Below are 144,179 nucleotides of genomic sequence, written 5' to 3' on the forward strand. Positions count from 1 at the left end.
GTATAAGTTGCATGAAATGGGAGTACCTTCGAAACTGATCAAGATGACACAAGAATTATATAAATGTACGCGATCTGCAGTGTGCACATCGAATGGGCTTACTGGCGAGTTTGAGACATTTTGTGGCTTGAGACAGGGTTGTTTATTGTCACCCATGCTCTTCTCGTTATTTATTAATGATTTGTTGGAATATGTTGGTGAAGGGCTATGGATTCGTGACAGAAACATTAGAGGATTGCTATATGCGGATGATCTGGTGATGTTGGCAGATGCGCCCAAATCCTTGCAGAGAATGATGAATAGACTAAAGTGCTACTGTGAAGAATGGGGAATAAATATAATATGGATAAATCTAAAATCATGGTTTTCCGAAAAGGGGGAAGATTGGCGGGGCACGAGGAGTGGTATTGGGGAGAAGAGAAAATTGAAGTTGTCAACTCTTACAAATATCTAGGAGTGACTTTTACGTCCACTATGAAGTTCCGAACACATATTGCCGAAAGAGTGACAGCCGCTAAATGTGGACTTAATTCTGTGTGGAGTAGTGTCATTACTAATAATATAATTCCAGTGAAGGCAAAGTGGGAGGTTTTTGACGCAGCTCTGCGAACAGTTGTCAGTTACAGCGCGCAAGTCTGGGGTATTGAAATGTTTGAGGGGTTGGAGATTTTTCAGAGGTATTTCATGAAAAGATTATTCTCTCTGCCTCGCAGCACCCCCAATTACATTCTATATTTGAGACAAGGAGGGATCTGCTATTCTTTTACACATTCAAGATGCACTATAAATATATTCTTAAAGTATTAGGGCTGCCAACATTACGACTGACACGTTTTCTGGCGGAAATAATGATTGAAAGAAACATGGGTTGGTTCAAGGAATGGAGGATTCTTAACAACAGATACCAATGTGAGGTGGGTGTATGTCCTATTAGTGTTCTCGATCGAGCTGCGGAATTGGAGAGGCTCCGGAATGTATGATTCAAGAGTTTCGGAATAAATGCTGGGAGAGAGCGGGAAGGGCTACAATCCATGACATATATGTGAAATTGAAGCACGATTTGGGAGACAACGATTATATTCATGCCAACCTAAATAGAGCAGAAATAGCCATGATAGTCAAGTCAAGAGCAGCACTATGGCCTCTAAATTATGGAGTGGGAAGGGAGGGTCGTCAGTTGCTATGCTCGATGTGCAACAGCGGACAAAATGAAGATATCATCCATTTCTTGGGTAAGTGTTCAGTTTTGTCGGAGTTCAGATTTAGTATATGGGGAGTGCGAGAGCTAAACGAGCGACAGGTTATTGATGTATTGAACGGGGAGAGCTGGGAGAAATTGATAAAATTCATAAGAATAGCCTGGAGGTACCGATCTCACCTGATTGAGGAGTTCAACACTTGATAATGCAATCTTTCTCCTGACTTAATTACATAATTAATTTTTTGTAGAATCTAATAGTAGTCAACTCCTGGCAGACGGCCTGAAGGCCATTGCTGTATAAAATTTATCAAGTTATTATATTTTTTTTTGTTGTTGTGGTTGATGTCAATAAAGATTTTTTGAATTATTAATATTATTATTAATAGAACATATAAAATCGACCAAGAAATTTTCACAATAGGTCCTGGTAACTAAAAAAGAGATCTGACCGGTGAGGATTTCAAAAGGGAAGTGCCGTCTTTTTCTCTAAGCTCTTGGCTAGACCTTTCTTTTTGAGAATCTCGATGTAATAATTTGCATAAAAATTTGCCATTGGTAGAACGCTTGTGACGTAGACATGACGTCAGTGGCAGGCAGTAGAATATAATTCCTTAATTACAATAATAATTCAATTTATGTATTCTTAAAACTGCTTAATCTTCTAGACATAGTTCCTCTCATACAATGTACATGTGCTAGCGTATATGATAAGGCAGGTTGTTGTCTGATAGTAGATTAACATGTGTTGCTTTCAAACGATCATCTTTTTGGTGCTATTTCCATGCACTATGATTGGCTTAGGCTTGCAAAGAGATTTAATTACCATGTGGTTCAGTTGAATTAAATAATTAATAAATTAATATTCTTATACAATTTTTATTATGTTTGAGACGGTTATAATTAATTTCTGCCGTTTTATCAATAATATAATTTCATGCTATGACCTATTTAGTTACAATAAGACCTGACATATAATATAATTTCTTAAATAATAAATAATTTCAACGATAATACATACATTTTATTTTTTTATTTGAAATTCTTGGTCCTTTATTGATAGTTTTATAATTTTTAGAGATGGTATTATATCTTGCTTGAAGCCAGCATGACGTTTGACAATATTCTGAATCGGTCAGCTGCGTTCGAACTGTTTTAAAACATCTGATCGATAGTAAACAAAGTGTAACCTCAAAATCAGTGAGCAATTCATAAACAATTTGTGCTTTATTTGCAAAAAATATTAAATTTTATTGAATAATTTTCTAGAAAATATTCCGTACAGAACGGTACTCTTATCTAATATACAGTTACTGATAAGTAAGCTTTATCGCTCGGTCGCTAACTATTCCTTTAGCAAATTCTTTCATTTTAAAAGGTAATCACAATTTTTCTCTCTTCCCATGAGATCTATTTGAAAGATTCATCACACAAAAGCCCCCAGGATATTTTAAATAGGTAATTGGGAGACGAGTCGAAACAATGACTATTTGAAAAATCCGATATTGTGATGAATACACCATTTTATCTCCTTACTTCTATGAAAACTCCACACTTAACACTAAAAACAATATATCGTGCACTTTTGGCTACGAGAAAATAAATAATTGATTGTTCCTTCCCTTGGATACAATCGAAATACAATAATTAATGAGGTCTCTTTGGATCCTTCATTAAAACAACTCCACAACTTCCATTCACGGGTGGCTTATGAGCAGACCCATAACTATAACAAATATACAAAATTTCACATATTATCCTCTCAGGATTCAAACAGTATTTGCGACAAATATAGATTTTCATCATTTTTCATAGTTATTACAGGTTTCGACTCTTTGTTTTGGCTTTTACATAAATTGGGTGAGAGTGTGATTTAACTTCGGTGACTTGACAATCGTCTACCGTTTGACTCGAGCAATTTCTTATCTGCGCTTAGTACGTTGTGTACAAACAGGGTTACACTTGAAATGGCTTTCTTGATTTTTATCAATGCTGGTTACAAATATTAAGTCTTCAAGATTATATTTATCAATTTGAATTACAATTCATGATCTTTTGATGCAACGATATAAATTTCACATTTAAAGGTAAGAATTTCATTTTCTTTTTTAGCTTTTTAGCAATACATTCATATGACATAGAACATGCGCATTTCGTGCAATTTAACATAAATTGACACTTCTCCTCAATTTGCCGTGTTACCGTCCTGCTTTCTTCCGCTGCTTCCTTCAACCTTTGTTCCGGTTTTTCAAAACTCTTTTCATATATTTTCGTTAGCTCTTCATTTGCTTGTTTGAATTTAACCACCTTTATTGTATCCTTCTCCACATGTATATGTTTCTTAATGCTGACTTCGACGTTGATTTTTCCCATATGCATATCTTCGGATATCCTATCCAATCGGTTATTTGTTTCTAAAATTGATTTATCCAGACACTTAGCTAATTTTTTGATGGTATTATCGGTGTCATGGAATGCTCTGTCCATTCGTTGACTCAACTTCTCCAAACCCTGTTCATTTACCTTCTTTACTTCTTGGATTTCCTTATTTAGATTGTTTATTGCTTCCTTCGTTTGTTTGTTGTCTTCCTTTATTTGTTCGCTTTTTTCATTTAGATTGTTTATTGCTTCATTTGTTTTCTTCGATGCTTCTTTTATTTGTTTGTTGTCTTCTTTTAATTCTTCCTTTGTTTGTTCATTCATCTTGGCTATTGCTTTCAGGAGGGCGTCCGTGTCCAGTGCGGGAGCGGGCGTATATCTAACGGTCATCTGCTGGTTCTTCATCCGAGCAACAGTGCGAGAAATGGGGGTTCCTGTTTCTGGGGCGTCGTCGTCCGTATGCTCTCCCGATGTTTCGTCCTCCGGCTCTTGGGCTGCCGACGGATCTTCCACTAGGATGCAGCTCTCCTCCACCTGTGTCGAAGATAAATCATCCAGTACATTGGGGTGGAAATCGGCAGATGCGGATGGCGGCGAACAATCGGGTGAGAGGTCCTCGGTGTCCGACAGACTTGGATTGACCTGGTCGTTTCCTGCCATAGTTTGCGGAAAAATAGCGCAACGAAAGTGTGCAGTGAATAAAAAACGTGAAAGTGTTGTGATATACAAAATAATTGGTAAGAAATCCAATAGAAATTGTTATAGCGTCGTAGTGAGTGAAATACAGAAAAAGTGGTTGAACATTGCTAACCACTTTTTCTGTATTTCACTCACTACGACGCTATAACAATTTCTATTGGATTTCTTACCAATTATTTTGTATATCACAACACTTTCACGTTTTTTATTCACTGCACACTTTCGTTGCGCTATTTTTCCGCAAACTATGGCAGGAAACGACCAGGTCAATCCAAGTCTGTCGGACACCGAGGACCTCTCACCCGATTGTTCGCCGCCATCCGCATCTGCCGATTTCCACCCCATGTACTGGATGATTTATCTTCGACACAGGTGGAGGAGAGCTGCATCCTAGTGGAAGATCCGTCGGCAGCCCAAGAGCCGGAGGACGAAACATCGGGAGAGCATACGGACGACGACGCCCCAGAAACAGGAACCCCCATTTCTCGCACTGTTGCTCGGATGAAGAACCAGCAGATGACCGTTAGATATACGCCCGCTCCCGCACTGGACACGGACGCCCTCCTGAAAGCAATAGCCAAGATGAATGAACAAACAAAGGAAGAATTAAAAGAAGACAACAAACAAATAAAAGAAGCATCGAAGAAAACAAATGAAGCAATAAACAATCTAAATGAAAAAAGCGAACAAATAAAGGAAGACAACAAACAAACGAAGGAAGCAATAAACAATCTAAATAAGGAAATCCAAGAAGTAAAGAAGGTAAATGAACAGGGTTTGGAGAAGTTGAGTCAGCGAATGGACGGAGCATTCCGTGACACAGATAATACCATCAAAAAATTAGCTGAGTGTCTGGATAAATCAATTTTAGAAACAAATAACCGATTGGATAGGATATCCGAAGATATGCATATGGGAAAAATCAACGTCGAAGTCAGCATTAAGAAACATATACATGTGGAGAAGGATACAATAAAGGTGGTTAAATTCAAACAAGCAAATGAAGAGCTAACGAAAATATATGAAAAGAGTTTTGAAAAACCGGAACAAAGGTTGAAGGAAGCAGCGGAAGAAAGCAGGACGGTAACACGGCAAATTGAGGAGAAGTGTCATGCAATGGAAATCAATATTGGACCAGAGATTGAGCCCTTGCATCTGAAAGCGGACATAATCGAAGGAGCTCTCCTTCGATTATGTCCGCTTTCAGATGCAAGGGCTCAATCTCTGGTCCAATATTGATTTCCATTGCATGACACTTCTCCTCAATTTGCCGTGTTACCGTCCTGCTTTCTTCCGCTGCTTCCTTCACCTTTGTTCCGGTTTTTCAAAACTCTTTTCATATATTTTCGTTAGCTCTTCATTTGCTTGTTTGAATTTACCACCTTTATTGTATCCTTCTCCACATGTATATGTTTCTTAATGCTGACTTCGACGTTGATTTTTCCCATATGCATATCTTCGGATATCCTATCCAATCGGTTATTTGTTTCTAAAATTGATTTATCCAGACACTTAGCTAATTTTTTGATGGTATTATCTGTGTCACGGAATGCTCCGTCCATTCGCTGACTCAACTTCTCCAACCCTGTTCATTTACCTTCTTTACTTCTTGGATTTCTTTATTTAGATTGTTTATTGCTTCCTTCGTTTGTTTGTTGTCTTCCTTTATTTGTTCGCTTTTTTCATTTAGATTGTTTATTGCTTCATTTGTTTTCTTCGATGCTTCTTTTATTTGTTTGTTGTCTTCTTTTAATTCTTCCTTTGTTTGTTCATTCATCTTGGCTATTGCTTTCAGGAGGGCGTCCGTGTCCAGTGCGGGAGCGGGCGTATATCTAACGGTCATCTGCTGGTTCTTCATCCGAGCAACAGTGCGAGAAATGGGGGTTCCTGTTTCTGGGGCGTCGTCGTCCGTATGCTCTCCCGATGTTTCGTCCTCCGGCTCTTGGGCTGCCGACGGATCTTCCACTAGGATGCAGCTCTCCTCCACCTGTGTCGAAGATAAATCATCCAGTACATTGGGGTGGAAATCGGCAGATGCGGATGGCGGCGAACAATCGGGTGAGAGGTCCTCGGTGTCCGACAGACTTGGATTGACCTGGTCGTTTCCTGCCATAGTTTGCGGAAAAATAGCGCAACGAAAGTGTGCAGTGAATAAAAAACGTGAAAGTGTTGTGATATACAAAATAATTGGTAAGAAATCCAATAGAAATTGTTATAGCGTCGTAGTGAGTGAAATAAATACGGTATTTGGACCAAATATCGTTCAGAATATATTTCGAGAACAGAGTCTTGTGGGTTTTAAGCTCTATTGTAGGAATTTATATGATCTATGGCTGCATCTGCTGTACAATTGATGTGTTCGCTCCTAAGTCGAGGTAGGTAACAGATAAAAGCTGATATATGAGCAGGTAAGGACAAAGAATAAATATCTCGATCTGACCCCACTCGCTACATCCACTTAGACCTGTTCCAATATCCAGCTTAATTCAATTATTCCAATGATCGTATTCGATCGGTTCTTGATGATATAGAACGTATCAGACACAATAATTGACAGGCTTAAGAAATAATCGAACTCAGAAAGCGAATTAACAAAACTGAAATATATTATAATAAAATATGTACCATACAGTGCAGGTTCAGAATTTGATTTACAGGTTGATAATAATTTAGCATTAACAGAATAGTTAAAAATTTTCTTGTGCTTGCATGATACCATGCGTGATTCAACAGAATTTTACAATTGATAAAATTGAACAGTTTGAAAAAATAGTGAAAAAATGAATTATAAATATTTTAAAATTGCTCGGGGTCGTGGTTCAGCAGCAGAGGATAGCTAATTAACTACAAGTTGTTATAAATTCAATAGGAATAAATTCTAGGCTCTTAAATGCTAAAGCGCTTGTCGGCGTGGCCAATAATTTAACGAAGAAAATTTTATATCTTTTTGCACTGAAATATTTTCGAAGCGTAGATTGGGGCCCCTTTTAAAACTTATAACTCACGTGAATTTCCTTGGCGGTCGTGGTTTTCTTCTTTAGATCAAAAATCGTTTGATCGGCAGCAATCCAGGCTTCGGTTTCAGCACGTGTGGAATTTTAATTTAAATATCTCCTTCACCGAATTAATTAGGGATAATTACTTTAAACTTTTAATTTATCGATTGATGAAAATAAATTTACAAATAACAAATAGATTGGCCTAAAATATCGGCTCACAAATAGAACATATAAAAATCGAACAAGAAATTTTCACAAATAGGTCTTGGTAACTATAAAAGAGATCTGAACGGTGAGGATTTCAAAAGGGAAGTGCTGTCTTTTCTCTAAGCTTCTTGGCTAGACCTTTCTTTTGAGAATCTCGATGTAATAATTTGCATAAAAATTTGCCATTGGTAGAACGCTTGTGACGTAGACATGACGTCAGTGGCAGGCAGTAGAATATAATTCCTTAATTACAATAATAATTCAATTTATGTAATTCTTAAAACTGCTTAATTTCTAGACATAGTTCTCTCATACAATGTACATGTGCTAGCGTATATGATAAGGCAGGTTTGTTGTCTGATAGTAGATTAACATGTGTTGCTTTCAAACGATCATCTTTTTGGTGCTATTTCCATGCACTATGATTGGCTTAGGCTTGCCAAAGAGATTTAATTACCATGTGGTTCAGTTGAATTAAATCATTAATAAATTAATATTCTTATACAATTTTTATTATGTTTGAGACGGTTATAATTAATTTCTGCCGTTTTATCAATAATATAATTTCATGCTATGACCTATTTAGTTACAATAAGACCTGACATATAATATAATTTCTTAAATAATAAATAATTTCAACGATAATACATACATTTTATTTTTTATTTGAAATTCTTGGTCCTTTATTGATAGTTTTATTTTTTTAAAGAAGGATATGAATTTATTACAAAGAATTGGATTGATTTGAACTTAGCTTGATTATTGAATTGAACCTAAATTGTAATAATAACTTGGACAAGGAATAATTTTCCTAAATCATTAGTCAGAGTTCCTCAGAGCACTGACATATCAGCAAGGGATATCGATTGCATCATCTATTTCCATCAGTACGATTCCATTTCCCATTCTTTGATGTAGATACCATTACTATCTCATATTCGGAATAAAACCGGTAAAAGTTGCATCTTTCCGGCATCTAGTTTACTTACTTTGAGTAATGCATTCTGGCATAAAATGTTGGATGGAATTGATCCCCATACTACACTTGGATGAAAAGAAAAATGTAGGTTACTCTACGGTCTGAGAGAAAGGATGTATAAAAGCTGAGTGCTTCCAAGTACCATGAAATGAGATTTCCTCAAGCGCACATGCTCTTAAGATGTGACAGTAACAGCAATTTAATACATCTCACAAATTTGCTACCCTCAGTGACAAAAATACTGAGAATATTATTATATAATATATGTATATGTATAATGTGAGTTATATTGCATGGTGAATCGCTTCAAAGAAGTTGAAACTAAATTTTCAATACCATAACATATTATACTCAGCATATCACATATAGTATTAATGAATCAAGAATCATGTGGAAGAATTCCAAGATGAATACAGTAATATATTATTGGTTATATTTTAACATTTAAAAACGTAATACATTACTCGTTCATATAATATTTTGTTTGAATCCCCATAGCAAAACAAACAGACCCTATTACTTGAGAATATCATTTTACAAATAAAAAAGAGAATCGATGTCGAACAAGAACTGAGGAAAATTACTGTTTGGAGAGGAGAATATGAGCCATAATTTAGGTGAGAAAATTGGATTGGTCCAATAAGAAGTTCGAAGACTCTATTCTTCTAATAGTTTTATTATCCGATTTGTTCTCTGGTAGTACTGACATATAGAGAAACAATAGCGTAAGTAGATACCCCATGGTATAGGGAATTTATGTCGCAACTTTTACTGTTATCTCAAGCCGATTACTGTCGATTATTGTCAATTTTAACTTTTTGTTGGGGTGATAGTGTATGAACGGCACAATTTGAGAGACTACCAGCGTCACACAGCTGCATAGGGAAGAATTATGTGAACTATCGGCTTGGGATAACAGTAAAACTTGCGACTTTAACGCCTTATACCATGGGATATCTAAGTTTATGCTATCGTTTCTCTATGGTACTGATTTATGGGACTTGTATCTTATTTGATCAAAGATTCCCCAATATCATAGTAAATTGAATAATTTCGCGTGTTTGTGTTTTGTACTATATAATGTCAATACAGTAGAATTTCTTATTCGCCGAATTCTTAATGAATTCTTCTAGAACTACTGTTTGTCAAGGATCAGCACAATTCTGTGATTCTCATAATGTGTGATCTCTGTACTTTGTTGCTATCTAAATAACTTCTCTTAAGTTATTCAATGTTCTCCTCACATCATAATAAGTACTAGATGAGGAGAAATATTATTGAAAAATCTCAAGTTTGAGGTTGAAGATAAGTTTGGATTATAAGGTTATTGGAAGATAAGGTGCCAGTCTCTACACTTATAATAATCAGTCGAGTTTTTCTATTCAGACAAGACTCTATTATCAGTTTAGTTTCTGCACTCATTCTCATTCCGAATTATATCTTTACCACTTCCAGCTTTGATGCAAACTCTAATCTCAGTCAGTATAATGTAATTCACTGAGTTGTGGTATTGGAGTTACTTTTTTTCCAGCTTTGATGCAAACTCTAATCTCAGTCAGTATAATGTAATTCACTGAGTTGTGGTATTGGAGTTACTTTTTTTCCAGAAAGTAACATACATCTCAATAGTTGAGAAGTTCAGTCTATTTTTCTCCAATCGTTCACCTCATATCAGAAGATTATCGTGATTCACGTTTCAGCTACATAATACTGTGTATCACTTAGAAGCAATCAATGTATACTATACAAAACAGGAGTATGAGCAAGTCTTTTATTTGGTACAATATCACTCGTACCTCAGTCAATAGTTTTTTTTTCATTTTGTGAGTCAAAATGAAAGTTCTAGAACCTCCCAACTTCACTCCAGCATCACTCTAATCAAGAACAAAACCCTCTGATAACCACCCCGCCAAACACTTCGCGAAATTCCGCTTGGTGGGGGTGAGTTAGACTTTTCTTGAGTGGAGGGGGATGAAGTGGCTCGGTGCTGCCACCTATGCGGAGGGTAGCTGAGAGTTGGCCAGTTGGCCGACTGATCAGTGCGACTGTTGTGTTGACAGGGGTGGGATATGCGTTGGCCGCTCCTCGCGCCCGGCTATGTGGACACTCGACCAGGGGTGTTTTCCATCGTCAACCGTTCTATCCCTCTTGTCTGCACTGACAGCTCTCCAGTTCTGTTGTAAGTTGACCGTTGATACTTTCTGTCTGCATGTCAATGGAGTACAACATAACCTTCTTATCGCAACAGCCGTGTGTTGCGGCAACGTGGAGTGGATTGTACAGGGATGATAAGATTAACTACGATGTTGTTTTACAAATGAGTTCTGTATTATTCGTTCATCAAATCCTAAAAGAAGTCCTTAATCCTAATAGAAATCCATAAATCCATGAGAGAAGTTCTGAATAATTCACAGATGTTATGTGTGGAGTTTATAGTGATGATAAGATTATACTGAATTTACTTGAAGTTTTGTATTCACTAACTGAACTCTGTTTATATGTGTGAATTTTTCTAATGATATGTGTGCATATCCACAGTTTATATGTGTGGATTTTAAAGCGATCATAAGATTACTGAACTTACTTGAAGTTTTGTATTCACTATTACATTTTGAATTGAAAAAATATAATGAATTATGATTTAAAGTTCGTTACAAATCGGATAGGACTAGATTTTATTGAGATGATAAGACTTTATAATTACATTGAATTCAACTTTTGGTATTTTCTCATCAGAAAGCTCATTTCCCGAATTTCAAATTGATTGGAGACGTTTCCATTGGAATGATAAGATTTTCATTCACTTGTATTTGTCTATCACGATTGGCAAAAGTGTATTATCTGTATTCATTGTTGAAATGAGTACATGATAAGATGTTTGATACATCATAGTTTCATACTTGAACAAAAAATTTCTGTGGCTTTTAACTTGATTCTTAGAATTCAAAGGCGACACAGTGTAACATGTAATTTATTGCAGTTTACAAATAACTGAAAATACATACAGTGAATTGAATTCATCAGAATTACAGGCTGATTTATTAGTCTGATTGTATTTTTCTATTAAATTTAGCGAGAATTCACCATATCATCTTATCTCCTCAACTTTTTGATAGCTTAATTCGATTGAACTGGAGCTAAGATGATTTAATTGAATGATAAGGTGTCTCAAACTTCAAGTTTTGTATCCTGTTATCAAATATAGGGCAGCTAGTTCATGAGAGGAAGTTTATTTATTTATTTATTCAATCATTCAGAATTATTCAACTTACAGAAAAGTACCACAGGCCCAAAGCGGTTCCAATTCTAATTTATACAACAGTCCAAATGTAGCTAGAGGTTATGTGTCACTTCAAAACTCTTCAATTACACACTCAATTTACAATCCATACATTTGATTCTCCGAATTTAATATTAGATAATTCAGGTAAATTATCGTTCCGAGTAATGGTAAACACTTTGTTATTAGTTCAGGTTTATTTGATTGAGTATAGGACTGTGGTTCATAAGTAGACACACAAGAGCATCATCCTGACTTTAGAGTTGTGTGGAGGGTTCAATCTCGTTCTTCTCAATCAATTTCAAGTATCGTAACCTCATTAAATTCTGTAATACATTTATCATCACTGTGAACAATATCTTGGAATTTGTATGTTACATGCCAATTTTTCCTCGAATTATCATGATTATATTGAAAGTTTTGAATCTTATTTTTTTCATGGAAATGACGTTTAGAATTGAACTCGTGTCAGTCACTTTCGTCAAGAATTGTATTTTTTGTTTCTCTCCAAGAAAAACTAAGATAAGGAATGCAGATGCATCTCATCTTAATCAATGATAACTTCCATGGAAAACGACATGCATATTATCAGTAGGCCAGACTATGAATGGAGGTAATGAGAAAACTTCACAACTAGAACTCAATGATCATTGTATTTAATGCATTGTAAAATCTTCAAAGCATAATATATTATTATACTATTAAAAAGAGACAGTGGAGTGCAGTGATATAGTGGAGTAGCTTCCACTTTTCTCTGGTTAACCATTTTCCCTTTAGAGTAGACTATTGTCTCATTTAAAACTGGAATAATGAAAGTGAGTCAAGTCAAATTCTGTGAATATCTGGAATGACATTCACAACTGTGACCTTTGACCTTATCAAAAAACTGTTTATCTACCAACATAACACTTCTCTATCATTAACTAACCAACCTGATTGGGCAATAACGATTGGGCGAATCAATTAGTTGAGTAATTAACAAATGTCAATGTGTCTATTGTCATGAACAATCCGAGCTTTGAGCGCTCTATTCTTGGAATTTGATGCTACTCAATAAATTGAGTTGAAAACCTGGTTCTGTTGGTGAATCAGTTTGGTAGTGTGGAATGTGGGGTGGATGTCGGAGAGAATTGGATAAGTTCACTTTGTGTAACTTGGAGTTGGAGGTATTCTCTCTGAGCAGCGGAAATTTGTTCCCAATTCTGGTGGATTTAATCTGTCTCAATTTGTACGTATTAGACGGGTACCTGTGAGTCAATTCTCCTTCCAATTCTCAATGTGTGTCGTGGATCGTACGATTCACTATGTTCATTCAATACTCTACTCTACCTTATAAAGATCTATAATAATATGATTTTTATATTAAATGACAGTTTACTTGGACGAATACGTTTAAAATAATCAATACTGATCAGCTACAGCAGGTGATTTCATCGCACATTATCTGTAAAATTTGAAAAAAGTATTGATTAGGATTTTTTTTCAATTTCCTGGAAATTTCCAGAATTGTTGAGATTATTGAATGATGAATAATAACATGGAATGAATTATTTCACACTATGAAGCCCATCAAGTCAATCACATTGGATGAGTTTTTGTTTTGTTTTAGAATATATTTTTCCAATTGAAAAAGAATTGATCAGAAAATATTATATATTAGAGTATGAAATTATATAGTATTTGATTACGTTTGGTTAAGGAATGGAGTTTTCTCTAAGTTTTATAGTTAGATCTACTACGTTTGGTTGAGGAATTATGTTTTCTGAAAGTTTCAGGACCCTGCCTCTAACGTTTTTAATGATTGAAATTGAAATTTCATGGACAATGTAATTCCCTGAGATTAAGTATGCATGTAATAGAATGCTTCAATTCCTTAATACTCTGTCACGTTTGTACTAAGTTTCCAATCCTATGCGTCATCAGTATTAACCATTTTACGAACCTGAATGTTTTTAATAAGCTAGAACATTCCAGTTTGAATTCGAGGAATAAGAATATGAACTAACGTTTGTTGAACTCTCCTAGATTCTTATCAAAAGTTTAACATATAAAAACTTCAAATATCATAAAAAACTCATATCCTTTGGTCTTATACATGATCTTCAATTAATTATAGAGCCTCAATAATACTAACAATGCATCAAATACTCACAGAAGGATGATGTTCTCCATTCATTATCATTATTCAAATTATCATTCCATGCCGCTGCTAATAGAAAGTACGTGTCGGAAAATACTCTTGAACTGCGTCATTTGTGAAAAGCAGCTTGAACAGTAACAGCGGCACGAATAGCTTCAAAATAATGAAAGAGCTCTCGACGACGTCGGAAAGTTACAAGAGATCAGAAGCCAGTCATCCTCTTCAGTTTCCAGCACTGTTGATTGTGACATTGAACATTATTTCCAATGGGAAACGCGGCGGCCTTTTCAGAGGTTAACCGGAATCAGTCAGTGATCCACCAGTTGAAGACGAGGGTGAACACAATTATAAGTTCTCGCTGACTTTATCGCCGGATCCAATTAAATTCGCCGTGAACTGAAAGAAAAGTGCCGCTGAATGAGTGAGAGAGAGTGAGAGAGGGGAGAGAGTGAGTGAGGGATGCCTGAGGCTGGTAATCTCTCGCAGATAAGCCGAGTTATAATATTGAAAGAGAAAAGTTTGTTATCTTTGGCTGGCTGTTAGCGAGATAGGAAGCCTCGCGTAATCAGTGCTGAACAGTCAATAGAAAAGTCAGGGAAATTGTGAACCAGAGACGGGAAATTCGGAAAATTTATCGATCGGATTAAATATTAAACAAGTTCTATGAGGTTTGTTAAATTAGTTCACATTTTCATCAGTAAATTGTGAGAATTTGTTGGATATTATATAGCACACTTGAGTTTTATCAAAGGAGGGAAGTTTGAATTCTTATGTTTTATATAACTTCCCCTTGGGGACTTGTGTAATATTCAACAGCATTTTCCTTCTATATAATCTCTGATTTGACAAGTGTACCACTATACATGAATTGTGTTTTCCTTATTTTCTATTAATATGTCTGTTTCACCATTGTGTATCTTGGATATGTATAAACTCTCCTGGGAAACTTCAAGAGTAGTTAAAAATCGTTCCTGTTACTCTTTAATTTCCTCTTTTCAACCACAAGAGTATACTCTGATTGTACCACAAATCTGAAGTCTTCCCTCTCTTCTACATGCCTCTTTCAAGCTGAAGTATGTTGATGATGGTGTGTGAATCCCATAGGAAATCTGGAATAATGTCGTAGTTTACTCCTACTCCATAGCTACATGTTATTCCACTGATATACTTGATAATGTACTGTGAATTCTATTCGATTGTGTTGAATCCGACTGCCTTTGAATTAATCTGAAGTCTTCCCTCTCTTCTACATGCCTCTTTCAAGCTGAAGTATGTTCCTGTTACTCTTTAATTTCCTCTTTTCAACCACAAGAGTATACTCTGATTGTACCACAAATCTGAAGTCTTCCCTCTCTTCTACATGCCTCTTTCAAGCTGAAGTATGTTGATGATGGTGTGTAAATCCCATAGAAAATCTGGAATAATGTCGTAGTTTACTCCTACTCCATAGCTACATGTTATTCCACTGATATACTTGATAATGTACTGTGAATTCTATTCAATTGTGTTGAATCCGACTGCCTTTGAATTAATTTGAACTAAAATTGGTTGAATAATCATAGATCAATAATGTTGAGAGCTTTTTCGATGGTAAAAACATCCATATTCTCAAAATGAGATTTTTTGTGTTTGTCAGAAAAACTCCATTTTTTTCTTATTTTTCAAATACAGGATCCATCAAACAATAAAACCGATATCTGAAATTATCAAGTTTGTGTTTTTTGAGAAAAGAGGCATTCAAAACTCTATACAGTATTAATATATAGGCCTATATATATTTTTTTTTCTAAATACATAGAGATGATGATACTCTAACAAAAAATGTGAATATATTATAGTTTTCCTGTAAAAAATAAATACTCACATACCATGTGAATACTAATATGACTTGGGTTTATTTGGTTCATCTATGGTATCAGCTAATAAGAATGATTTGTTTGTTTAATTGAATTAATTATATCGCCAATAAATTAAATAAAATTAACTGGAAATGTGTCCTCGATCTTTCAGACGTAGATTTAGCTCTGGATAAATTTCTAGAAATTTTCAGTGAGTGTTTGGAAATAGCATGTACAGGAGAAAGTGATAAAAGGAAAATATTTACACAACCACCACATAAACCATGGCTCTCTCCCTACTTGCTAAACCGAATAACAGTTAAAATCGCTTATACAAAAAAACACAAAACAACCATATAACGAGAACTTGCTAAATTATTATAAAAGGTAAAGGGATAAACTCAAGAAAGAAATACAGGAATCTAAAAATAAATATTTTCGCGAAACTCTAAACAATTTGAGGGGAAACTCTAAGGAGACTTGGAAAGTAGTGAATACGCTATTAGGAGAAAATAACAGGAGAGAGCCAGTTAAAAAAATGAGAGCAACAAATGGAGAGACTCTCCTAAACGAGAATCTAATTGCAAATGAGCTTAATAATCACTTTATCAGTATATACAGCGCTAAGAATACAAAAAAGCTAAATATCAACGATTATAACAGTTATAAAATACTTTTTGACAAACCAATTCAACATTACCATTCAATGTTTTTCACACCAATAACTAGTTTAGAGATAGAAGGAATTGTACTCTCAATGAATCCAGAAAATCTCCAGGCTATGATAATATAAGAATTGAGCTAATTAAAAATGTAATAAAATCGTTCTCTAGCACCCTTGCTCACATATATAACCTCAGTTTGGAGACTGGTGTGTATCCAAAAAAATTAAAAAATGCAATTGTAGTACCAATTTTCAAATCTGGGGATAAAGAAAATCCAAACAACTACCGACCTATCGCTCTTCTCTCAGTATTTGCAAAAATCCTAGAGAAAGTTGTCAGGATAAGATAGTAAGCTTTCTAACCAAACACAGTTTTTTCAGCAAAAATCAATTCGGGTTTCAAAAAGGACTAAGTACAGAGGACGCCATGCTTAAATTTATCTCTGAAATATATAATGGAATAAACAATAATAAGAAATGTGCCGGCCTCTATTGGATATCCGAAAAGCGTATGATACTGTGAATCACGATATATTGTTGGGAAAATTGCAAGACTCAGGAGTTAGAGGTGTATGTAATAATTGGTTTAAAAGCTTTCTAAGTAATAGGTCACAACAGGTGAGGATTGGGGATTCGCTAAGCGAGCTAAAACTTATAGATACAGGGGTAGGTCTGCCTCAGGGGTCCGGTCTATCAGCTGAGCTGTTCCTTGTGTATGTTAATGATCTTTGTAACGGCAACTTTGAGGGATCTGTCACAGCCTTTGCCGACGACACAGCACTGAGTTACAGTGCAGATGATAGGGGTCAGTTGGCTCAGATGATTGGTGAAGATTTAAAGAAATTGAATTTATGGCTGCAGGTGAATGCCCTAGAATTAAATGCCAGTAAATCCCACATAATTGTCCACAAGCTGAGGCATGAAGGAAATGATTTAATGAATATATCATTTCATTCAAATGAATGTGATAGTCCAATAAACTGCACCTGTGAAAAGATTTCAGAAGCACCCCAAGTTAAATATCTAGGTATTATAATTGATTCCAAGCTTACTTGGAACCAACAAATAATTAAATTGAAGAGGGAACTTACGTGTGTATGCAGAAAATTTTACTATATAAGAAATTTATGCCCCGAATATGTCATGGAATCGCTGTACTATGCACTCGTAAACAGTAGACTACAATATGGAATAGCGGTATGGGGAGGAGCTTATTTTAATAACATTAAACCTCTTGTCACCGGGCAAAAATACATATTGAGGACCATAGACAAAAAACCAAGATTATTTAGCTCTTTGCCAATTTTCAGAAAATGGGGATTTCGACCACTAAGGAATCTGTATTTCTTCAAAGTATTGTCAATTTTCTTTTTTAGAAGTGGGCAAGTGAACGTTGCTAACCGCGAATATTATCTCCGATCCGCAAGTAATTTAACCAGGCCAAGACCACACAAAGAAATCTTTAAACGTTTTTATTTATTTATAGCCCCAAAAGTATACAATGGAATTCCAATTAGCCTAAGGCAGCAAAAAAATCCGAGAAGTTTCAAGTTTTTTCTGAAGAATTGGTTATTGGAAAAGCAGGATGTTGAAGTGTGGTTTAGAGATCTCAGATAAAAACTTAATAATATCGCAATAGAAATATAGTTACAGGTCATTTAAAGAAATCTATTCAATGTGTGAAATATTCAAATCTTAGCTTAGTAGGTATTTGTTTCTGTTTGTGATGTAAATAGATATTATTATTCAAGGTAAAACAACCCAAGTTGGAGAGTGTAGATATAAGTGATTAAGTGCCCTAAGATTGCTCTAGAATAGATAGACGGCAAGGGATACGTTAAGTTGAATTTTTCACCTTATGATGAATGGATATAAGTGGAAGAGTAATTATATTGTTTGTTTTTAAATAGAGAAGACAAGTTTTGTTGATTCTAGTACCTAACAGTTTTCTTCGCGACAGGGATGTAGTAATTATTATTTATAGGTTTATAATTTTTCTAAATGACTAGAACTATTTGCTGGTAACTCCCATAAAGGAATCCTCGGGAGTACCTAATTTCTCTGATAAGGAAGCAATTGTATGATTATTTTGTTATATAGTTTCATTTCATGCTCTCATTTTTTTACGTTTCCTGTCTTTCTCAGGAACATTGAAAGCCAGTAGGATATGTGTAACTGACATGTTTTCAGAGCTTGTCGACATGGTTTCGAAATAATGAGGCCATTATCATCCTTCTTCTGTTATGACAAAAAATATTCGTATCTTACATAAGAATATTGAGGTTATGCAATTCCCAGGATAACATTTCACAATATAAATTATTGCATATATAATTTCTATAGGGCTCTCTCTTCCTATTAGGCTATGGTTTCTATAAACGAAAAATGTAAATATTATGTAGAATGAATAACTTATTGATTCAAGCTCAATTTACTAAAACAACATGTTTCAATGGAACTTCATGCCAAGGAGTCTTCGTGTAACGTCTGAATCTCATTTATTACATCTTCCAGTTAGCTCTTCTTTGACACTTTTTCCCCTCTTAACTGTATATCTGCTCTCATTCTATTCAAAATTACTGGAGTATAACATTCTCTCTGTTACTTGAAAACATATACCTTATGCAATTTCTGTATTTGATTTTTCAAATCACGATCGTGATTTTTCAAATCACGATTAAAATGTACCTCAATGCAGAACAAACTACGCGTGAATCCAATACAAAATGTGGTTAGTTATCATTAAACATATCCACAGTGTTCCCAGACAAGGTATGTTCAATATGAGTCTCTTCAAACACAAGAATATCTCCCAGACAAAACAAGTAAGTATGATTGAATAGATTCGTCATCAGAGAAACGAGATCCGGAACAGCTAGTCAAACAATTTTGTACCAAGAGCTCTAACTCTTCAACGAAAAGTCAGAGAATAGAAGTGCGCTCAATTCCAGATCACTATCACCTTAATTCTGCAGACTTGAATGGATCGAGTTTAACTGGACGAGAAGACTTAAACTGATACCAGACTGTCAATTCCGTTGAATGGAATAGTTAATGACTAGAGTTAAAGCGTACAACATCGTTCCGAATAAATAGGATAGGATTCACGTCCCGTACTGGCAATATATCCTTAACGATTTATAGTTAGTTGGCAGCGCTATCATTGGATAATGTAGCGTTAAAAGCATCCGTCTCGCTCGCTGAATGGGTGACAGAAAGTCATGTTCAATTCCAGTAATAGGATCGTTCGCTAGCTGATAGACTTTTCACGATTATCTGCAGTTAATTAATTTACAGTGCTGAGTTTATGCGACCGTATAATACTGTTCAAAGTATTGTCAACTCTATACTGGAAGTAGTGTGTGAGTTTACTGCTAATGAATGGCCGTATTAATACTGTTCAAAGCATTGTTAACTCAATACTGGAAGTGGTGTGCCAGTTTATTGCTGGTCGATGACTTATTAATTGGGAATGGTTGTTGATTAATCCTGTTATTTGAACAGTAAAAGATTTGGAGAGATCTATGTTAATTATTGTTTCATTTGGAATTAGAAATTGTGGAAAAGCTCGTCAACTGAACAATTGATACTTTTTCAATTTTGAAAAATGGTAGCGATAATTATGTTCAAAAAATTCCCTCTCATTGTTCCATTACTTGATTAAGGATGTTTGGATATTGATATCGAGGTCTCTCCGGAACTATTTATAGGTATGATTGAATGATTATCAGAAGTATTTGCAGAATGCCTTTGGAGAGCACATAATTAACATTGGAACACAACAATCAATATTCAAATATTTTCAGATGAATAGAAGTTGATTTCTACTTGAAATATTTGTTCCTAATTTGAATATCCGTATGGAGCAATCGAACTATCCAGCTAAGTATACTATTATGCTTGCAGTAATTAATGAAATCAAGAAAAGATAGGTCAAATAAAGATTTTAAAGATATTGCAGTAATTAATTTTTTTCGCCTTTTTTGGTTCTGAAGCTGTCTGGCTTTTTGATCAGCACAATATTTCTTCATTCTCTCGGATCATTGTCGTTTTTCTGCATCAGTGATTACAATATCTCCCTGTGTATTTTTGGCAAATTGGATATGTGTGTTTTAAGTAAAAGGTTTATTTTCACTTTATCAATGGCATCCTCAACTTCCAAGCCTATTTCTTGAAGATCCTGTTTCAGTTTATCAACATACATTTTTTATTGTAAATATTCCAAGTCAAATGTTGGGCTCTCTTCATTTTCATTATTCGGTTCTGCCATGTTCGGTTCTCTTTCAATCTGCAGTGAATAATTTCTTCCAAGTATTTGAAATGATCAACCACTTTTAATTCTTTATTATAAATTTTGATCTTCTTCACACAGAGTGGAACAATTGCCATGATTTCAGTTTTCTCATACGATATGTTCAAACCAATCTTCTGTGAAATTCGTTCAAGACTCTCAATCTGTGATCTAACTTCTCTCATATTCACCGACAATACGGCCAGATCATCTGCAAATCCTAGTATATTGCACTTCATTGCGTCTCGACCTACCCCTATCTTAGTACTCACTGGGTTTTCTACTTGCCAAATTTTTATTATATAGTCCAGTGCAATATTGAATAGAAGTAGGGAAAGCCCATCTCCTTGTCTCAGTCCAGTCTTTATTGGGAAAGGTTCAGAAAGCTCTCCTCTCAATTCAACTTTTGACCGTATATTTGTCAAAGTCAACCCTATCATCTTTATCAACTTTGGATGTAGACCATAATACTCAAGAATCTTCAACAAAGTTGGTCTGTGAATGCAATCATACACCTTCTCAATTATCAACTTCAAAGCCAGAATGTGGTCCGCACAACTTCTGTAAGGCCTGCATCATCCCTGATATTCCCCTAGTTGAGGTTCCAATACACTTTTTGATCTATTCAAGAATATTCTGGAAATAATTTTATATGTACAGTCCAACAGAGTGATTCCCTTGTAATTATTAGGATCTGTCCTTTCTCCTGTTTTGAAGAGTGGATGAATGATACCAGTTGTCCAGTGCTCTGGAAGCATTTCTTCATTCCATATGCTCACAAAATGTTTATGCAAGTCTGTTAATGTATTTTGACTACAATTCTTCCATAATTCTGCAAAAACCTGGTCCTCTCCACATGCCTTATAACTCTTTATCTTTACTGCTTGCATTACTTCATCGATAGATGGTGGCTCTGCCTGCTCTGGTTTGGGCAATAACCCCTGTCTAGTTTCGACTAGGAGTAACTCTGTGGGCTCCTCACAATTATAGAGCTTAGTGAAATATGCTGCCAGTATTTCAACATTTTCCAAATTACTGTGAGCCATTCTTCCTTCCGAGCTCTTGAACATTAGCGTTGGAGTTTCAAACCGTTTCAGACATCTTCCAAACACCTTGAAATAGTCTCTTGACTTATTCTTTCTAAACTTCTCTCCAATTTGATTTAAAGACTCTTTGTAATAGTTTCGCTTTGTGTTTCTGATAACTTTTCTGGTCACTTTTCTCTGTAAAATTAGAGTCTCATAAGATCTTTCCGTTTTCTGTGTTTGGTGGTTTATCCAAGCCTTGTGCCTTTCCTCCACAGCAAGATTGCATTCCTCATTCCACCACAAGTGTTTCTTCCTAGGCTTTACTGGAGCAGTATCTTCTGCTATTATTCTAAGTTTAGAAACGAGGTTGTCTAAATTTTGAGTGCTTTCCACTTCTTCATCAGTTCTTCTCTTATATGCTTCGTTTCCTATCAGAGATGCTGGTTCCATTCCTCTTTTAACTCTTACAGGCGGCCTTCTTCTTCTGAATGGTGTTAGTTTGATTTTTATCTTGACAATGTAACGATCAGATCTGGAATCGGTTCCTCTCAATACCTTCACACTCTGAATCTCTCTATGAAAGTTCTTATCCATAAATACATGATCAATTTGCCATTCACCTTTTCTAAAATCAGAATTTTCCCAAGTTTTGACATATTTCAGATCCCAAGTTTTCAGAATGTTTCCATGTTTCCAGTTTATGTGGCAATCTTTTAAAGCAGGTTGATTTAGATATTATACCATTATTTCTACAGATTTAAATGGCATGAAGGCCGTTCTTGTTTGTTCTTTTCCGTGCTGGCCATCTACCTTTTATATCTCTGAATCTCTTCTCCTTTCCCAGTTGAGCATTAAAATCCCCTACTAAAACTTTCACTTGATCTGGTGGTACTTTGATTATTGTTTCATCTAGAAGATCCCAAAACTTTTGCAGTTCTTCCTGCTCTTTTCGCATGTTGTTTTTATTGATAGTTGGAGCGTGAGGATTGATCATAGTATAGATCCAGTTTGCAGACTTAAAAGTCAAAGTGGCCAATCTGGAGGAATGAGATTTGATTTCCAAAATAGAATCTATTATCATCAAATTAACCAAAAAACCACATCCAAACTGAGGAACACGATTCTTCATAACTTTTTTCTCTGGAATTCCTTTAAATAGTCTGTACCCCTGGCTTTTAATTGCACTCTCTCTGATCAGTATTTATCAGCTCTTGTAATGCCATTATTGGAATTTTCTCTTTGTCACATATGTCTGTAAGACATTTTAGTTTTCCTGGTGATACGATTGAATTTTTTTATATGTTGCAAAGTATGTTATTCTCTTTGATTTGAGCTTATTTTTGCTGATGGACACGCAGTTTAGCTGTCTTGTGAGTGTCGCACCACCGGATCCGAATGGCAACTTCTCAGCCCGCTCACTGACGGTGGATTTTTTTCCCAAAAGACTTAGCATGATTGACTATCTAAGGCGCAGCTTGATGAGGAGAAACGAGTTCCCGAGTTACAATCACACCTGTTAGATGTAAAGGGATAGTGGAAATAAATTGAAAGAAGGAAAGGGGAGAAATCAGCCAAGGAAGACCAGATAGAGAAAGCAAAGATGTACAGAAAGAGTGACAGCATGGAAAATGTGACTCTAGTATTATGAAGAGTGTCAACACGCCAACCAGCACCATCGATGCTCGCCACACCCGATCAATCCGGACTCACACCGACCCAACCAGGACCAGCAAGCGGCACAGGCTGACGGCATGACAACACTCTCAATAGGAAAGGCACCAGAGCAGTTCGAAGATGAAGAAGGGATGAGGCAGAAGGGCTCTGGAGAGGAGAGAAGAAACAGATAATGAAAGAGGATAGGAAAGCTCAACGTAACTATTGCAGGTACCAGAAGAGTTTGTGTAGAAGGGGGAGAAATATAACAAGAGATAATTATTGATAGTAGAAAATTGAAACAAAGGGCCAAGTGTTGGGCTCTAGGAACGAGAAAGAACATTCCTTGGCTTTCACCAGGCGCTGTTGACGGATGTGCTATTTTGATGGTTGGCACACCACAGCCCTGCAGTAATTAATATTATTATAGAATCAAGAAAAGAGAGGTCCAATAAAGATTTAAAAAATACCATTCCATTCCTAATCCAGAATAAAAAGAGCAGAGTATTTTAATTTTACCTGAAATCATCCTCATAGTATATTATTATTGCGAGCAACTGGAACTTCAATTCATATTAACTAACAATCAAACATTATGAACATTTCAGAATCATTCATAATGTATGGTTTGAAACAAACTGAAACTTCATATTGACTGTGAAAAAATTATATGTATTATGTATTATATGACAAAAACTCTCAGATAAAACAAACTCTATAGCCTACAACTATTCATAATATTACTATTTACTGTACTGACAATACGTATCCACTATTATCACTATTTGAATAAACAAAAGTATTTTCTTCCAAATTATCACAATTGTACAGATTATTATCACAAGTGAATACACTTCAATTGAAGACCTATCGTCCGTCTTAATACTCTCCACATAACTTCACCATCTTCCATCATTAATTTAAAAGACCTTGAGTGCAAGTAATATACTACATTGGAGACAGAAATAGAATAGAATACATCTCACACCAGCAATTTTTCCCCAACTTTGAATAGGCCACTCCACTCTATAATATCTTCTTATATCACACTGAGCCAGTCATTGTGAGGAGGCTAATATGGCATATACTCAAAAGATGGTTGCATCTTGTATTTTGGAAGAGCTCTTGAGAGTGTGTGCACTTTTTCTGCTGCTATAATATGGCGAACGTATGAGATCAGGTGTGCTCTGTCAAATTGATGTTCGGTTGGTATTGATTCTCACCCCTCGTCAAGTATAAAAGCTTCTCGTCTCGAAGAACTTTTTCTTCGCCATCTTAAGCTTTTGTCATCTTCACGCCGACAACTTTTTCTCATCGCCGATCTCACACATGCTAGTCCAGTTCGGAGCCGTTGAAAAGAAGCTCGTATAAACTGGCAAAGTTGGTGCTTGGGGATGAGTGAGCCACATTTCCCAACCTGTGTGTATGAGCTTACTCAGCAAGCGATCCTACAACATACCAAGTTATCTTTGTGCAAGAGTACAGATTGTCTCGGAAACATTTTAAACGGTTCTCGCTTTGGTAATGTTACGGTATTAAAGATTTTTTCTTCTTTCTTCTTACGGCTGAGTTTAGAAATGATTTTCATAGCTAATTAGGGGAAGAACTCAGCTTGAAAATGTAAAGTCAGTTGGATCGATATAATTCTTTTTGACCCTTTTAGAAATCAATATTCCTCTAAATTATTTCAACTTAAGAACATGCTACTTTATACTTTGTTTTTTTTTTAATATATTACAGAATAAACTATAATAAACGATATCATCAATCAATAAATCCTCATCAATTATTCATCAAGAGAAGTATTCTTCAATATTATACAAAGCTCTCTCCGTTGAATATTTCATTCTCAGATCTCAAATGAATACTGATGGTTTTTCTTGTTCTGGAGTTCCCAATGGATTTCAAATCATAAAGAAATGATCATGCGATGTCATATAATAAATTGTGATTAGTACTTCGCAATTTGATTTTTTCTTCTTAAAACTCATGATAAAAATGAGTTTGACTATAATTGCGCCAAAACACGTATCAAGTAAACCATAAAAAATACATGTATTGTGGAAAATTTATGATAATCCAACTTTACACATTACAAGGTTTGGAAATCAATTCAGCTTTGACGTACACCTTCATATACCAAAACTTTCATCATACTGTAAAATATTATCATTCTTGTGAAAAAAGGACTCCAACTCGAAAAAATCTGGTGTGGTACACTCACACAACTTTCCTTGCTCATATTTGAAACTACGATCAGACTTCTGTATATGTGTATATATAATTGTTTTCAGAGTACTTTTTCTTTGTGTGAATTGTGAAATTCGATGATTTTCTTAGTCGTCATTTTTTTATTCATCAAAACAGCTGTTCTACAGATGAAATATCTCGACTATGTGTTCTTTTTATGAACTGCGCTACTACCTACCTACCTCATGCACGAGAAGGAGGTTACTAAGTCCATTTCCCAAGGATGGGGTGGACCCCCCATTGGTTTCCCAGGAAGAAGACTCATGCCAGTTGATAAAGCTGAATTATAACTATACAGGGTATGAATTTGAATAAAATCGGTCGTTATTTTTGAGAAAATCATAAAAACATGGTTTTTTAGTAATTATCCGTCATTTTCTCAAGAATATTAAGGAGCTCCTGCAATTTTCCCAGAAAAAAAACTCATGTCATTTGATTTGGCTTATGAATAGTTATCCATGTTATAAATGTTAAGAAAATCGATAAAGCCGTTTTCGAGAAAACCGTGAAAAACATGGTTTTTTAGTCATTATCCGCCATTTTTCTCAAGTATATTACGGAGCTCATGGAATTTTCCCAGAAATGAGACTCATGCCAGTTGATAGTGCCTATGGATATCTATCCATGGTATGAATTTTAAGAAAATCGTTAGAGCCGTTTTCGAGAAAACCGTGAAAAACATGGATTTTTAGTCATTATCCGCCATTTTTCTCAAGAATATTACGGAGCTCCTGAAATTTTCCCAGAAATAAGACTCATGTCAGTTGATAGGGCTTATAAATAGCTATCCATGTTATAAATTTGAAGAAAATCGTTAGAGCCGTTTTCGAGAAAAACGTGAAAAACATGGTTTTTTAGTAATTATCCGCCATTTTTTCCGCCATCTTGAATTGAATTTTATTAAATTTCTTATTGTCGGATCCTCATGGTATAAGGACCTTAAGTTTAAAATTTCAAGTCAATCGGTTAATTAGGAATGGAGTTATCGTGTTCACAGACATACACACACACACACATACACACATACACACACACAGACCAACACCCAAAAATCATGTTTTTGGACTCAGGGGACTTTGAAACGTATAGAAAACATGAAATTAGGGTACCTTAAATTTTTTTGGAAAGCAATACTTTCCTTTCCTATGGTAATAGGGCAAGGAAAGTAAAAAACCACGGAGCTTTCAGTTTTGTTAATACTTTATTTTATTCACGAGCGTTTGTCAAGATTTATACACATGAATAATAATTTATTGTGATGGTAGATAGAAATGTATGACGCATAGGTTTCCAAGTGACCTGTTGGATGGGCATTTAGGACCAGTATGGAAGCCAAGTGATAGAAATAAAGCTTATATAAGATTTATTCGCGAATCTCAGGTTGCAGAATCAAAATAAATTGCTCTTCTGATAGTTTCGCTCGTTGTGAAAGAATAGGAATAGCAATAAATCTTCTTTTTCTCCGGCGCTACGCGAATTTGCTGTATAGACCTATTCTTATGCTTTCGCGTCGGGACGCTTCCTTATATAATAAAGCTCCATAAAGATATTTGCTTATCATTCGGCTTCTGCAAGGAAGCTGCAGCTTGTTTACTTTGGCTAAGATTTATTGCGTTATCCGACTAAAGAGCTGCAAGTAATTTTTTCCCCAATATCTTTGTGCAACTTCTGTTTTGATTTATACCAGACTGAGAGGAGATGATATACATTACAATACACTACTTGTTGGTATTGTACTCTAAATCTTGAGAACGAAGATATCATAAGGCTTTTCAAGAATTTAATCCTGCCTTCTGTTATAATATTAATATTTCGAATAATTTAGCACCGTTACTATCACGTCAACTACTTCGATTTATTTATTTGATCGTTTTTCGTATTACTTATTGTCACTATCGTTAAATGACAGGTTATTGTTAATCTTTCATGCTTGGAGTTATTCCAGTTATAATTTATTCACGAAAACGAACATTATACGGCAATTATAATCCTATCAAATAGATGTCATTCAAATTTAATTGATCGCAATATTCTTGTGAATTTTCTATTTCTATATTTTAAAGACTTCTGCAACTACGAATAGCCTAATATCGATAACACAAAGAATAGCAAGGAGTCAAATAAGAGAATATGAAGCGGTGAAGGCTACTTAGTGTACGAAAATGTTCGTCCAATGGGAACTGTCTTTTCGACCGGTAGGGTATCTATGTTGTTTGTAGATGTAGCTAGTATCGAAAAAAAATATTGAATTTCAATTGGATTTCCGTCTAAATCATTGGAATTTTCAACTTTATTGTCCTGAACAATGAAGCATTATGATCATTTTGATGGGCTGGAGTAATAATTATGATCCAGTTGATATTTTTTGTAATATATTTTTTTTTAAAAGCAGAAAGCTATTGATAGAGATGAACTTATAAAAACTACTGCAATTTGTATAGTGATGTTTCTCTTTAGGAAGTCAGTGAAGAAAGATAGGGAAAGAGCGTTGCCGATTTTCTCTGCCTTGCCACTGCCTTCTATAGAAGATTGCTGATACCAATATATTTGAAGTAATATCAACTGTTTATTCGTTTTTGAAAATGTAATAAATCAATCGTCCCCATATAATCGTTGTGACTGGTTCCTTTTATTGGTTGTTAGGCAATCGATGCGTGCTTGACGAGCAACTTTCTCAAGAATCGTCTGAAAAGATACTTCTAATGCCATTGATGACCTTTCCGGGATACTTTTGAAAGTCACTAAAACCTACAAAGTAGGTCAAGTTCAGGAGCCGTGCAATGAAAAATGAAGAAGAGGTGAAGATACGTTGAATACCGCCGGAAAAGAAGTGGAAAACGGAAATGATGTGATGGAAAAGATAAGACACACAAGACAGATGATTTCTGGGGAAAACAGCGGTTGCAGCTGCTAGCTATGAATGATAAGATCACAGCGATGAAGCGCCCTCTATGATAGATTGCGGAAAACGTGTTGAACTGCACTGTTATGATGGCTATCTAGCAGTGTCGTGCTCGGAAAGTAAACTGCATTTATCAGCTGCCACCCAGCTTCTTCAATGCTCAGGTAGCTTCCATCGGAATAAAATGAAGCAATAAACTTATACGGTGACTGGATTTCATGTGACAACTCATTCAGTGTCATTTTCTGGTCTGGTCACTGATCTGAGGGATAGAACATTATTTTTCAATATTTTATTCGTCCTCTCACAAGTTTATTCCCTCCTCAATCAATATTCAAATTGCTTCATTGTCTCTTTCCTCAGTCTATCCTCAGTTTCTATCTGAAATTCATATCTGGGTAATTCATATCTGCTAAGGTTTTCATTTGAACAACGAAAAGGTCCATGATTTATATCATAAGTATTTCAAGTAGGTACGGCAATATTTGATCAGAGTTATTTTCTGTATGAAACAATAAAATTTCAATGGATACTAATATTATAACTGTTTATCTAGATTTCGAACGTCTGTTTGCCTCCCCCGCATGTTTTTGCCCCTGAAACAATATTGGTTGCTTTCAAATTTGAGTCACGATTCGAGATAAAGTAACAGCGTGTGGTTGTGCGTTGTGCACTAGAAACAAACATCGTATGTATTGCAGGTATTAAGTATTCAGCCTACACGCCGCGGCGCACCTTTTGTGCTGAATACGCAGTTTTGATTCGGCAATTTTATCATCCCTGAAACAAAGCATGTTTCGTTAAGTGGCCTGATTGCCATGTGTGAGTGGAATCTCATTTCCAGCACACCTTCTTGATTTTGCAAGTTCTACAATGTCTTCTGTGTGTCTCTCATGTTGTGTCCTTATTGTTTCTTTATGTAAACCATGTGTGTTCTTGTGCTTATGCTTCTTTATCTTCCTTGTTCCAATTCCTAATAAACTTTCCTAGGAATACTCTTGATAAGTGATTTTGTGCTGGTGGTAACAAAGTGATTTTATTCTTACAACGTGTACACTTGCAGAAAGTTAGGGTAGTACATCGTAATATTCAGACTCCCAGAAAGTAATAATTGCTATGGGAATAACCAAGATTAATTTTATAGATATTTCAGTTGTTCCAATGTTCATTTGGTCCGTAAAAACAATAAATAGGCTATTTGGTAACCCTAGAACTCGAGTTCGAATACAAACAATGATGAAAATTGTGGTAGCATCATATTGATAACAGGAGTAGCTGATCAATCGGTTCAAGAAGTGAAATTCATCGAACAACAATAAACTGAATTCAGATTCAGATGATTCCATAAAGATAGTAATTTTAATGAATTATAGTATAATGAGGAATAGTTTGTTGATTGGATTGTGAATTGATGAGTGAATGATTGTATGAGAATATTTGTAATATTGTTTATTTAAAAAAAGCAATGCATTAATACAAAAACACAATCAATCTACATCGAAACTATACATAATTTATGAAAAAATAATGTATATCAATACCATACATGATTTTTGTTATCTCAATCACCGATTCATATAAAGAAAGAATAGGGAGAGGGCGATGTGCTGTGATTGATTCTATGATTGATTGGTATGAAATGTAGAATATGCATCACGAGAATGAGAATAATTTGTATGATTGAGTACGTCATGGGAACAAGAATGCTGGTTGATGATTTGGAGTCGAAAACGATGTTTGATGGATAGGGCGACGAGTTGCGTTGATACCACTCATATTGCATCGGTTACAAATCCAAAACAGGCATCATCAAAACAGACAAATTCATTTTTCTACACACTCGATCTCCATGTCAGTGACAGGCCGAAAAGTTGAATAAAATTGTCAACATCACACTTGAATCGTCGGGTTTTGTTGAATCGTGTCATATCACTCAAGTGTGGCACTGTACAATGCTCAAGCGTTATTTATAGTCAATTTAGTTGACTATTACACTGTCATTTTGAGAGGGGATGGAGGAATTCTTCAGGGTGTAAGAGTGTTTGTAACCGAAAGATTGCTGAACCCAAGCGGTCATTAATCTTAATTCTCTGAGGTTGAGAGTATTAGAGTATGATGTTTTCTGGTTATAATGAACGGGAATTTTCATAAATAATTTGACATTGATAATCATACTACAGTATCTGATTTCAAAATTTACTGTTATAATGGAACATCTTGATCATTTTGATAATCATCATTTTATTTAGAACTTATTCAATTATGAAACCTGGTGCTAGATCTCGCCTACAAGAGAAATAATGTGCTCTGCTCCAGCTCAATCCATTAGGTATAAAATATCTTAAATGTGCTATATTTTCATACTTCTTCACTCTTATCACATCTGATACGACAACTAATGGCCGGTTCATAAATACTGATTGTCAACTGACGTCTTAGCAATTTTCCATTTACAATATGGTACAATAATCTCAGCCACCCATTTCCTCAGTATTTTCACCTGTCGTGCTTTTCGGCCCTTCACTATGCTATTCACTCAACGTTCTGCTTCATCGGGTTTGTTCATTTGATTCACTTTTCCTCATAACTTTTTTCATAATTTCTCCTCTAGCTTTCATGCGTCATTCTCCTATTCATCTTTGAGCCTCACTCAATACTCATCTCTCTCAATACTCGTTAAATTCAAGATAACTGTTTTCCATCCCTTCTACCTGTTTCACTTCTACCTACTTCTCTCTTTACTTATTCGTCGCCGTCGTCTTCTTCTTCTTTTTCTTCTTCTTCTTCTCCTCCTCCTTCTTTTTATTTTTCTTCCCCCGTACCTTCCTTTCCCTCTCACTCTACTCTTTCTATTCCTTTTTCTTTTTCTCAGAAAACACAGACGAGACATAGTCGCGAAACCAATATCCGGTGTCGCCGACAAAGCTGGACAGAACCCAGGGCAATGAAATGAACCAACTTTGGCCTCGAACCAAACAGTCCGTGTGTCGACGTCCCACTTTTGTCCCATCAGTCCCTCTCTCTTCCACTTTCTATTCCTACCTTCTCTCTCACCTACCCCACCATGCATCCCTCTTCGTTCCGTTCTTTCCACCCCTGCTCCAAAATCACCAATAAGACTTCGTTCTAGCTTCTACGTGATTACTTCACGCACACTGAATATGTGTATGTGTCACACAGAGTTCGTGAAATTGTTGATAATGTAGCTCCCGTGTAATAAAGATTGCGATGTGAAATGGGAGAAGTTCAAGTTGGTATGACCAGAGATGAACGACGTATAGTTTATAGGTTTCTCTATGGTATGACTGTCGACTTTCACTGGAATAAATTCGGTACTTTGATATCGTTCTTCAATTCATTCACTTGATAGAATCAAATTACAATTAACCTCACTACGAAATTACATTGTTTTTCAACATGGGAGAAAACTGAAAAAAGGACACTTGACGTGGGCATACGCATATGTGAGTTTCTCATGAAATCACAAGAATCTTTACATCAATATATGCAATGGATTCGGAATCTCCTATTATCACGTGTCTTCTCGGAAAGAAATGTTGAGTTTGCGCAGCCCATTTTATTGTAAATAGCGCAAATACTATACAGAAGGCCTGCGCAGCGCAGGGTTCCTATACAAACTTGTTTCTATACAAATACACATATAATAAGAATAGCATCAGCTGATGGAAAGTAAAATGCACGTGCTCGTGGCGCATAAGTCTGTAAGCACCTTTGAATAACAATTAATTAGTGAGATAATGAAATACTTCTGACGAAAGAATTTGCATGAATTATCTATGTTCTAGACAAGATCAATCCATCATTTTATGAACATAATATTATAATAATTGAGTATTATCATATTTAGTATATTAAGTTCTCAGTATATTTAGATTCTCATCACATTATTTTCTCTTCACAAATATGAAATAGTTTTTTCCTTATGTCTTTCTCTCGATTTTAAGTTTTTTTGTAAAGTGCTTATTGTAATTTTTTGATTGGGGAGCAATTTTTGGGTTTTCCCGTGTGCTCCCATATTGTTGTAAATAATGTGAAGACGTAGACCTTTGCCCCACTTGTTGGGTGATATTATGTAAAATGGTAAATTTGATATTTGTAAGCGCAGTTGCCAAAGTCCCTAATTTGCGAATGAATTCACAAAAAAATTAAGGCCGTCCGGCTCGCAAATTGCTGGGTTCAAACTTCTTTTCAAACTGGGTTCAGCTTTAGCTCAGTGGTAGATACATCAATTTTCCAAATTTAATTAATCACCACAGGGTTCAATGACTGGTGATTAATAATTCTTACCGCTGCTTCCGTGAAGTTCTTGAAGAACACCAATAAGGAAATCAGAAAGACAGTTGATGACTGATTATCAGTAACCATGTATACAATAGAGAATAATGAAGACCAACTATAGTTTTTTCTAGTTGATTTTTAAAACGCTCGCCATGAATACAGGTATTCACCAATTTATCCTTCTGAAATTCCTTAGAACTTACAACGCCAATTCTTGAAGCTCTCTGGATCCTTATATGATATAACTGGAACCTTATTATTATAATTACCAATGTATTTTTTCTGGCGGACTAGTTTGACTATCATCAAAGGATGATAAATACCGAGTGCTCTTAATAAGATCGATATTAATTGATTTAATGATTTTATATGCTGCAGACGAATATTTCTTGGTACCAAGACAGCTCAAACTTTATATCACGAGATGAATTAGGATAAAATAAACTTCTATGATTTGTATGCTGACATAAAACACAAAATATATTCCCATAAAACAATATATATAAAATTTTCCTATATCTATAATTTTCTTTAAATAAATTCTTTTCTAATATTTGAATAATTATCACAAGGTTTAATAGCATTCACTTTTGTGAGCTTTGAAAATTATAAATTTGTATTTAATACTGATACTTGTACTTCCAGTCAATTCAGAATTCTACAATTTAAAACCTGTTGGTCTGTAGATTTAATAAGACGTGCTTCGATCAACTAGCAAATAATAATTAATAAAATTGATATTTAAAATATAAGATCTCAGGGTTTTTAATGAGTCCGTGCCGTGCATGGAAGTAAGCTTCCTACATATATCAAATAAATTTATAAAACGTTCTTATAAACTATGTGATAGCACTCAACACGTTGCGAATTTTCCTTGACTTAAGTTAATTTATATAGCGCTTTGACTAATTCCCCAACTCTGAACAGAAAGGCTTTTGTAACGAGCTCGTTTGATCTAACCACTCACATTAATGATGTTCTTGACGGTCTCGTAGAATGAATTAATTATTTCCAATAATTAATTATGCAGGTCCCTTTCGTCTCTGCTGGGCTCGCGCGTGGTCCAGGTTTCTTATAGATTTCTTCCCGAATTAAAGATATATTTATGGGAATTGATTACAATTACGAACTCTTCAACAACACTGAGTTCACAGATAAATTAACATTAATCACAAATAGTTCACATTTAAAAAAGGGATTGGCTTGATAATTTTAAAATTTAAAGGAAGAAAGAACCCTAAACTCCATGTGCATCCTCTCAGAACGAGATCACAAGCCAGAAGAATAAAGGTTTTCAGAAAAATTTTATCTCTTCTTCTTCTTCTTCTTCTTCTTCTTCTTCTTCTTCTTCTTCTTCTTCTTCTTCTTCTTCTTCTTCTTCTTCTTCTTCTTCTTCTTCTTCTTCTTCTTCTTCTTCTTCTTCTTCTTCTTCTTCTTCTTCTTCTTCTTCTTCTTCTTCTTCTTCTTCTTCTTCTTCTTCTTCTTCTTCTTCTTCTTCTTCTTCTTCTTCTTCTTCTTCTTCTTCTTCTTCTTCTTCTTCTTCTTCTTCTTCTTCTTCTTCTTCTTCTTCTTCTTCTCCTCCTCCTTCTTTTTATTTTTCTTCCCCCGTACCTTCCTTTCCCTCTCACTCTACTCTTTCTATTCCTTTTTCTTTTTCTCAGAAAACACAGACGAGACATAGTCGCGAAACCAATATCCGGTGTCGCCGACAAAGCTGGACAGAACCCAGGGCAATGAAATGAACCAACTTTGGCCTCGAACCAAACAGTCCGTGTGTCGACGTCCCACTTTTGTCCCATCAGTCCCTCTCTCTTCCACTTTCTATTCCTACCTTCTCTCTCACCTACCCCACCATGCATCCCTCTTCGTTCCGTTCTTTCCACCCCTGCTCCAAAATCACCAATAAGACTTCGTTCTAGCTTCTACGTGATTACTTCACGCACACTGAATATGTGTATGTGTCACACAGAGTTCGTGAAATTGTTGATAATGTAGCTCCCGTGTAATAAAGATTGCGATGTGAAATGGGAGAAGTTCAAGTTGGTATGACCAGAGATGAACGACGTATAGTTTATAGGTTTCTCTATGGTATGACTGTCGACTTTCACTGGAATAAATTCGGTACTTTGATATCGTTCTTCAATTCATTCACTTGATAGAATCAAATTACAATGAACCTCACTACGGAATTACATTGTTTTTCAACATGGGAGAAAACTGAAAAAAAGACACTTGACGTGGGCATACGCATATGTGAGTTTCTCATGAAATCACAAGAATGTTTACATCAATATATGCAATGGATTCGGAATCTCCTATTATCACGTGTCTTCTCGGAAAGAAATGTTGAGTTTGCGCAGCCCATTTTATTGTAAATAGCGCAAATACTATACAGAAGGCCTGCGCAGCGCAGGGTTCCTATACAAACTTGTTTCTATACAAATACACATATAATAAGAATAGCATCAGCTGATGGAAAGTAAAATGCACGTGCTCGTGGCGCATAAGTCTGTAAGCACCTTTGAATAACAATTAATTAGTGAGATAATGAAATACTTCTGACGAAAGAATTTGCATGAATTATCTATGTTCTAGACAAGATCAATCCATCATTTTATGAACATAATATTATAATAATTGAGTATTATCATAATTATTATCTTATCCAGCACACCTGGTAATCCCCTATTATCAGGATACCCCTTATCAATCAATTTTTGGACTGAAATGGCACATTAATAAAATTTCTCTCTTGCTTTACAAATTGTCAGTTTTTAGTGTCTTTTTCAATAGTTTTGATGCCAATTTTGTTAACTTTGTGGAGATTTTTTTATTTTTCCCTGTTCTCTCATTGTTGAACTGAACTTGAATGTGCGTCGAGTATGTCTCGTATCACATAATCATCATGGTGAATTTGAATGAAGGATTGGAACGCAGTAGCTACAGGTGTGACATATTCCCATGTCCCAGTGGATAATTGAACAGCACATGCCTCTGTCATGATATCATAAACTGAGCTATGATGAGAATGTGTCTCATTAGCAGGCGGATATTATTGAACAGGCGAGCGATTTGACACGCAGCGTCTCATGATAATTCCCTATGAATGGCTCCAGAATATTTGATGATTGGGTTGAGTTCCTGTCCCATTCTCCTCGTTCTAACTCCCGAAACTTTCATCTTTGAGTTCTCTTTGATCTTCTCTTCTGCTACTCTCCCTGTCTCATTTGCTTTCCATACCATCAATTTTCATTGAAAACTTTCTTTCCTTCTTACTTCGTCTATCATCGTGCATTTCTCCAAGTCTCCTTGTTATAAATTATCCCTTGAAAATAGTCCCTATTTCCATTCTCCTTCACCCTTCCTATCATTTTTCAATCTTTTCTCATTTCTCTCTTACTCATCTTCCCTCATTATTTTGTTTTTATTATCTATTTCCGTCATTCCAGTCTTCTCTCAATGCCCTTCTATGATCCACATCTTCTCAAATCCCTCCTCATTTATATCCTCTATTATTTTCATTTCTTCCACCTCCAAACCAATTTTCCTCTCACTTCAATTCCTACCCATTACTCTATCACTCTTTCTCTTTTATTACTCTATACAACTTTCTACGTTTTTCTTCAACCCTCTAATCCACACTCAAACCCTCTCCTCTTCCCTCTTATTCTCCATCCATCTGCTTCCAATACCCATTAAACTATCACTCTTTTTCCTGCTCTATACAATTTCTTACGATTTCCTTCAACCTCTCTCCAGGCCTCTTCTTTCCCCTTTCCTCAGCTTTCATCTCTCTTCCTCATTTTCTATCATTTCAGTCATATTCTCTCTCTACTTCCTTTTCCCACTCCTCATCTCCACTCTTCCTCCATTCCCCTCCTCCATCTTCTCACTATTTCTCCATTTCACTCTTCTCCACGCTTCTCGTATCATGATTGTCGTATCACACTGCATTTGAAATTAAGGCCCTCTCAGCTCCATAACAGACTCAATTTGCGATTTTATTACTGGCTGTTCATTGCTACATAAAAGTTGATGTGAGAAAACGGCGACCGTTGATGATGTGATCGTTGCCATCGTTACCGGCAACTTTGTCCCACAACTCACTTATTTATCAGCCAGCAGCTCGAACGCTAGCAACTGGTAGGCCTATCTTGATTCTTGACATCGAATCCTTAGCCGTTTGAAATGGAGTTTGAGATCGGGCAAAGAAACGTTGAAACATTATGCTTGACTGCTTCTTTATTTTCAGTTGGGAAAGGATTTCCTGTTCAAACATGTGATTTTCAATTTATGTAGTGCGTTGCCTATTCTTTCCAACTGAAATGTATTTTCAATTTTTAAATATGTCTCACCTCCATCATCTTTCTATGAGCACTTGAAACGTCAAAGTTCAGTACAGTTGAACTACACCACATGATTCATCAGTTATTCAGAAAAATTGATTTTTGGCTCGTTGATGATCGGAAAATGTTTGTAATGAAGAGCACGGAATAAAGGTTGCACGGGTTTTTTGGGGATAGCTTATATCATACGCACGTGGAACTTATCTACAGGGGGTTTATTCTGTGAAATTAAAACTGTACTGAAGTACTGATGTACAATTATTATTATCGACACTCACAGATCATGTTGGGCTACAAAGAATACGTTCACGTTCGTTTAACGGCAGTTGAAGGTGAATAATAATTGTTCAGGTCAGATTTTGCGAGTTTTCCGCTCAGCCAGGCCAGTTAATAGAATTGATGCTCGAGTTTTCCTGTTTTCATCGGATTTTCCTGTTACGAGAAGAGGAGAGTTTCAAGGCTGATTTATTCCTTATCAATATGCTCTCATTGGAATATAGGGAAAATATGAAATTGATTCGAATTCCTGTCAGGACAAGAACTGAATTTGGCAGCTTGAAATACCCGTACATTTTTCTAAAATAATACCTCTCGTTATGTAAGAGTGCAGACGGAGAAGCTGAAGAAGAAGATGAAGAAAAAGAGGAAAAGGAAGCAAAAAATGAGGAGAGGAATGAAGAGAAGAAAAAAAGTAGTAGTAGGAAGTAGAGCAGGAAGAAGAAGCAGCATACAAGAATATAGGAGAATCATGAGAGAGAAAATCGTAAGAATCTTGTAGTCAGGGTGAATATATTTGAACGATCGAAAATCTTTTGGATATTTGGCTTGTAACAAATATTCGATCGCCTAGTTCAAAACTGAACCTAGTGAGATAATACATTGTGATCAAGCAATATCGGAAAGCTCCCAAGGGTTGGAGCAAGAATTTGATTTCGTAGTTTTGGAAATGCATGCGAGCAGAAGATAACAGAAGAATGCTGCGAGATATGCCTGGCTTGCAGATGGATGATTATATCAAGGGTAGGGATAGGAAAACTGAGTGGAGTGGGGTTAGTTGGAAGGGATCTGACGTTATAAATTTATGTTTCAAAATTACGCTGGCGCTAAGTTTGAAAAGGTGGAGAGGAGGTGAGCGAAAGATGTAGGAGAAGAATGATGTGGAAGAGTGGAGGGGTGTAGAGAAGTGGTGATGTTGGAAGAAGGAGGAGGAAAGTGGCTGTGAAAGTGTAATAGGGAGAAAAATAAGAGAATACAGGAGGAGAAGAAGAAAAAGATTGAGTAGGAGTGAGGGAGAAGAAGAAGATTATGAAGGAGTAGGAGAGAGGGAGAAGAAGCAGACTAAGAAGATCATTTATGAAAAGAGGAAGGAAGGAGCAAAGGCAGATAGAAAAGGTGGGAAGCAGCGGTAGAGGGAGCAGATGTATAGGATATTTAGATGATTCGAATCTTAGATAAATATGAGATGAATGATATAAGAATGAATATAATGAAATGGACGACGAGGAAAAGTAGGTGAAGAGAGATACGGGAAGGTAATCAAGATAGGTAATAGCATATAGACTCAATAAGCATTGTAATGGATCGGTTATAATAGGTTTAATCTATTCCAGATGAGAGAAATCTATAGAAAGAGTGAATACGAGCAAGACGACAAAATTAAAGATAAATAAAAAATAAATTATGGAAGAAAAATAATTTCTTTTGTATTGGAGTAATGCGTAGATGAGTAATAAAGAGAAGGTGGAGAAAAAGAAATTGGAGAGGAACGGGAGGAGAAAAAGAAGATGACAAAGAATAAAGAGAGGAAGTGTAAGAGCGATGCGACACCTTTGACCGCCTCCCCTTTTCCAGCGCTAGAGATGTGTTCCCGCCAAAAAAGGCAGAGGCAGCGGCGGCATCCAACAGCTGAGCTCGATATTGTTCCCGCGCTTTTGCTGCTGCCATCTGCCGCGCGTTTCTGGCTGAGCGGTGCGTAATCGCTTTTTGGCGGCGCTCTGCCAACGCCAAGGCAAAGGCACGGTCAATAACTCTCTCAGCCCTCTCCAAAAACAGCCTATTATCTGTCATCTTATTCCCGTCCTTTTCCAACGGCTCATTGTCCTTCTCCATCAGTCCTTTTGCTCTTCCTTTGTCACCGGATTCTCTATCTCTTTTCTTTCAGTTCATATTCCAGGACCATCATTTCCTGGTTCTGCGTATTAATTTACTTTCTCCTCTATTAGAATCTACTTTTGCTCTCAACTACTACTTTTTGTCAACTTATTGTCTATCTCTTCCGATTCGGTCAATCTTCTAGGATCGAGATGATTCTTTCTTTACCTTGATCAGCATGTAAGCGTCCTCCACTTTCTAATTTGTACAATATGATATGATGATTCTCCTTCTCACAGATCAATTTTATCTTTCATCTCCAACCTAATTCTTTTACCTGTCTCTTTGATTTATAATTTGTCAACAATCAACAAAATAATGGAAAAGAAGTATTATTCTATTATTTCATCGATCATCCATATCCTCTTTGGCTCCTATTTCACTCTTGACATCTCCTTTCTCAACTGTCCTCTCCTTCTTTACCACCTAGTACTCTCAAACACATTTTCCATTTTCATAATATTCACATTCTTACATTTTGCTTCCCATCTACAGGTTCTTCTCTAAAAATCTCCTTTCAGTGCAGATTCAAAACAGGTATTTTCCATTTCCTCTCTTCAAGTTCTGTTTTACAACTTCTGCCATCTCTCCTCTCTCCAAGTTCAACTCGTCATTTTCATATCAATGAATCCTTCTTCATCAATAAATCCTCTCTCTTCATTTATTTCATCTCATTTTCTCTTCCTGTCTTTCTCTTCTCAGTAATTTTCAATTTTTCCAATTCGTGATCTCATTTTCATTTTCATCTTCACAACCTAACATCTTATTCTCCATCACTTTCCCGTTGATCTCAGAAATTTTGTTCTTTCTTCCAATTCTTTAGCTTTTATTCCCACTTTTCTCACTTCTCTTTTTGTTTATATCTCCTCACTCTCTACGTGATTCTCCTCTGACATTCCGTGCCCTTTCTTTTTTCACACTCTGTAAACCTACGTAAAACCTATCTTATTTATCTTCTAGAAAAAAGTCCATCTCTCATTGGTCATCTCTCGTTCTCATTTTTACACTTTGTCATTCCATCCCTCTTCTTACATTTTGTCCTCTAAACCATGTTCTCCTTCACCACTATATCTACTTCCTACATCATATGAGGAGCACGCACAAAATGAAGGTGCATTCAATGAATGAGTTCGCCAGCAATGCTCGTCGTCTTGAGGGTAATGCTAGTATAGTTGATTATTTCTGTCAAAAAGTTTCAGTGAAACCATTTTATAAAGGTTGCTAACAAAGTTCCGATTGGAATGGGTGCATTTGCATTATCAATCCATGACGAGTCAATTATTCAACAACGTAAGAGAAACAATCACTCCTGAAGGAAGTTTGCACATTAGTTATCCACCAGGAGTCCATTATTGACATGAAATTAATTCGTTGTCTGTAACGAGGTGAGTTGGACCGCCTGCTTTCTGTGAGCCGCTCACCAAATGTATACCTACAAAGTTATCGTTGTAACCACAGCCACCAGATTCTGATTTGTATCACGTTTATTGCCAGCGATGCGGAATTTTCCAATATCAGCTGAAATAAGATCCACTTTCAACTGTCAGCATTACTCTTGAATATGACCATAATGAAACCCATGCAACCAAAACTGACTGTTCAAAGTGAATTTCTCTATAACTCACTCATTTCCTCCTTCATCTCGTCGGAGAACAGAGTCAATTTCCGGCTGAATACAGAAGTAACATTCATATTGACTTTTCCTGTTCACACAAAAATGGCGCGGCTCGTATCAACATATCGTCAAATTTATCCGGCCAAGTCCTATACCTGGCCGGGGGCTGCGCTCTAATCAATTTCAATTAATTCGAACTGAACAAACAAATGGCGAAGAGAGAGCAGAGTTTAGGAACAGGGGAGTTATTGGCATTGGTTAACGACAATCAATTGATAAACTTACTACTCAATTTGTCAAAGCGGAATTCAATTTGAATCATTCATATTCAAAATACTCAACAAGAATTCAGTACCAGCCATTGAAATTCAAAATATCAGAAGTAGTGGCGTGCTTTCATTTTAGGTACTCGAATCAATTGGAACAGCTTTTGAATAGAGCAGCACTTTTCCTTGAGAAGTCATATTAGGCTAAAGCTTTCCATGAAAATGTGTACTGATTAACTCTCATGACAATTTTGGGATTCAAAAATTGATTTCGTTGATTTCCAATCAATAGGAACTACAACAAAATTATTAAATACGATAGCTATATATAGCTGATATATAGCTATTTACTATCATGCGCATTATAACCTAGATATTATGACACTATACTACCTACAAATCTACACTAAAAAACCACATTGCATCATACTGTACTCGAAAATAAAAGAAAATGTTATACAGTTCAATAAACTATTTCAAATTTTCCCTTTTCTATCATCTCCAAGTAAAGGTCTTAGTCAATAGGAAGGAAGCAATAACAGGAACCTCCCAATATGACAGTCAGATGGAGAAACAACATATTCGAATGAGACAATTTGAAAAAATGTAGCTGCAATAATTTCCATTTTTTCAGTATTTTATTGTTAATATGATATTCTATGAAGCTACAAATTATTATAATCGATTCACTTAACAGAGGAGTGTCCTTTCTTAGCACTCTTCCCGCGTCGGAAAATGTGAGACTTTAGGAATAAACCTCAGTTATTTCTGAATAATTCTGGGAAATATGGTATAGGAAAACGAAAGACTTCAGTTGTTCACAAGGAGAACAGTTTTAAAGAAATACAATGGCATTGTTCCAAGGAATATTGATGCAGGTGGTGTCTACAAAATCGAATTCCATGTTAGAATTTATTAATTTAGACTGTTTATTCATACATTAAATGGTATACAAACTAATTATTGATGATTGGGAAATGGTCTAGATTGTTGTATATTTCAATTCAAGTTTCACTATTATTATTTACAAATTGAACACATATTACAAACGATAGCAGCATCAATGTAATTGACTTGAATGAATCAAGTGATCATGATGAGTTGATTAAATGTTCTACTGTTCAAAACTTTTGAACAATATTTCAAATATTATTTATTTATTTGAATATTACATCGGTGCGATAGTATCCCTCTATCTGTAAGCTATTTGAGGGATAAATAATATTAAATGTTCTTTTGTCATACAGAGTTAGTATTGTCTTTTTAATATAGTGTAGTTTAACAAAGTGAATATTATTAATTATTTCCTGTGTTGCAGGTGTAGGAGGAGTGCAGATAACCGCGCTAAAAGTGCCAGAAACAGTAGTTAACGGCTCCGAAGCGGCCATCTTGGACTGCGAGTACACGCTGAAGCCAGAGGAGTCGAAAGCGGTGCTGACGTCCGGTCTGGTGATCAAGTGGTTCTTCAATAACGGGCCGGCGCCCGTCTACCAGTGGATTCCGGGCCAAAAGCCTCAGGAGCTGGGCTTGCTCAAGGGTCGGCTGGACTTGCAGCACAAGGCTTCAAGCCAGGTGGCCGCCATGTATAGGGCATTGAGGATTGTACGCCCCACCACCGACCTCAGCGGCGAGTACAAGTGCACTGTGTCCACCTTCGACAACGAAGACTTCATGATCAAGAAGATGATTGTTTATGGTGAGTCGATCTATAAAACTTTCTTGCAATAATATTTTATTAATAATTATCCCTTCAAATAATAATTATATATTATTATATAATTATTAAATAATTATCCCTTTGAATGTGGATATGTGGAGTTGGTTGTTACAGTGGAGCAGTACCCCCAACCCACTAAACCTAAAACCCACCTTCTTCAACAGGGAGGGAAAAGCATTACCATTTTCAGTTACCTCTCTGGAAACTGATCTCCAGCAGTTACGCATTCCACTGCCATCGGTAAAAAAACATGACTTATCATTATCATGTACATGTGTGCGACACGACTTAGTTTGAAGGCAAATCGAAGGATAATAGAAGCATGGTGATCTATGATCACTTTTCGGAATAGTCATGGTAGATTGGATTCCAAACATTGTTAGTGAAACTAATCGATAGTTTTATCAAAACCGAAACCCCCGTGGTCTCCTATGTTTTGTTCATCCAGTTTTTGCCTGAAAGTATCACCATAGAGGAGATATGGAGAAGCGGCAAGGGATTCTATGCAATTCAATTCTTTCTCTCAAGTAATATTCCAATGGAGAATCTCATCGAGAATAAATAATTGGAGGTATGATGGAGAGAGGGCGAGTAGCAAACGAGTCTCAGTTCCTTTTCTCGATGGTATTGCACTACTAGTACTAATATACTGACAGTACTAAGATACCTATAACTCCAACTATGGTGAAGCCAAGGCTACCAACCCATGCCTACAGCTATACTGTTTGTTCCAGACTGTTTAAAATATTCACCAGCATTCCCATAACAACATGTAGACTTTCTACTATGTCTAGTTGGTAGTAGATCATACTCCAAGGCTGGAGAGACAAGAGCAAACGTGATGGTGGTTGCGAAGTAAATGGGAATTCGAGTTGAACTCCCCCGTACAACTCAGGCTACTCTACTCCTGTCTGTTGCCGAGAGGAGACTCGACTGACTTACAGGGGCGCATAGTTGAAAACCGTGTTTGCGCCAATGTGAATGTCACTGTTCCTTGTTACACTGTGTCAATGTCGCACTAAGTTGCAGTACGTTCTCAATCGATTAGAAGTGTCGATTTAGTTTAAAGTAATTTGAAACCATTACACTTCATATGATATTAAATATGAAACTTCATGATATTCTGACACATGATGGGAAGGTATTATGAATTATATTGTCATGGGTATCACGAATCGATTAACTTGATGCTTTTTTGAATAGTCCAGTTATTATTCTTGTAGGTTGTATCATAGAAAAAAGATAGCTTGAGAAGATATGATATAGGTCGTTTATGCTCAAATTCCAAGCCGATTACTGTCAACTATCGTCTATTATTACTGTTTTGGCCGGGAGAGGTATGAAGAACGGCACAGTATGAGAGACTTCCAGCGTAACATAGTTCCACTATGCCTATCGGCCTATCGGCTTGAGTTAACAGTACAGTCAATTGATCTCTCATTATCATCCGCCTCATTACTGAAGCACAAGCCTATAGGCTAACTCATGTGGGCATCACCCTAAGCAGGAAAAAAAAGTTGAACATAAACCCTCTATTAATTATCAACAGCATGTGATCTACTTATCTTCTTTTGCTAACTTTACTCTATGGTTGTATTTAATAAATAGAAAATCATAAAGTTGTTACAACTAGTTGTGGAAAATTGTTTGTTGAATCATCATGAATTTCTATAGATTCCAATCTCAATCTCAAAGATGGGACAGCAGGAAAATATATTCTTACATCACATGCGAGTAGATAATATATGAGAATGTTCCTTTCTTCTTAATGATTTGGAAAATTGTCAAAGTCTTCAATTGTCAGGAATTGAGGTGGATATGAATTCAACAAAGAAGAACCCCATCAACTTCCTCGTCATATGCATTGCTATTCTTTGCTTATTCAATAAACTGTTGTTGAATTTGATTACGAGTAGAATCATGTGAGATACAAAATAAGAAGTCGAGAAACAATTCATGGAGTTCATACTATTCGTATCTAAGAGTTGGATTGTGGATTGATATTGATTTTCGATCATTCATTTTCAATGAATTTAGTCTAAAATAAGCTTGAAGATGGGTCCAGATCAAATAGAAGAATCATCATTATATATGAGGATAATCAAATAGGTAAAGAAACAAAGTTACACGATATTCGCAAAATCCTTAAAATCTAAAATCATTGAACCAGATATCAATATTGTTAATGTACATAAGTTACAGTGAAAGACGGCGTCAGAGAGAATCTAGATAGTAGACAAAGTGAACATGACCAACGGTTGAGGCCGTGAAGTATGCTCCTACCTAAGTATCCTAGACAGCTCGGTTTGGCTCTGATAAGATGAATGGACGCAGTTATTTTGGCATCTAGTCAAGAGGATTCTCATTTGAAGGGGCCCGACTCTAACCCCGGCTGAGAGAATCAGAGTTTCGTGATGGTGGTGGGGGTCTTTATCGACGAGTGGAATATCACACCATTGAGAAAACAATATCCTCTTAAGCCTCGAGCATTATCATGTGTATTATTCAACATGGAAACATGTTTGAATTCATCTGGCTTTCTTGAGAAATGTATGCAACTATGCAGTATAAGTATGAACCAATTGTGACATTCGCATAGAAATATTGACACTTATATTCTACAGCAGCATGAAAGCTCAGTTTGGATGAAATCGCTGGAGAATTCAGCAAAAGATTATTGTATCCTCATTACTCATTTATGAAATAAACACAACAGTAAACGGAAACTTACGGATTCTCATGTTAAATTTTAAGTGATAGTACGATTGAAATCATGTTACACTTCAAGAAATAATTCAAAAAACCTAAACTGTATTCTACCAAACTATAACTTATATATCTCTTGTGTAGTATACGATTATATTGCCAGATATATTGTCAATAGACTGATTTTCCGCCTGGCCTTGTAAACATGTATAAACATTCTAAGAGTTTAGAGCCACACCGTTTTAGGTTAAAGCTACTCCAATCAGTGGTAACCTAGCAAATTTTACTGGAATTCATACGAAGCAGTTTCATATCAATTAAAAAAAATTGTTCCACCTAATCAATAAAAAAAATTTTAATCGATAATGCTGTACCATACTCGAAATAACTTTCAGATATTAGAGAAGCTTTCTATATTCATTAACCTCCGAGGATGAGAAAGAACTCCTTTTGCTTCTTGAAAATATCCCTTACAAGTCTCCTTTCCTGTGAGAAATATTTGTAGTAGCAGGAATTTCGTAGTCAAGTACGAATAGTAGTTGGAAAACGAAATTTCGAGTGAATGTGAACTTTTGCAGCTCAAATTTGAAATGTTTTCCTGAAACTGACTTTTGAGACACGCTATTTAAATCCTACAAGATTCTCAACTCCTTATTAATTTCTGTCAAAAATCAAAGCTGCGTTATCTTCTGCTTGAATGAGAGTAACATAACTGGAACTGATGGAATACAATTAATTGTAGAGGTGATAAGACTGATGAATTATTCCGTTGATAATAAACTAGATGGCATTCTCATGTTTCGAATATGATATTCGTGCCGCCGACCACCCTGTCATACTCCTCCTACTCCTCCCCCTTCGTTAACTCCTCCTCTTCCTTGTCCACCTCACCAACACCCTCCCATCTTCTACATTGCGTGCCACATTTTTTCGTTCCATTATGCATATCATTCTCTTTTTCAAGAAGGGTTTTCCATCTTACATTTTCCGTCTTACATTTTCCACTCCACTGATTCGAAAAGGCGCTAGCTCATTTTTCGTCATTTAAATAATTCCACTAGACTCCTATTCCAGGCATTTCCTCTCAGCAGATTATTTTCCCACTATCAGTTCGTATACAAACAAACTCGCTTTTTCCAGGCCAGTCGACACATTTTTTCCAGTGCATGACGGAAAGGCTTTCCCGGCTTTCAGTGAGATAGCAATATGAATATGGAAATCTCCAACTTTCCCTCGTAGGCTCGTTTTGTTTGACTTTGTTGGTCAGTCAGAATTCCAGTTCACAGCTTCTCAGTCAAGTAATTCAGGAATGTTTGGAGCATAGGCCTGATTACGTTTAAGCATCAACGGAATCCAAGAGTGTATTCCTGGATCTGTGAATGAAAATGTACCCGAAATTGAAATTGTTTGAATTCAATGGTTATCAATTTATCAATAATTTGTTCAAAATAGTCCGGGAGATGTAATTCTCCTGTTAAATATTCCTGATAACTCTGATCGTTGAATTTTTGTGATAAATCAAATCATGTGATAAAGCCTTCATGTCTTGCTTTATTTGCCAAGAGTTCAGCAATCCTAGTTGCTGACTAATTGGACCATACAATACAATACACTTATAGAAGGATTTACGATTAAATGAGTCAAAGTCACACTGAAAAATGATTGGAAAAAAATTAAAAATGGGAAAAGGGAATAGAAATGAGAACGAAATGAAACCATCCATTCACTTGAGAATAGATTCGCAATGAGATATGTAGCTCTTATCAGTGAGACCAGCAGTGAATTTTGATGCGTAGAATAATAGAAAGCTTTGTTTTCATAGAACAAACGTATTAAAACTTTAGCACCTTCTAAATTTTTCAAGTAAGGAGACTCTCAAATTGCGCTCATCCATAGTTAGTATCGAGACTAAAAAAAGCAACTTTAGCTACTTATTCTTATACACTGGAACACTTCACTCTCCTTTTAAAAAGTTGATTCAATTATATTCTATTAAAAAGTTGCCGAGACCTGAGACGTGTAGCGGCTGGTGGCTGGGGAAATTTCCTTTCAGATGGTAAGCACCAAAGTTTGTCAATAAATATTAATACAGCGGGAGGCGCGGTTATAAAGAGTGGTGGGGATGAAAAGGTGGGGGTTAAGGAGGGCGGTGGGTACAAAGTGGTAAAGAGAGGACTACTTGGCCTAGTAATGTGGCACAGGAACTGCGGATGAGTTGGGAAGGAAGAGCGAAGCAGAGCTCGGTTGATATTAACTTCAGAGCAATAAAGCTGATGAGCCCTGGAGCATTTTCACCTCGTGAACCACTAGGCGTCCCATAAATTACTTCAACTCGTCGTCGACTAGGTGGCAGACATTAATCACGTGACGCGTGACGTCACCGCACGCAAAACCGAACAGAAAATTTTATGTAGGTCAATTAATCTTAATCTGCAGACGGGATGAGATCGACTGCTGACGTCTTCGGGTGCTTCCCGACAACTTTCAATGATGTCATGTCAGAAGTTAACAACGCCTTTCAGCGTGTGTAGTGTGCAGGCGTACGCCTGCCTGTTCAAACTTGATCCACTCTCGAAACTATGTATGCTGCTTGCCAAATACGTATCATGCGGCAACTGAATGTGATTCCATACTCTGCAGGGCTCCGAATTAACTACAACCCCTCTTCAACCACGCAATATGGTATCTTATGTATTCGGGACTCCAATTTCTATAGCATAATTCATGATAAAATTATATATTATCTGAAATTGAAACCTCTGTTGTTATAATCTTATTATCTCATTCAAATAAGTGGTATTCCAAAGCACAAACTATATCAAATCACTTCTATTTCTTGGAATCAATTTCAAATTCAATAATGTCGTATTCTATTCAATGTTCAGTAGTCTAGTGTCTATCATATTAGTATTAAATTTTATTAGTATGAGGTTTTGATTTGTTGCGTTTTATCTCAAATTGAGTGAGATCGGTTACAAAGAGTTTTATAAGAATGACAAGGTGAATAGGTAGAGAGACCCCTCCATATCGTTAACAGAGATGTAAAAGTAAGATTCGTTATCTAAGGTACACATTTTCCGGTATCAGACCAATTGATGGATTGAAGAAGTGGATTAATAGTTTATTGAGGACGGAGCTAGGACTCTAGGTCCTCTCTGCTACACAACCCTAAAAATGAATGAGGTAATGATGAATGTGATACAGAACTTTCTTTCTATCGATTCCCAAATCTGGAGAGAAGAAGAGAACGGACGAAAAGAACTAATCTAAAATGCTCTGTACATTTTTTTAATCTTTTTTGGTTTCTTGAAACATATTCTAGGTTTCATTACAATTCACTTTGTGACAAAATCACTTCAAAATAATAGATAAAAATAATTGTAGCAGGAGAAAATGTATTGCACTTTTAATAATATTGATTGTGTGGGAGGGAATTACTATCTTTCTGAAGCTAGTCGAACTCTCAAATAATCAGTGTAACAATGACAGATTGAACAAATCTGTCACACAGGTAGACTATATTGTCGTAATTTCGCTGCATGTTCACTGAGAAGCAAAAAAGCACAGTTTATCCTAATTCATTGGCATGGAAACAGTCGAGTGGAACTAATCTCACTATGAGTAGATTGCTCGTGGACACAAGCGGAATACTTCCATCAGGGATGTTCCATTTTGCATGAATAAAATCATCGCTTTGAAACCAACAAGACAATAGGAGCTAGTGGTGTAACGAACGTCCGTTTCCTGAATAGGAATAATTTATCGATGACATCAAAATTTTATTGATATGCATTTCTGGTCCTTGGAATTTTTTGAGGTCAGTATTTCACTGACTAGTAACTTCTCCAGATAATTCTCACTAGTTACAATATTATCGATAAACAACTTATCAATACAAATATCACTTTACTGGAGTTTACGAAAATATTTATGCTTCTGAATATATGTTTGTTATTCAAAATTTGAATTCTAATAAGTATAATATTGAATAACACTGTAACTATGATAATAATAATGAAGTAGCATTCTGAATTTACTGGATTGTATCAAGTATACTATCAAGCAAGTTTGAAACAACTCGTATGCCTGATAAAAAATTTGAATACACAGTATTTTCATGCACTGATAACAATTCACAAATAAGTTCATCCCTGGTAATCATTAGAGAGTTTTTGGAAAATTTATTCATGTATTCTAATTCCAGCGGTAAAAACCACTTGTACAAACAATATGATATTCAAGTGAAAAATTACATGCAATGATAAAAAATAATCTTATAGTAATGCATATAATATTAATTGAAATTTGGAAATAAGTTTTCCCTGGAGAATACAACTTTCCAGCTAGCTTTATCCAATGAGAATCCCATGATTAATGTCTCTGTCCTTTGATCACATCTGAAAGCTTTCAGTTTTTCTGTCGAGTTCTCCTCTTACCTCATAGAACTTTAAACGTTCGCTAATTTCCACTCTGAGTTTATATTTTCCCAAACCCAGAGTCTCATCTGGAGCTCGTAGTTTGTTAATTAAGGCTCCTATCAATGGAATTGAGCATATTTCTGAAAAATCACGTGTAGTAGAATTTCAAGTCAAACCGTTACGCTAAGCCTTGTACACAATTATGAAACTTGTGTGTTGTTCTCTATTCGGCTGTGGTACATTATATTTCATTATATAATTGCACTACTTCCCCCCTCTGTTCAATCACCTATCCAGTCTGATCGTTCTTAGCAAAGACTGTGATTATTCCATAGTTAGATATAATATACTGCGGTCCACCGCAGCTTTCGAATTACTCTTCTCTCAAATTCATTATTTTTCGAATTATACTTGTTGACTGCAGGTAGGCCTTGAAACTTGTATCTGTTCATAATAGTGTAGAACCTATAACCTAATTTTCCACAATTTCCACAGACTGTTACCGTATTTCCAATTTATTCAAAGTACCAGTTCAATGCTGCTAGAATAACTTTTTCTTTCAATATTACATTCTCTGCTCTCAGATTCCAAAAGTGGAATTTCTCAAATACTTTAAACTTCTTGTACTATAAGATTGAACACCTCTTGGGAGTAGAATTCTCATTATAGCATAATCAGGCATGATGATAGTAAGATACCTCGGAAAAATGAAGTTTTCATAGCGAAATTATAGAGATGACGGATAGGCGGAGAAGGAAATTGTTGATGATGGAATGAGAAATGATAAAACTGGCAGAGTGGCTGATGGGCAGAGGAGGTTTGGGGTATGCTTTCAAGAGGTGCCAGAATGAGTTGATGAGTGGATGTGGTGGGGGGAGGGTCTCTGTAATTAACAAGTTTCTTCGAAAGTAAACCGAGCTACATTCACCCCCTCCTTCCAACCACCCAACCCTTCGTCAGACGTGACAAAGAAATTAGACTCCCCACTCGAAGCTAGCGCCACACTCTCTTTATAAAAGTAAAATTGAGTCAGAAAGTTCTTGCTTGTTTCTTCTTATCAGAGGCGTGGAGGCCAATGTCGTAGTATCCTCTTACTATCCTCTGTAGCTTCCTCTTCCTCGCTTGTTCCTTCCTCACTTCGAATCCACTTGCATTAGCATTGAATTCTATTCTTCGTTTTCTTCTCTCACATCTAATTCCTCCGATGTTCCTCTTTACATTGTAATATCTCTTGTCACCTAATAGCTCTCACATTCCAATACACTTACTCACCATTAGAATGAATCACGATAATGGAAAGGGTAGTGTTCAAATAAACAGGAACTAGAAATGACTAGGCCTAGTATCTCTCAGATACTGGGCGTATCTCCAAATTCTTTCCCTTGCTTTATCTCTCCACTTCCTCTTCTAAGCATAGCCTATCTCTCATCACATTCTTGATTTTGTTTTCTTTTCCACCTTCAGCATCAGTTCCAGTCTTCCATTTTCTTTCTTTTTCTACCTCTGTTAGATTACTTCTTTTTACTTGAAATATTACTTCCTTATTACCCTCTCATTTCCATATTCCCCTACTCCCTTTCCTCGGCATATACCTTCCATCAATGCCATCTACATCAATAAATAGAATGTTTCAATTTTATTCTGCTCTCCACATAACTTTGACATGGATATTATGGATGTTCTCTAGATAACCTTGCCTTTCGTATTCTCTAGAATATTGTCAATCTGGACTCCATTGACTTGCTCTTTCTATGCTCTCAATTATTCTTCCCCACCTATTTCAGATGCTTCTATTCCATCACCCTCTTTCATTTATCCTTTGCAAGAATCTCTCCCCATTATCTTAAGCGGGCCATTCACTATCCGACTGGTGGTCCAACAATGCTGGATCGGTAGTAAAACCACTAGTCGGATCTTACACCTTTCTCGCTTCGATCGGTTGTCCACGAGTTAAGCCAGTTACACACACATTGATTTTTGCTCGTACGATATTTTGGCGTCCTTATGAATTCTAGCAGATCAAACGGAACTTGAAAAACATCATCTGTTTGACATCATCTGTTCAATGTAATAAGGACCATTTATAAGGACGGCTGAAAATCGAACGAACAAAAATCGATGTGCATGAGTATAGCTAGCCTCAGTCCAACATCCCTACTAACGTTTCAACTCGACTCTAGGCGTCTGACCTTGGGATGTCGGATGCGTTGCGCCTCCAGTTGATCCAACTCGTTCGGAAGGACATAGCCCATTCGACTGCTTTCGTCCGATGTCAAATCTAACATCGAATGTTGGACTTCAAGTTGGACAAAAAATCGGATCGGATAATGAATGGCTCGATATGAAATCATCTACTTATCTTGCTATGTGCACTTCAATCTCTTACTACCAGACATTCTTACTATTTGCCCCTCTCAACCCCATTTCTATTGATTTAACATTCGATTATTTACAAATCCTCTCCATAATAATTCATTCTCTCCCTCCAATCTCAATATAGATTTGCCATAATTTATAGGGTTCTATGTTTTTCCATCTACTAATACTGTCTCAATTTAACGAATATATTATTATTCTCCACTCCTATGGAGCCGATATCTCACTGGAAACAAATTCTCATTTTGCTCTTCGCAGGATTCTTTCTCCTTCTTTCGAAATTATTCTGGCATTTTCTTCTCACAGAACTCCATAGTCTTCTCAGTCTCCTCTTCTCATTCAACAAAATCCTTCTCCTCTGCTCTCTTCTCCTCTTTACAAATTCCATCTCGTTCCATACACTATATCTTACTCTTTCCATTCCCCCTCACCAAGATAATTTCATCCTCGTCCACTCTATTTCAGTTCACCTCCGCCTCCTTTCAATGTGAGTTAACAGCAATCTAGAAATGAACCAGTCGCCGCGTCTTCAGAACGAATAAACACAATTATACTTTGGAGCCCGTGCTTAGAAAATAGGCTGCGTCGGTCCTAATAAATCAAAAAAGGAGAAAAGAATCCATATAGCCTCTTCAATTGAACACAATCCCCCTTCTCCGCCCCTCCTTACCCACTCACACTTCTCTGAAGTAGAGATCTCTAAAATTTTCTGCAAATAAGAAAAAACCACGCATCTCGAGAATATCTGATGGGAGCTGAGAATTTCAAAGGAATAATAATTATCACTCAGCAGAAAACTGAAAGATATTTCCAACACTGATATAGACAAAACTTTTTCTTGGATTTCTTCTTCTGAGAGAGAGATTTTCGTTCTAGAGAATTTTCTTATTCATATCTCTGAATGTAACGAGATCTCATGCTTCAGAACTGGAAGTTTTCCTTTCACGATTGATAAGTAGATAATTGAATTACTTACAAGTTCATGATAGGCCAGCATTGATTTGAAATCTGGGTTAGACAAATTGAAAGTGCTGAGAAAATATTATTATGATGAGTGGAAGCCGGAAGGCGTTATACTGGAATCAAGTTCTATTGAAGTGGCCTATTGATTCATTCTATTCATTATCTGCTAAGAGTATTTTGAAACACCAAAGTTCAAATGATGTTTGTTGAAGTATGGATTCATATTTTCTTTTATAATCTAAAAAAAATTGAATTGATAAATTTATAATGTTGAATGAAATTAATGAATGATCCCCATCTTCTTTATCAATTCTTATGTAAACTAGAGGCCTGGATTCCAATGATGCAGTCCATGATTTCAATGAACTCAATCCTCTGTACCTGTAGGCAACTTGGAGAACCTATTCTGAAAGTTTGAAGACTGGAGGTGCTTTTAAGCACCTCCACACAGAGAGCCTGGAAACCTCCATTTTCATTTGGATATTTTTATTCACAAATCGCAGAAAAATTTCCTCAAATTTCTATTCACATTGAGTGAATCATGAAAAGCCACGATGCATTCTGTATGTTTCCTTAATTTCCATGTTTCATTATCAGTGACGTTTATTTCCATTCCACGATTTATATAGGAATATTCCTTGGAGAAAATAATTTCAGTGTTACATTATTCATCTTTCATTCACATTTTTTTGGGCTCAATTTCCATTCATGCAATATCATACTGATATTTTATTATCTCATTCTACCAATAAATAATTTTGTGTTAAGTTGCATACAACTTCTTAACTGATGCTTTTTTTGAGGGTGATGCCCGCCTAAAGTCTAGGCTTGTGCGTAGGAAAAGAGACGGATGATGAATAATACCGTTGTTTATCATCAAACAACTTCATTTGGAGTTGGTTTCCTTCTATATACTTTCTTTTTTTCATACTTGAATAAAAGAAAAGATGATCCAGTTCACAGCGTGAACGTTGATTATTTCCTATGCAATTTACTCATTCAAAACCACAATCTGTCTTCATTGTATAATATCATTTCATATTCAATCTCTCTTGGACATGTGAACTTCCATTCTCACTAAGACTCTACAATGAGGAGAGGATCATTGGAAATCATGAAGATTCCCTTTTCATGAAGAGAATCTTTCCGTTTTATTAACTTACATAGATTGAACAAGAACAGTCATGGGAATAACATAAATGAACACACAGATTCACACTGATAGCATACTAGTAGGAAGCTTGTCATCAACATTTAGCAAGACAATTTTCTCTACAACCAATATTGACATGAAAGAAGTAAAGTCATGAATATAATAATTATTGTTGATATACAGATTCACGATGGAATTCACAATTCATGATGATCGTATTATATTAAAAGTGTCATATTACATAATTATATTATAATAAAATCATTACTAGGAGCTCATCATAATCGAACAGCATCTAGTCAGGGGTTTCGTTCTACTAACATTTTGTGAACGAAAATATAATGCAAATTACATTGCAGAAAATGACATGAACTGCTGTGTCTTTGACGTTCCTTGTCTGTAAAGTGTTGTTGAATCTGAATAAGGCTTCATACTTCAAACAAATCCTGTCTGACCTAGAAGTCCTTCGAATTTCTAGCATCCATTAGCTGCAATACGAGACTTGTTTGGAAATGGTGGGTGCTTCACAATACACTAGATAGCGGCTCTTTTACCTTTCAGGGGAAGTTCAGTATATTGACCAAGCTCGTGAAAGATTCAGAAAGGTGCGATCCGGTTACTAACTTCATATCAAAAACGAGAATTCTAGACTCTTAACTCAAAAAGGTCCAGACTCTCGAATTCTCTAGTACTCTTGAGTAGTGGTATAGCTGCAATATCGTGATCGTAACCATTCTATGTGAAAAAGGAACAATTTATTAGCAAACAAAGCATCCATATTCCTGTTTCATGTTTCATTATCCCTGGAAACGTGCAATGACCACACAATTAATAATAGAGGAGATTCATGGCATTCTACTACAACAACAGACCACAATATTGTGTAATTGATTTTCCATATAGTATCAAAACTATGCGCTCATGAACGGAAGGTTTAGGAAAGTGCTAAAGGTTCCCAAGATAGAATTTTGATACTAATTGATGAAGTATCGTGTAATATACTACAGGGTGTACTGGATTAATAAGTTTGATGAAAAGAGGGTAGTTGAATGAATAATGAGAAGTAGAGTCTGTATGAGTGGATTAATGAGTGATTCTACAGCGAGGGCATGAAGAGTTTTAGGTTAAAGTTCGTTCTTCTTCTATTTGTTGTGAAGCAAAATGAAAATTTGAAAGATCTCCTCCTTTGTTTCTTTTTTCCTTCGTGGAGGCCTGATATTCAAATGGAATAATCGAATCTTAATAATAATAACTCAATAAGTCAGCTTTGCAATGATGTAACATTAAATAGTAGGAGTGAATCGCATTTATTATACTGCTCATAGAATGATACGAATTTTTATATTTGAACATTGCTGTGTGAGAGCATTCAGGAAACTCCTCAAAATAGCTATCTGATAGATAGAAATTTTAATCACAAAATAATAATAAAAGAAAACAATCTTGGAAAAAATGAATGGACCAATGCATATTATAATTAACAGATCGTATCTAAACAAAATGAAATTTAAACTGTGTGATTCAGCATTTGCGCTACGTCGAAAAACTTAATGGATATGGAGAAATGAATTTGATTACTGATTAGTTATATTAATAAGAGCAGAGGACTAGCCCAGGAAGATTAGCCGATAAAGGAGCCTTCTTGGATTGATTGGGAGAGAAATGGGAAAGATGGGACAAATGGGTAATATGCGTATAGTTCTGATAATACAAACTAACTACACTATTCATTGGTGAATTTCAATGATTATTGCAGTTGCATTAGGAAAGCTGAAATTCTAAAATAAAGCACGCGTAATTAGAAAACGTATATGGAATTCAATATTAATGTAATCAAATGGCATCCTCTTCAATTCTGTAATATTACAGTAGTATTAAAAATGACTTGAGGATTAATTCGTTCATGTTATCATAATTGATAAAAAATCTCCAGAGCAGGACAAAATTGATAATACCCAAGAAGCATATTAGTATGTGAAGAATGATTTAATTCATTCTTGATCACTTCTGATTCCAGTTTATGTTGAGAGCAAGCTCTCCCAGGAGATGAAGAAAACATCCATTCCGACACATGAATAACAACCATGTACTACATCAAAATCAATCAGCGAATAAAATTACTTGGAAAAATTACCAGAATAGAATCACAATTCACACAGTAAATGTTCATCATCAAAGATACAATTTTCAAATTATCTTCCCTTTTACGTCCACTGTGATTATAATTTACCAATACAAATAACTGTGTACCGTCATAGAATTAATCAACTGCTATAGTTCTATATAAACGTCTAGCTCCCATTACTGAATCACTTTAAGCGACTCCTAAATTGAATTTCAATCACTGCAAACAGCATTATTTGTCGAGTGAAATCGATAAAACAGCATTTCACGCCTCTTGAAAAACTTGCAGCAAATTTGTGTGGAAGGTGGTTGGTGGGAAGTGCCGCCTGGCAGCTTGTCTTGATGATTCAATTGTCTGGCTGAGGACGTACTTAATCGGATAGAAAAGCGGCGAGATTCTTGTAGCGAATAAATTCCTTTTCGAGTTGAAATTTAGTAGTCTGCGCGGAATTCAGTTTTGCGGAAGAAGTTCTGACACCGCGCTGCGAAGTTGGTAGTGCTTCCTACTCGCGTCAAGTTTTAAATCCCTGATAGATTTCACCACCGACTTTATTGTTTACCCAGAAACGCGGCGGAAACGGCTTAAAGTTTACCCGTTTCAAGACGCAATTACGAGAGCAGTCCGCACCTCATCTAGGGTTACAACCCGTGAAGGAGAAGGGTTACAACCTCTCCACCACCTCATCTTCTCACTCCTCCCTCACCTCATCATACCTCTTCCCTCTCTATTCCTTCTTCACCATATCCTGATTCAGCTCCATTCTGCCGCAAGTCTATGCGCGCACCAAACTTTAAACCTTGTTTCGTTGCGAACGACGACGCATCTTCTTAACCGCAGCATTCAATTTAATAGTTTGGCGCATGAGAATAGACTAGTGATTTTCGTTGGAAATATGCCGCCGCCTATAACGGTGGTGTCTGAATTTTTAATTATGGAGGAATTTTGAAAACGATGAGCTCCCGCTGTGTTTGTGTCTGCTAGGAAATTATGTAGCGGCATGAAATATTCTCGGGTTGATGAGGTCTCATTCAGGGTTCATGGAATAGTTTTATAATAATCTTAGAAATTTTGTAGCCGCATAGGAATCTTTGTATTGTTAGTTTTCTTGGTACAGTTACTGCGTAAGAGTCTAGTAAGAGTGAATTATCTGTATGGCTGAACATTGGAAAGTGATTAAAAACTACCAGTAGTTCAACGAATCCTCGTTGGTCCAGAGAGACCTCTTTTTGTCATTGATCAGTTGTATTATATCGAAATTTCCTCTATTTTAAAGATCATAAGCATCATAATATCTCTTCACAGTCTCAAATTCACGTTTCGTATTCTCTTTAAATGTACTATCCACCGAACTTCTATTCAACAATCATCTTGGTTATTATTTGTTGAAACACGCCGGCATATTAGCAGCGCAACAGTTGCTGTAGCCTGGTGAACTCATTTATCCGGAGCCAGAAACTCATAAATAAGTTATCCGAGGTGATGTAGGCTGGAGGGAGTGGAGAGTAGGGAATACCAGCTGTGGAAAGGGGAAGAAAAGAGGGGAAACACATGAACCAACACGTGCCCCCCCTGAATGGGATAGTCTATATCCATTGAATTATTTAAGAGGACAAAACCAGAAACAGCAGTAGTCACCGGGTAGGAGTTTTTATTATTCCCTGGGAAAATAAAAGTCTGCTCGATGTGAGTCTTGCTCTGAAATATTAAGCCAATTTGGCTTTTCTACTTTGTCTTTCTCTCAATTCCAATTCTTTTCTTTTCGGCGTAGGGTTCTCTCCACTAGTAAGGTTGGCATCCCTTTATTATCTTTTTCCTGGTATTGATGTGATACACGAATTTCCGCAGGGCTTGCTACCAATATGCGGAAAAGGATTGGCTCTGTTTTCTGTTCGATCTCGTTCAACTGATGGTTGATGATGGCAAAGATATTCTTTACTTTCTGATTATTCAGTATTTGAGTGAGTAGGTTTCAAATATGAAAAATCTCTAACGCAATGTTTTGCTATTGTACATTTCCTTTATTCCCCTGATAAACAGTCGCAGATAATAATCTCTATTTGAATTTCCATTATTATCATAAATATTTATATACTTTATAATGATGATCTCAGAATAAAAGTGTTCTTCACGACTCATATTCATTTCCAGCTAACTTTTATTAGAAAGTTCTGTTCCACATCATCATTCTATAGAGGATTTTTTTAGAACCATTGAGATAGCTATTCGAGATTGTGTGTTTTGCTATCTCTTAAATATAACCTGTTCACCTCAAGGTGAACCTGTTCCTAACGTGTGAGTGGTCTAGCTATATAAATTGAATAAGTTCTCAGTTTTCCCATGAGAAGATGAATGTTTGAGGTACAGTCATGTGCCACAGAAACATTTCCTTGTAGTTTCAAATCATCATGGTTGACATTTTATAACGCATCGTGGAACCATCATCAATCGAACGCATAAGTCTTTGCACATGTCAGCATCATCCTCATTAGAATAAAAAACATCATTCTTTGAAGAGTTCCATCAGATAATATTCCTTTCAATGGTGGAGTAGATGCTGACAGGAATTTGTTTGTACTAGTACAAGCAATAATAATTTCTAGAAGTAAATGCTGAGAGGAAATTGTACCAGTATCACAACAAGATTTCCTAGAAATAAAATTGGAATCATGTTTATTCATGACATGATAAAAATTTGTTTGAACTGTTTATTCATGGAATAATAGACATGACTAATATAAATAAAGAGCTATACTTTGTTTGTGTATTTGTTGATGTATTACGTATATAGGTTGACATGAGTTCATTTTCAACTGTTCATCGATTGTACATTTCGTAGGAAATTCATATTTATTCAAATAATTCATTGAATATTTTTAAATACGTTCATTACTAAAGTTCTTGTGTTGTTTTAACGTTCATCTATTGATATGCTTCGATCTGTAATTTGAAAAAATGTATTTCTCCGAGACTTTTGATAATGATAGAAATTTTAATTTGATCAGTATTTCGAACAACATGTCTATTTTTCTGATTTTTTGTATTGCAGAACGCGATTTTTCGAATTGTGCGAATAATATTGAATTTACTCATATAATACCGATTTGCAATAGAAATAATTCATTTGCTTTATCAGCATTAAACTCTAATTCCATTAGCAATGACTATTTGACATTTTAGCGATTTTCAAACTTCTGGATGTTATCTTCCCTGAACGCTCTGATAGTCAATTTTTTCCCATTTTTTTTTTTTGACTCCACACATTACGATATCTTGAGGAGCCAGATTAACTCAATGAAATAATGAATATTGTAGTTGAAATGAGTAGTCTTTTAGCGTACTTAACAATGATAACAAAGTAGATGTGTTAAAATTTGTAAATTGATAAAATTCTAAGCTTATTTGGACTGTGTCATCACCTACAAATTTGGAAGATAAATAGTACAAGCACTACCTTATTATTTTATCTACCAATTTTATTACGTTAGTGTTATTTGTATAATAAATGAGAGATATCAATAAAAAAATCCAAACAAAAGTTTAATTTCGAAATGTTCTGACATTCCTCCAACGATAAGAAGATCATATGGATGTGAATGGATCCTGAGACAATATTGTTGATTGATATTACACCCCGAAGTATTCTATGACAATAACCAATAACCATTTAATAAGATTTCTATCTCGTTTTCCTACATCTTGGAATTGAACATTGTTTTAAAATGAGTATTGCAGTGATGAATTCCAAGTCAGTTCCATTGTTTTAATGCTTTCCAATGGCGAGAGAACATTATCGAGGACATTGAATCTGACACCAAATTGACAGCTGAGAACAGAGTAACGAACAGAGAAGTGCTAACAGAATAACAAGGAAGTGAGAGCCTTGGCACAGGGTTATCAGTTGTCTTGTAGCTTTCACGAGAAAAGATTCCTTTGGAAGAATTTTCAACGAAGAGGTGCTTTGTTTATTTGAAAAATGAGGGAGAAATCTGAGACTCTGAGTTCTCAAGGAAAAACAGAATAGAGAATTATTCTCCAACATTTTCTATCTCCACTCATTTTTCCGGAGCGTACGTTATATGCATCGGAAGTAACATTACAACAGGATAAGGAAATACGTATCACATTTTTTCTTGTTCAGCCTCTACCAAGCTTATTATGTTTATCACATGGTTTATTATTAGTCTACATGGAAAATGGCCTTGACCTATTCATAGTTATGTATTACTAGTAGGTAACACGTGCTTCGCAAGGGTCTATTTTGAAACTGCAAAATGAAAACTTGACGTAATAAAAATTTTGAAATTTGAAAATAGGTCTATAACCATCCTCGGTTAATGAAGAATCTTTATGCAGAATTTCAAATCAATCAGTCCAGTAGTTCAGACGTGTAGCCCAGTCAATGAAGGTCCAAAAAAGCAGTTTCGATCCGAAAATTAAACAAAAGCTGAATTTCCCACCATCGATAGAACCCTCCCAGAGCGTCATTCTCCCAAAAGTCCCAAGAAATTGGGAAGAAACCTTGGAGCTTTCCTCCTCAGCCCACTAAAACATGTAAAATGCAGGTAAACACGAAAAATCAATTATCTCTGTAACCATTGACCACAAACAGTTCTGTTATATGCCATTCGATTCGTTACATTATGGACTACAATATTAGTGATATTCATTTTTCCAATAAAATTAACAGTTTTCTTGATAAAATAATATATAAATATGTAAAAATTTAGGGGGTTTGTGATTTGATTTTTTTGTTTTCTCCGATTAACTTCGAAACAAGTAGTTTTAAAGGGAAATGAGCCTCATAATTAATGTAGCCACTGTCATTGCAAATCCATTGATGTATATTGTTATGTATTTGCGACTCGATTTGACGCTGTGGAAGGGGAAACAGTCGACGCGGAACGGCGCGGCTGACTCTCTTAGCCATAGTAAACAGCAAACTGGAAATCAATTATCTCTGTAACCATTAATCGGAAAAAAATCTATGATATGTCATTCGATTCGTTACATTATGGACTACAATATTAGTGATATTCATTTTTCCAATAAAATTAACAGTTTTCTTGATAAAATAATATATATGTTAAAATTTAGGGGGTTTGCGATTTGATTTTTGTTTTCTCCGATTAACTTCGAAGCAAATAATCTAAAGAAAATTAGACAAATAATTAATGTAGCCACATTCATTGCGAATCCATTGATGTATATTGTTATTTATTTGCGATTCTATTAGACGCTGTGGAAGGGGAAACAGTCGACGCGGTACGACGTGGCTGACTCTCTTCACCATAGTAAACATTAAAAAAGCAGTAGTTGGCCTACTGCTTTCTAAGTTGCATCTTATTCACACTATGGCGCTCGAAACAATCAATTTTTTCTATTGTTTTGACATGCGATGAAACTAATTTTCACATTTTAATTCTCTAAATTCTCTAAAATCATTTTGTTGTTATATATGTGCTAAATCATGCATCTTATGACAGACAAAGATATTGTTTGCAACCGATAAAATATTCATACTATTACATAATATAATACATATTTAAAATATGTGTGTATGATCATGGTTCTATGCTAGAATTTATCATAAGCTATGAATGTCAAAAACTGAGATAAATCATAGATTACAATAGTGTTAACAGTGGCAATTTCCTGAAAAATCATAGCGTGCAGTGTTTGCTGTTTTCTACAGTTAATATTCTCCAAGCCAGGTTGATAATATACCTTCAGTTGAGCCAAATATATATGACGGCTGAGGCATAACAAATTTATACATTGGGCTTGTTGAGTTGAAACTTTCTATGATTCTCTCTGTAAAGTGGCTTATCTTCCGTTCTTACTAGTTGAATCTACATTATTAAGACAGTCCAATATGAAAATTCAGTAGATTCTAAAGATGAAAGCCATGCAAACATACAAATTAAGGAAGAGTAAGCATGCATAAAAAGTAGGAAAATCATGAAAGTGTTTCACATTTAACCACAAAGTACCCTACCGTATAAGATTAATTGAAAGATGATTCATCATCTTCTATTATTTTTGTTAACATATCGATTTTTCACCTCCACTCGCATCTTGTCATTCATTACACAAGGTTGGCAGAAGCTTCTCTTTATGACGATTAATGTTGATTGAAATTGATTCTGATTAGGGAACTAAAAGAATAGATCATTTTCTATTTGAAGCATTCAAATTAAATCTACTGAACATGATTTCTTATGACTTAGCATTCACAGATTTAGTTGGGTGAAGCTATTTGAAAAATGTACCTGATTATCAATTTCATGGTTTTTATATCATTTGTGATCATTGAAGGGTTGAAGTGATGAGTTAGTTCAAGTGAATTCTAGTACACAAGTATATTGTGCTTATAATGGGCTCTTCTTTATTTTCTATCGATGTTTTGCTCCAGTAGAGAAAATTTAAAATGTTGGTTTACATTTTATAAGCTTTTTATAAATAATATAAATTAACGGTAATATAAATTTGATAAGTCCAGTATTAAATCAATCGATGTTGATTTTCATTGAATCGATTTGTATCAATGTTACTTGCACTGTTTGCAATTCATCACTATTCTCTCAAGAATTCGTTTTTTATGAATTTCATGATCTGAAAATTGAAATTCAAATGCTATTTGGATGACGCTCACATTCCACTGGTTTTTTTACAATTCAATCCATTTGGAAGTAAAAGGAAATCTAAGTACCATTTGAACAGTGGATAATAACTTTGAAATTCAGTTGCTCAATTCATTTCGATTGATACTATCATTTGTAATCATAGTTGATCAGATATATGCATTGTATATATGATGTTTATCTTTCAGTTTGACTAATCTTCTATTACAGTCTCGTTTTCATTCATGAACATGATAATCCTAAATACGTTGATTACCTTAAAGATGTAGCTTATCTTACGTCGACTAATGTACAATACAAACAATTTTCATTAAACTACTATTATGATGATCATTGGAATTTCTGCCTGTGATTGAGAAAAAGTCATTTCATGAGCCTTGAAATTCGTACCTAGAAAAAGTTGCATTATTACTAGAATTTTTTTTTATTTTTACTATTTATTATAGGTACTGTACATTGATTTTTGTGATTATAGAGATCAACTACTTTATTCTGAATCAGGATAAGGATAAATAGGTAAATTGTGAGATGGGGATAACATCCATAGTTACATAGCATCAATTTGAAAGCTCTGATAATAATGATTTGAACGGAACTGCGATTCTGACTTATTGGTAATATTTGGTAACATTTGTTAATATTTGAACCGAATGTCTAACAAATTAATCTACTTTCAGCTTGAAAATGTTCAACTTATCAGGAGTACAGTGTTATCATAAAGTATCTCAGGTAGGCCCACCCTTTTTTTTTTTTGTTCACGTGATCTGATGATATTCATTCCATTATCAAGTGTTTAGATTATAAAGAGTGATGAAACAAGATAAAACACAAGAAAAGCTATGAAAAGAAATTTTGAATCTTCATTTTTCACAAAATAAGGATAAGATGAAGGAGTCGGACACATAATATAACATGAAACTTCGTTGAAAAACATCAATATCTGAAACTAGAGTTATCAAATTGTGTTACCTCTGACTCGTATGGAGAAGGCACACTTCAAATATAATAAATGCTGTGAGCAAACAACGAAATCCTGATTGTCTAATGCCAAAACAATAGACACAATTAATTGTTTCGAGTGCCATAGTGAAAATGAGATGCAATGTAGTAGTATTATTCTGTTTTCTATGGTGAAGGGAGTCAGCCGCGTCGGCTGTTTCCCCTTCCACAGCGTCAACTTGAATCGCAAATACATAACAATATATATCAGTGGTTTCGCAATGAATGTGGCTACAATAATTATTCGTCACATTGTTCTTTAAAATTACTTGCTTCGAAGGTAATCGGAGAAAACAAAAAAATCAAATCGAAAAACCCCTAAATTTTTACATTATATTATTTTATCGAGGAAACTGTTCGATTTATTGAGGAAATGAATCCGACTAATATTGTAGTCCTTAATTTAACGAATCGAATGACATATCATAGATTTTTTTCCAATTGATGGTTACAGAGATAATTGATTTCCAGTTTGCTGTTTACTATGGCTAAGAGAGTCAGCCGCGCCGTTCCGCGTCGACTGTTTCCCCTTCCACGGCGTCAAATCGAATAGCAAATACATAACAGTATGAATTTTCAATGAGAATGGCTACATTAATTATTCGACTCATTTTTCTTTAAAACTACTTGCTTTGAAGTTGACCGAAGAAAACAAAATAATCAAATCGCAAACCCCCTAAATTTTAACATAATTATATATTATTTTATCAAGAAAACTGTTAATTTTATTGAAAAAATGAATATAACTAATATTGTAGTCCATAATGTAACGAATCGAATGGCATATAATAGAATTGTTTCCGATCAATGAGTACAGAGATAATTGATTTTCCGTGATTACCTGCATTTTTCAACTTTGAGGGTGGCTAGGGGGGAAAGCTCCAAGGGGATTTCTTAGGACTTTTGGGAGAATGACCCTCTGGGAGGGTTCTATCGATGGTAGAAGATTCAGCTATTATTTAATTTTCGGATCGAAAAAACCTTTATTGACTGGGTTAGTGATGATGTGTCAAACATAATTTTCCCACATCACGAATGCTACAAACGAAGGCCAATGATAGGCCTACAACATGAAGACTATGTCCATTTCATTTGTACTGGTGGCGAAATTTTACATTAAAAATAATTATTTGATAAAATCCAAGTTCAATTGTAATGAAAACAAATTCATTCCAAAAATAATTGATAATAATACGTTTCGAGGGAAAAAATTAAGAACAAAAAAATTGGGAAGCATCGGGATACGAACCCAGGAACCATCACTCCGTAAGCTAGACTGCTGTTCGAAAATGATTAAGATCTCCAAATTGTAAACATAGATTCTAAAAATATCAATGTCGTGCACCTGGAAGCCCAAATTTCAATTTTCCTTCTAGATTTTTCAGAATTAATGTTCAAATTCATTTATGCTACCGTACATGAGGTTCCATAGCCCAAAGTGTGTTTTTATGAGGAGGTTTTAATGCCGTTACAAGACAAATCTAGAAGGAAAATTGAAATTTGGGCTTCCAGGTGCACGACAGTGATATTTTTAGAATCTATGTTAAAAATTTGGAGATCTTAATCATTCCCGTTTTTCCGGTATGCAATACACAAGTTGACATGTTTTGATGCGAACAAACGAACAAACACAACCCTACTCTCTCTTATTATATAGATATTGCTAGGTGGAATTCATGACTTATAATGGAAATCATTTCGCATAGTTATTTGATAGAATTTATTGTATTTTGTTATGTTAAAAGTGAAAAAATGTGCGAGTTGATGAATTGTGAAAAGGGAGAACGTGTGTGGTATGTAAGCAGGATCATTTAGTTATTCGCGGTCCAATTTAAAATTCTACTCTTGTCAACATTGTTATCATGAAAACTGAAAATCAAATGACTCGAATGATTGCCTTTTTTGAAATGGATGCGATGAAATCATGAATTTCACCTGTCATGTGGATTGCAAATTGTTTTAACTATTTGTTTTGTAATAGCCTCCATTCTTATTGTAATTCTGTAATGTAATATGTAAGTAATAAATAAGTTGACTGTTTACATTACAATTGACTGTAAAAGTTCATTTAGGCAACGCCTTTGTCTTATTGCAAGGGTAAGAGGATGGAGAAAGTTACAATGAATGTTTAAGAAGCGCTAAAACAATAGAAGGTGAATTGAAGTGGATGAGCGAGAAACACGAGTGAGATGGGACCAGATTTCTTCCAGAAAATATGAAGGAGGTAGATATAGAGGAATTGTGAATGAAAAGAAAATAATGATCAGGGATGTGCGAGAGTCATGAGAATTTATAGAAGGAAAGAGAAAGAGGATGAACAGACTGGATAAGGGAATATGACGAAACAAAACATCAAGTTGACAAAAAGTATGAGAAGAGAGAGTAAGGCAGAGGAAAGAACAAAGAAGGAGGTTCACTAAATGTATGTAATTTATAGAAGGAAAGAGAAAGAGGTTGAACAGACTGGATAAGGGAATATGAAGAAACAAAACATCAAGTTGACAAAAAGTATGAGAAGAGAGAGTAAGACAGAGGAAAGAACAAAGAAGGAGGTTCACTAAATGTATGTAGAGAGTCAGTGGAATGATGACAAATATTAGAAGCAAGGGCATTAAAAGAGGATACAAGTGAAGAAGACAGATGGAAAAAAAGTAAGAGTGGAATATAGTAGGAGATACAAGAAGAGTTTAATAGGAAGAAAGGCGGGATAGAAGATCAAAATAGTAAAATAAGGGAAAGGCGAGGAAAGATGAAGGGGGATGAATAACAGACATAAGGGATCACAGAAGGAGAGAGAGCGAGTGAGTGAGAATGATGAGTAAGAGAGAGGGTGCGTAAGAGAGAGTATTAGTTGATTGTAGGGGTGGCGAACTAGCATCAGATGTGTCCTTGTGCCGAATTGATTACATTAGAATCCTCGCAGATCCAATGATAGCAGAAGCAGCAGAGCCCGTCGCCTGTTATCTATTTAACGTTCCTCTTCTCATTGAACAAGCTACCGACGATAAAATTCGAGCCTATGTCCTGATCAATTACTTGAAACGGGTTACTGTACACCAGTTGCACCAACTTAATGTGCCATGCATCTCTCAATGAACCCGGACCCGTTTAGCGATCCTGGTTTGGCACGACCAATCTGATCCAACTCATCAATTTTCACGACCCAGTTCACGTGCAAACTTTGTGAGACACGTTGAAAAACTCGTGTCTATTGGATTGATTTCTTTCATTCTTCGTTTACTCAGAAGATTTGTAAGAACTACTAATCATATTGGAGTTTTAAACTCTATTTAAATAGTTTGCATCAATGTTTGTTAGTTGTTCCTCCCACATTTATGTGACTCGACTCTTCTCTGCTATTTCATCTTTTATCGATTGATCTTTCTAGTTAATCTTTCTCGATTATAAAATATTCAAATTTCAATAAATTCTGCCGCATTTCTATTGAAATTTGATCAGCTCAAAAACAAGTGTTCAAGAAAAAAGGTATTGTCAGAGGACACTTATGCTACACAGATTAACTCATACTTTTTAATTCATAAAACTTGAAACTAAAACTCGAGCTCAAGATTGTTTTATTCTATGGAATTGTGTAGATAATTATTTCTTGTGGGTTACCGATCAGTGGAGCTCTCATTTCTCTTTTCACTGACATTCCTTTAGAATCATCTGGGGTATCCCAGCAAAAAAGGACTAAGAAAGAGAGGGGTTTTCCTGTTTTATTTGAATAGTCTATAAAAATCGTTGGTTCTCATTCTCAGAGCATCTCTACAAAATAATATCACACATCTCCAGAACGGCATTGAGGCTTACCAAAGATTCTTGATGTTGATGATACCATTCATTTTAGAATTACCGGGACGCTAGAGAAGTTTCTCTTGGGAAAACTTCCACATATGTCTAGCCATTTTCAATGTCATGTGCATAAGCGAATGATGGTACAATTTTCTCATTTCAGTTATTCGATTCATTGGTACGGGTACAAATCATTGTTTGAGGAAGAAGGAAAATTTAAGTCAAATCTTTCTTTCTCTCAAATTTTTGTGAATAAATTTATTTCGTTACAAAGAAGGACTTTTCCATTTTTTTTTGGTGAAATCAAGTTCAATTTTCACAAAAAAAGTCTTTCGGCAAATCAAATATTGTCCATGAGACTGTTCTCAACTTGTGTTAAACTTGTGATGAAAATCACAATTGAATCTTTTTTCCAAGGAATGGAATAATTATTGGATTATCTGCCTCATGCTACTTGCTATGTTTGCAAGTGTTTATTTCATAAGTGAATGAAGGAATCAATTGTTTTATTGTTTCAGCTCCAGAGAAAAGACTGGAAGTAATGCAGGCACAGGCTGAGCAGGACGCAGTGAACATTTCATGTCGTGCTCAGGGTCTATTTCCTGAGCCGAAAATGTCACTCTACAAAATTACCGATGCCGACCAGAGGTAGGTCTAAGTGAATTCAGAAATAAATGTGTTTGCTCATCCATTTCAGGTCTGATATTATAACTCACTCCCCAACAAAGCTAGTTTGATAATGATAATTTTCTGAGCTTTTACCAGAGGGGTGATCCTGTCATTAATGCTGTCTTCGTTGATGTGCTGTTGGTTATTTATGCATTATAGTCTAGCTCTGAAAGAAACTTGATAATGAGAGCAGATTATTGATATGGAAAGATACTCCTAACTGGTTGATCTGTTGAAAATTGAACCATCATTGATAATTCATGAGTAACAATTATATACATGAGTTTGTTACATGATTGATCATCAAGTAATCAATATTCATAATACGATTGTTGTTTATTGCAGAAGATCGTTACACAAGACCATTATGATGAGGGAAAGACGCATTAGTATTCTGCATTTGGAAAATAGGTGTAACAATAAATGAAAGATTTTTCAAATGTTTGATCTTTATAGGCTGATTCTCTGGCATGTTACTTATTCCCCAGATATTTGATTAAAAAATTCAATAATTGAACAATATATGTTCCACCAAATTGATTGATTCAAATAATATACGATCCACCATATTCTTGATAGTTATGACAGAATTATAACACATTTAAAAGTTATAAAACATTATATAACCCAATATTCTTACTCATATCTATGTTGACAAGAAATATGAGATTCGGTACTGACAGTGAACAATGGAAAATTCAATCAAGTCTGCGGAATACTGAAAAGATATCACAGGAACGAGGAGGGTATTTTTCTGTGAAGCTGTTAGCATAAATATGTTGAGCAATCTTGTGAACGTATATATATGAATGACTGGAAAGAAGAATATTGAGGGTGGAGAGTGATAAAATACGCGGAAAAGGAATCGAATAGATTGCGGCAACTGAAGATCTGGGAAGAGTGAGTAAGCGAGAAAGTGAGAGAGTCATCATTTGAAACTTGAGCTGTCGCATTGCGACTAGCATCGTCAGAGAAAATTGTCTGCGATAAAAACAAAGAAAATTGGGTACAGATGATATGACAAGGTCAGGTCTCTCTGCATTTCTTTACGCTGAATTTTTAAATTGTGCTGAGTTTCCAAGTCTGAGGGAGCGTTTTACGTTCAAATGTGATAGACGTTTAAATAAAATCGGTTTGTTGTAATCCACTACATATAGATAATATATATCGGGACTATTTTACATGACTTGGTACAGCAATTCTTCCTCACGATTATTATTCATACCCAGATAATAATCATGATATATCTACACTCATTAATTAATTATATCATTCAGGAGTGAAACAAATGATACTAAAATCATTCTCATTATATGCTTTCCAGTGAGATAAACTCACTCAAGTATTCGAATAAGTCGATGGAATCTCAACTTTTCAATGAATAAGGTGAATCAAATGATAATCATATTCATCCCATGCTCCCTTGAATAATTGTAATATTATGCGATTGCAAAGTTGTAACCTTGAATATTGTTTCTTGAAGATGTAACCTAAAAAGTGTTTCTGAGAGGTGGAAAATCTCAATGATGTTTCTTCCAGACAATAATATTTATGAAGCGTAAAGAGCTTTCAAAATTTAATTCCATATTGACTTAAAAATATTGAAAAAGTAGATAAAATGTTTTTGACTGGTTCTCTCTTCCAATTTGCTTGGTATGTATCGTGTATCGGATAAATAAATTGAGCACACGTCAGCTACAATGAAAGTTGTAAATAGAATTTTGCAACAATTATAATAGGAGGAAAACTGGTTTTATGCTGAACTCCGATGATTCGTTGAAAATAAGTTCCTGAAAGAAGTCAGGATTTTTTTAACGATTCGCTGCGAGAGTGGCACCGTGTTTACCATTAATTACTGCGGAAAATGGCTTGGATTTGGTCTGAATGTTTATAAAACTGGCATCTGTTTTGCCTCAGCGGACCGATTTCATCACAGATGCACACTACACAGTGCATACGGCATTGACAGCTTCCATTTAGTTGAGCTCATGGGATGACTTGATTTGCCACCGAATACATTTGATTCCGCAAACATTTGTCCACTGTCAATTCCCACTTGCAAAAAACAGGAATTTATAAAACGCTCTGAGTGCTTGATGGAAAATGCAAGTAGTTTTCTCGCATCGTACTGCGCCGTATGGATCAAGAGTGGGTTGGCATTGCAGGAGTTTATCTACGTTGATGGATATCAATTTAGTTGTACAAATAATGAAGCATGCCAAAGTTCCAATCAGTTTATCATTGATTCCGATCCGAACGATGTTCCACCATGGTGCATATTGATGGGAATTGTTGTATGAGTATTGGAAATACCGAGAAATTTAGAGCATCGAATTTTGATTTTACTAGGATATCAAACATTTTAGATTTTTTTCATTTGGTTTTCACTTGAAATGAAGGACTTGTTCAAAAGAAAATTAATATTGGAGTAGGACATGAATTGTGAGAAAACTGGAGGTAGATGTATGACAATATAATTATTCAGACTGATACAATAAAGTATCCTGGTTCAAGGAGTCTAAATAATTAGAATGAGAAATATTATTTTCTCAAAGTGGGCATAAGCTGAATCAAGTGCGTGAGTCAACTGAGGTGAAGTTCACGCTCGAAATCATTTTCTCACACTCGATTGTCTTTAATATTTGTGACGACACGTTTTACATACAATAAAATAATTCAGAAAAAGCAAACTATCTTAGATAGAATTTTGGAACTGAGGAAACAGCTAGCCTAGTCAAGGTAACATTCTAATAAAATTGAGTCTTCTTTTTGATGATAAGTAGTTGTACTATCGATAAAGCGATAAGAGTACCATGAAAAATATAATTATGCACTAGTTTGAATTCTTTGGCAGAAGTAAAATATTATAAAACCACTTAATCTGTTTATTGGCAGATCCAAAAATATCTACATGTTCTGAGGTTGGAATTATTCTTATTATGATTTAGCAAGTCAAATGATCTCAGATCAGCCGACAATTTATTTGAGGTATTTGCTATTGCAAATCGACTGACCGACCACTCAACTATTATGGAATGAATATATTTTATTTTGATAATTATATAAATATTATAGGTGAGATAATGGTTTATATAATTGAAAAGCAGTGATTATTATGTTATTTGAATATTTATTGGTATTCAGAAAATATGAAAAAACAAGAGTGTACAGAGCTAACATAAAAAGTAAATTTAGTCATTATTAGCATACATTAAGATTCATTTAATTGGAATTCTTATGGTCTATTATGTAATTTATTTGAGCATGAACTTATTCATTATTGTGTAACAAAAAGCTGAGGAATTCCTGAATCCTAAACAGCCAATCATATCATGTCTTACAAAGACTAGAGAACCAATCAGACGAGGGCTTACAAATTTTAGAGGAAGAGATGAAAATTTTTCTAAGAAGATCTCTCTCTCTGGCTTGTGATCTCGACTGATACGGCAGCACATGAGGATAGGGTTAACACATATTACAACGAATCTATGATAAATACTGAATGTATTGAAAACAATCCCAAGGGAAAATTGGAAACCGTCAATGATTTGGAAAGAAAGCTGAGTTAGCACTTTCAACAAGCTTTTTCATAACTCGCTTATTAGACCACTTGAAAATTTCAGTTGCCACTTTTTCTGACTCTCATAGCAATCTTAACAATTATACTGTAAATGATTATCTAATTTAAATAAGAAAAAAGTGTATCGAACAGCGTTAACTTTAACAATTATCAAAACTCCTGCAATTCACAAGCACAAAGAATGTTGAACGATACAATAAGTTTGATGTTTCGTAAAAAATTAATTCTCATGTATTGAACCTTGAATATTTACAAATAACAAATGTTCTAATGTCATATACCCAGAACATTGATTCAATAATTTAATAGAAAGTCGTGCGCTCCTCATGAAACTTCGATGTATTCCAAATTTACTGCAAATGTATTCGAATTCATCAGAACTGTATACCATGGAATACGAAAAATCCTCTCTTTTTTGAAATGAAAAACTGAAAATCCAATTACTGGAGCAGTGAGTGCATCAATGAACCGTTCAAAAGCACTATAAGTGCAGGCGTTATTGAAAAAGTGAGGATTATATTTGTGATGCTACGATGCATCTTGGTGTGCGTAAATGATTTCATGAGAAATCACTGGAACATCACTTTGTTCGAAAAGAATCAAAGCTGTTCAATGAATGGGGTTGGTTACTGCGAATCCACTCACTAACACTTTATTTCAGAGACAGGATACTGGTATTTATATGGAAATTTTTTCTCTCATCCGAATACCACTAGAAACTCCACACCACTATTCTGTGTATTGAAAAGTTAAGCTCAATTTTTGATTTTTGAATTCTCTGTGAATTGGGATCAGCTTAAATAGTTATTATAGATTCACATAACTGAGAATAGAAAGATTCATGTAACGTTAATAGGAGTGATATGGGCTTAATATTACGGTATTTCAGCTTGTAGGATCTTGTTCAAGAAATAATAACAAAATAATGATTCAATGAATATAATCAACTCGGTTTATCATGCAGTTTTTCTTCCAAACCCTTATCTCTGTTACGTTGCACTTACTATTCAATTCTCAATAGTTGTTTTCTTGTTCACTACGGTAAGTCTGGGAGACTTTATACCAATTTTAGGGAGTTGAAACTTTAAATAGCTTGCAATCGATACTTAAGTTGAAACGAATCTCTTCTAATATTTTTCATTTTATTCTGCAATGTATACTCTGCAAAAGATACTCTTTTATTTTCCATAGTGGATAGTTAATATTGACTTACATTTCAATGAAGATATCATTTTATAAAAATGATGACCACAGGTTGGGGTGATTTTGTCTCATTTAAAAAAATATATGGATTCGAGTTCATTTTCAAGAGTAAGACAACGTAAAACACTGTCAACCTTGAAAATGAGTGATGACATTTGAAACTTAAAATGAAATCCAATTAGAAAAATCACAAATCATATATTGGAAAATATTACAGTGTCTGCTGCCCAAAGATCTTTTGCAGCTTCAAGACATGCTACAGCTTGTTAATTAATTATGCAGAATCTGCAAAAAATTAATATTCAGAACCTATTAAATTCGAGCAAGCTGGATATTTTGTTTTATAAGGTGAAATACGTGATACTTACCATATTTTGCGTTGCATTTGCATCATATCTTGCGTAGTAGCTCTTTATACCATGGTAAGATTAGCTTCAAACGATCATCATTATCCATTTCCATATTGAGCTTTTTTAAATTCAAAATTGGAAATGTATGTAATGTCTTGCTCCAATGTGGAAATTAGTGAAGAATTGGAGAATCTCACATAACCTTCATTTGGACAATTAATTTTACGGATGAATAGAAGTTTTGGACTGTAGTTTGTTCCTTTGTCTCTAAGTTGATTATGAATCATAGAATGAATAAATGAATACAATAATATAATAATTTTTATAGTGAGTAAAAGTTACCCCAAGTTTAATCTGATTGTATTCAACTAGTAACAGGATCTTAGCCAGTTCAACTATGGTTATTATGGATACACCAATTGAAATATGATAAAAACGCAAAAAAATGATAAAAACGGAATCACAAGATGAAGCAAGCAAATTTTTCTTATGTTGATAGTTCAACTATATCGAAATTACACAAGATAAAGATTTTAGAACCTCGACAATGATTAGGACTACGGATATCAATGTTGTATATATCGATTTCGGATGAGAAAGATCGCACGATCAGAGATAATAGGTTTGAATATTTTTGCGGGAGGTGGGATAAAGTCACCCCGGTTGACATCACAGTTGTATTTTTACAGACTTGATTTGAATGAAAATACTCATTCATTGTCATTCTGACAATTGTCATTGTCAATTTTCCAAGTAGAATATTCATTGAATTCGGTGATTGGGATAAAAATCATAAAAATGAAGAAATTCAAGAATGAATCACCATCAATATGCTTACAACTTGATGGTAACAATAACATTATACTAATGAATAAATAATTGTATACAGTATTAGTTATTATAATCAATTATGACCTGTATTACTGAATAATAAAAAAAGTATTCAGCTTCTCTTCCACGAACTTCATTAATAATAAAGTGACCATCAGAATTAAAACTGGAGTCAATTAACATTCTTGTTTGATCTGCCTCGTCCAAGCATCATTGAATATTCTCTTTGAACCTTCTTTCTTGCAAACTTTGATGGAAACGAGATAACTTTTCCTAGATTTACTACTCAAGGGCTCCTTTTTTCATGATCAAGAGCTGAAGAGTACTTATCAAACAGAATAGCATAAATAAGTAGGAGCGAATAAATTGGTGATGGAACAAACTAAATTTTGTACTAATGCGTGAAGGAAAATTTCAAGACATTTCAATTTTGGGGTGAAGGCTCAAGAACTTATCAAGATCTAATTCTTGCTCGATCTATGCTGTTAATAACTATTGACTGGGGTTTTTATGAGGAAGTATTATGTGAAGAACCTTCGAACTTAATATTAATCTTCTTCATGTAAAAATTCTTGAGTTCAAAAACGCTGTACTGTAGCGAAGTACATTGTACAAGGTGTCACACTTAAGAAATGTTTGTGTGAACAGTATTATTGATTCATCACTTGAAAGAATCCAGCCCGACCACCTCCAACCTATGGAAAGGGGTCTAATCAATCTAAAATTCACTGACGCTCATTTGGTGGATAAATTACCAATATATAAGAAAAAAATATTATGAACAAGGCAATACATGATTTTCAACAGTCGTTAACCACTACTTAATAATTTTCAAAACCTGAAAATGACAATCTCAAAAAGAAAGAATCTAGGGGATCCAAGGATACCCAGTACGTAACTGAAATCCCCAAATGATCAACATTGATCTTGAATACAAGGAAAATAATCCAAAACAGATATAAGCAAGTCCACCCAAGTATTACTCAATATTCAAAAAAGAATTAATGCATGTTCAAAATAAAAAGATAAAAGAAATTACTATTCAAGGGATACTTCGATCACCTAAGATTCCACATATACAAAATCAGTGAATCTCTGATTAGGTTGCAGTCCAATTCGTTCATCTAACATCACCCCAGTAGTGTTGCGGTCAAGTGTTCCTCAAATACACTGCTCGATCATTTCCGACTCAACACGGACAGTGGAAGGAATACAATAATTCATTATCGAGAAAAAACTATTATATTCCCAACCTGACAAGGATAAACGAATAACTTCCCCCACTATTCGCCGATTGTTCCAGTTTGGTAGAAAAATTGGAGATGTATTACCTCGATTCGGCGAACTTTCCAATTGGGAGTAACAAACTTTGGTAGTTCAACAGCATTCGGCAAAATTAGATGGTTATGCCATTGTACAGCCGTGGTCCAACAGATCGTCCGTGACGTCAGAATCAGAATGTCGCCCAGCTCGTGGAGTGTCGGACAGTACGCCGAGATCGTGAGTCCCCATGTCGTGGACCGCTTAAAATAATAAACAATCTACAATAGTTTCTACTCCTCTAACAATAGGCATTCAAAAACAAATATTTCAATAGGAATAATTTTAAGGAGTTCAAAAAGAGTTTCGAATTATGCGACAAATCTATGCTTTGCGCACCTAACCTACTGTATAACAATCATTTCGGTTATTTCTATCTTAAGCATGGAGCCTACATGCTATGTATTGGCCACTCTTGAATTATAATCAACTAGTACTACGGCAAATAATAGTGGAATATCAAAATTATAATATTTCTTTATCAAAATAACTATTGGAATAATTGTCATCTGAAATTTATGGAGATTAGCTCTACCCACTTTGAACAGAAGTAATTATCGATGTTTAAATGAAATAACGTTTAACAGGAAACAAAGTAATATTTCTGCATCCTGACTTCCTATTCTAGTAGTAAAATTGTTATTCTCGTCCAGAGAATCCATTGGCTCACTTAATAACACAATCTAACCTGCAAACCTACAATCTAACCTGTCGTACATTGGAGATGCAACCTTATATTGGTCTTATTACTACTCGTTTTGAGTCTATGGAAATCAATGTTCCCATTTTTGGTATAATTATTACAAATAATAATTAAATACTTATGCTAGTACATAACTTTTGCGGATTTAATAAACAAGAAACAGAAGCATTGGTTAGCTTGGCTTGTTCAATAGTCAAACGTTAGTGAAGAAGAGCATTACTCAAATGAGACAAAATTAATAGCTAGGTGAACGAGATAATTGGTAAATGAGTTAGGCATGTTAAAATGCCAAAATTTAAATGCTAAAAGAAAGAAAAACTGTTCTTTAACAACACAAAATAGCTACATTGGTTAGAATACAACACCCAAGCCAAAACAGAAGCCAGCTATGCTCTCTGCCTTGCTTCCTGAGCTTTCTAGACTGCCTGGAAGGTAGACAGCCAGCGCCCTCTACAACTTTGTTAAACCAAACTTTATTGGATTAAAGCAGTAAAAGGGAAGTTATTTACCAATCAAATGATGGGCAAAAAAACAGTTGAAAAAATGGATTTGATAGGTTTATTTAGTTGGAGCGAAACCTCAACTACCAATCAAAGCAGTCGGCAAGGCAGACTGGCAACAAATTTAAAGAAAATTTCCCACAATGAGTTAAAAGGGAGAAAAACCAGATGGCTTCAGCGGGAACTTTAAATAAATCAACTACCTTGTAATGGGACCATTACATTCACCCCTCGTTTTGGTGTGAAACACCAGGGAAAATCACAATCCCAGGGTAACTAACTAGATAAAAAAAATAACCTAAGTTTGTGGTAATTCAAGTCAAATAACCCACCGTTTCATGTGCTGCAACAAACTAATAAATTGGTTCCTACCTAGTATTAAGACAAAGAAATGAAAAGCATTCCCCAAGTGCATTACTTGTCAAGAGATATATGACTAAGCTTACATTCTATTCATATATTACGCATTTATGTACAACATAATCACGAGGACAAAATGTTGAGACTATCCCAACCCATGTGGAAGAGTGACAGGATGCAAATAGGATTCCACAGGATACCAGATCATGGGATCCAAAGTTTCCAAAATACTGGATAAAATTCGAAAAGTTTAAATCATGAAGAAAGGTGCTGAAAGCAAAATATTTGGAAGAGGTAAAGGAATAATTGCAAAAGCAAAACAAAGTGGAATGATTGTAAAAGTAAAACCATGTCAAGTTGACAAAACAAAGGAAGCAAAACTTCAAATAAACCATGTGGAATAGGACGAAGTTCCCAAAGGAATACAACTACTTAAAAGGAGAATTTGTGAGAATCCTGACCTTCCAGGTGGCCAGCCTGTCAATCAGTTTACTCACCAAAGAAATAATTAAGACAGAGATCAATAATAAAAGACATTAGTCTGGTTTGAAGATTTTGATTAATCAATTTTAAATATGACAACAAACAGTTGGAAACCCTGAACCAATCTAGCTTTACCTAACAAGTCAAGCAATGACTGAGTGAGCACCGGTTCTCACCGCCATCAACTCAACTTGAAGCAGAAGATTTTAAAAGAAGTGAGCAGCTCCATTCGCACACTAGGGGTTGAGAAAATCTACACAAGCTTCCAAGAGATAAACACCACAAGAAAAATAACATCGTTAGCATACTCTGCTGTTCTTGATTCTAGAATAAGACAAAACCAACAATAACTGAAAAGGGTTTAACTTGACCTATGGTAATTTCCAAAGGTACAACTACCTAAGACAAAGTTCACATACCTAACCAACTTGAATTCACAGATGACTCTGTTGGCAGACTAACTAAGGAATAAAGATAGTTCTACTATCATAACTTCAAATATCCAAAATGCCTAAGTCTAATATGAAATCAAAACAATTTTATTAGAAAAATAGAACAATTCACTTTGTTCCCAGTGTACAATGTCAACACTACTTTTATATACAGTCCACAAGTTAACAACTTTCAGAGCCTTGTGGTGTAAAACTCACCAATTATTATACAAAGACATACCAAATAATTACTAAATAGCACAAGAGCACATACTGCAGTACATCAAGTCATTGACTACAACAACAAAATTACAAATCCATGAAGACAATAGGACCTAGCTCAAATTTTCGTGAAATATAGTTATTAACACAAACAATACACCAAATTCTTCCAAGACTTTATACCTCAAAGTCAATGTCCACAGGAAACAAATTCCTTACTCATAACACAACAATGAAAATGTAGTACACAACCACATCGTCAGACCAACAGCTTAAAGAATAAGCTAATACCCATATATACAAGTATTTATTAGAATAGGAGGGCAGTAAAGATGTCGCGATCATCTATTAATTACCATATTCCCATTACACAAGAATTTTCCAAATGGAAAAAACAAAGTATTCACTGTATTAGATGCTGTCCAGATACAGTAATGTCAAAAGTTGACATGAATAGAAAGAAGACAAGTCAGCTCTACTGAACAAGTTTCCCCTCACGGATAAGAAACAAGTTATTCAGTGTACTTCTTTAGTTGAGATACATGTGCTTTCTGCATATAGACTCCTGTTTCAGGATCATGCAAAGCTGCAGTAACTGGTGTCAAAAACTTTAATCAGATATGGTCCTTTGAACCGATAACTAAGCTTACTCATCACTCTGTTAGCAGCACTAGACAGAACATGTGATTGCACGAGCACTAAATCACCTATCTGAAATGGGACTGCTACTCGACGTTTGTTGTATTGCTCTGCCATTCGGGTATGCGCTTTCAACAAATTTTTCCGCGCTTTACGCCAGATCTGCAAGGTGCCAGGCTCCACGGTTTCAGGAAGTATTTCGTCGATTCCCCACGCATTGGTCAAGGGATGATTGGGAGCATGTCGAAACATGAGAGAGAATGGTGTGCACCCGGTACTTTCATGTTCAGCTAAGTTGAAAGCTAGGCTTAACCACTCTAGACTATCACTCCATTTGTGTTGAGCCTCCGCATGGAAAGCTATCAAAGCACTCTTCAGGTTTCGATTTACCCGTTCGGACATGTTAGGGGCAGGGTAATATGGTGAAGTAGTGACCTGTTGGATGCCCAGCTGAAAACAGAAGTTCTTGAAAGCATTAGAGGTGAATGCTGGTGCGTTGTCAGTAACCAGACTTTTGGGAACTGAGAAATTCAAGAATATTCCTTTCAATGCTTTAACAATAGAGGCAGTATTTCCCTTCCTCAATGGTATTAACCAACAAAATTTGCTGAAGGAGTCTACACAAGACAAGATTTGAGTATAACCCTCAGGAGTTCTAATTAGAGGACCCACCAGATCACAATAAAATCGTTCCAGAGGTTTTGTGACCACCTTGGATGAGAGGAACCCAAAATTGTGTTGTCTAGCAGGTTTGCTTTTCTCACACACATGACATGATTTCACCAAGCGACAAATGTCATTTCTGACCCCAGGCCAGAAAAATTTTTCAAGAACCTTGTTTGTGGTTTTGAAAATTCCTAAATGCCCACCTAGAGCACTTTCATGGAAGTATTTGAAAACCAGGGGTATTAAAATCCTGGGTACTACCACCTTTTTGTCATCAGAGTTCCGTGATTTGACAACAAGTACACCCTTACTCAATGAATAAGGAAATTGGTCTTCATTGTTGATTATCTTGTCGATTACCTCTTTACAAAATGCATCATTCTCCTGATGATGTTTGATTTCAGAAAAGACAAGGGGAAAATCCGACAGTTTCAAATTGTTAACAAAACAAAAGAGAGGTTCTATTTCCTGAGCCGAAGGAGACAAATCAAGAGGTTCCTCCTCATCTTGAAACATGCGGGACAAAGAATCAGCACAGACATTTGATTTTCCTGCAACATGAACTGTTTCAAATTGAAACGATAAAATTCTTAATACCCAACGACCAATACGACCACCTTTGGGGTTGTTGAGAACCCAAGACAGAGCAGAATTGTCTGTAAGCAACTTAAACTTGGCATGTTGCAAGTAGACTTTGAACTTCTCCATCCCAAAAATAGCGGCCAAACACTCCAATTCATAGGTGCTGTAACGTGTCTCATTAGGTGTCAACTTCTTGGATGCATATGCAATAGGTTGGAGGATGCCATCTGTTTCCTGCGATAGAATTGCTGCAATCGCTGTTGAACTGGCGTCAGTCTGCAAGACAAACTGTTTGGTGAAGTCGGCAGTTCGTAGTACAGGTGGGTTGGCAATGGCCTTCTTAAGTTTGAGAAAAGCCTCCTGATGAATATCAGTCCACTCAAATTTGACATTTTTCTTCCTCAATGCATTGAGGGGTGCAGCAATCTCAGCAAAATGAGGGATAAACTTGTGATAATATGCAACCATCCCAATGAACCGAGCAACTCCTTTTTGATTTTTAGGAGGAGGGAAATCTCGAATACTAGTAGTCCTGCTTGGATCCACAGCTACTCCATGTTCGTTCATTATGTGACCCAGAAAAGAAATTTGGGTTTTCCCAAAGCTAGCCTTGTCAGGATTAACGGTGAATCCAGCTTGCCGCAATTTTGATAGCACAATCCGGATGTGAGACAAATGATCTGAAAAATCTTTTGAATAGATGACAATATCGTCGAGATAATGGAAAACAAATTTGTATTTCTCTTCTTCAAACAATTCATCCAGAACACTGGACAAAATTTGTGAACCAACTGCCAGTCCAAATGGCACACGACAGAATCTGTAGGTTGCCCTCATGGTACAAAATGTTGTGTAGTCCCTACTGGACTCATGCAGAGGAACCTGATAATAAGCAGAATTTAAATCCAGTACAGAAAAGAATTTGGCTCCATTGAAGTTGTGAAAGGCACTTTCAATGTTAGGAAGAGGCACAGAATCTAACGAGATACGTTTGTTTAGAAATCGATAATCCACCACTAACCGCCATGATTCGCTGTCTGAGTCATTCTTATCTCCTTTGGGTACCAGAAAACATGGACTTGAATAATTGGAAACAGCCTTCTCAATTACTCCTTCCTCCAACATTTTCTTTACCTTTTGATCAACAATCTCCCTTTTGATTGGGTTCAGCTGATATGGAGGGCGACGTACAGGCTCAGTTGAGGTCAAACGGATTTTATACTCCAACAAGTTTGTTTTACCCAATCTTTTGGATAATACATCCTGGAAATCACCAAGAACCTCATCTAAACCGGACTGCTCATCCTGTGACAAGGGACTGTTACTATCAAGGACTCCAATAGATGCAATCAGTGGTGACAACAAAGATCTCCACTCCGTGACAAAGTTGAATTTAATCCGTGGTTTGAAGCCAAAGAAATAGGAATTGTTGAAAAGATTAGGAATCAGCTGGGAAAACTTAATAAAATCACACCCTAGAATGACAGGAAAGGCAACATTTTCGGCAATAAAAAATTTGAAATTCCAGGTGAAGTTTTCAATTCTGATTTTTATCGAGACTGACTTACTCAACACAAGAGGGCTTTTATTTGCAGTGGTACAGACAAAATGTTCTTCAGAGAAGACAATGTGGTCACCATTGGCTAACAATTGATCCAGAACAGAAGAAGAAATAATAGATCTAACAGCACCAGAATCAATCAAAGCTGGTGTTTCCAAAGCCCCTAAACCCAAAAAACAAACAATTATAGGCAGGATTTCATTCATGAGTACTCTAGCCTTATGGTTGGCAGGATGCCGCTTATCCAAACGCCTGCTCCTCTGACCATATTTAGAGATAACTCTATTTCTGGGTTTACCCTTGTATCCCTCCAAGTTGGTAAACAATTTGTTTTTGGACTCATAGTTGGAATTTTCATCAAGACAAGCATTGACTAGTCAGGACCTCTTTGATGTACAGTCACGTGCAAAGTGACCTACCTTCTTACAATTAAAACAAGTTACCTTTCCACTTCCACCAACTGCGCTTGGTCCAGGCTGCTTGACATCAGGCTTATTGTTGGAGGTACCAGCGTGTTGTTGTGCCGATTTTGACCTACAGTTCATAGCAATGTGACCTCTCTTTCCACATTCATAGCAGGTCCTATCCCGGTGTCCATAAGCCGTAGAGGTCTGCCTGACGCTACCGATTCTCGAACTCTCCACATAGGCTCGCTCATTGTCAGCAAAACTCAGGTTCTGTGATAATACACTCATCTCATTTAAAGCTTGAAATGTGGTTGGTCTTTCCTGGAAAATAAGACGAGATCTTTCCGCAGGATTCAAGCCTGAACAAATTGTGTGGACTATTTCTGCCTCAGATAAGTTGATTCTGAGCAAACTTGCAGCTTCCCTGATCGAAACAATGTAACTGCAAAGTGGTTCCTGTGAGCTCTGTAAACGATAAAAACGTTCTCTCTCAATGGCCGATAACAAGCGTTGAGGAATGAAATATTGTAAAATACCTTTGTGAAATTGGTCAAAACTGATGTTTGAATTGATTGCAAAATTCAAACGTTCCCCTAAAGGCCCTACCGCAAAAGGTTGCAACAGCTGAAATAAATGCAAATTACTTACACCAAATTGGCTTCTAATTTTCAATGCCACTCCCAAGAATTTCAATAAAGTCTCAACTGTCAATCCATCAGTGACAGGTAACTCTTTCAATAAAGACTCAACTGGATTCTGTAATTTGTTGTACAAACTTCCAAAAGGTGAAGATGCACTTGGGTCTAAACGAGGGACACCTGTGGAAATTGCTGGATTAAAGTTGAATTGACTAGGTTGCACTGGCATGAATTGATGTGCACCTGCAGGCGGAATGTTCAAGGTCAACCTTGGATTATTTGTCCTGAGAGGAGCACGACCAACTGGCTCAACAGGAATATAAACTTCAGGTCTGCCTACTTTCTGCAAATTTTGTGTTGGAGGCAGCACTAAAGTAGTAGTAGTTGCAGAAGCCTCAGGAACCGTTGGAGATGACATGGCTGTTGAATACGGCACTGGTGAAGCTCCGCGGCTAGGAGGTCCAGGTTGCCAATTTGACAATGATGTAACTATCCTAGTATTTTTTCTATACGTTGATCCAAATCTGAAAGCAAGCTCTCTTTCTTTTCAAAACGGGCAAATGTCAACAAGTGGATAATTCTATTTGTGCAGTGGGACACATTGGACATACTTTTGAGGAAAACCTCCTTCCTATTCTCGGCCTCCATGTCCCCACTTAAACTAGCACACCAGCCCTCTATCCATCCTATAATATTGTCTATTTGACTTAATTCAGACTTGGCAGAGTCGTCAGAGTGATTATACCTATGTAACTGTCTTTCCCCCTCCCCATGCTCTTTTCGCACCTCTCTATACTTCTTACGTAGATCATCTACACTCATAGGTTCAATTTCCTCCCCGGGGATTCCCATGGTTCTAAGTTCAAAATGAATCTGAAACTTTACTAAATGATTAGGGTTAATAGCTCGAGCTAACCAACCTCTCATTCCCCCACCTGAAGCTATTTTCTCCTCTATCTCATGTTTTACTTCCCAAAACATACTTGATGGGGACTCTGTGGATTCTGTTCCCTGAACAGTCTGATCCCTTACTTCCCGGGTGGTATCTGAGGGTTGTCCGGACATATTTGGGATGCTGGTTTCCATCTTGTCAAGCTAGAGCAAGCTAGTACAAAAATTGAAAAGAAAATAAAAATATTAATGGCAAATAGAAAATTTCAAAATCGTTGTGTTTTAAGACCAAGTCTTTAAAGTTCAAATTCAAAGTCACTTCATACCTTGAATTCAATTCATACTTCAAACTCAACTCAGAATCCAACAAAAGGTATGCAACATTGTACAAAATTAGACAAAGTAAAATTATCATGTATAAGATTCTATCTTAAATTTTTAGATCTTGTAAGGCACATTAACTAACAGTACTGTCAATATTATTAACATTTCCATGCTAAGCATCTTCAATACTAAATAACCAATGATGATTGTCTATCTCAATACTCTAAATGAAGATAATATGGATGCATTAAATTATTTCCACTCTCAGAAATTTAAATTATCCACACCTGACTACAATACCCTAACCTGTGATTGATCGACAATCAAACCACATTCCTCAGGTTAGACTGGCGGTCAAGCTGTCATGCTTGGCAAGCAATGAATCAATCAAATATATTAAGTAATAAATTTGGAAATATGGATATTGAAAAGATATGTCTGAAAAATATAGAATTTGGAAATTTGGTATAGTTACCAAAATAGCAGAGTGGCGCAGCTTACTGTCACACTTAAGAAATGTTTGTGTGAACAGTGTTATTGATTCATCACTTGAAAGAATCCAGCCCGACCACTTCTAACCTAGGGAAAGGGGTCTAATCAATCTAAAATTCACTGACGCTCATTTGGTGGATAAATTACCAATATATTAAAAAAAATTATTATGAACAAGGCAATACATGATTTTCAACAGTCGTTGACCACTACTTAATAATTTTCAAAACCTGAAAATGACAATCTCAAAAAGAAAGAATCTAGGGGATCCAAGGATACCCAGTACGTAACTGAAATCCCCAAAAGATCAACATTGATCTTGAATACAAGGAAAATAATCCAAAACAGATATAAGCAAGTCCACCCAAGTATTACTCAATATCCAAAAAAGAATTAATGCATGTTCAAAATAAAAGATAAAAGAAATTACTATTCAAGGGATACTTGGATTACCTAAGATTCAAATACAAATCAGTGAATCTCTGATTAGGTTGCAGTCCAATTCGTTCATCTAACATCACCCCAGTAGTGTTGCGGTCAAGTGTTCCTCAAATACACTGCTCGATCATTTCCGACTCAACACGGACAGTGAAAGGAATACAATAATTCATTATCGAGAACAAACTATTATATTCCCAACCTGACAAGGATAAACGAATAACTTCCCCCACTATTCGCCGATTGTTCCAGTTTGGTAGAAAAATTGGAGATGTATTACCTCGATTCGGCGAACTTTCCAATTGGGAGTAACAAACTCTGGTAGTTCAACAGCATTCGGCAAAATTAGATGGTTATGCCATTGTACAGCCGTGGTCCAACAGATCGTCCGTGACGTCAGAATCAGAATGTCGCCCAGCTCGTGGAGTGTCGGACAGTACGCCGAGATCGTGAATCCCCATGTCGTGGACCGCTTAAAATAATAAACAATCTACAATAGTTTCTACTCCTCTAACAATAGGAATTCAAAAACAAATATATCAATGGGAATAATTTTAAGGAATTCAAAAAGGGTTTCGAATTATGCAACAAATCTATGCTTTGCACACCTAACCTACTGTATAACAATCATTTCGGTTATTTCTATCTTAAGCATGGAGCCTACATGCTATGTATTGGCCACTCTTGAATTATAATCAACTAGTACTATGGCAAATAATAGTGGAATATCAAAATTATAATATTTCTTTATCAAAATAACTATTGGAATAATTGTCATCTGAAATTTATGGAGATTAGCTCTCCCCACTTTCTGCATCCTGACTTCCTATTCTAGTAGTAAAATTTGTTATTCTCGTCCAGAGAATCCATTGGCTCACTTAATTACACAATCTAACCTGCAAACCTACAATCTAACCTGTCATACATTGAAGATGCAACCTTATATTGGTCTTATTACTACTTGTTTCGAGTCTATGGAAATCAATGTTCCCATTTTTGGTATAATTATTACAAATAATAATTAAATACTTATGCTAGTACATACCTTTTGCGGATTTAATAAACAAGAAACAGAAGCATTTGGTTAGCTTGGCTTGTTCAATAGTCAAACGTTAGCAAAGAAGAGCATTTACTCAAATGAGACAAAAATTAATAGCTAGGTGAACAAGATAATTTGGTAAATGAGTTAGGCATGTTAGAATGCCAAAATATAAATGCTAAAAGAAAGAAAAACTATTCTTTAACAACACTAAATAGCTACATTGGTTGGAATACAACACCCAAGCCAAAACAGAAGCCAGCTATGCTCTCTGCCTGGCTTCCTGAGTTTTCTAGACTGCCTGGGAGGTAGACAGCCAGCGCCCTCTACAACTTTGTTAAACCAAACTCTATTGGATTAAAGCAGTAAAAGGGAACTTATTTACCAATCAAATGATGGGCAAAAAAAAAAACAGTTGAAACAATGGATTTGATAGGTTTATTTAGTTGGAGCGAAACCTCAACTACCAATCAAAGCAGTCAGCAAGGCAGACTGGCAACAAATTTAAAGAAAATTTCCCACAATGAGTTAAAAGGGAGAAAAACCAGATGGCTTCAGCGGGAACTTTAAATAAATCAACTACCTTGTAATGGGACCATTACAAAGGGATCGTTCCTCGTTTATTTGCTTACAGGATAAAGTCGATCAAAATCAAGGGATGACATATTCTCTTATGAAAGCTACAAATGATGAATATGATTTGTTAGGTAGACCTATATAATCCATATTATCTGATAATATTAACAATACGCGATATCATCAATAAATATTATCAAATGGAACAATTATTTAGCGGTTCATATTAAAACAAAGAATTCTATTTGTAGGTTTCATTAATGTTCTTGTTTTTATTTGAAGATAAGGTTAGTTTAGTCAAAAATTAAGATTAACTCGAAAATCAGTCTACATATATGAATATAGTCAATATTTTGATCATCTATATCTATACTATGGATGAAACAAGATGAGATTTAGGCTTTGAGAATTGGATACCGTAACCAAATATCTACGTTGTCTGATTGTGATTATTCAATGTGACAATCCTGCAGAGACTGTTACAGAATTTACTGTATTCAATCATACGGAGTTGCATGAATAGTCGAAATTTTCTACTATTTGGAAACAAGGATATATGATTCTCTTGAAGCCCAAGTCTCAATTTGTTATAATTTTGATCAATTCAGAGGTTATCAGCCTTAAACTTCACTAAGTTATACGGCACTATTCGCCTTTTTTGAAAGCTCTATTCGTCATCATGTGGCATAATTACAATTACTTTTCATGTCTCAACTACTGTCGTTTTGCAGGATACCGATGGAAGGCGTGAATGCGGAGACGACCCGTAGACAGGAGGCGGGTGAGGGCTACGACATCACGGCGACGGCACGACTCCACGACGAGGAGCTCAACACGACGGCCGTCATCGAGTGCCTAGTTCTGCTCCCTGGAACGCCCTACTCCAGAAAAAAGAGTATGGTCTATTATCCAGGTATATATGCATATGCAGTCATAGGCCAATACAAATTTACATGATTCATAGAATTTCAAAACAATCCATGTGGGCGGACAGCACTATAAACTAGAGCTGCATGCAAAGGATGGAAAACATACTTGAGTTCATTGAAAATAATTTATTTATGTGAATGGGTAGCTCCATAACGCTTCACTGTGTGGGCCATAATATTGATATACCTGCATTAATTCCATCACTTTCGTTGTATGAATGCTTGATGCTTGCTTCTAGCCATATACAGAGAGCCACCACCGGGTGATAGCGATGCGGCAGATATTAGAAAGAATCCTTAAGATCATTCGATAGTCAAGCTACTATCATCTCACTATGGACAATACTAGTAGCTCTGTGAAGAGTTGACCTCGCGCAGTTATAAACCACAGCCTCCTCTTACACTGCCCATCAGAGTAAATCCTGTCTGTATGTCGTGTCGGCGAGATATTGATGTGTAAACGGCTGATGGCTGATGACGAAATTCAAAAAAGAACATACCTGTCAAATTCCATGAAAATCTATTGCCACGTTTTGCTGTAAACATAAAACATATAAACATAAAGAGAAATTCGAAACCGTCGACTTGAATTTTAGGCCTCACTTTCCTCGGTCATTAACTTTTTTTTGAATACGTACCATGAGAGTTGTGTACGATTCTGTCGTGTTACTATGAACTTGTCGCTCTCCTCCCTTTTATAACAGTCTCATATTCAGACACGATTTCACTTTCACTTGACAAAAAAAGAAAAAGATTCATTTCTAGTATTTTTCAATCAGTATATGCTTCCTTTATTTCAATATGAATATTATTGGGAGTCTTTCTGAATCATCACCAACTATACATATCATCAATATTCAATATTTCATATGAATGATTTGGTCTAGAACCAATCAATGATTCTTGAAGTTTATGAACCTCAGAAGTATTTGAGCCTCGTACAAGTATAGCCATGGATGAAAGGACTAATGTCAATCCATTCAAGAATTTGTCTCAAACGATGATGCAGTTCAAAATACAGTGAGAATATAATTGAAAAATGTTCGATAATTAATTCATTAGTGTGGAGCACAATAGCCAACGTCTCTTCTCATTTCCTGTGTGAAATAATGTGAATTGATGGATCAATATGACTTCGAACTTCAAATACTGATAACTATATCAATATTAGTTCCCTAACAAAGAAAATTAATCATGACATAATCACCCAAATCATCGAGTGAAAAAGCTTTGACTGAATAAGTCTTAGTGAAATATCATATCATAGCGTAATAGCGTACGCTACTTATAAAGTGACTAGTTAATTAATATTCTCTAGTGTTGTGATAGTATCATAGAATCGTTTATTGCAAGTTGAAATGAAATAAGTTCTGGAAATCGATGTTCTGTCTTCGTTTTTTTTTTGTGACGGGAACGATAACCAGAATATTGTGAAGTTTCTACTTTTGAATAGTGGTTTCATTTTTAAAGTAAACTACTATAACATCTATGAATTTATACACACTCCAGTCCCTTTTTTCAGTCCATATGTCAGTTGAAAACACCTTTGGAATCCCCAAAAGTCCAAAATTGACAAAACAATACATGTTGAATTGCTGCACAAGCCAGCCAGCTCTGGAGTCACGTCACTCCCAGCTTAGCAGAGATCCGTGGTATCAGGCCACAAGAATAATGACAAACGAATTACATCCCTGTAGCGAGCAGAGCACGCTGCCACAAAAAAGTAATTCATTATTGGAGATGTCATTTGAAATGGTATCCGAGCTCCCAGTTTGCCCATTTTGAATATGAATACACAATTGTTGGAGAATCACAAACAGCATGTGACGGCACATAATGACGGTCGCATGCTGTTCCACATATCTTATTCGTTGCTGTTCAAACCGATAATTAATTAATTAATAAGCCGTGTGTGCTCGTATATGTGATCGCCTGAATAATTATTGCAAAACAGGTGCACATGACAAACAATGCTATGCTTCAGTCAATTGTGCTTGATAAGTGTCAACTGAACATAGGAAACGTCAGCTATTGTATTATGGATGCTTTCGAGCAGACAGAAAGAGAGGAGAATGGCTATCGACAATCATTTACAGAAAAGAAGAGTTGGGTTCGGTTTTTGTCAATGCGGTGGCAATGTCGGTATTGGTTACCATGACAATCAATTCGATGAACGAATTCAGAGTTCATATTTCCGAGAAAAAATTTGTTGCCTTCAAATAATTTTTCATTAGGGTTATACTCCGTTTCTTGTTACCAATGAAGTAGTCCAGGTGAGCTAGGTCCTCTTGCTCGCCGTCATCAAAAAAATTGAATATCAATCATACCATATTTTTGTAACATTTTTAACCACCGAGAGATAGTTCTGTATCACCTCTTAAACCAAGATAATAGCAAATTCAAGAGCAGGGAGCAAGTGTACACTCTCTCCCCGCCATCAACAGAACTGAAAGTGAATTACACATTATTTTTGTACCTTATTGTTCCGTCAAGAGAAAATAACTTACAAGTTATTTGGTATAGAAGTGTTGTATCAAATCTTGTGATACAGAAGAGATTATTATCTATTGTATATTTATAATCTGCAGCCTATAGAAAGAAAAACACCGTTGTTTGGGCCACTGAAACCAAAATTCAGTTATTCATCAATGTTAGTGATAAGACTGTAACTTTTTCAATCTTTGTAGCACTAAGGACAAATTTTGAACCTCCACTTAACGAAGATAAATGCAAATCTAAGGGCGGAGAGCAAGTGAGTATACCTTTAAGGGAAATTGAATATAAAAAAAAATTAAAGTTAAAATAATTAGTCAAATACTTCACGAATCATTCAAGATCCTCTCTTCTAGAAGAATTCACCAATATAATAATAGCATTGAATAAATTATACCCACATTCTACAATAATAATGGAGTCAAAGCCTCCTTCCCCAGCTGACATCTCTCGATTCAACAACTCTCAAAGTCAAATTCAAAGTGAGACTACTTGACTGTAGAAGAGTAATCAATCTGCCACGTCATAGTAATCTACCTTCATTGAGGTTGATGAAGTCCAAGCTGCCTCACTAGGTGATTTTATCGCCAGTTTTTCCCGCACTGAAGCGTTCAGATTCACACGTCTAAATTGCACTGGGGGAGAGTTCACACATTATGAAATGGATGGCTGCGTCCATCTATCCATCCGCCAGTCACAGGAGAGCAAGAGAGAGAGAGAGTGAGTGAGTGACTGATGGATGAAAACATTTATTCAGCGTTGAAATTTCAAACGAAATGCCTGAAGATGGCAGCACCATCAAGTGTACTTCAAAGCTACAACAACAGCGGGTGCGCTACGTGCGAAAAGAGCATTGGTCCACTTTTAAATCGGCCGCCGCCAACGCTCAAAGCTCAACCATATAGTCTACATTCGAGATTTTTTCCATTAAAAAGGCTGCTAGCTGCCAGTGATGGCGAAAAGCTTAATGAGTGCGCCGCCAAGAGTTGGAAACGCTGAAGCTTTCCGGCTTAATGAATGGAGCGTAATAGTCAGAAACTGTTGGCAAATGGCATGGAACAATCCCTCCTTCTACTCCTCTTTCTTCTCCATCCCCCTCACCACCTCCAAAAGTACCTCCTCCTTCATCTTTTTCTCCTCCTTTTACTCGTTCTCCCCCCACTCTTCCTCCTCCTCATCCTCCTCCTCCTCCTTCTTCTCCTCCTTCTCATCCTTCTCTTCCACCTCCTCCTTCTCTCTCTTCTCCTTCTCCTCCTCATCCTCATTCTCCTCCTTCTCTCTCTTCTCCTTCTCCTCCTCATCCTCATTCTCCTCCTCCTCCTCCTTATCCTCATTCTCCTCATTCTCCTCCTTCTCCTCGTTCTTCTCCCTCTCTTCCTCCTCCTACTTCTCATTCTCCTCCTTCTCCTCTTCCTACTCCTCCTCCTCTTCCTTCTCCTTCATCTGCTTCTCCCCTTTCTCCTCCTTTTCCATCCTCCTCCTCTCTTACCTCCTTGGCCATCTTTATCCTCCTTCCTATGTCACAAATTTACCTCCTTCTCCTTCTCTTCCTGTCACATCTTCATCTCTTTCTCCTTCTGACTCATCTTTAATCTTTTTCTATTCTCTTCATTCCTATCTTTTCTCCTCATTTCCATTTATGCTCTCAATCCATAGTCTTTATCACTATCTCCTTCTGTCCCTGTTACATCTCTATGTCCTTCTCATCCTGCTATGGTGATGTCCTATGGGGTGGTATACACCCTCTTCGACACCCTCTCCTCTATCACTATCTTCTCCCCCAGATTGTCCTTCTTCCCAGAAAACATTGACTCTGGTAGAGCGGCTCCACTATTCTAGTGGCAAACATTCATTGAAATTAGTGTGCGTTGTGCCAGCATAGAGCAGAGGTCGCCCGCCCTACAGGGCAAGGCCAAACTCGTTTCTTTCAAACGCGCTCAACTGTTAATTGTGTCTTTTTCTTCGAATTACAAAGTACCATTCTGCTCGAGAAACCGGCAAGAAGATGCTTTCTATCTGGGAAATGGAGTTGAATTTGCTGAGCAAGTGAATTGGAAGTCACGAGTGTTCAGAGTCATCAACGCAACAGTTCTAGAAGTTCAAGTTGTATTGCTTTGTACATAGTTCTCTAACCTGCTCGAATGTGATGTGTTAAATCTCTTTTTTATGATTGGTTCATTTTTGATACATCGCAATCATATACTGAATACATAACTCATAATCATAGGAGAAATAGGAAAAGTGTTTGAATTTGAAAAAATCATAACTCATCACGAATTTATCATAACCCATCACAGTAATAGTTGGTTGGAGAAAAAATGGCATTATCACACTAACGTTGGAATATTTTTTTTACAGGTCGAGCTCTTGCATGGACAGGTAAGTCCTTCTTCTCCAATAAGAACAGTGAAAACATTATAGAGAAAAATTATAATGGAATCCAATTCCAGTGAAGAATGAATTCTAGTAGAATCTATATGATTCTCATGTAGACACAGACTCAATAATGGACTTCACTAGTCAATTTGGCACATGGACTAATGACACCATAAAACCAACTCTTTTTCATTTCATGATTTGATATGATAATCCGACTTCCAAGAATGATAATTAATTCTCTTCACCTTTGTAAATGAACCATCTCTAGCAGTAATCATTGAACTCATTGTATTATTCTTATTTGATCAAGTGGGCTACGCTCTAATAAAATAATAATATAGTCATGTCTACTTTTTTGTTCAATGTTACTTGTATCGACATGAGAATTTGAAATCAAAGTTCCCTTTCCAACATATATTTTATTTTCCACAACGTGTTTAACGAAAAGCGCAGCCTATTTTGATCTTGAACTTTTATGTCTATAAAAATGATAATGCTCTGATAAAATATTTTGATGTTCCTTTGAATGAATCTTGTATCATTTATTCCACTTTACTTATTAAATCACATTGATTTATTGCATCAACATTTGCTTCCAATGAACAACGAGCTTCATTAAAAATTGGTAAATGATTTACAATCACATCTATTACTTCTGATTAATTTTTGTGATGCTGAATGATGGAAGTTCCACAAGTCGGTGGATGATAGATTCAGTCTTTGAACAATCTATGCGAATTGATCATCAATCTATAGAATAGCTTTCAATGGGAATAATGGGAAACAGTATGAAAAATTTCTATCTTTTATTACTACTCTAACATTTTTCAATTTGTGTTTCAGATAGCGGAGGGATGACAACATGGACCGCAGAGATCAATAGACTTTATACCATCATCTACTTCATTCATTATTGCATTGTTTCATTGTTGCTAGCTTCTTCCTGAATGAGATACGATTTTATTGTTTGTTATGAATTTATGGAAATCAGTGGCTGCTTGAAAGTGATATGGATAATATTTAACAATGGACATTCGGGCATTGTTCAATAGTGATGTGACTCTTTATTCTATAAATCTATATTATTATCACATTATATAAGCTATTTATAATTAACTTATTTTCTTATCATTCCATACACACTTATACATTCCTCCAAGCTCTCCGTTTTCAAGATTGAAAACTTTCATTTTTGTTCCCAATAGAATTCTCATTAACAAAGTGGTCCAACATCTTTTACATTATCACCATAGAACAACAACACATCAATGGAAAGTTATTGCTCACAAAAAATGTTATTGTAGTTGATATTTATTCACAGTATTGTCAAAAATTGTTCATCAAATCTGTAACTTATTCAACTTTTCATAATCGTGATGTTTAAAACTCTCTTGCTTTGTTGTAAATCTTCTTGTCGTTTATACTTGAATATATTTAAATAAATCATTTTTTGTAGTTATTTTCAATGACTCATTTTGACATCCTGTTACCCTGTTTTGAATTATAAGTGCAATGCGAAACTTAATAATGGTTCAGTGACTGAAATAGAATCTGAAGCTACATTGAATTGGGGAATGTTGAAAAACTCTCCTACTATGATGAGCGGATAAAATAAATATATAATATTCGATTTCGCAAATTATTTATAATTTTAAGAATAAACCTTCAAGATATAATAACTGAGAATGATGCCATGATCATTGAAAAGGAACTGAAAAAAATAATTTCTTTATATACCTTAAGTTTTTATGAATGAAAATAATTTCCATTTTCATCATAGAATGTGAAGCCTGAAATAGAAATCGAAATCTGGAAATGTAACGAACGGTCTTGAATAACTGAGACCGACTAAACTATTTTAATCTGAGTTGAACAGTGAGCATTACACTAGGCTAGTATACTAGACTATACACGATTTCGATCTAAACTCTCCTCCAACGATTTTAATCTATAAGCACAGAATAAAAGCAAGAAATGTTATTCATAAAATGGAAACTCAGAGGTCTTTCCTGAGACCATACAACTGAATATGATATTTTGTTACTGGTACCGTTAGCGACATGTTACTGTAAATGTGTTTGGTTCTGATTCTGTATCTGCTATCAAAACTGTACACCCACGCAATTGTTGTTCCACTGAAAAATTATTCAGCTCATGGAAATGTTTGATAAAGTGCATTAGCAAAGCAAGCAGTCGATTCGAGCAAGCAGCGTTGTTGTGCCAAAATCAAACTAATTCCGAATGTCAGGTGAATTTCAGTTGTTTGCCTGTCATTGGCTAATGTCCAGCGCGCAAATTACACGCTTATGCACTCACATTTGGACCGGCAAACGCATAACAAGCATGTTGCAAATAAAGCTGGTCACTGTAGCGCACCGCGTCTGAATTTGAATTCGTGTCCGAATAATAGACGACTATAGCCGGTGCTTAATATATCAAATATGTAGCGTGTCACAGTGACACGGAAATTAACATTTTAGGATTAGGCCATCAAGAATATTGACACCACCATGGAATAATAATGTTTGTGTCCTAGTTCGCATCATGATGTTCCTCATATTGGACTGTAATACGTTATATGAAGTGGTTCATATTGTACTGCAGTTGCTAGTATGGAGCTGTTCATATTGTAGGCTACCGCAGTTCGTAGCATGCAGCAGTTCATGCTCCATATTGTACTGTGATTCGGTAATAATTATATCGAATACTTTAGTAGATTCAGATTGAAACTACATAGAATCATGTACAGTCACTTTTATCACAGATTCAAATGTTTATTAAGTACTCTTCAATGTTTGATTTCATTTCGAACTGCTTGTTAAATAATCACTTTGAACAATTAATTACGACATAGCAGTCAGGTATACAGTTAGGTCTTTTAGGTCTTAGGTCTTATAGCAGTTAGGTCTCGATACCTGACTGCTATGTCGTAATTAATTGTTCAAAGTGTTTATTTGGTGTATACTTTCATGCAAGAGTATATTCATTATTGATTCACCCATTAATACATGGTGACCAAGCAAATACATACACCAAACAAAAAAATATGGTGAGGTGATTAGCACCGTCTGTGATTATATCATTATGGGCCCAAATCATGATGTCAAGTTTCTCAGTTATCAATTGATAATCAAACCACATTTTGTTCGAACTTTATAACTCTGAAGAGAATATTTAAATAAATGATTAATAACGTATATCTTGAAATATATTCATCAATTGAATTGAATATCGAATGTGATATTAAGTTGTCTGATAATGGATCATCACTCGTCTCTCCGATGATGTGGTTCAATCAAATGATTTCCTTTGGAATGTGTGAGCTTAGTTCTTAACATATCAATTAAGACTGCATTGATTATCATCCTATTTCAAAAATCCCTCATCTCTGATACTCTTCAAATAAGAGATCTTCTAAGATGAATAGATCTTTCCCAAATATGAACAACTGTAACCATCTTTTGGAATGGTATATTCATTGCAGGACTGTTCCATGAATTTTTTTCCACATTTTTTAGAGAGTTTCGTGGAAGGTTTCCAACTACTGTATTTCTATACACATAGTATGTATATGGATCATAAAACAGAGATAAAGGCTAAACCACTAAGAGGCACTCACTACCTTATCTAAAACTACCCAATTCTAAATTCCTCTTTCCTATAACCTAGGAATAAAGGACACGTCTATTCTCAATGCAAATGATCAACTTGGGAAGCTGTTCATCTTTACAAACATAATGTTTGTGCCCCAATAGGAGGGTCTTCAAAGCTATACATCATTCGAATTAATCTGCTCAATACAAGTACCGTACTTGTAATCTGTCTTCAAGCTCCTAACAAGCTTCCAACTTGAAATGCTCCACATCCGAGAAGTTACAGAAGTATGTGGCTCTCGGACTGGAGAAAGTGGAAATTTTCTTTTACGGCGCTCTGTCGACCAATCCAAGAAGAGCTCTTGACCCCTCGCACTCACGCACGCTCGCGCCCAATCGCAACTCGACTGAAACGAAACTGTCACCGGAACTTTTTTAATCAAAGACCAGCTAGATGCTCCAACAACTCGACAACGTTTCTTGCTGCGAGCGTTTAACAAACGACTTAACAAATATTGCTTGAGACATTCTGTTGTGCGTAGAGCCAGTTTCAATTTTTGCAGAAAAAATACACTTATTTTTAATGCCATCAATATTGCAAGTTTCTCTATTTCAAATGCCAACTTTCAAAGAAATGACATCACTTAATTCTGTTAAAGACTCAATAATTGTGATCTCATGGAGATTTCCATAAAGTTATTAAATTCATTGACGTTTTCAGTTCATCAAAGTCTCACTTTTCAGCCATCAGACAGGACTCTTCAAATTACCTCTGGATCGTAATTAGTAATATCAAAGCAAATTTTATGAAGTATAATTATTAATACAGGCTATGAATATGGATTCTGAACTAAGAAATAATGTATGAAAAAAACGCTTTGAATTGAAATGGAAAACGTTTCGTTGAAATGGAAGATCAGCTGTGTTAATAGTGAAGTTGTGTTTCTTTTCTGGCTCAAAATTTTGCAAAATTACTCAAGCATTTCCAATTTGTAGAGATTTGAGTGAAATATTTTTGTTTTTGTCAGTTTTAAATATCAAAATTCAAAATTTTCAGTTTAGTCATTAGTTTTGAAGTGGAAATTGGACTTTTTGAAGTGAAAGTGAAATCTTAACCTTATTCTTTTTTGAAACTTTTATTTGTAAAAAATTGGGAGAAGACAGTTTTGGGCTATGCCTGTTGTATTCGCCCAATCATATTATATTTATTATAATTATGATTTGTAATAATTGTCGATGAAATGAATAAATAAATAAATAAATAAATAAATAAATAAATAATCGATCTTTTCCTATTCAAATAGCCTATGATAAGGAGGGTCTTACAGTTCAGTGTTTACAATATGTGATTCACATTGAACACTAGGTAAAATCATAGATGAGATGAATGTGAATATAATTTTATTATTCTTCATGGATTTCACTAGAATTTCTAGACATGCAGGGCATGCAGGGCATGCAAGCAATCCACTTAGGAGTGGGTTTTCTGATCATTGCTCTTTCGCTTTGAACATCGCAGTAGCCGCACAGTGAGTTGGCCCAGAGAGTTTCAGTTTTTATCAACGCCCAAAAATTTCGTTCTCCAAATAAGAGAAAATGTAACTGCAACATTCAGCAGAATCACAAAATACGGGCACCCACTATGAACACAGAGCTAAGTTATGGTATCTAATTCGAAGAATAAACTAGCATTACCAAAACACATTGTTCCATGCACTGAGAGAATTCTGCTCCTTTATTAAGGAATACGACTGGCCTCTGTTGGGTTAGCAGTGGATTTCGGGAGAGAATTGTACAAGAGTGGAGATGAGTGGGGAAGAGAGTTTCAGTGGAAAGAAAGATGGAAGAGGTGAAGGGAGGTGACAGAATGAGAGAGAATAGTGACTGGTGGAGGTATTTCAAGAATAGATTATAACTAGAGCGAAAAATTTGAGAAGAGTTATAAAAAGATTGGAGAGTGAAGGAGGAGGAGAGAAGAGCCTGGTAAAGAATTCTGAGAATACAAGACATAGATTCTATGGAGAGAATAAAATGGAGAAGAAGATCGGGAATTGAGAGAGAAGGAAGATAGTAGAGAAAGAATCAATAAAGCAGATCATGAGGATGAAGGAGACGATGATGATGGACCAGGAAGTAGGTGAATGTGGAGTTTTGAGTAGTAAGGGGAATTGGAAGAATAACTAGAAGAGAAACAATGAGAACCAGGAAAAGAGATGAGAAACAAAAAAGACGGGAGAGAAATCATATCAAAATAGATACTTTTCCATTTTAGGGGATTTTTCTCTCCGAGGAGAAGAAAATGGAGGAACAGCAAAGATGGTGGAAGAGCTAAGATTCAAGGAAAATGAAAAAGAAAAACAAAGAGAATATGTTATAAAGGTTGAATGATGAATAGCAGGAGAATGAGTAGGAGGGGATTTCGTAAGAGAATCGTGCAAGGGGAAGAGATGTGTGGGGAAGAGAACAACAGTGGAAAGAGATATAGAAGAGGTAGAGGGAGGTGCCAGAGTGAGAGAAATTGTGACTGGTGAAGGTATTTCAAGAATAGATTATAACTGCAGCGGGAAATATGAGAAAAGTGATAGGAAGATTGGAGAGTTGAAAAGGAGATGAGAAGTGCCTGGTAAATAACTCTGAGATGCACAAGAAATGAGAAAACAATGAAGGTGGAGAGAATTAGACGGAGATAAGAGTAGGAAACTGAGAGGAAAGAGAGGTTGAAGACAAGAGGATTAATAAGGGAGATCATGAGAATGAAGAAGACGACGATAATGGAAGAGGAAGGAGGAAGATCTGAAGTTTTGAGTAGTTGGATGAGGAAATTTTATAGATGAGAAATAATAAAAACAGGAAAAAGGTATGGAGAACGAAAGATAAGTGAGAGAAATCATATCAAAATAGAGTGAACTCCTCCATTAAACGTGATTTTTTTTCTCGTAGAGCTGGAGAAAATTGGAGAAAGAGCAAAAATGTTGGAAGAGCTAAGATGTAATGAAAATGAAAGAGGAAAACAAAGAGAAAATGTTTCATAATGGTGGATGGTGAATAGGAGCAGGATGAGTAGGAGTGGCAGAGAAGGATTAGGAGAAGTAATGGATGCAATAGATGCAAAACAGCTGTTGTTTTAGGAGTAAAGCTGCGTTTACACCAGAGTTAATAACACGAGTTATTTAAAAAAGTTATCAACTTGACAGATTCGTCATGTACTTCTCTTAACAACAGTTAATAACTCGTGTTTTTAACAGAAAATTCCTTGTTATTAGAGAAAATGTTATTAACATAATGTTCATGATTTTTGTTATTAACATGTTAATAACTTTTTCCAAAATGTTAAAAAAAATGTTATCAAATCCGGTGTAAACCCAGCTTAAGTTTGAGTTTCTTTTCAAGTTTTAAAATGTTAAATTATTAATACAGTATTTCTTGATTATCAGTGATGATTCAGTGAAGTTTTCTTATTTAATTTGGTTTTCAAATTTTCTCTATTCTAAATTCCTGGTTCATGGACTCAAAATTGGACAAGAATCAAGAAGTGTAAGCATAACCTATTCTTGGACGATTTCTATCTAAAGCTGCTGTAAACGCAGCCGGAGTTAATAAAACGAATTATTAACATAAAGTTATCAACTTGACTGAATCGTCAAAAATTTATCTTAACAAAAGTTGATACTCGTGTTTTTAACATAAAATTCTTTGTTATCAATAGAAAATGTTATTAACATGATATGTTAATGAATCTTCTTATTAACTCCGGTGTAAACGCAGCTTTAATTTGGGAAAGGAACAGTTTTGGGCTTTAAGCCATTTGTTCCTTTCCCAATCATTCATAGTTGAAATGATATTGTATTTATTAATGTTTAAATGAATAAATTGGATTGATACTATGAAGAAATGTTATAGAATGCAGAAAAAGATGACATTTTTTTAAAATTACTTTATTCATCTAAAAAATTGTATCATTACAGAAAAATCAGTCTATTATCAAAAAATATAACTTTTTACAGTAATATAATGATGATTCAGCATAATTTTATAAAGGGAAAGAAAAAGTAGGCTGGTGATTGAGAAGATTGAGAAGATAGAGGATAGACTGATAGAGGATACGGCGCAGAAAGAGAAACAGAACAAAGAGCAAAAAGGATAATTTTATATGAGGGAGGGGAGTATCAAATGCAAGATAAGAAAAAGGATGAAGGAATACAGTGTTGAGTACAGTGGAGAACTAGAATGAGGAAGTGCATAGCTACAGTTTATTTTTGCTCATCATGAAAAGCTCAACTGTGGCGAGAAAAAATGAGCAAACTGATTACATGGGAGGCGGATGGTGATGAAGTGATGGTTGGAGTGAGTGTAATCCCCTGTGCAAGGAACCTCTTTCCCTCTCTCTCCAATTTTCAACTGACCACTTGTCAGACAAGGCAAGAGTATCAGCCGGGCAGGACTGTTATACACTCGCTGCTCAGTCTAATCTCACAGTATTAACCAAACACTTTAGTGCCATCTCTTATAATTAATTTCGAAACACGTACCATGGAACACAGCTAAAATTGAATCTGAGCTGCCGTGCAGCAACAGCAAATTATTATTTACTCTCTGTGGTTGGGTTTTCATTTGTCTGTGAAAAATTTGCTCGAGTTTTTCAAGTAGTGATTGAATTCTCCCATCAATTAAAATCGTTAGAGGAAAATATTTATTTCCTAATTGCTGAGTACAATTTAGTCATAGCAACCTATTTCTTGGAAAAAATTTCTTGTAGAAAGTTTTGTGAATTTTAGTAAGCTTTCATCTCCAATTCATCCATGAATTGATCAACCAAGAAAGCTGAATTTGTAAGTAGCCCAGTCAGGTCTTAGTCAGAAAACCACACGCTACAATATTAATCAGGCATTCTTAAGAGATTGAAAGCGCTGAAAATCTTGATTCCTTGATGTTCAAATGAGCAATTCAAACTCAATAGCATCTCATCTTCGCTGGTTTAATGTGATATTGACAGAACAGAGCACAACTCCATATTATGATGTAATTTGGAATGAGAGGAAAATTCTTCATACAAAATGTACCATTCGAGAAGTTCTAGTATCAAGTAAGGAATACAGTTTATTCATCATAAAGTATTCGTGGAAAGTATTCATAACATGATAACTGTTCCATCTTTAATCCAAGAGAAAATTGATTCAGAGCTGATAGACTATTTTCCTTCTCAGAACAATACACAACTAAGTTTATTCAACTCAACCATCCAACTAATTCTTCCCTCTTCGTTTCAAATATTTCAATTACATCAATGAAGTGAATCATATTTCTCCGATTCAATTACTCTCTTGGTGAAAATGGATGTTATCAACATGTACAGAAATAATATTTTTTTGAAATATTAGTCTGTACTGTATATTGAAGAGATGATAGCTGAATTCACGAAGGAACTTCAGTGGTAGTTTTTAAGATAATATTGAACCTTCAACTTATTCTACTTCTATCTACTCACTTATCACGACTCCATTTATAAATATTTCACTTGCTAATAGAAAGCTGGAAAAGATAAACGTTCTTTCTAGTTTCATCTCTGGTGCTTTATCTTTGTTTGCAAAAACTATTTGTGAGATTTATGGGTTGGAGATTCAACGTTGAACTAGAAGAGAGTTCTTCATGGAAAAATGTAAGCCCTTAAAGGCAAAGAATAAATTCGAAATCTGTGATACGACGAAATGCAGACAGAAAGCGCTCTTATTACTGAGTGATATAATGTGAAGCAGCGTGACGTGGAAAGCAAAATGAACGAAAAATATATGAGGGATAACACCCTTAAAGACGCCAGTAATGACGACCGTACCGGAAAGAATTATTCGTAGATGATTTAGCTGATGGATAAAAAAGAGAGAAGAAAAGATTTAGCGACAAACAAGCTCTTTGAAGAGAAGAACGGTCGGATAATATGCTTTCCCCTTTTCAGTTACTCTGAACGTAATAAGAGCAGCAGCATTAGGAAAAGATGAAATCTTTCTGAGCGCGCCAAGGTGACGCTAAACTTTTTCCCTTATTCAAAACAGCATCGAGACAAAAATGGAGTCGCCGTTTTCTTCTTTCAGTGACGCTGCTTTTTGTGAGAAGACTTTCTCGTTGATGGCACATGATCTTTAGCGAATGATGGAGCTTCGCCCGGCCGGCATTTCTCAACTGATGATCGTTCAGTTCATGAAGACGGTTCATGCGGAAGGAATCCCCAAACGAGGCGTCTGCCTCTGCAGTGGTCGTTCTGGTGAGCAGATCATTGAACCAAGTTTTCTGAGCTGAACTTCGAATGGAGAATAGCATATCTGGTTTTTCACGCCCACAGCCTATAGTAATAGTGAATAAACAAAAAGTTAGTTTTTTTAAGGCTGTTCTTTGATATTCCATAATATTAAGTAAATACACAATGTTGAGGAGTAAAAAATTACAAGATTTAACCTGTTTCGGACGATGTTTGAACTTATCTGAATTTTCTTAATAGCCCAAGGTTACCTTATTTTTTTCTCTACCTATGATTTATGATGATGTACTTATTGTATGAACCAATCAATCAATGTGATTATGAACAGGAAACTTTGCTATGATGAATGAAGTAGAGTTTGATGATGCGAGTTGAAGTTGAGAAGAATATATCCTTTATTGGAGAATGAACATGATTAGGAATAGATAAGAAATATACTGGGAATAGTTAAAAGTGATAGTTTTACTTTGGTAATGTAAGTATGTAACTAACTACACATCTGCCAAACTAACACAACTTTGATCTCCAAATACGATAAACGATATTAAGGTGATCGATTGAAGCTTTTAGAGTTTGAGTGTTATCTGTGATTATCTGACTGTAGTCAACAGCTCTAGTAGTAATGTTATCATCCAAATTAGCAAATTACATGTAAGAAAAAGTCTGTTGTCTGCATATAGCTTGATAGAAGGGATGTCAATCCCGGGACTGATTTCCAATCCCGGTATTTCGGGATTATCCAATATCAATCCTAGGATCCCGGGACTGATCCCGGGATTGGAAAAAATCAGTTTCATGCATTTTTAACCAATTGTTCCTCCTCAATTACATGTTCAGTAACAGTGTGTGGAGATGATGAATAGCTCATTATAGAGGGAGAGGATATTATTGAAATGGAAAAATACTTGGGAATAATATTAAAATTAAACATTCCATCTCTATAAATATTTTCATGATTAGGAGTAACTCTTTTTGAAAGCTGAACCACTACTAAATGAAATTTCGTAGGGTTATACAGTTCAATTCACTTCAAATTATACATCTAGTTATTCAGTTTCTCGAGCTTAATTCAATAGTGAAATTATATTTTTGATTAACTCACACTCTTTTTATTTATCTTGAAAAAACATTCCTAATTCTTCAGTCTACCTTCTCGCCTGTAAAAGTGTAAATCCACCTAACGGTACACGATGGGTCGACCGAACAGAGGCACGCCGAGGAATGAGGTCAATGCTCCGAAGCCAGGGCCAGCTATTTCTGGATCACTGTCTGAAGAGACCCTCCGAATTATTCGACAGCAAATCGAGGAAACTGTGCATCATGCCGTATCTATGGCAGTGAAGTCCATTTTTGAGGAACTTCAGGCATTGAAGGAGGAGAACAAACAGCTGCACGATAGAATTCGTGAGCTAGAGGTGTCTTGTCACCTGAAGGTCGACGACCTCGAGCAATACGGGCGCCGACATTCAATACGTATTTTTGGGATCCCGGAGAGTGACAAAGAAGACACGGACCTGCTGGCGCTTGATGTCTTCAACAAGAAGCTGAACGTGCCCGTGACTCTGGCGGATGTCAACCGCTCGCATCGCGTTGGAAGGCGTCAACCACCTCAACAAGGGCAAGCTAAACCCAAGGACCGACCCATCATAGTACGACACTGCAGCTACCGGACCAGGAAGATGATCTTCGACGCTAAGAGGAAGCTGAAGGGTTCCGGCGTCACCATTCACGAGGATCTGACTGCGGAGCATCTCAAGATCCTCAATGCTGCGGCCGACCGTCATGGGCATAGGAATGTTTGGTCATCGGACGGGAGGATCAAGATCTCTATCGGCGAGGGAGGATCCAAGAGGGTCCACACAGTCGAGAGGATGACCGACCTTCAAAAAATAAAGGTAAATTAAATCATTTCAGGATTCGATGACGAAGGTGCCCTTCACTACAATAATAGGAAATTCGTATTAATACATTTCACAGTAGATATACCTTGGCATTTTTCATGAGCTGGCTTTCTGTTCTATAAATGAATCTTTCCACTGCTATTTATGATTATATATGAGGCAATTATTTCAAACTAAGGAGATCCACATTTGTTAATACTGATTAATAATTTATCTTGATATTAATTCCCAAAACTACGTTCAATGCATCAACTACTATACTCCAGAGGGTACTTAGAGAATCATTATCTCTATTCTTACTAATAATTATTACATCTCTTACCAAAATTATTTCCATAATTAATAATTTTCGAAATGCTGAATTTCAAATAAATTGGATGATTAACATACGTTATAGATATGGATGTAATCTATAGGTAAAGATAGTAATCTCTATATAATGATATCTTCTACTGTTGCCACAGCTTGAACAATAGAAGCTAATGTGTGAAGAATTATTGATAGAACAGAGGGGTGGGTAGTCTGTTCATATGCTTATATAGGGGCTGTGTTTCATTTAACGTTATCTTAGACATTCATCACTAAACTATTACAGTTCTCAATTTACTACTTTTATCGTTATTGCAACTCCCAATAGTTAATTATACTTCTAATACTATATAATATTTTTCACACTTCACCGTTCAATACTATTTAAAACTCATCTAAAATAATCTAGCACTTTCTCCATCGTCTCCTCTACTTCTTATTTTTCCTTTCTCGTTTCTCTTCTTGACCTTATATTTATAATGATTACTTGAATATTGTTGTTTGCGATGATGATTATTATTCTTTTCTATTCTTCTTCTTCTTCTTCTCTTCTTCTTCTCTTCTTCTTCTTCTTCTTCTTCTTCTTCTTCTTCTTATTCTTCTTCTTCTTCTTCTTCTTATTCTTCTTCTTCTCTTCTTCTCTTCTTCTTCTTCTTCTCTTTCTTTTCTTTTCTTCTTTTTCTTCTCTCCTTGATTAATTCAAGATCACAATGCGATGTTCTATTTCTTATTCTATAGTTCAGTTTCATAAGTTCTTCGCAATTTGTGCACATTCCTTCTTTCTCTTCTTTTCTTCCCTATTATTATCATTATTTTCCCTGTGATTTTTCCACTTGCTATCCAGCATGTTCAAATGTTTATTTCTCTTTCTATATCTATTTATCTTTCTACCTTTTCTCTTTCTATCTGATTACCTTCTACTAATATCCATATATTATATTATAATATCCATATATTTATCCATATAATATTCGATTCTTTCCCACATTAAATCATACTATTCCTCTTCAATTTTATGCGAATATTATTCATTATCAGTTGTATTATGTATCTTTCCTCTATTGATAACTTTCTTCAAAGATTTTTCGTTTTTCTGCTGGCTTCTTCTTCTCTTTTTCAGTTTTTACTGGATCCCATTTCGCTCTATCTCCACCATGAACACGATCTTCCACTACTGGATTTCATCTCTCTCTATCTCCACTTGGACTCGATTTTCCACCACTGGATTCCATCTCTCTCTGTCTCCACTTGGACTCGATCTTCCACTACTGGATTCCTTCTCGCTCTACCTCCACTTGGACCCGATTCTTCCACTACTGGATACCTACTCGCTCTATCTCCACTTGGACCAGATCTCCCACTACCAGTTCTTCCTCAATCTTCATCTTATTCACCATTAGGATTATTCATCACCGAAACTCCACACATCTACATCTTATTGTGTTTAGTGAATTTTTGAACTAGTGCTTTAAATAGTGAAGGGAGCCGAACTGTCAAGGCATACTGAATGCACTCGAATCAAGAGACTTTTTCATTTAGGTTAAGTTTTATCAGTTTCATCCCCATTTCCCCGTCATGTGTCGTTCTGAGGTCGGTTCACGATTGGTCTGCTGCTTCCATGATGCCTCTCACTGACACGTCAGCTCGCTCGCCCTCAAGTAGGTATGATTATTTCAATAATAGTAATAATGACGCAGGTATGTTTCTAGCAAATAAGCTCCACTCTTTCAAAAAACTTTTCAAGGCTGCTCACCTTAACGTACAATCCCTCAGTTGCCACATTGATGAACTCAGAGCAATCTTCCGTTTTCAGGACTTCAATATAATCGGAATTTCCGAATCATTTTTGAAGCCTAGTATTTCATCAAATTTTGTTGCATTGCCTGGATATAATCTTTTCCGGAATGATAGATTAAATAAAGCTTGTGGGGGTGTAGCAATTTATGTGAAAGATGGTATCAAAACAAAAGTTTTAATCACATCTAAACAAGAGTATTGTTCCAGACCAGAGTTTATGCTACTTGAATTATCCTTATCTAGTAATGATAAATTACTCGTTGGTATCTGTTATCGCCCACCAAAAATAGGTCATTTCACAGATTTCGAAAATGCCTTGCTTTCTCTTATGCCTTGTTATAACCGTATACTAGTTATGGGGGATATGAACACCGACTTGAACATGACGAATCGTAACTTTGACTACTTTCAACTGACTACAATTTTCCAATGCCTAAACATGACTATTTTACCCCTCGATCCAACTCATCATACTAATGAATCAGACACACTCATTGACCTTCTCATTGTTAGTGATCCCAATGAGGTTGTTCAAGCAGGCCAAATCTCAGTCCCAGCTATTTCTAGACATGATTTGATCTACTGTGTACTTTCCCATAAGATACCCAAGCCAGAACAGAAAATTATCACTTATAGAGACTTCAAAAACTTTGATGAAGCCGCCTTCCTGACTGATGTGGCTCAGACTCCATGGCATCAAATTGAAGCATTACCCTCAGTTGATGACATGGTCAAGACTTTCGAGAATTGGACTTTGACTTTGTATGACAAACATGCACCTTATGTGACAAGGAGGATTAATAGAAAACGACGAGTACCGTGGATGACTGATGGGACGTAGAGACAAAGCACATAGAAAATTTAAAAAGACATTTGACTTGGACAGTTTGATAGAGTATAGGAGCCTTAGAAATAGGGTTAAACAGGAATTACGGAACTCAAAGATTAGGTACTTGAATTCGTTTATGACAAACAATAGACAAGACTCTAAATCACTTTGGCAGGGAATAAAAGAATTCGGGCTTGGCAAACAGAAATCGAATCCACAAATTGACTTACCATTGAATAATATAAATGACCATTTCGTTTCACACTCTAACCAACGCGACGAAGTTGTCATTGCTAATCATATAGATGATCTTGAAGAGCAGGTTACAAACTTAGATTTACCAATCACTGATCAATTTCATTTCCATCCAATCTCAGAAGAAGACACTTTCAGAGCAATTCAACGTATTCATAGTAATGCTACGGGTGTAGACAAAATTCCTATTAAATTTATCAAGAAGATGTTATTTGCTGTTTTACCAACCATTACATACATTTTCAACAAGTCACTTGAAGAAGGCATTTTCCCTGAAAACTGGAAGTTTGCTCTGGTTCGCCCTCTAAATAAAGTTCCATCACCCAATAAAGTTGAGGATTTTAGACCAATCAGTATTTTACCTGCATTGTCCAAAGTGCTAGAAAGACTCATTCATGCTCAAGTTGTAAAATTTCTAGACAACAATAGTAAGCTTCATAACTTTCAATCAGGCTTTAGAAAATTCCATTCAACTGAGACAGCTCTGCTTCGTGTCACTGATGATATAAGGTTAGCTATGGACCAAAGAAAATGCACCATCCTCACCCTATTTGATTTTTCTAAAGCATTCGATACTGTTGATCATACAGTCCTTCTGAATAAGTTGGCTATTCTTGGTTTCAGTCACAACTCGTTAGTTTGGTTTAAATCCTATCTATTAGGTAGGAAACAATGTGTATCTGTCGGTGACAAAAAGTCAACTTGGAAAAACGTTATGCATGGAGTACCACAAGGTTCAATTTTAGGCCCTCTCCTCTTCACTTTGTATGCTAATGACCTTTCTTCCATTATCAAATTCTCCAGTTTCCATACTTATGCAGACGACCTTCAAATCTATTTAAGCTGTCCCATAACAAAAATTAATGAAACAGTTGGAATAATGAATCAGGATATCAATTCGATAGTGGAATGGACAAAGAAAAATGGCCTTAAGCTTAATCCCATCAAAACACAACCCATTATAATTGGATATTCTCGTCTTATAAACAATATTGACCTTGAATCGATTCACAAAATTAGTGTAGACGGTAATGACATTCCTTACTGTAGCTCAGTTAAAAATTTAGGCATTATTATGAATAATACTCTTGACTGGTCAGAACAAGTGAACAAAACTTGTAAAAAGGTATTCTCAGCCATGCATGCATTGAAGAAAATGCACGATATCCTCCCTAGAAACATTAAATTATTATTGGTTCAATCTCTCATCTTCCCACATTTAATGTATTGTAATTCTGTTCTTAATGATATGCAAGTCACTCTGAATGATAAACTACAGCGTTGCCAAAATTATTGTCTACGTTTCGTCTACTCTCTCCAACGCCATGATCATATCACCCCAGCCCACATTGCTAGTTCAACATTGAAGCTTCCCGATCAGAGGCTTTTTCGAATAGTCAAGCTTGTTAGAGATATCTTGAAATACGGTAATCCGAACTATTTTAAAGATGATTTCAAATTTGTCTCTGAAGGTAGGAGGATAGATGCTTCACATACTAGAACCGGAGAAAGTACTTTAAGGATACCCAATCATCGAACTACTATTTTCACAAAATCCTTCTTAGTCAGTGCCTGTCGTGCATGGAATACACTTCCTGTTTCTATCAGGTCTATCGAGAGCCGAGCGAGCTTCAACCTGACTTTAAAAAAACATATTTTGGAACAAATGACTGAAACTGTCCGGCCCTAGAACGATCACATGACAACCATCCCTCACCCATTCCACCAATATAACCTTTAAACCATGTTATAGAACGAATTGTATATATATATATATTATATAAACTCATGTTATTTCAATTATCCACTGCATACTGCTGTATATTACTGAAATTGATAACCCTGATCTACTTTCAGCCTACTTCATTTTATTAATCAATTATTTGATCTTATCTACCTATATAATTATTTTACTTTATCAATTTTCTGTTTTTTTTCTCTTCAATATTCATATTGATTGAAACTTTTACAATATTTCCATTAATAAATAAATCCTTAGTTTAAATAACGAAATTATCGTTTTGGTAGAGAGTTAGTGGGGAGGATATTCTTAATATTCTTCCCAAAGAATGGACATTGATATGTCCAAAGCTCCGCCAATTTATGTAGATGCATAACAATATGATTATTATATATAGTTATTATATTACAAATTGCTTTTTCATATAATATACAGTTCAATAGTTATTTTCTTAGTCTATGTTATGTAAATTCATCTATAACTTTGCTGTATTGTAAGCTATTGTATACAAGTGTATAAGCCAGTATATATTGTAATCTACATAAATAAAGTACTCAATCAATCAATCAATCAATCAGCTGAGCACTATGTCACTGGAGGTCAATCAATCTTAGGTAAGTAAACTTGAGCTGCACAGTACTATTCCTCACTCATAACGCGCTCAATAATAACACGCGTGTAGTACTGTATCTTGATTTAGATTTTGAAGAGTTAAGAACTGTATTTAACAGACCTCTTAAGGATAGTACAGACTTAAGCGCCATGAACACACGCATTTCGCTTTCCTTTAGCTAATGCTATGCTTATTATATCTGTATCTTACTGTTTCTGTGCACATACAATGAAAACTAGAGTATTCAGACAGGTGGTGAAGACTCAGTAAAATGCTTCCACATAATATCATTGAAAAAATCATTCAAAATAAAAAAACATAATGCATAGATGTTCCCTCTAATCACAATATAATGACTTTTAATATCGATTGACATCTTATCTGTCGAAATCATCATGTGAATGATAAGCATCAAATATTTTTCGAAAAAGAAGCATATTGAATGTTTCTTCAATATGACATAAATAGGAAATCCAGTATTAGTTTTCAAAATTGGATTTGAAAGAATTAGATTGATGAATGCCACTTTGAACAGGATGTGAATATTTATGCTATTGTGTAGTTTAAATTACAGGAATAGTTTTAAAAAATCGTTAATTATTTTTATAGTAAGATCCATTACAAGCCTAGAGACTTTCCATGATGTTGTAATATTATAATTTTGCTATTGATATGATGCGGTTGTTCCATTCACTGTTGAACGAGATTGTTACAACATCAGGAACTAATTAAAAACCTATTATCACTTAATTATTAAAATTATTATTAAAGAGCTGTAATTTGTCTACTTAGTTAACCAATTATAAATATTATTCCTGAAGAGAACATGATACGATACTAATTGAATGGCCCTGAGATGGACAGGGGATGGAAATGAATTACGAGTGATAGATAGTAATCATTCACTTATGCAGGGATCACAGTTGATAAATTGATAGAGCGAATATGATTTGGAACAATAAGTGTAGGATAATTATTATCCTACACCATTATTACTTCTTGCTCTAATATCTTTCCAACAAACAGGGTGTGTTTAGATTTAATTACTGAATAACACTGGCTGAGATTGATGAACAGATAAAATATACCGAGTGATGCCAACGTCATCTCATTGGTTTTAATACAATAATTGTGATATTCTGGTGTGGCATGAACATAATATGGTTAATTAAAACACTGTAACATTATTACACGGTATTGAATTAGGTTGGCGAATCGGAATCATTAGAACTGTAACATAGCTGGGATTCGTTATATACTTAGATCCTCATTCTAGCCATCTCATCTTCCATTTCCATACCACATATCCATGATAATTATAAGTTATCTATTTTATTCTATTTCATCCTGTTCCGAAGAAAATCATATCATACTACTAACAGCATTGTTTGTCAATCGTCTTGAAGCTGGACGTATATGAAAATCTGAATTTCATAGAGATATTATTGGTACTTGGGAAGAAATATACTGCTGTAGAGAACTACAAGAAAGTCATCTCAGAATAAAACACCAAAATAATGATACTTTTGTATGTGTCCTATTGGTTCGTTGTATGAGTAATGAAATTGCAGAATTCAACTTCCTTGTACATGGTACATCTGTAAAAATAATAATCTGAATTTTTTCGCCTTCCAGTTCAGACAGAGCGACACAGCATACACTCCCTTCGTTGGAGAGTGAATATCGTAATGGAATCATGTAATCTGAATGCAAGTTATCTTTCATGAATGGTAAGGGAGCAAAAGACCAACCCAGTTATTTCTCTTATCTCAATGATCCCGTTCGGACGCCCGCGGCGCTCTAATATTCAACGTTTAGGAAGAACTTCCAGATTCATTATTTAAAATTGAGGGAGAAAACCTGATGATAAGAAAAAGCACATCAGGAAAAATAGAATATGTCTCGATAAGAATTTCGAACAATATACAGTAGGCTACTGTTTGTATGAAGGAGTTCTTGGTTGAGGATGAAAATAAAATAATACTGACAGACCACTAACTTATGGGACAAATCCTTATTTACCTCATCATGTATGATCATTGAATTATTGATATAGTCTAAGGTTGATCAGAAGTTTCGGAATAATAAATTGTTTCATTTTCAACAAAGCTTTTAGTATGGCCGGCTTGTAAACGCAGTTCAGTTTTCAAGTTCGAGTCGTGAACTTGAAGCGATTGAGGGCCGGCAAAACATATTTTTTGCCCGAGTTGCGAACACTATATTTCGCCACACTACAAAAAAAATCTGGTGTGGTACACTCACACAACTTTCCTTGCTCATTGAACTATAAGCCTCATTCTTAGACGAGAATAATTTAGGGGAATAACATAATGACGATTGGCGGCAAAATATTTGCAACTACGATCAGACTACTTTATATGTGTATATATAATTGTTTTCAGAGTACTTTTTCCTTTGTGTAAATTGTGAAATTCGATGATTTTTTTCAAAAGTCGTCAAAACAGCTGTTCTACAGATGAAATATCTAGACTATGACTGTGTTCTTTTCATAAACTGCTCTACCCACCTACCGCATGCACTAGAAGGAGGTTACAACGTCCATTTTTCAAGGATGGGGTGGACCCCCCATTAGTTTTTTTTTAGGGAAAAGACTCATGCCAGTTGATAGAGCTGATAAATAACTATAACAGGTATGAATTTGAAAAAAATCGGTCAAGTAATTTTTGAGAAAATCGTGAAAAACATGTTTTTTTAGTAATTATCTGCCATTTTCTCAAGAATATTACGGAGCTCTGCAATTTTCCCAAAATGAGACTCATGTCAGTGATAGGGCTTATGAATAGCTATCCATGGTATAAATTTGAAGAAAATCGTTAGAGCCGTTTTCGAGAAAAAAGTGAAAAAACATGATTTTTAGTAATTATCCGCCATTTTTTCCGCCTCTGAATTGAATTTTATTGAATTTCTTATTGTCGGATCCATGGATAAGGACCAAGTTTAAAATTTCAAGTCAATCGGTTAATTAAGAATGGAGTTATCGTTTTCACAGACATACCACACATACACACACATACACACATACACACACAGACCAACACCCAAAAATCATGTTTTTGGACTCAGGGGACCTTTAAACGTATAGAAATTAAGAAATTGGGGTACCTTAATTTTTTTTGGAAAGCAATACTTTTCTTACCTATGGTAATAGGGCAAGGAAAGTAACAAACTGAAAACTTGACGTACAGGAAACAAGACAAAATGATAACTTGACAAATTAGAAATAAGACAAAATTAGGAACCAAAAACATTGAACTTGACAAAGAACAAAACAACAAACACAGAACAAACAAAAAACACACAACAAACAAAGAACAAACATTGAACCAAAAATTTAACAAATTGGAAAAGAGACAACATGAAAAAAGAAGAACATGACGTACTGAGCTTGACGAGCTGGGAACTTGACTGATTAAGAACTAGACGCAATGAAAACTTGACGACATAAGAGCTCAACAAACCGACAATTAAAAGCTAGACGAACTGAGAAATTGGTGAATTGGAAAATTGTGAAATTGAAAACTTGACGGATTAAAAACTTCAAAATCAAAAATTTGACAAACTGTGTGAAATGGTATTTTTTATATATACTATTGAAACCCATGGTGGTTCATTACATTGAGAGTATTCATGCATCTACTACTGAGCTAGAGCTGTGTATCCCTAGCTTGCAAATAAATTTGCAAAAAGTTAAAGCCGTCCGGCTCGCAAATATACTGGTGTCAGACACCGCTCTAGCTCAGTAGAGATGCATGAATACTCTCAATGTAATGAACACCATGGTTTCAATAACGATGATTAACAATCTTACCGCTGCTCTCGAAGATATTGAAGATTACCAATAAGGAATTCAAAAAGATAGTTAGTGACTGATTATCAGTAACCATATATTCAATCGAGGATAATGAAAATCAACTATGATTTTTAGTTGATCCTTAAAACGCTCGTCATGAATACAGGTATGCACTAATTTATCCTTTCGAAAATCCTGAGACTTACAACGCCAGTTCTTGAAGTTCTCTGGATCCTTATATGATATGTTGTAGACTTATTAATACAAATCTCAGTAATATTGTGCTGGCTGAATAGTATTACTATCATCAAAGGATGATAAGTAATAAGTGCTTTGAATAAGATCAATATTAATTAATTTACTAATTATATATGCTGCAGAATAAGAATGCTTGGTACCAAGACAGCTCAAGCTGTATATCATGAGATGAATTAGGAAAATAATAAAAAGAATCTTAGGAAGAATAATAAAAAGAATAATAAAAGAAAATAGGAAAAAGATCTTGTATGCGACATAGAACAAAATATATTCCATAAAATAACATAGACAAAAATATTTCTTTATAAATATAATTTTCTTGAATAAATAAATTCTCTAATATTTCAATAATTATCACAGGAATTGTTAGCGTTCACAATATTGTGAGCTGTAAAAAATATATATTTATTTATTAATACTGATATGTGGAACTTCAGGTCGAATCAGAATTTAACAAATTGGAACCTGTTCAGTCCATAGATTCGATAGAACATACTTTTAACCAATGAACAATAATCATCGATAAAAAAATAATCATTTTTATAATGTCAGGGTACCATATTATGTGGATTCGTGCCGTGCACGGAAATAAGCTTCCTATGGTATTAAATATATTTCTGTAGATCGATCTAGTTCCATATACCTAATAGCGGTCGACACGTTGCGAATTTTTTAAACTTGAATAAAATTTATATAGCGCTTTACATAATTCCCCAATTCACTTATAGAGGCCTGCTGATGAGCTCATTTGGATAACTTGCACTCACTTTAATGATGTTCTGAAGTTCTTGTAGAATAATTAACTATCTCCAATAATTAATTAGTCGGATCCTTTCGACTCTGGAGGGCTCGTGTATGGTCCAGATTAAGTATTAGTTTCTATCAGTACTAATGATATATTTACGGGAATAAATTACAGTTAAGAACTCTTAGATAGCACTGAGTTCACAAATAATCAAGCATTAATTACACTTCTATAAAATTTAAAAAAGAGACTGGTTTGAGGCTTTAAAAATGATTGAAAAGAGACCCTATCTCCCTATGCTGCCGTATTGGTCGAGTTCACAAACCAGAGAGAAAACGTTCTCCGAAAAATTCTCATTTCTTCCTCTAACAATTTGTAAGCCTTCTTCTGATTGGCTTTCTAGTCTTAGTAAAACGTGATGTAATTGGTTACTTGAGATTCAGGGTTTCTCCAACTTTTGTTATGCAATAAATAAATAATTTTTTTTATACAACTAACTTATATGATAGCCTGTGCGCATTCCAATAAATAAATCTCAATATATGATACTACAAGCGGTATACATGTAAGAAGCTGGTTGCTCTACATTCACGCTTCTTCTTTCTAATCATGAACCATATGACTTGTTAATAATTTACTAATGTTTTTTATCAAACTATCATTGGAATGTTCATATTTGTACAGTTTAAGTTATTGAGATTATTTATATAATTGACATTAAAAATCGATTTTCTAAAGTAAATGAAAATATTTCGTCAATTATCATTAATGTGCGAAGTAAGATCATATAAATCGATTTTTTGTTCAACATGCCGAAAAAAGGTAGAGTGAATTTTCAATTATATTGATAGGAAATTGTTTTGGAAAAATTCGCGGGGAAAATTGGACAAAATGCAAAATTCTGGCTGGAAGATTTTGAGAAAGAATTTCTCAATTTCTGTTACAATATCCACAACGATGAAGAAAAAATAACATGTTTAAGACTATTTTTAGAAGGGAGTTCTGAAGATGGTATACTTCCAACAAAATAAATTAGGATTGAAAAATTGGAATTTGTGGTCAAAAACATTTCTCCAAACTTTTCTAATAAAGGCTGGTCAAATGTGAGATAGCATATTCATTCAAATACATTGAAAATTTTGGATCTATGCTTGATTATGCTTTGAAGAAGGAACGATTATTGCTTGAATGTGAGAGAACTATGACAGATGAATCTAGAATCTCACATATTGTTGTGGGACTACCAGTTCATATTTAGAATAGATTAGATAAGGAAAATATCGAGACCACAGAAGATCTGATGAATGAGATTCAAAAATATGATTCATTCACAAACTCAAACGGACATAGTCATATAATAGCCAGAAAAAGACTCAACAAAGATGGAAGAGATAAGAAGAAAGAAGACTCCTTGCTCTGTATGTACAGCCTTGGGAAAACAAATCGATTCATCCTGCAGAGATCTGTAGGAATAGAAAATAAAACAGTGAATTTCACAACCTGTGAGGAAAATACACTCGATGTTGATAACTCAAAAACTGAATAAGCCGGCGTGTAAGTTCATTCCATTGATTACAGTTAATGTACTAGTTGATAAAAAGAAGATTGTAAAAGGGTTTATGACAGTGGCTCAAATATCACTCTAATAAATCAGAAAATTGTTGATGAGCTGAAGACAAAACTTATGAAAGACCATAACCTTTTTCGAACTATTAGTGGTGTGAATTTTACAAATCGCCGGGCCAAAATTCCAATGAAAATCAATAAAATCGAAGAAATATTAGATGTATATGTTGTGAAGAACAATAATTTTTCTTATGACTTACTTCTTGGATTGGATGCAATAAAAAAGTTCAAATTGATACAGAATGAAAATTTAGAAATTTTACAGAAGGTTGATGACAAAACAGATGTTGAAAGATTGAATTATGAGTCATCTGTCTTCTCTGTAAATATGGAAAGCAATCTGAATTATCTTGATACTGAAAAGAGACAAACAATAACAAGGCGATTGAAGGTTATGAATCACTATTTGCAAAACACAAATATGATGTAGGTGAGGTAAAACATGCAGAGGCAGAAATCAAACTTTCAGAAGATAGATATATTATTAAGAAGCCATACAGAACGTGTATCCCAGATAAAAAAGAAATAGAACAACAAATTTCAAAACTTTTAGAGGCAGGATTGATTGAATATTCAACTTCACCATTTGCATCTCCTGTTACACTTGCCTTCAAACGAGAAGAAAAAAAAAATCACGGCTATGTATTGACTTCCGGGAACTGAACAAAATTGTAATACCAGAGCCACAACCATTCCCAAGAATAGAAGATATAACAGTGAAGGCTGGTAATTGTAAATGGTACACAGTACTTGATGTTAATTCAGCATTCTGGACAATACCAATAAAAAAAGAAGACAGAATGAAAACTGCATTTGTGACCCACGAAGGCCATTATCAATGGTTTCGGATACCATTTGGTTTGAAGACCGCGCCTGCAATTTTTCAAAGAATATTGGGTAACACTTTACAAAAAAATAAGTTGACTGATTTTTGTACTTGCTACATTGATGATATTTTAATATTTTCAAAGACATTTGAGGAACACTTGAAACATATAAACCTCGTACTTGATGCGGTTTATAAAGAAGGGTTCAAGCTGAAATTGGAAAAATGTAACTTTGCAAGGAGTTCAATTAAATATTTGGGACACATAATTGAAAATAGCTCAGTCCGTCCACTCAATGACAATCTCAAAGCAATTGAAAATTTCCCACAACCGAAAACCAAGAAGAATGTACGCCAGTTTTTGGGGAAAATAAATTTCTGTTATAAATACATAGAGAATGCAGTGAAAGTTCTAGAACCTTTACACAATCTACTGAGGAAGGACATACCTTTTATCTGGTCAGAGACATGTGATAAAGCTTTCCAAAACGTGAAGAAATACTTATGTTCTAGTCCCGTATTACAAATTTATGATTATGAAAAACCAGTATTCATTTTCACCGATGCCAGTGGAAAGGGATTTGGAGCAGTACTGAAACAACCAAAAGAAAATAATGAGCTTCATCCAGTAGCATATTTTTCAAAAAAACTGAGCCCTGCTCAAAAGAAAAAAAAGCTATTTATCTGGAATGTATGGCTATAAAAGAGACAATTATGTATTGGCAATATTGGTTGATAGGACGGAAGTTACAGTGATCACAGACCACAAACCATTGGAGAATCTTAGAGTGAAAGCACGAACCGATGAAGAATTGGGAGATCTTGTATACTACCTATCGCAATATGATTTCACATTGATATATAGCCCAGGAAAAGGAAATGTTGAAGCAGATACTTTATCAAGAAATCCAGTTTAGAGCACTTTGAAGGAAATGAAGACATTTTAACAGTTGTGAATTTGATATCTATACAAGAAATAAAAGACGATCAAGAAAAAAACAAAGAAGCAATAATGAATAATAGGAATGTTGAATATAAAGAGGAATATTCTACAATGTATGAAAGGAAACAAAAGAATCTTCCTTTCTCAAGAAAAGGGTAAAGAATTGATTGAGAAAATTCATTTTCAACTAGGACATATCGGAACTCACCACACACTATTACACATACGTCCACATTACTACTTTTCCAACATGGATGAAATGGTCAAGCGCTATTGTGATTCGTGTCATATATGTAAGAAGAATAAAACAAGAAGAGGTCGCTCAATAGGATTACTTTCACAATTGGGTCCAGCTAGTGAACCGTATGAGATCATGTCGATAGATACTGTTGGAGGGTTTGGTGGAAACAACTCAACAAAACGATACCTACACATATTGGTCGATCACTTCTCTAGAAGATATGCATTCACTTCAAGCTCTAGCGGTCAAACTACTAAAGAATACATTCGTTTGCTAGATCCTATCTTACAAAACCATTCTGTCAAGATCCTATTAGCTGATCAATATGCGTCTATCAAATCAAAAAAGTTTAGAGATTACCTACTCGAAAAAGGTGTTACAATGGTGTTCACATCGGTAGATTGCCCACAATCAAATGGTCTTAATGAGCGGCTAAACCAGACATTGGTGAATCGTATTAGATGCAAAGTGAATAGTCCAGAAGGAAGAACGCAGACGTGGTCGAAAATAGCGGAAAGTTGCACATCAGAATACAACAAGACAATCCATAGCACTACTAAATTTACACCAAGATATCTGCTATTGGGAGAGGATTTGGAAATAATACCATCACAACTGAGGAAAAAACGAAACTTACAAATAGACAGAGAAGAAGCAATAAAAAATTCCAATTTAAACCACAAACGGAACAAACTGAGATGTGATAAGAACAGAAGAATATATGGTTTCAAGGAAAAAGAACTAGTGTATATAGAAAAAGGGAACAAGTTGAATAGAAATAAATTAGATGAAGTTAGAAGTGGACCGTTCCCCATTATAAGAAGAATATCAAACTCAATGTATGAAGTGGCCTGCGGAATCAATGGGAGTGAACCAATCATCTGTCACTCAAGCAAATTGACACCTTCGAGGAAGTTTCTCGTTCAAGGGGGGGGAGATGTAAGAAGCTGGTTGCTCTACATTCACGCTTCTTCTTTCTAATCATATGAACCATATGACTTGTTAATAATTTACTAATGTTGTTTATCAAACTATCATTGAATGTTCATATTTGTACAGATTAAGTTATTGAGATTATTTATATTATAATTGACATTAAAAATCGATTTTCTAAAGTAAATGAAAATCTTTCGTCAATTATTCATTAATGTGCGAAGTAAGATCATTATATACATTTAATTTTTTATGTGAGCTTTGTATACTCTTGGTTTTTCATACTTGTTTAGATTTCAATAAATATTTGAATAACATAATAATCGTTGTTTTCTCATTGCATAAACCTTCTTTGACATTTAATATAATTATAAAATTTTATGAGTAAAATATAATTCAATTCATAATAGTCGAGTGAGCAATCAGCTGATTCATTCGATATTAATTCAATAAATTGTCGATTGATCTAAGATCGATTGACGTTTTAAATCAAGATAAAGGATTCTAACCTCAAATTGTACAAACAATCCTTTTTTTTCATAATCTGCCAATAATAAACAAAGCCGCTTTATAATTTTATTTCTGCCAAAGAATTTTCATTACTGCATGATTATAAATTTGCATGGTTCTCCCCAGTGGCGGCTCGTCCTATGTGTTCAATGGTTCATTGAACCCCCAGAATTGAATCAACTTCCTATACAATGATGAATTTGCAACTCAAATAATTATATTTTTATTTTATTCTCATTAAATTACATCACAACATTTTTCATCTACGTAAACTTAACGTTGATGTTTTGCTGCCGGTGCCTGAGATCCCGGAGTGGCTTGCTTGATACAGCATCGAATGGGATGACGAGACGCGTGGAGGTGGAAAGCAGTGTTCATTCCTCGATGTGAACCCAAAAAAATGGCTGGGTGAGGTAGTGGAACGGAGGAGGGGAATCGGTTTGCTAGCATGGATTTGGTTCAAAATCCTGTCTGAACCAATTTTGCACAAGTTCATCCGAGAGTAGCCGAACCTAGCCGAGGCAAGTGAAGCATTCGGTAAACCTCGGAATGAATCGTGAATATTCGTGATACGGATTCAGTAGCAATGCCATCTTGAACATAACCAATAAATTCAAATTTGGTGGCAGTTAGTAAACAGTAAAAAAGCGGTAAACAAGAAGTAGAAAGCGTGACAGTTTTGAGGTTATACGATATGATTTCGGGTTTATATTATACTGTATACAGTTGTGATAGATTTCACTGCATTTTTCGTTGTATAAATTGTTTTTGCGTGTAGAATAATATAGTAATTTCTAGTGTGTTTCGTGTATTCGTGAGTATTTCTAGTGTGTCCATTTTCTTTTAGTGAGAGTGTGAATATAATTTATTGTGTTACCGTAACAGCATTTTGATGAAGAAATATGAATAAGGTTCAGTATTTGTTAAATATAAACAATATTGATATTGAGGGTAGGTGTAAAATAAAACATAATGGTGACCAACTCCCGAAGTAAAAATCAAACAAGAAAAATATGAACAGGAAAAAAAATTGTTATTTGTAGAAAATATGCTCAATCTTTGGGGTGTAATTCCTTAAAATTATTATTGATCACCTTTACACTTGATTATGCTCAATACTCTATATCCTCTTGACCTTTCTCTCCAATAGATCATGAGGTTGAACCCCCAAGCTAGAAGATCAAGAGCCGCTACTGGTTCTCCCATCGCTTTATAGATATTATGACTACTCTTTATCATAAATAAGATTCGATTTTATTTGAATGATACCTTGACTAGGCCATCTATTCTTTCAGTTTCACAATTCTGTTAAAGATTAGTTGGTTTCTTCAAAGTTATTTTATGGTGACAAGACACAACGTCATAACTGAAAACGTGAGGTACTGAAAGCTTTACTAACTGAAATCTGATGACAAAATGAGAACTTAACTTTTTTAAAACTTGGGTTACTGAATATTTGACGAACTATGATAGCTTGAGGAACTAAAATGCGCTTGATCGAGTACCATCAGCTACACAATTTTTTTTGAACTATTTCAAACTCTTGGACATTGTTGTATATATTTCAGAAGCTCTTTCTTATCAGTCGCATATAAATGTTATTATGTCTCTGCATTACAAACTTATTCAAACACCATATTTTCTGTAGCATCCAAATGCTGTTTTCTCTCTCCAAATGCTGCATCCGCAAACCATATTTTCTCTTTAACATGTTTTTTCTACCAAATTACTCGTTTTTGTATATATTGTCGTCACTATCTGAGACAAGATGCAAGTGTGTGTGATACCATGTGTGGCCCGGAGTGGGAATGTATGTCAATGTACAAGTTAACACAAAGTTGAGATGGAACAACACAAGTTGAATGCGTTCTCGAGGAGAAACAAGTGCTGAAGTAAGTTGTTACTGTTGGAATGTAATGTGTTTGTAGGGTATAGAGGGGTACAACGTGGTTCGGAAAGTGAAGGAACGTATTGGGATTGTAATGGGGTCAGCTCGATTGGTCGTCCCCCATTTTCAAACGTTCAGGATTCCCTTCTGTTCAGTGTTCATCTGCTACTACACTTCGGCCTTGTAGTCTGCATTATTTTTCACCCTTCTTTCTTCCACGTTTCCCTTCCCTTCCTCATTCATCTCGTTCGCTTTGGCGCGCGGTAACTCATTTGTTTTTCCTGCACGCCCCGCTTCTCAATCACTTTCTTTTTATTCTGCTGACCGCTCTCGCTTTTCAGCCGTAATTTACACGTTCGCTCCGAATGTTTTTTACAATCGCTTCACTCTTCCTCTGCACTCCTTACTCACGATTTATCGGGTAGATTCTTCTGCCTGATACTTTTCTTACACATCGTCTCTATGACGGGCATTTCTGTTCTGTATCCACTAATTACGATAACTTATACATCAAGTTAGTATTCTTCACTTTTGATCTACATGATGTTTTATTATCTACATAATGAATTATAGTAATTAGCAACTTGACCTTCTTACTATAATATTATTGTACTGTATTCCCAAAGTACTATGTGCGGTTTTACCAAGCTCGGTTGAGTTGAGACTTTTGAACACTGTCATATTGTCATATCAGGTACGCTTCACAAAGAGTGAATTGGAACTTATGATTTTCAAGACGATAGTTACCATCGATAATCCCAGTACACACTTGCAAAACGTACCTGGCTCTACCATGCTCAAATGTCTTGACCAAACTTGGTGAAGCCGGGCACTAATACATTGATTTACTGTTTTGATAGATTAATCTATAATATAGAGTGAACAATTGGCTTATACACGTACGAGATCGAAAATTCACGAATGAAGCATCAACACGTTTGAACTACTGGGCTGATTAACTTGAAATGTTTAATATTGATTCTTAATTCGTCGAGGATGGTTGTAGGCCTATTTTGAATTCATCAAGATTTCAGTAGGTCAAGTTTTCAATTAAACCCTTGCGGTGCACAGGTTACTGGCTGGTCGAAAACAAATATCGAAAAACAACTTAATTCAAAAGTTCTAACAATAATATAATGAATCGTTATACAGGCCAAAGCCAAGACCTACTCATTTTATTGTACAGATAACCTAGCATTTCATTCATTTACGAAATAGGCCACTTTTTCTATCCCCAAAAAACGATCCGCCTAATTACTAATGACGCCCTTTTTTGGCTAAATTTAAGGGGGGTCCATGCCTTTGAGAGGGGTTTCTACTTCTTATCAATAACAGAATCAATCAGAGAAACTTAAAGAGTCTCGGTTTGATCATTATCGAGCTAGTTAAAAAGATCAATCATTCGTAGGCTAATTTGTATCAATCCATGGATTGATTTTGATGTCGCAATTCGTTTGAATCTCTTGTAGAATTAATACAAGTAACAACAATCCTTCACAATCCTTAATACTTCTCTCAATTACTATAAAATATTCAACGAATACAGCGGCTGTTCTCAACAGTATTCATATTAGTTCTTTCATCAGTTCTTCTGATAGTTCGTTGAGATAATTATTGTGATAATAATATTGAGGGTGAGGGAGGACTGGCCGTACCCCAATTCTGCTTTCTCGTAGAAATGAAGGAAACAATAAATCTATCATAAGAGCCAGTATCCACTGGCAATTAATGTTTTTGGTTGTGACGTATGTGAATTTAAACTATGAATATAGTTCAGTATTAAGTAGATCTAGTTATAATAATATAAGTTATTTTTTCTAGAGCCAATTTTATTGTGCAATAGAGATGTGGAACTTGGAAAGCTGAAGCACATACAGCAATTGATCAGTCACACGGTCCTATTTCCACCGTAATTTCCAATCTACTCATAATCCCAACCCCTTCCTCTATTATTCCAGGAGACATGCCAACACCCATTCGAAGGTATGCCAATGCCAATCACACACATCTGTGATTCACGTTCGACTTGGCATTTAACTGCCAAGAGTGAATATGTAACAGAACGAGCATGTAGCATACATACATGTTCGGTGAGCCGATCGGGGTTCAGGACTACGCGTTTCCATTAGTTTGAAAGCAAACTGCAAGTGACCCATGCTAGAGAGCAATAACTGTCGCGGCGACTGGGCGACTGCTACTTGTTGTAACGCAATACATGCAATGCTCTTGTTGCGGTGTTATTGTGTGCGATGGATGGAAGGGTGACCGTCACAATGTAGCTGCCCTATGTTTATGTAGGTAAATGTGCAAGTGTGCATAGTGTGGTATGGGGGGGGGGGGGGATTCACAGCATGTGAACGTGTGTGGGTGCTTTAAAATGCACAATCATACATTTCCATCATTCACAATATTGCAGTGTTATGTTATTGGGATTCGATCGGAAAATACTACTTCCCATCTATTTGATTTTATTGTGGTAGTATTGGTATTCGGTGTTGATCAGAATATATAAATGAATGGAATTGATTGAATGACCAGAGTTTCGTGATGTCAATATAGGTTTCACCTTCACGTTGTGTTGGAAAATGTTATTTTGATGATTATTTATATATTTAACACAAAAAAGATAAGAATTATTTATGAATAATATCGTTGATCACAAAAACAAAACATTACTGTTTTCAAACTTTGAAAGATTTATTTTTCAAATTGAATTGTTCTATATAATTCTTCAACTATTATTGTGTTTTTCTACACATAATATGCTATTAGATTAGAATAGAAACACAGTACCGTATGACTTTATCATTTTAGTATGTCGGCTGGATTCAGTTAGCTTTACGAATCGATATTATATTCATGGAATATTTTTAGAATGAATGAATAAAATCCTCTATGGAGACCTGCATTTTAGATACCACTGACTAGTGGGCTACTATTAGTCCAGTCATTATGTACATTGGTGCATGCGATTTATATTGTAGTTCTTATTTTTTCACTATATTTGGAAATTTTATCTGAAGTATTCCACAAGATATGAAGCTTTGAATATAGAAATTGGTCATTTTTTGTGTATTGGAATATGAGCTTAAGTACACTCAACAATAAATTCTCCATTTTTCGACCGAATTTGACTTATGATGCTTGATTTTGGACCGCCTTGACAAGCCGAGAAGAATGAAGTGCAGTACGATGAAATCTGAGCATTGTGTCAAAAGTTATAAGTGTTCGAAATTCTGATCCTTGAGGTGTCCTTAAGCTGCGCCCTTCCACTAGGAAATACTGAAATGATGTGCATCTAACGAGTGATTCTCATAGGACATGATCTCATGAACTTATGTCATTGTGCGAATTATCAATGTGAGGACAATGTAGTTGGTGATGATGGTTTAAGCTGTAAATTAGGTGTTTTTCACAATACAAGAAGCATTGTTGTCAGGTGTAGGCTACCTGGAAATCTATAAGAGATAGAGCGCTCTACCTGATCTCAGATTGTAGAGCACAAAAATACGACCAGAGGGATTTTGAATTATACATCTAAATGGTAACAATCGGAGATTTTGTCAATCAAAAACTAAAATTCATAAAAATTGATTTATAATTCAAATTTCACTTATTTTTAAAAAATCATAACTCAGTACTCATTGGAGATACTGAGTTCCGAGTGATCTCATTCTATTCATAATTCTATAATCTAAAAAAGGCAGGAACAAATTTTTCTGTCCGATCACGATATTTGGCAGAAATAGTTGAAAACTGGAAAATGAGCCGAAAATGTGAGGTTTTTGGGCCACCCTGTATCTAGCACAAGGAAATTTCGCATGAAAAAATTGGTTCTGAATTTCTATTATGTACCCAAATAATATATTGAAAAATCAGAACTACAATATAATTTGCAAGCACACCCCCTTTTTTATGTCTATATTGACTGGACTATAATATTATGGCAAATGTCTTATACTTTCCTTGCCCTATTACCATAGGTAAGGAAAGTATTGCTTTCCGAAAAAAATCAAGGTACCCAAATTTCTATACGTTTCAAGGTCCCCTGAGTCCAAAAAAGTGGTTTGTGGGTATTGGTCTGTATGTGTGTGTGTGTATGAGTGTATGTGTGTCTGTGTGTCTGTGTACACGATATCTCATCTCACAATTCACGGAATGACTTGAAATTTGGAACTTAAGGTCCTTACACTATAAGGATCTGAAACGAACATTCTCGATCAAATGCAATTCAAGATGGCGGCTAAAATAGCGAAAATGTTGTAAAAAACTGGGGTTTTCCCGATTTTCTCAAAAACGGCTTCAACGATTTTGATCAAATTTATACCAAGAGAAGACATTGATAAGCTTCATCAACTGCCACAAGTCCTATATCTGTAAAAATTTCAGGAGCACTGCACCATCTATGCAAAGTTTGATTTTAGATTCCCAATTATCAGGCTTCAGATACAAATTAAAAAAAATTTAAGTGGAAAAGATTGAGTATAAAAATCTCTACAATTGATGTTTGGTAACATTCTCACCTAAAATTGAAAATAAGCTCGAAATTCGAGAAAATAAGATCATTCAATTGCAAACTGATGGCAACTGTTGATTCTATTAAATCATTCACTATGAAGAGATAGCAGACTTTGTATGTCTGCAGCGTTATTGTCCTGTCACCAGCTGGCTCAGATCTTAGAAAAGTAGTCTTGAGATGCGCGGGAACACTATCGTCAGTTGATCAATTTTTATAACGGCAAGGAAAGTTGTGCGAGTGCACCCAATACCTACTATTACTTCAGGCCCCACAACTAATTAATGACGTCATAACATGTAGATTGATTCTTCCTAGATCGTAGTAGTTTCTACTAGCTTATCAATGTAACTTTTGTTACTGTATCGATTTTTATTGGATGGAATACTATCTAAATTTCAAATTAAAGACACTTGTATTTTAATAAATAGAAATTTTATTGAAATAAAAACACTTTATTCCACAAATGCAATAATTTATCCATATTTTCAGATTGATAGACATAGGCCTACTCGATTCAGTGATAGAGCTATTGATAAATTCATCTCAACCGAAAATACTTAATAATAGCCTGTAGGCTATCAGAGTCGAAGGAGAGGTAAATCAAAGATAAACCAAATTTCCTAACTCTTTTTTAGGAAAGAGGCTCCCACAAACTTGATCACAATTGATCTGTAGTACAAAGAAACCCATCAGGAGATGTTTCTCAGTTAGGTAAAACCTTTAATATTATGATGTTATGGGCAGTTCCAACACTTTGCATTTACTTTTTAATTTATTAATTCAAAAGTTCTTTCACACACTTTATTCACACTGTTCTTCCACACTCTAATTACACTGTTATTTCACATTTTATTTACACTGTTCTTTCACACTTTAATTAAATGTTCCACTCACACTTTATTTACACTGTTCTTCTACACTTCATGTGAACCGTTGTTTTGTAGAATTGAAGCTCTTTCTTCTAATCGCTCGTATCCATTTTCGTTTCAAAGTATCATCTTTCGAAAAAGTAAAAAAAAACCGTTTTAAACATTAAAACCGTACGGAAACTTTTGGAATCTTGTTATAATTCCCACAACAATTAGGTACACAGCAGTATCCCAATGATTTAAAACCCCAAATTCATTATTACTTTTCACAAACAAATATTAGAAGAATGATAAACAAACCATATTCATTGAAATGGAACACCGTGGGAATGAATGTCAATGTACAAGTTAACACAAAGTTGAGATGGAACAACACAAGTGGAATGCGTTCTCGAGGAGAAACAAGTGCTGAAGTAAGTTGTTACTGTTGGAATGTAATGTGTTTGTAGGGTATAGAGGGGTACAACGTGGTTCGGAAAGTGAAGGAACGTATTGGGATTGTAATGGGGTCAGCTCGATTGGTCGTCCCCCATTTTCAAACGTTCAGGATTCCCTTCTGTTCAGTGTTCATCTGCTACTACACTCTTCGGCCTTGTAGTCTGCATTATTTTTCACCCTTCTTTCTTCCACGTTTCCCTTCCCTTCCTCATTCATCTCGTTCGCTTTGGCGCGCGGTAACTCATTTGTTTTTCCTGCACGCCCCGCTTCTCAATCACTTTCTTTTTATTCTGCTGACCGCTCTCGCTTTTCAGCCGTAATTTACACGTTCGCTCCGAATGTTTTTTACAATCGCTTCACTCTTCCTCTGCACTCCTTACTCACGATTTATCGGGTAGATTCTTCTGCCTGATACTTGGGTGGTGCAATTGATTTTACTTACACATCGTCTCTATGACGGGCATTTCTGTTCTGTATCCACTAATTACGATAACTTATACATCAAGCTAGTATTCTTCACTTTTGATCTACATGATGTTTTATTATCTACATAATGAATTATAGTAATTAGCAACTTGACCTTCTTACTATAATATTATTGTACTGTATTCCCAAAGTACTATGTGCGGTTTTACCAAGCTCGGTTGAGTTGAGACTTTTGAACACGGTCATATTGTCATATCAGGTACGCTTCACAAAGAGTGAATTGGAACTTATGATTTCAAGACGATAGTTACCATCGATAATCCCAGTACACACTTGCAAAACGTACCTGGCTCTACCATGCTCAAATGTCTTGACCAAACTTGGTGAAGCCGGGCACTAATACATTGATTTACTGTTTTGATAGAATAATCTATAATATAGAGTGAACAATTGGCTTATACACGTACGAGATCGAAAATTCACGAATGAAGCATCAACACGTTTGAACTACTGGGCTGATTAACTTGAAATGTTTAATATTGATTCTTAATTCGTCGAGGATGGTTGTAGGCCTATTTTGAATTCATCAAGATTTCAGTAGGTCAAGTTTTCAATTAAACCCTTGCGGTGCACAGGTTTTCGAGGCTGGTCGAAAACAAATATCGAAAAACAACTTAATTCAAAAGTTCTAACAATAATATAATGAATCGTTATACAGGCCAAAGCCAAAACCTACTAATTTTATTGTACAGATAACCTAGCATTTCATTCATTTACGAAATAGGCCACTTTTTCTATCCCCAAAAAACGATCCGCCTAATTACTAATGACGCCCTTTTTTGGCTAAATTTAAGGGGGGGGTCCATGCCTTTGAGAGGGGTTTCTACTTCTTATCAATAACAGAATCAATCAGAGAAACATAAAGAGTCTCGGTTTGATCATTATCGAGCTAGTTAAAAAGATCAATCATTAGGCTAATTTGTATCAATCCATGGATTGATTTTGATGTCGCAATTCGTTTGAATCTCTTGTAGAATTAATACAAGTAACAACAATCCTTCACAATCCTTAATACTTCTCTCAATTACTATAAAATATTCAACGAATACAGCGGCTGTTCTCAACAGTATTCATATTAGTCCTGTCACCAGCTGGCTCAGATCTTAGAAAAGTAGTCTTGAGATGCGCGGGAACACTATCAGTTGATCAGTTGATCAATTTTCATAACGGCAAGGAAAGTTGTGCGAGTGCACCACACCAGATTTTTGATGTTGTACTTATTGTATCAATCAATAAAGATGACGTATCAGGTAGTAATTGACGTATCAGGTAGAATCAATGAATCTGTCTTATCAGTCTTCAATGAATCTTTCAGTTTGAATTAGTCTATGGAATAATTTTGTTTCAATTTATTGTGATCTTATCATTAATAGTGTTTCATGTATACGATTATTATGATTTCTATTCACAGAATTTCTAGTCGATGAAGCCTGTCTGCTATCATTCCCGTCATTTGTAATAGAAGTTATATAGACATAACTCAAGTGAATATCATAAAAGAGTCTCATCCCAGAAACTTGAATGTTAGAAGCCGATAAGCTTGCTTAGAGAATATTTCGAAGAAAAATGAAATCCTTGTTGATTTACCTGTGTGGCTGACGCAAAGTCTCTCCTCACCTTGCCTGCCAGATGACAAAGGGACCAATGTATATAGCAGCGACGAAAGGCCTACCTGCAGCTCCTATCATGATAGCATGATAGTTGTGTTCAGGCACGACTATCTTTCTACCCAAGCATTGTCACACAAAAACTTCCTGAAAAATAGTCAGTGATATTGTGCTTCTTCTTCTGCCTGCTCCTCATCACAGCTTTCTTCTTCTCTATTTTCTACTTCCATTCTGCTGGTGCTATTTTTCTGATGTTCCCTTCATTTTTTCACTTCTCATTATGCCGCTCTTCTTCTCTTATATTAAATTCTTCTTCTTCCTCTTCATTTATTTTTTCACATACTTTTCAGACAACTGTTTTGTTTTCTTATTCACTCATTCTCCTATTCTCTTCTAATTTGCCTAATGAAATATTCTAGATAGATTCCTATTCTTATTCTCTTTTCATGATTCTATTAGTCTAACTAAAACCATACTAAAAGTGGAGGATAAACTATAATAATTATTAAAGTTCAGAGTATCAAAGAAAATTATCGCAACTTGAGTTACACTAAAGTATTTGTGAAATTTCACAAAAATAGAAAAGTCCTAACAGAAGCAAGAGGGGAAGATAATCCATATAACTTATATTCTCAATTTGATTCTGAAATCTCTCTACCATCGATCGTTCCGAGAATCGGTCTCGATTGCTCAAGGTTCCGGTGCCATTCCCCCACATTTCAAGATTCAGTCACTCTGCACAGTGTTAACTAAGACTTGGCTCCACGAATGTTGTGTGGAATATTGACAGTGTGCGGACATGGGACGGTCAAACAGACCAGTCGATGTTTATGCAAACATGAAGGTCGAAGCAACTAGAAACATGACTGAGCCGTCAACACAGCCTTATGTAACATGTTTGTATCGTGTAGTCATGAAATCCATTGGGGCTTATTCTCCTAGAAGCCCGCTTCCTCCAAGTGAAGACAAATGTGAGGAATCACGTCGGCTGCAGCCCTTGGGAAATTATGCGATCATACCGGCGTAACGTATTGCCCAGACGGCAGACGGCTCACATGAAAGATGCAATTTTTCAAGGTTCCGTACGCAGCCCGGAGAAACATGTTTCTTATTCTGCAAGATGGGATTATTGAATGTAGTCTCTGCAGCAGGAAGCTCAACATCGAAAATATCAATTTTTTGTAGGATTAGAACAATATACTTCCGATTTGATGACTGATTCATGAAGTGATTTTGAGATCAAGAGGATCAACTTCTGATATTGTTGAAAATTATTGTGAATTACTAGTTGTTTTGAATTGGTTCCAGAATTTTTGACGTCATAGCCTAGTAATGTGATTTTTCTTCAATGTCAATAACCTGTCAATGTCTTACAAGATGCCATTCAAGGTAGCTCACAGCATTAAAACACTATCTCAAAATAAAGAAGATGATGGACACAATTACGAACTCTGTACTCTTTTTTATAAAAAATCGTATCATTCAATTTTCAAATCCAATCACAAGAAAAAACTTGAAAAATTTAGAAATGTGAGTTCCCTTTAGTTTTAATATCAGAAGAAATATCCATAATATAAAAATAACCATAATATAAAAATATCGGGGACCGAGCTTCGCTCTGGAGTACAAAAGCATAAGAAATGTATTACGAAAGAAGAAATTATAATAACATTCATAACATTTTTGCAACCGGCACTAAGTAACTGAACAATGATTACAAAAGTTCAAAAGCTGAGTCATAATTTTGACAGTCCCACACACATGAACTCGCTCACTCACTTCCATCACCAACAGACGACGAAATAATTATTATCAGCTGTTTTTCCAAGGATGAATAAGAGTTATCCTTTTCATGTCCTTCAGCCAGTTTTCCCAGGGATGAGACCTAGTGCAATCGAATCTTTTTATATTATAAACCTACTATGTTCTGAATTTCGTGAGAATCGTTAGAGCTGTTTTCGAGAACCGGTAAAATACAAACATATAAACATCTAAACATCTAAACATCTAAACATCTAAACATCTAAACATCTAAACATCTAAACATCTAAACATCTAAACATCTAAACATCTAAACATCTTAACATCCAAACATCTAAACATATAAGCAGAAGTTGCTCGTTTGATAGTATAGGATAACATTTCTATCAGGGCACTACGCACGCAAAATAGAAAGTAGAAACATTCAATTTTAAATGTTGTAGGTTGCCTATATTCACTTGTTTCAAGGCGTTGATAACGCCTTCAACGGTATTCAGAGCCATTAAATTCATTTATTATTCTTGGAATTTATCACAAATACTACTCCTCATTCCAGAAGTTCTAAGGCTAACAGGAGAAAGGGGCCATTTGCACTCACATAGTAGATATGCACTTTTCGCAGTTGAGGTTTTAATCAGTGATATTTACAGCTGATTCCTCTATTTAGGGTTGACATTTTTTTGAATACTATTTTGAAGGCAAGCTCTTGAAAATAGCTCAAAAGCTGTAGTGTTTAAAATATTTGAAAGGAGTTTAAAAAAGGGTACTATATGCAATATAATTTCTGTATCAATTGAACAATTCAAGTAGTCATATCAGAAAATAATATTGATTTAGTTTTGGTGGAAACAAAAATGTAACTTCTTATCAACAAATTAATCACAAAATTGACTTTGTTAGTTCAGGGTAATTAACTATGAAAAAATCTCATCTCATAATCTTTTGGTTTCATGGGAATATTTTTCGTTCACGTAATAATTATTATGATAGCATAATAGTGGAATATTCTCTCAACTTTGCAGAAATTGGTTTGATCTCATTTTGCCTGGTACATCGTAGAACTGGAACCTTTCAATTTGAATTGATCTCCTTCGTGATCCTTCGCTCATCTGTGATTATTGATCAGCTACTGTGTATGTCTACACTGAGGATGATACTTCATTACAATTATTGAGTTTTGAGAAAATTCAAAAAACTTGGTCGATTATATTATAATATTGGACTCGATAAAAAATATGTATGGTAGAGAACCCTTGTTCAATAACAAGACCTGTTCGATCTGTTATCGATCTTATTAATCAATAATTGGAACATCTCGAAGCCTCTTTTTTCCCTCTATTGGTTTTCGAGATACTCGAATGTACATCAGCCTTATTGGAGCTTGAGGCTGGCAGGCGAGCAGGCCTGAGTGAAAACCAATATGGCCACTGCACTCGGGTGCACTTCTCCTGATTACACTCCATTTTCTTCATGTTGCGAATGGCACCGACCAGAGTGCACCAGAAAGAATTGAGTTCTAAAAACGTAACTCCTCACCACTTCCAACAATGTGTGCGGTAATACATTACTGCTCTCACGTACTCACATCATCAACAACTATGTCTGAGCATAGAATAAAACAATCTATGTTATAAGAGGTTTTCTCTGGTCGGAGATAGAAGTGACATTTCTACCCATGCCAACACCTCTACTTCTTCATGATGTAGAATTCAATGATAACTGCAATGGAGGACGAGTGCAGTTCGAACGCTAGTCTATCTTCACTATTCACTTACTTTGGGTTGAGACAGTTGATTTGAGTGAAGAGACCCTTCCGACAAGTTCTGTTTTAGTTCCAAGTCCTTGATAATTTCGACTTGGAACTTGCAATAATAGAATTGTCATAGGAAAATACACTCCAGAGAAATAAATTTACAATAGGAACTTGAAAATAAGAGAATAGTTCGACCAAGTCTTTGGTCCACTTATGGTTTTTAACTACCATATTTTCCATGATAATTGATTTTTATCTTCTGGTTTTGTGGCAACTTTTAATGTAATTTCTAGTAATTTAGGAAACTATGGATTACAATACTCTCCTACCTTACATTGGAGAAAATGACTACTTTGTAGTCCAAGTATATAAGTAAGATAAACAGTGTTTTTACCATGATGAAATTGTGAATTTCACTCATATAATACCTATGATTATATCACTTTTACGAGTATGAATAACTGTTTATATTATTCTGTCAAAATTATTGTGAGTCGGAACGGGCAAAAGCCTGAAGCTTCAATCAGGACCTCCTAAATACCGGACCTGCGACTGTGTGAGAGTCTACGTAAAATGGCGCCGATATGTGGTGGAATCTCAACTCAGCTGACACTGCTATGATGTCATCAGTTTTACTTTCCTTGCCCTATTACCATAGGTAAGGAAAGTATTGCTTTCCGAAAAAAATTAAGGTACCCCAATTTCTAAATTTCTATACGTTTCAAGGTCCCCTGAGTCCGAAAAAGTGGTTTTTGGGTATTGGTCTGTATGTGTGTGTGTGTGTGTGTGTGTGTGTGTGTGTGTGTGTGTGTATATGAGTGTATGTGCGTCTGTGTACACGATATCTCATCTCCCAGTTAACGGAATGACTTGAAATTTGGAACTTAAGGTCCTTACACTATAAGGATCCGACACGAACAATTTCGATCAAATGCAATCCAAGATGACGGCTAAAATGGCGAAAATGTTGTCAAAAACAGGGTTTTTCGCGATTTTCTCGAAAACGGCTCAAACGATTTTGATCAAATTTAAACCTGGAATAGTCATTGATAAGCTCTATCAACTGCAACAAGTCCTATATCTGTAAAAATTTCAGGAGCTCTGCCCCATCCATGCAAAGTTTGCTTTTAGATTCTCAATTACCAGCCTTCATATACAATTTAAACAAAAAATTTAAGTGGAAAAGATTGAGCATGAAAATCTCTGCAATTAATGTCCAGTAACATTTCCACCTAGAATTGAAAATAATCTTGAAATCCGAGAAAATGTGATTATTAAATTGCAAACTGTTGGCAACTGTTGGTTCTATTAAATCATTCACCACGAAGAGATAGCAGATATAGTGTGTTTCCTGCGTTATTGACCTATCACCAGCTGTCTCATATCTTTGAATAGTAGACTTGAGATGCGCGACTACACTAGCGTCAGGTGATCAATTTTCTTAACGGCAAGGAAAGTTGTGTGAGTGTGCCACACCAGATTTTTTAGTATTTAGTTGTAGTTAATTGAAGTTCGTTAACAAATATCACAGGTTTTATAATATTTGCGATTTATAGTTTTTGATCAATTCGATAATTGATTTTTTAAGATGCAATAGAGATTCAAATATTTTTTCAGTACCTATTCAAAGTGTTCAGTAAGTGTTTAATGAATTCAAATTGTAAATAGTGAAGTTTTAAGAATTCAAAATGTATAGTGAGTGTTCAGTATTCAAAGTGTTTTAATCAAGAATAATTTTATAATATTCAACCGTAGATTACTTTTTGTTTATCATCCGCAAGTCAACATTTAGCTTTATACAGCAACATGCTACAATGAGTATGAACAGTTTTAATTGAACATGCCTAGAAATTGTTGTGTCCCTGGGTGTAAATCGAACTATTATAGAAAAACCACCTTAGTGACAATATTTTCTTTTCCCAAAGAAAAAGAGCTTAGGAAATAGTGGACAAGGTGTATTTGTAGGAAATATTATAAAGTCACTAAAAATTTGGTTGTGTGTACCAATCATTTTAGAGCACCAGAGATTATAAAAGAAGACAAGCTTAGATTTTGTGTGAAGATGGTTCTCATGTGACTGTTCCAAGAAATAAAGTGAAACTATGTGATGGTGCCTTCCCTACAATTTTTCTAAATCAGCCTTCTTACAACCCAGTGAGCTTAAAAATTTAAATGATGTTTGTTGTGACTGTAGACTGAAGATGTACAAAATAAATGGTGTGTAAAGGTATTGGGCAATATATTTCTGAACAATTACTGCAACATGAAGAATGATAATCAGTTGCCCAAGCGAGCAGTCGCGAAATTTGAGGACCTTGAATTCCTAGGCTAGAATAAAATAACGATAATTATAAGCTATATGCATGTGAATTCATGTGCATGAGAATAAATAGAGTCCAGTAACCCTATGAAATAGTTACTTCTTTGATGAAGAACCTTATTTAAATCATTGAAAATGATTTTGAACAGTAATAAGTTATTAGAGAGAGCTGGAACCTAGCTGACGGCAGTAAGTTAGTCCACCACCTACGGCGGTCATCTTGTTTATATGCTCAGGTCCGATATTTAGGTAGTCCTGCTTCAATGAAAGGAGAAGAAGAAGATATTATTTCGAATAGCTTTTTGAAATAGCTGATAGTTCATTCCAGAGAAGTCATTTTCATCATAGTTCATCAAAGTAGTTCAGTAGCTGAATCATCACTGTTTGATTACTTGAACTAAACAAGCAACTCTATATTTTCAACAGAACATTTTATAGGAAATAACATGTGATTCGCATTGAGGAAACGAGCCCATCAAACAAAGCAAGTGGAAGCTCAATACAGGGTGTACTTCACAAAAAATTTTCAACTCCAACTTCATCAAGAGCTCTACAAAGTTGACATCTGTTCATTAGTTGTTTTTGAGATGAGCCTGACTTGTGTTTATCCGAAGAGTTACTTTGTTAAAGAAAGCACGGTATTCCAACACAGTGTATGATGGTGATTGCTTTGGCATGTTGAAGGCACAGGGAGGGCTTGAGTAGCGAACGCTATTTGCATTCGCCTCCCTGTACTGTTCAAGTCAAACGCCGAGTTTGTTTTGACGTACTCCGTACATGAGGCACACACGCGCGACAAACACAAGTCACGGCTAGAATTACGCACAAACGACTGCAGCTCGCTGAAACACGGCTATGTTTCCTAGGTAATTGAAATTCACCGGCGACAAACGTACGACTAGAGACAGCAAGCGCCAACTAAGTGAACATATCCTATTTATTTTTCGAGTTGTATTCGCGATGTAGCAATATTTTTCAGTTCGAGCTTGATTAATTGAGATTCGAATAATTGGGAGATGAAATGAGAGTTGAGACAAAATCACATAATAACATAGCTACACTGAATATTCTCAAATGCTATTAATTGACTTACACCATGAATTATTTCAAAAAATGCATTTTTACACAATTAAACCAACTGAGATAACAATATGGATATGAAACCTGGGCCTATTGATTGAAAGCTGATGCTCCATTTTCCTAAGACTACTTATCCTTTTATTGATTCAATGATACAAAATCATTGTATCAATATTTAAAAGTGAGGTAGAGTAATAATTGTTTCTTTTTTATTATCGAATTCCACTTCTTAATGCAATACAATCAACAATAATAATAAGCAAATACAGCACAGATCTGAAGTTTAAGGTAAGCCTACTGGTGAAACTCAGCCTTGACTGAAAAATACCTAGTAATTTTTCCGTAATTCATTATTAAAACTTTTAGATAATTTTTCTTCAATATTAAACCATATAGAGAAAACATTAGGCCCACTCAAGATTGAATCTTCGAATGTTTTCTCTATGATTTAACTATTTTCAGAGCAATATTTTGTTGTGAAAATGCCAGCAAACCGGCTTCAAATTTGCGCTATACTCTATTATTATAGTAGCCTACATAGCCTACGTTATCTGACTTAATTCAGAGTGAAAATTTTATTGTGAGACAGATAATAATATTAATTTTAATAATATAAGTCATGAGCCAAAGTCTGTTGTACAGTACGCTTTTTAGGAGTGAAGTAAACTTTTTTAGAAGTCTAATATTACAGTATTACGTGTATGCTAAGGGTTATCAGTCAGGCCCCAACGTTCAACAGTACGGAATGGCCGAGAACGTAAAGGCGTAATACATCAGTCAGAACTCAATGCTCAGTGAACAAACATGATCTAGGTTCGAATCTCGGTCAGTGACTTTTTTTTTGGTCGATGAATTTCGACTTTTATTACCTATTTTTTATATTAGTTACCATAATTTAAATTTCAATCAATTTTTTAGATATATTTTGAGACAAAACTGTGAAATATGCAATTATATTAATTTTTTCATCACATTATTTCAAAATAGTAATGAAAATTCTATTCATCCATCTATCCATGATATTGCACCGGGCACAAAGCTCGCGCCTAATATTAATAGTATAAAAATATGGTCATTATTGTAAATTATTAATTAGTAATATTGAAATTAATTGACAGTAAAAGTTGTCATAACCAAGATTCAAACTATCAAAATAGGCTGTTTGAATTTTATTTATTTTTTAATTTCTTATATATTGGGAAGTTTTTTTTGGGTGTGGCGAAAAATAGCGTTCGCACCATGGGCAAAAATGTATTTCCGGCTCTCAATCTTTTCTAGTCCTCGGCCTACGGCCTCGGACTTAAAAACCGATTTCGAGCCGGAAATATCTCATTTTCGGCCCTAGGTGCGAAATATACTATTACAGACCTATGTTTTTGAAATTTTAGGCCGAGTGGCTACTTATAATTTAGCATCTAAAGTTACCAGCTGTATAATAAACACGTCACCCTGTGATCAATTTATTGTGTACTGGTATTAAAACGGTGGTTTGGAGTTGATGTTAGTGTACCGTAGTTGGTTGGTACAAGCTGTAGATAATCGTTCCTTAGAAGACCTATACAAAAAATTATTATCACTCCCCTATCATTGAGAAACTGGAAAATGATTATTCATCTCATGAAAGAGAGTTGTTCGTATTGCAATCATTAATTACTGAAGAATAACAGACTAAATTGATTTTTTTTTCAATTTAGATTAGCTTATATTCATCCTAAAATTGAAGATGGAAAGAATATGGAATTCTGTGTAATTCATCGTACATCGCATATTTCCTGGACAATCCAATGACAATCGACAACTATGGAAACATTAAATTCTTCTTTGAAACACTGATTCAACCTACCGGTATCTATTTTTTTAATTCAACACCTTACTAATAGATATTACTACCAATTGATCGAGAATATGTTGCAATTTCGGAATAATAAATGCTGCATGACTGAGCACATATGAAGTCCGTATCGAGATGTAAATGAAAATATTGATTGTCAGATAAATATCATGATTCACCAAATAAAGTCAAGTGTAACATGAGATACATTGACTTTTTCACGGTACGAAGTTCGCCGGGTAAGCTAGTATTCGTTAAAAGATTCCCAAAACGTATGAAAATTTGAAGAAGCCTATTGTTTGTATGATAGTAGTCGATTTTATTCTGGGGATTTACGTCTAACTGAAAGAAGAAGCTGCATTCCAACAAAGCTATTGACAGCTACAGCTATTGACATACTTTATGAGAAAAATATGCTCTATTTCCTTCTACAGTAGCCTATGTTCATGTGAGGAAATCGTTTCTCAAACGAATAAACATTGCTTATCATCAAACTAATTTGAAAAATGTGGCCTAAAAGGGTCACTAATGTGAGTTGGATAGCAATTATCTAAATAATAAATACTTTCTAAATTCCAATAAAATAATAAATATATTGATGCATACTCCAGTCACTCACCTCATAATTATTACAGCAATATTAGTTACTTTTATGTATTACTTTACGGAAAGTTTGAGCTTCCTATATTTTGCAATAATTATCATCAAGGACTGAAGGCGAACGCACACAGCAGCAGACACACGGGGAAAAAATCCCTTTCAGGTGTCCAAATTTTGGAACCCACACAGATTGCCATCTGCTTCCATAAGTTATGTCTGCTAACGTCGCAGGCAAAAGTTTATTTCTGTCTGCATCTGTGTGCATTCACCTTGAATTTGAAGAGAGGGAAAGTAACCAACCAATAGTAAGAGAGCGACAGACAGTGGTGAAATTGTATAGGTTGTAGAGGTGACTTGTCCCTACTCCCTCCAGGAGTCTTCAAGGTGAACCTTCTGTTAAAAGAACAAATCATACATATAAGAGGGTAAGTCTTATTATCCGAAACAGTCTTGTGTTAGATCCTGTATTTTGTGTTGAGCAACGGTAACCAAGTGGATAATTCTCATCGTAGATATCTTTTATTCTGTCAAGTATATTACAATATCCGCACCTGACTATGACAATCAATGAAACAGGTACGTCGATAATTTTTCAATCATAATAATTCTTCCATGAAGCTTAATTATAATATTCTGTTACAAACTCCATAACACAATAATTATTATAATGATAGTGAATATTGATGGAAATCCATAATATTTGATTACGATAAGCTTAAATGAAATAGGAATGTTAAATGAAATGTATGATGAAAATGAAATTAATATTCGATTTATTCATGTATTGTAAATAGTCATAGACTTATCAATTGTCGCCAATAAATTCAATCGTCATCATTGATGAGGGAATGTTAATCCCACGATTAAAAATATTCATGAGGAAAATTACCGAAATTGAATTTCTTATCATACAAATAGTTTCAATAATTCTATAGATATATTTTTAAGATTCTAAGAAATTCAAGGGGAGATGATTTTCTAATTGACAATAATTTTCAACGGTTTGGCATTTCTCTTCGCATGTTTGTATGTATATTGTTATGGCATTGTATGTATGTTTGCTCTGCATTTACGGCGGAAAACGCGGCAATGGATTTCCATGAAATTTGTCAGGAATTTTCCTTTTTGAATTGCGCGTCATTGTATATGATGTAAAGTTTTTGGAATTTTGCATTTGAGGGATAATATAGAATGAAACAGAATTTTCCACATAGTCCAATATCACTGTGGAAATTAGATTAAAGAATCATTCATGATTAATCGGCTGTCAAGTGGATTGGATTATTAATTGCAAGAAATGACGCATGCACTTCATAATTTAAAGTAGGTACTACAGTATTTTCTCTTTACTTTTCTCTGCTTTCGCCTCGGGCTGACCAGTTGCCCAGTATATATTGTAGGTGATAGTTATTTACAACAGATGATTAGCATTATCGATACGTCAACCCAAACAGTCATTGGCCGTCTCCGTACCGATATATCGCCGACACCACACGAGTATAGAATGTGATATGTGTGATAAATGTGGTATATTGTGTATTATGTCTATATCACATATAGAATGTGACATTCTATACTCACATATCACATTCTATACTCACTGGACACGACAGGACATAATTTAACTTTGATGAACAGTATTAGGTCCATGTTATCAGAGCACTGATAGCGCGGAGTCTCTAGCGTTGCGTTAGCGTCGGGTTAGCAGGGCAATGATACTTCCATAGTGCAAAAATTATACGAAGCGTTATCAACGCCGGCGAGTACGCCTTAGCCCGGCGTTGAGCGTTGATAACGCAAACTGCCGCGCTAGCAACGTGGCGTTGGCAACGCTGAACCAAGTTATACACAGCGTTGTTGACGCGCACTTGACGCGCAGTAGTAGTCTATGATTGTTCCAAGTACTGTGAAGTCCAAATTACATTATTGTAATGGAGGACAACTATGATGTACTTAATAAAGATGTAAAATCAACAAATAATGAAATTGACAGCTGCTGTGATTATTCGCCGTCCTCAGGAAATAAACAGAAATACTTTAATATATTTCATATGAACATAAGAAGTATTGGAAAGATCTTTTATGAACTGCTTTCGCTTCTGAATGATATACAAATTTAATTCGACATCATTGTTTCAATGTTGCTTCAAAATTAATAAATTTTTGTTCCAAATACGATTCACACACGAGAAATGGACAGTCAAGTTGAAGCTGCAGAAATAAGGAGTGTATTTGGCTGCACTAGAATTGATAGAGTCAGAAATATTGATATAAAACAGGTTTTATCGGTTGCTCCTCTGCATGAAAGAAATAAACAAAATAGACGCAACTGGTGCAGTCAATTGATTAGAATGCAACTTGGAAGAATGCCACTTGAAGTCCAAAACTATAAACCTTCTGGGAAAAGAGATGTAGGAAGGCCAAGAAACAGATGGGTACCGGAACAGGTTGATTAATAAACCTATTCCCTGAAGTGAAGATGATGATGATGTGTTCCAAATACAGGTTAGAAAAATTCAACTACGGGTAGGCCATAAATAAAAATACGCATGGAAGATTGGATAGTTGAGAACTTATTCTTTGATGTGAACAGTATTCTACAAATTTTATTTTTCTTCTTAATATTTATCTAGTTTTTTACGGTTTTTCCATACATTAAAATTATTAAATGAAGTAATACACGCTCTAAGCGAAAAGGTTTTCCTTGCTGGCTAGCCGCCATAGGAAAATAATTAAAAGGAGAACTACTTCAAAAAACTTAATAATATATTCAAGGTTTGAGTTTTTGTATTGTTTAATTATTATTATTATTATTCATGTTTCATTCTCTTTTATTCATTGGAAGCTCTTTTGCATTCTGTTTTTTGGCAAATGAATAAATTCATTTATTCATTCATTACTGATTTTACTTGTGATTGGTTTGAAATCTAGGTTATTATGCTTATCTTATTGAAATGTCGATAGTTCAAATAGCAAATAAATTGAATTGAATTAAAAAGAAACTACTCTTCACCGTTCACTACTATCTGTTCGCTATGTTTGATACTGAGAAATTTATTAACCTCGTGCAGACAACGCGCTAACATCGCTGTGTATAACTTGTGTACGCGTTAGCGTTGCATGCTTAACGCCGCGTTATCAGCGCTCGTATAACATGGGCGTTAGAGGAGGCTGTGGTTTATAAATGCGCGAGGTTTACTGTTCACAGAACTAATAGTAGGAAATAGGTGGAAAGGTACATAATAACATTAATTATACACAAAAAAATCGAAACTTGGGATTGAAAAAATTGGCGTATCGCTATAACATGTTCCTCACACTATATACTATTTTTTTTTTTTTTGCTTTGAGAAAATTTTCGATGTACCGAAGATTAATCAAGTTTATAACAGAATAAATTATGAATAATAGATAGTTATATTATTATTATTATTGCTCTATTTTCAATATTATGATTGCACAGAATGGATTGCTGGTTTGGAGAAAAGAGAACCCAAACTTTACCCTTATCTACTTATGATGTTAGTGACTATTTTGGGGTCTGTATACTTGAGAAGGACGAGGAGAATGGAAGCTATGATATCCAAGATACCAGGTCCTCCAACATTACCCATTATTGGTAACATCCACCTTTTCTTCGGAGCTGATATAAAAGGTATGCATATTGTATATTATTTGATATCTCTCCGGAAATCTAAGAATTTGTTTGTTTTTAGAATATTAATGGTGTTCATCATAATATATATTATATTCACTATGAAATACTTGAATTCAGATAACCATTCTCTGAGGGGCAAAAACACCATCTTATTTTCAAAATTATGAAAACTATTGATATAATTTATTAGCTGCATTGAAAATATTAATAGATATCAACGAGTTGGAAAAATAACAGAATTGTACTATTCAAACTACGAGGTTTGTTCTGATTCCACTTCTTCATTGAAATCACCCTCTCTTTTGGACGAAAGGTACACCGAGTGGGTCTAGTTTCACCTAGGGCGATAAGATATGAACAACTCTACACTTTTATATATAGTATATAGTATAGCGATAGCGATCCAAGTGAATACTATGCCTTTGTTGATTCCATAACATTCGTAACTTTTGCAATTCATAAAACATAACAATTACAACTATACTACAGAATGAAGATATTATCATGAGGCTGAAGAGAAAAAAGCCTTTTGAACTAAAGTTCAAAATTAATAGTGATAGTGAATGCAGGCTTTCAAATGTTTGTTACTTGCTGATGACCTAATAGTACTACAGAAGAGTGAATATGATCTGCAGCGCACTCTCTCTTAATTGGACAATTACTTAAAGAGTATAATTTGAAAATCTCCTCCTCAAAAACTCGAATAATGGCATCCTGCGGGAAGGATCCATGAGAAGTAAAGTTGTTCTACAAAATAAAATTCTGAAACAGGTATCCCATTTCAGCTATCTTGGCTGTGATATCTCTTATCAACATGATAAGGATGCTTGCACCAAGATGCATTGCGGTCAACATATATGTGGAACCATACATAGAACTCTTAAGAATAGTGCCCGCAAAGAAACAAGAATAAAGTTCTATAGAACAATAATTGCAGCTCCTACATTACTGTATGGTAGTGAAACTTGGGTACTATCCAAGCGTGATGAAAGCAGATTACAAGCATCTGAATTGAGGTCTCTGGGTGCATATGGATGCATATGAAAAATATTGAGATCGTTTCAGAAACACAGATATCAGAGATCAGCTGCATATCTTTGCAATAAAATATAAAAAATCTGGTGTGGCGCACTCACACAACTATCCTTGCCGTTATGAAAATTGATAACCTGACGCTAGTGTTCACGCGCATCTCAAGTCTACTATTTAAAGATCTGAGCCAGCTAGTGACAGGACAATAACTCTGGATACACACGAGATCTGCTATATCTTCATAGTGAATGATTTAATAGAATCAACAGTTACCAACAGTTTGCAATTGAATAATTACATTTTCTCAAATTTCAAGCTTATTTTCAATTTTAGGTGAAAAAGTTACTGGACATCAATTTTAGATATTTTCATG

The 144,179-nt window shown here is 35.3% G+C and overlaps 2 protein-coding genes across 4 annotated transcripts in view; both read left to right on the top strand.

The window, feature by feature from the left end:
• Positions 1-10,477: 10,477 nt before the first annotated feature.
• LOC111047265 lies at positions 10,478-94,242 on the top strand. Of its 2 annotated transcripts, none has more exons than XM_039432215.1 (6): positions 10,478-10,640; positions 42,503-42,880; positions 68,596-68,725; positions 87,714-87,895; positions 92,763-92,783; positions 93,627-94,242. In XM_039432215.1, exons 1-6 carry the CDS (start codon positions 10,559-10,561, stop codon positions 93,728-93,730), a joined length of 897 nt encoding a protein of 298 aa, XP_039288149.1. In that variant the 5' UTR covers positions 10,478-10,558; the 3' UTR covers positions 93,731-94,242. The 2 variants fall into 2 exon arrangements, with proteins under 2 accessions (XP_039288149.1, XP_039288150.1); XM_039432216.1 differs by having other exon boundaries at positions 10,485-10,640; positions 87,714-87,877.
• A 45,277-nt stretch (positions 94,243-139,519) lies between these two features.
• The window catches only part of LOC111047266 (cytochrome P450 4g15), a 17,233-nt gene continuing 12,573 nt past the window's right edge, over positions 139,520-144,179 (top strand). Inside the window, exons 1-2 of one of the 2 annotated variants that reach the window (XM_022332988.2) lie at positions 139,521-139,692; positions 142,580-142,771. In XM_022332988.2, coding sequence (XP_022188680.2) covers positions 139,674-139,692; positions 142,580-142,771 — 211 coding nt within the window. In that variant the 5' untranslated portion in view covers positions 139,521-139,673. Of the gene's footprint in view, positions 139,693-142,579; positions 142,772-144,179 lie in introns of both variants that reach the window. The other variant, XM_039432217.1, reaches the window with a different exon arrangement.

This window comes from Nilaparvata lugens, chromosome 7 (assembly GCF_014356525.2).
Source record: "Nilaparvata lugens isolate BPH chromosome 7, ASM1435652v1, whole genome shotgun sequence".
Taxonomy (NCBI): Eukaryota; Metazoa; Arthropoda; class Insecta; order Hemiptera; family Delphacidae; genus Nilaparvata; species Nilaparvata lugens.

Bases quoted from the DNA above. Each gene is read 5' to 3' on its own strand.
- LOC111047265 (XM_039432215.1), top strand. From the start codon at position 10,559: ATGTGGACACTCGACCAGGGGTGTTTTCCATCGTCAACCGTTCTATCC. The intron at 10,641-42,502 runs GTAAGTTGACCG...CCTGTGTTGCAG, and splicing joins GACAGCTCTCCAGTTCTGTT to GTGTAGGAGGAGTGCAGATA. The intron at 92,784-93,626 runs GTAAGTCCTTCT...TTTGTGTTTCAG, and splicing joins TCGAGCTCTTGCATGGACAG to ATAGCGGAGGGATGACAACA.